Genomic DNA, 143,338 nt, shown 5'->3' on the forward strand with positions numbered 1-143,338 from the left:
ATTCTAAATTTCTCAACTTTTACTATTTTTGGACCCTGTCTAAATCCTCGTATTCCCAGAGCTCCGAAATTTCGTTACTGGTCGTTGATGTTGGTTATCATTAGCTTTAAAACCAACGTGTAAAGTAGTTCGACTACAAATTTTAAATAAGATGATAATATTTTAGCTTTAATCTGAGTCGTTCTGGAAGAAAAAAACCCACTATTGACATCAATATGAAGAATTTTAAGCCAATTCCAGAAATTTCTATTTTTGACTAATTCGTGTGGATTTCTTTGGGAGCTCTTCCTAGTTTATTGTCTTTATCCTATAGTTTTCTTTCGTCTCAATTGTTATTAAGATAACAGTGAAAGGTGTCTCACGATGCTACGTAGCTCTGAAGTCACACGAAAAACCCACCAAAGCAATTCTCTCCTCGCTTTCTACCTTTGCATAAATACGTTGATGGAAGTGACTGGATTTGTAGAAAGCCGGACACGAACAGCATCACACATAACAGCCCAAACATCGAAGGATACATTTTTGCACCTGAAATCGTTGCGTATTAAGACTTCTATGCCATAAAACAGAATTCAGCAAACATAAACTCGACATGCGCGAGAAGGACGACGATACACAAGTTGATCACATTTACTTCACCCTAGATTTGAAAAATCGAATGTTTTGGAGTTCTATTGCTGGAAGGTGAGCATCCCAGAAAAGCAACGCGCCAATTTTGCGGAATCTCGTAAAGACCTTATTTAGAGAACATTACTTGCATGAATTTCCTCTATAACACCTGAACACCACCTTGTTGCCTGAAGTCCTCATGTGGTAGAACAACAAGAGAGAAGGGAATGAAATACGAAAGGCGGCGTCCTGCTGTGGTGCACATTGGCTCTGCTGGACGTCCTACAGAGAGAGTTATATATCATATCAAATCAAACGAGCTTAGATCCAAATTCTTCAAAGTAGACCATTTTACAGAAGTCACCTTAATGAAACAATCATTTTTTGTGAACTAAAAAGTTCATAATCTAGATCGATTCTTTTGCTTTGAAAAGTATAGGAAAATCCATGGTACAGATTGACCGTCACCATGCACTTCATCTAGCACCAAAAACAGCTGGAAATCTTCTGATATAGGTCAGACATTTGGAGATATTTAGTGCACTTTTTCCCTCAAAATATCCGCCCAGCCATTAAATCGAAAACAGGAAATAATGGAAGCGACAATAGCTAGTGAGCACGATGTTCTTCTTCTGATGGCGACCTTGTTGGGTTTTTTCGGCAACGTTCACTAATAGAACCCCGAAAAAAAAGAAGTTCCATATATTCCTCTCATGAATTATTCAAATGCACTATGCAACTATTCCCACATATAGTTCTTCATACGTAATTATGCATTTAAGAGTGATTTGGAGGCTTAAATTAGTGAAATGATCCTAGTGAGAGAAAATGCAGAGGAAAATAAGCGAATAGCGAAAATGTACGAGCCAAAAATAACAATCAGTTGTCCTAAATACTAAATAGACACATACTTGCGCATCTGTTTGTAGTGCAGCTACATAGCTAGTGTCCCAAGTGGAATATACGGTCCTCTATCGGAACAATTACTTATATTCTTCGTGCAGGTATCATAATCACAATCACGATTAGAGGTCTGTTGTAGCCACACGGTCGATGGTTCAAAACCGAGCTTTTCATCCCTCTGGGGTCAATAAATTGATAGCAGACTTATCTGGGAGGATAAAAACACCGACTTGATCGACGCCTGGCTCGTATAACTACATTGTATAGGCCAACATGCGTTCCAAAACTTCAACGGTTGCGAATTCCAGTAGAACAGGGAACGGTCAAGAGGTACCCGTAGGATTTCCGCGCGCGTCTTTTCGCGTACGAATTTCCGATAGTAGGCGCTCAGTTTACTTCATTCGTACATCAGAACTTGCCGCGTCAATTCATTTCCACTCCTCTGCCTTCCAAATTCGCAGCATCCACCGCTTCGTCGCGGCGCGAACGTCGCGCGTGGCGTTGATCTGAGAACAATTGGGGGTGGGCGGGGTCTGGTTGTTCACAGACGGTCGTGGAGGATGTCTGGCTGGTGGAGTGGCAGCCGTAATTACTCGGAGGCGTGGTGCTGAAGGCTGGTCAGGAGCGGTTGGCTGGGTTTCACGGGTACTTCTTGTCCGTAACAATAACTTATGCAGAAAGTCCATGTTACATTATCTCTGCTAAACAATAGGTGGTAAGAGGAGGACGGACGTATATGAATATGAATCACCTGTCACCTGTGCTCCCGTTTGTCGATTTGCACATCTGGGCACCAGTAATACTTCCATTCTTTCCTGTCGCGCGCAAAGGTTACCCACTGGCTTCTCTTCTCGGTCTGAAGGTCTGTCCATAGGATCGGTACTTTTGATGTCGCGTGGTATCCACCCGCTTACGGCTCTGGTCCAACGATTGTCGTTGAAACACATCACGTGTCCGGCCCACCTAATTTTACTTTCCTCGGCGTATGCGGTAGCGTCTCTGATCTTCGATCGGTAACGTAGGAGTGAACTTCGAATCTCTTCTTTCACTTGCGTAGAGCGGGGTACACATAGCGTCACCAATTCAATTGAATTCAATTGCGCGTTCTATGACGCTGATCGCATTTTCCTTCTCTTTGCGACACGCCCAGGTTCCTGAAGCTTAGGTCAAGGCTGAAGGAACGGTAGTGTTGAGTAGGTGAGCACGGAGCTGGATGTTCTTAGTCCTCTTCACTACATCCTCGATGCTTTTATACATGAACATGCAGAGATATGATTCTAGTCAACTATCTAGTATCGTATAACCTTTTGTAGGGCGATATTGTAACATTACAGTAGTGCAGTGTTACAGTACTGTAGCGTATTAGTGATTTACATTATTCTTTTATTCAAGTGGGATATCCACTGGAATGAGGACTACTTAATCCAGAATACTTTCTAAAGAGTTAATACTAAAAAATTTAATTACGCAAAGTAATCTCTTCTGTTACTTTGCATAATTAAACGAACACTACTTTTTCCACATTCAAGAAGAAGATTGATGGCCACAGTCACAAAATTTACTAAAATAAGGAATGTAGTGGAAATGTAATGGGTCCGGAGCTGTGCAAAAACGATGAAGGACAAAATGCCATAAGGGAAATTGTCTAGCTAATCCGAACAAAGCTTAGCCGTTTGTCTGGAAGGAATATCTTATCCCTTTTAGTATCACTGAATCCACAGAGATAATTATCCGATACTTTAATTCTTTGCTTAACTGAAATCTAGCGAAGTTTTCTTTTCTAGAATTTTCTGTAGAATGGAAAATTTTAAGAAATCCCGAGTGTGTAGAAACACGACAGAAAGACTGGAAATGGGAAAAAAAGCTTACCTTACGTTTCCATGTCATATGTGCATATATGTACTGACTTACCTTTAATCCTTACAGTGATCCTATCAATACTATCAGTGGCGTCTTTATTTTATTGTATAATTTCATTTTACTTGCGCCAGTTTTATACATTAATATTCATTATAGCACAATTTATTAATATTTGCTATATTATACTATTTGATTGATTTATTATGTGTCCAATTTGTTTCTTTGATTCTTTTTATTTTATTTTCATTTTTATTTTTTTATTTTTTTAAAATTTTTCATAGCTATTTGAGCTATATGAAATCCTGGAAAATTTCGGATTTCTCCGAGGTAATCGCGTCTTTTGTACTTGTGTACTTTTATGATGAATAAACCAACGATGAGTGTTAAAAGTATGGGTGTTATACGGGGAATTCCTGCAATACCCGTTCTTTCAACCTCACTTGTAGTAAACGTTGCAAACTTAGATTTTTCGGTCACAGGTTTGATACATTTGAAATGTATCACATAAAGGCTTAAATATGTGAACCAAAAATATTAGAAATCTCAAGTAAGAGGACCTATTCTCCCTCCATGAATCCCACAGAGATCATGTAGACCATACGCTCTGTTCGGGTCCAAGTATAGACTTATCGAAGATTGTTGAGCCAAAAGTCGAACGAAAAGATTTACAGAAGTGCCTTATTCAAATTTCAAGCTAGCTACGGGGACAAATATCGGTTCTATCTGCATTTTTTAGTGCTGAGAGGCCATCGTGAAGCCTACAATGTGAAAAAAATCATCAAAATGAGACAGAAAATTAACGAGCGAAAATTAAATTAACCAACATATGCGAAAGAATGGAGTTTTTGGAGCATGGATAGGTTGCGCTTGTGGAAACTGGCTATGGAAGTAGTTCCAGAGTGAGAACTTCACTCAGCCAACTGATAAGATGGTAAGAGTTTTGAAAACGGTACAGATCCTTGCTTTTTTTTCCTGCACGTTTTAACGTCTCCTCTCAGAAAAAGCAGACCCAAGAATTTGCAAGTTCAGAAAAATTCAGTACAACAATGAATGATATGAACCTCTCAAGTTCAATCTCAAAGAAGTTTACCAATCAGTTCTTCGTAGTACTTCCTTACCTTGGCGTTGCAAAAAAATACGGACAAAAACTTCATTTATTTATTTGTCGTCGAACAAAGTTATCCATGGAAGTATTTTGTGAGCTGTTTTGGAAGGAAAAAAGGGAGCTTAACTTTAAGGCTCGGAAAATTTACTCTTTTAACTAACCTACACTTTTTTGTTTCGTATTCTCGAACAAGCCATTTTCGTATTGGATCTTTACGAAGAACTATGCCTAAGAGAAGATGGGCATTTTTTTACTGCTCGCCACCTCGTACTCAAAGAAAAATTAGAGATGGTGCTTGAAAAATTGGTAATATTTATAGACGGTCCTTGTCCACTTACAAGTTTTCATATTAAGTTTTGCGCGCCTGCCACGTCCCCCTTCGTGCTGAAGCCCTCACCGTAGTGAAAGGGAAAAAAATTCAGAAAGTACATAATTTTTTCTGTCAAGAAGAAAATTCCTTTCGTATGCACTGTTTATTAGAAAGATTTAGTAGGATTTTAGACAAAACGGATGAGTTTTTTCGAAAAAAAAAACAAGAATTACTAACAAGTGTACTTATTTATCTTTAAAGTGGATTAAACGAGGTTTTCTGGTATTTTTAATGAAGTAAAAGTTTTTGTAGCTAAGAGATTCTTGAGAAATACGCTTCTGTCCAAGTAAACATTCAAGCAATCGGGCATAATGGCGAGTATATGTTGGTCAGGACTATCATCATCCACACATGAAGCCATTTAGCTGCATAAAGTAATTGAATTCGCGCCAAGGATGTTGTTGAGGTAAGTGGGATAGTAGAGAATTCGATAGTGGAACTGAATCTAAGAGGTGAAAAAAATGAGGCTGACGTAGATCTCATCTCAGAGGTTGAAAGAATATCACGAGCTATAGGCGAATAGCCGAATATGCCAACGAAATGTGATCCGAAACTGACTGGAGATAGGTGGAATTGACCGGAAGCAAATGGAATTCGGATGCTACGAGTAGTTTGATTGCCAGACAACAAAATCTCCGTCAATCATTCGTCATCTACGAAAACGTAGTCATATCTATTCCGGAAAAAAGTGCAAGAGATATGAGAACAATTAATGAGGAACGAATGAGTGTGAGCACTGTATGAATTTGATTCACATAGCATTCTACGAAATGTCGAAGCTTTTTGTATGAAAACCCAAAGAGGTTTGGTAATCACAGGAGAAATAAGTATAGAGTAAGTGCATGAGAGGTGGCATGAGTCAGAAGAGTGGCGAACTCTGGGGGTTGAACTAAATATAAACGAATACTTCAGAAATCTTTTGAAAAGAAAGAGTGAGTTCGCATAAATTCTTAAAGTTAAAAGGGGACTTCATGAATAGTACAAAAGTTTTCGTCGCTATCAGATTCCCATTTTAAAAATTTCTTCTAAAAAATCCAAACTTCGGACTCGGAAACATCCAAACTTTGTAAAGAATTTATTTTGATCCAAACAAAAAAAAAACCTTGTGATGGTTGATTTGTTTGATGAGGAATTCCTGAAAATATTTGGAAGTCTTTCCTCCTATCTGTTGCACTCGTTTTTGGCAAAAATGTATTGGACTTAAAACTTGGACTTAAAATTCTTTCAGCAAAAAACTGCATGTATCTCTTTGTGAACAACAGTTCATTGTGGGCTAGGAAAATATTTTTATAAACTCAGAAAGATTCGAAAGACATTGGGATGGAGAACAACATAGAGGATTTCTTGAAAGCAGTTGATTTTCGAGGAATTTCTTTTTTTTACCAAAACGTGGGGTACCCAGTATGATCTGCAAAAACACAAGGGAAGCGTTGTGATAAAATGACATCTCCCCGGATCTCTCAAAAGCTTAGCATCTCCAGAGAGTCCATACATTTTGTTCGACTTTCTCGCATGTCCCGCCCATTCTCATTTATTTCAATGTGGGTAGAAGCATATAAAATTTGCTTTTGACGTCATTTTTTGGTCAGAAAAGCTGCCAAAGACACAAAGCTGCAAAGAAAAGCGGAGGTGGGAAATTTGATACAAACAATACATCAACACAGAGTGGATTTTTAATGAAGTAGAAAATGTATTCGATGCCTCTTGCCTCTTACAGGGCATATATTCTCAGATCTACTGAGGAGAACGACAATGAGTAGCCATGTTTAGTCGTTGCTCACTGTCCTTAAATGATGGTACTTAGAGATTAAATAGATTAGAGAACACCTCCCCCCATAAAAAGGACAGGCGAAGAAAAAACATAAAGGCGTGGGTGATATTAGTCACGGGGAATTTGGAATGAAATTATCCTAGAAATGAACAAAACAATCAGAGTTTTCAACATCTAGACATGCACAAAAGCATACGACGTCCACAGTTGAATAATTTCCACCTAATTACGCTCATTCATGTATGTGTTCCACAATGAATCAGTGTTAAAGCTATACGAGACTGTCGCGTCTAGTAATAGCCGCTAGCACACGGAAGAAAAATAAGGAAGAAAAATCAGATGAGCAATGGAGTTGAGATGAGTCTCGATTCCAATGAAAGCAAGGCAGGAACCAATCCTGGCTCGTTCTAATATTTCCAAAAGGGAAAATAAATGAGCTCCGGTGAAAGTGAGAATAATAGTCGATCCGAGAGTACGAATTTGTGGTAGCGAAGTCAGCAGCAAGGATCTTCTACATCCTTGCTGCTGACTGCGTTGAATGTAGAAGACGAATTAAATAAATTCATGTTTTTAATTGATAATATTGAAAATTATTAATATTCATATGTTTTGTTTTTTTTTGTTTTGTACATCTTCTACATCATTCAAAACAATTGCGAACTCAAAATCAGCGCGTCATAATTGACGTGGCTGAAATTATGACGATCTCACGAACATATGTTTATTTAGGAATTGAGCTAAAAACGCATTTTCTGAAGGTATAAAAAGTTTGAAGAGGATTTCATTTTATTTTTATTATTTATTTCATTTTGAAAGATCATTTTTTCATATTATTTATTTTAAGATTTAATAAGCACAAGAAATTTTATTTCTTTAAGATTTGAAGTTATTTTTGTGGATAAAATCATAGTAGCCACTTTTAATACTACGACACTTGCTTTGGAATAAATCGCTCAAGTTATAGATGATCTTAACCGAAAACACAAGTCTTACAGCAGTAGTGACAGACAGCTTTTTCTGGAAATTCGCCTGTCATTCCTTTGAAAAAAAAATCTGCAAAAAAAAAACTTTAGCAACATATAAGTAGAATTTTCAAGACAAACATTCAAATTTTAGCACTCAGTGAAAAGTTAATTAATTGGATAATGTGACATAAAATAGAAGTGTTTCTTCTATTTTATGTCACATTATCCAATTAATTAACACTGATTTTACAAATTTCTTGAATCCCATTGAAAATTTGCAAAAATTATAGAGATTTTATTAAAACTCTTTGATTTTATTGAATATTCACTGTTTAACACACACCACATACTGGATGATTGTTCAGCACTGAAATATTTCGTTGAATTTTTGCAACGGGGAAGAATCCGCCGGTTCATGTGATTGAAAGATAGCGCCTCTTTCAATTAGTGCTCTGAAATTGATCTTCTGAGTGGGAAGAGCGTTTCGAAAAAAAAAGAGGCATTCGTTTCAGAGTAGAGATAATATGCTCACAAAGTGTTAAAATTAAAGACGAGGATAAGTCATGAGCGAAGTAAGTGGTATGCTCAACAGGAGTAATCCTAGTTCCTTCCTAGCTGGTAGTTTTTTCAGAAACTGTTTCCTTGATAGGTTTTGAAAGTTCTAATTACATTCAATCGCTCACGAATCTATTGATGTGTAGATTTTATAATAAAGATCAAATTGAGGCGAGTTATAAAAAAAGACGAAAAAGACACGCGCATTCGCGTCTTTTTCGTCTTCTGTCGAAGAATTAGCGATCCTACTGTAAGTTGTTGCGAAGCGAAAATACATCACTGTTAATATTTTTCGAATTAACTTAACAGCTACATACTCCCCGAGGAAAAGAGCTACAATAACAAAATATGTGAATAAACGTTCTAATGAACTTAATTTCTAGCAATCTCTTTAAGATCACCATCATATCCGTATAAACAACAAAATAATAGAATACAATAAAATTATAAATATAACAATACACGACAGTAAAAACGATGAGACTGAGACTATAGACTTCGTTATGTAATTTGTTTCGAAAGTTTCATTTCCAATTGTTATTGGATCCCAATACAAAGCTACATGTTTTGAGTTGCTTTTATGAAGGTTCTTTTTACCTCTTAAAAAGCTGCCGGAGCTTGTAAGCTAAATCCACAATTTTTCTAAAGTATTTCTACAATAGTGGTGGTCAAAAGTGAGCTCAACGCACTGTAAATGTCTCACTGTAACGCATACGTTGAACTTATCAGGAAAATCTTCCAAAAAATAAATCTTGATGACTTTAGATCTACGTTTTTAAATCTAACACCGTCATGTATCTGCGTAGATGGGTGAAACAAACAAAAGAAAATTAGCTAACTTACTATTTCCATGCGATAGTCAGGATATCAGCTTTGAAAATGGATTCTAGTCCAATTAGGTTTTAGTTAAGTAAGTTTAACAATTTTAAATTAAATAATTGAAAATAGTTGGCTTTTTAGTTAAATAGCCTTCAATTCGATTATTTTTAATTTATTATTAATTTATTTATTATTAATTTATTTTATTATTTTTATTATTTATTTTAAAACAGAGTTCAGGGAAGTATGTGAGAAAATAGCAGGGATTGAGCCGGAGTTTTCTCTAAAAGATGGAGGAAAGATCTAAAAGATGGAGATGGAGGAAACGTTAATTAAATGTGATTTTCACAGAATTTCTCCAAAATCCATTCTATATTCGTCGGAAAGAGTTGTGCTTATTGCGATTTTATGTTATAGGACTAGGAATAAATAGGAATATATGCACAGTATTTTCGCGTAAATGTATTCTCTGACGTAATAGGAAAAGACCATTTGACGTCGCCTATGCAGCTGGAATTCTAGATCTTATTGTCACGACATAATTGCGTTACGAACGCGTAAGCAGCATCGTATTAATATCAGCAGCTGAGCGTATAAGGTGTACAGCAAGACACAACATATTAGGTTGATGCATAAGTTTCACGTCACTTGTTTAATCGTTCCATACGATGATTCTCAAAAGTCTCGGATTCTCGGAAAGAGGGAATCGAAAAGCTGCTCGAGTTTAAGCTTTACGTGCTGGACGGAGATGGTGCATACTTTTGATCCACAGGCAATTTCCTTCTTAAAATTCTTACAAAGGAAAATTGGCTAACTTGCTGTTTCCATGCGATAGTCAGGATATCAGCTTTACGAACTGCTTTCTGGTACAATTAGTTTTTAGTTAAATAATTTTAGTAAGTTCTAGTTAAATAATTTTAAAAAAATAACCAGCTTTTTAGTAGGATAATCTTCAATTCAATTATTTTTAAACAGAATTCGGATGAATATGTATGTGATTAAACAGTAGGGATTGAGCCGGGGTTTTCTCTTTTTTCACAGAGTCCTGGTGGGGAACTCATGCATCAAATTAGGACAAGGTTAATTTTGTTTTGTTTTGCAACTTTTCGTATGCGCTAATGTGAACTCGTTCAAAATTTTTCGCAAATACAAACAAAAACAAATATAATAAACAAAGATAAAATATTAGAGAAAATGCGCTCATTCTACCATTCTATAAAATTCAGATTTTATCAAATCTAGACCAATTTCTTCTCAATTCTCCAAAAAGGTGGTATCAATCCTATGCTAAATTTGTCTCCTTTCTAATATTGAAATACTTTTATAATATATCTAGGCAACAAATAAATTCTCAAAGCAGCTGGGGTCACACGGCACGTCCCGACGTACCCTCCAAAATGAGGGAAAGCGTTTTATATGTACCTCTCGTATACTGCGAACGCATTGCCACGAATAAACCAAATACAATAACGCCTTTATTTCTCATTAACCATTTTAATGGTCCGAAGAGCGCTGTCCATATCGAAACTATAAATAATCTTTCTCAATCAGTTTTTTTGTCTCACAAACGTGAGCGAAGAAATTCGCGTGATGCCCATTCTCCATGCATACATGTGCTTCGTATAAAAACCACATTCTTTAAGAAAAGCCAATATTAAGCGGAACTTTAGAAGCTCTAGTCTGAATGGATCCGAAAAGAACGAATATTCCCAGATGCGTTCTGAACAAGACATATGGTAAGGAATTGTTCAATGGCAGTTTTCTTGAGGAATGAGGAATTCGTTTCGCTGACAATGGCTCACTGAGTCATTCCGTACAGAGTCTTCTCTTTCAAATGAAAACTAGGGAATTTTAAATATATTGGATTGATAACATGAAGAAAATAGTTGTCAAAATGAGAAAATAAGTGACAAATAGAATTATATTATTATAATTAATTGATTATTTAATTATATTATATTATTAACCTTCATTTTCGGCCATTTAAAAATTTTAACTGTTGCAAATTGTTGGGACTAATTTGCAAGTGCGCATCGATCACGAAAATCACGAGCGTATAGAACAATATTGAAGAAATGATCCGAGTTTTTACTTTTCAGACAAAGAAGGAATTTAACTTTTATTTATGGAACAACGAAATCTTCATGAAGATCAGTCTTTTCGACGGGAAAGTTATGGCAAATATTGGAAAGAGACATACACTAGACAAAAAAAAAATTAGCAAAATTCAACAAAAGCAAAAAGCAAAATTCAGAAATTTTCACATTTTTACGCCATATAGATAGAATATTTTGACTCCTGTTAGAAAGAAGTAGGTTTACTGTAAAATGTTGAATTGTGCTAGATTCTTATTTTTTCGATGCTCTCACTTATACAGCAATTTTTCCCTTGAGATTTTCAGCCATCTCAGATAAGCTTTTCATCCTTCTGCTGCTAATGTTGACGATATCGTTAAAAACAGTCTCCAGCCATAGTAATTCACAGATAGTAGTAGCTTCTAAAGAGCCATTTCTACTGAAATCCCAGATCATTTTAAGGAATTATGGCCATTGCCTGGGTTTTACTGCAGGCAAAGCGGTCGAAAAAAAAAATTCATGAATAATAACAATAACTTAGCGAGAGCGAAAAAAAGCAGTAAATAGTTGTAATTAAATAAGTAATTTGAAAAAATGGGTACGGAAATTCTCTACGGTGGCAGTACACCCACATCGTCATACGTAGTAGTTCATTACGACAGCCTAAGATATCGTGGATAGATGGAAATTGAACTCAATTTTCTTAAACAAACTTTTTCCTTAAATAGGCGGCGAAAAACGTGGAGAGCAGGCGCAACTCCTGATTATCCTCTTTGAAAGGATAAGGCTCATGAAATCTGTTGTTGTTCTCTGCGGAACGTTTACTGATTGTTATTCGTAGAAGTAAACAAAATTTGAAATCATTAAGAGGTGCGTTTGTGTTCTGAAGCGACTTTATGTGTGGAATGCAAATGTGGATTTTGCATTCAAGACAAGCTCTATGGGAGAGGAGGGAGGATCTTCGATACATTGATAGGATGAATATTCCCGAGAAGGCTAAATCTTTCAGGCTCATCCGTGATTTCAGCCCTCAAAGCCAGAGCGCTGGACATTTCTGTGAGCAAAAATACTTAGTAAGCTTGCATGCAGACTGCAAAAATCGCAAACTCTCGTCATACTCACTCGTCATATTTATTAAGAGCTTTATGTCAGGTTCATAGGGTTCATAAGAGAATACGTCATAGATATTCATGAAATAATTGTTACATACGAACGGATAAGTGTAACAAATGAAAAATTGGAAAGAAATAAGAACGTAGCTGTCAGCCAGGAAAAAGGAGATTCTGATTTCCTATTTATGGTATTTGTTCGTATGGGCCATCGACAAAACATACATCTTTTTGGCATCTATTGTAATGAATTTCTCCGCAGTTCTCACGGATGCCGACAGTATGAAATGTTAAGAAAAAAGAACAAAAAAAACACAAGTAGGTTTTAAACAAATGGTAAAAGCAGATTGCTCAGGAATCACCTATGAGAACTTTAGAGAACGACTATTAAACAGGGATCAAGGGCATCAGTTGTTGGACATGGACGACGAGTTTCCAGAATTTCATCTTTATCGGTTTTTGTACATGTCATTAATGAATATGTCACTGTGTGATAATACCTTGGACTCTTTCTTGGAATAGGCCTGATATGTTCACGAGAACTGAATTTTAAACAAACAGGATCTCTACATAATTCATGTTTACGTACGTACAATTTATGTTTTGTACACGACAATTCCCTCAAATCCATGCTTTGAGTGATTTTATAGTGCCTTGCTGCCTTCAAAAAAAAAACTATTATAGAAGTTATTGCGAGTAAATTGGGAACAATTTCTAATCCTGGTTTTATGCTCTCTAAAAATCTCCAAGCCCATTCTTTTTTTTATTTCCATTATTTCGAAACCTCGGTATTTGGAATAAGATTCATGTTTTCTTGTTGTGACAAAGAGGTTTTGGTGAAATTTTATTATTGGCTTCAAGTTTCCACAAACTCGTCCTTCTGTCATCAAAGCCACGAAAATGGTCCCAGGGGTTCGATGCTATGCATATACCGTCAAACCTCCCTCTTCTTGCCAAACCTCGATACCGTTCTAACCACACCACGCAAGAACTCCAGAAGAAAAAAAAAGCTCTCATTAATAATCGATAAGCACTAATCTTTGTTATTTATGGATGGATACCTGATGGAAATCCAGAATGCTTCCAATGGTTCCCTAGCAGATATTTCTTTCCCGTGGGCTAATATCGTACACTTTATTTCAAACTCATAAGGTTTGATGCCTCCACAACGGTTCACCGCCTCATAGTGGCGTCGAGATGACTCTGGACGTCAAACTGCGATGAACAGCGGAGGCTCGTCCTCCGGCAGGGTCTCTCAAGGTTAGAAAGAGATCGACACATCCGACATTCCGACTTCTCGGAAGCCTAGCTAAGAGTAAACCACTGCCGACCCAGCGGAATATATATCGAAAGCAAAGCATGGATGGGCCGGTCACATTATGAGAAGAACCGACGATAGATGGACTAAAAGAACGCCTAAGTGGATCCCAAGAGATGCTAAACGCCCTCGAGGGATACCGGCGACGAGATGTGGTGATGTGTTTGCTACACGGGTGGACCACAGCTGAGAGCTCAGCTGGATACGGCTCAAGGACCTCGTCAACGTCACTCACGAAACTTTAGAACATCTTGGATGACAATGGCGAGGGAACGAAACGAGTGGAAGAGCTGCTGGGGCCCGCACGTCCAGTGAAGACGGGCCATCTAAGGACCAAAGTAAGGTCTGATGGGATATACATCGCATCAAAGATTTTCAGGCCATTTTCAGGCCTTTGATAACGGCGAGGTTGTCGAAAGGTCAGGGCAATAATAAAATTTCGGTAAAACTTCGTAGGTATAACAAGGAAACAAAAATTCTAATCGTATAATTGAATAATAGTCAAGAATTGTATTCTATGAGTTGCATAGGTTCCCAGCGGAGCAATGAAATGGATCCAGAAATAGCTCCACTGTTCCCATTTCAGTTTAAGCTCACATTACTTTAATGTATTCTTCCTAGCATGAATTGCAAGCTTCAAGTTGTGCACTAATTGCATTAATTGTGAACACGAACGTATTTGTGGGGGTATTTGCTCCCCCAGATGCTGCTAAAGAGATCATTTTGGATTATTTTTCAGATGTTTTCCAGCTAAGCCAGGATCTTTTGATCATTTCTGAGCTTATTCCTGTGTTATTTGAACGAAACGGTCACAACGTCAGTAATCTTCCGGGTTTCTTTTGTAACACCTACAACCCAAACGTCATCACTACTTCATTGTTTGCCGTTCAGCTCATCTAAATACGAATAGATTTAAAAAAAAAATGATTACGTAAGAAAATAGGACTTAACAGGCGGAGCAAAATAATCAAGAGTAACTCATAAAATCTGTCTTAATAGAAAAGTATTTTTGTTCGCTCACAGCCCAGGAAAAAAAAAGAAAAAACCGAGGGAAACGTTAATTCGTGCATCGTGCATGCAAAGGAGCCATCTGATCGGACTAAAAATAATAAAACAGAGCGCCGTAACTCATCGAAGAGGTAGCACTTATCGTCGTGCACCTTCATTGGTGAGCCGAACCGAAAGAGCAAGGTGCAAATAAGCGTGAAATGTTGTTGTGCTCGACCAGCTACCATGCTCCCACGCCATCCTCATACGCCAATTTTCGATCAACATACTTGAAAACTAAATACAAATATAGCCAAGTTAACCCTGCTTTCATAACTCAGGCTCGAGGATGTACCTGAACCTCACGAAACAATTTTAGTTTTATACATCTCTCTTTTCTATTCATAGCACTTTATACATCTCTCTTTCCTAAACATATTCTCTAATCATATTTAATTCCCGTGAAGGAAGAGCTTTTAGGGTTCAAAGGTGGATTTTTCTGTTAGAGTTTTTGAGAGATGGATTCAGTAGGTTTTAGAACACAGTGGCAAACCGAAGCCAGCAAAACTAAAAATATAAAAACTATAAACTCACACTAGAACTAGAAACATCACATCAACGACAAGTTCGAAAATTGAATTTTTTTCCAATACCAATTTACCAATTTAGATACCAATTTTCATCTAGACCAATGCAAAATTTGATTGGCAAGAGAAATGAATGCAAAGTTTTTTTTTTTTTTTTACCCATGAAATCAATGTAATGAGTTGCATTTCGAATGCAACACATAGAAATAAATTTGCAAATCCCTGTAGGATAAAATGATCATCACCGGATGTTTTTGTGAATGAATCATAATGAAAAAATCACACAAAGTACAATTTGCAAGAGCAGTTACAAAACAAGGCAATTCTTGGTTAGGAGAAGCAAGGAACTAGGAGATAAAAAGAGATTAAATTCAGAAAGTTATTTAAAAAAAAGAGTGTCAGTATGTAGATAAAAGAATTGATTACGCATTTCTTAGTTCTTTTTTGTTCGTTTGTTTAAATAAAATAAAAATATAAATAAATTTATGTTTGTAAATTTGATAAAAACACTTCGTGTGCGATCGAATCATATTTGGCTCGGTGAGGATTAGAAAGTTCTGGAATCCTCGAGATATTGAGAAAATCCTCACCTGTTATTCAGAGGCACTGATTCCATCCAGTCTGAGCCTATGTGATCTTTGAGATACAGACGTATAAGGATAATGGATGGCAACATTTAAACAGGAAATGAGTCATTTAATCAGGTTTTCTTTTGATGTGCATCCAGAAATCGCACAAACATGGTAGCTGTATTTTAAATCCGGCTAAAAACTGATTAGTTTCGCTGTAGACGCTGAAAATCTCACTGCAATCTTTTGACATCAAAAATTAAATTTTTTTGATTTTTGATGTCAAGAGATTGCTGTGGAATTCATACGATGGAAGTACCATGAAGTATGATGAGGGAAAAAATTCGGTATGCTATCGAACGATCAATCCTTGAGTCATTTTTTGGAGTGTGTGTGGCTAAGAAGTCCTAACGCCTGGATCGTTTAACCACCGCAAATCTTACCCTCGTGAATGTCATTGACGGAAATAGTGTTATTTACATGATTTCTGGACGACTGTGTGCGCTTGAGTAGTTTTCTGGAATCCTACGCTTTATACTTTGAACGTGCGGTATTTTTCAGCGTGTCTTGAAACGTAACTGATCTTTGCTAACAGCTGAAATTTATTCCGATATTCCGGAGTTTCTAAACTATAACCTCTCTGGAAAAAAATCGAGCAAACGAAAAAGATTGATTGTTCGATATATTGCTAAATATTCTGAAAATTTCAGAAACGTCATAAGGTCATATGCTCCTTTTCAAATTCGTGAAAACAAAGTGAAAAAAGAAGACCTTGACTAACAAATCTCAAATACTTCACTGCGAGCAGACAAACATCTTCAGGATTTTTTTTGGAGCAATTTACCTAACTAAAATGAAGCTAATTTCAAAAATATCGAAAAACAAGCAATCAAAACAGTCTAGCAAAATGTCATCTCCTCGCAGTCGAGCAGAGTCGAGCAGCTTTTGAATACGGTTAGAAATAATATCGGTTAGAAATAATAATAATAATAATAATAATAATAATAATAATAATAATAATAATAATAATAATAATAATAATAATAATAATAATAATAATAATAATAATAATAATAATAATAATAATAATAATAATAATAGTAATAATAGTAATAATAATAATAATAATAATAATAATAATAATAATAATAATAATAATAATAATAATAATAATAATAATAATAATAATAATAATAATAATAATAATAATAATAATAATAATAATAATAATAATAATAATAATAATAATAATAATAATAATAATAATAGTAATAATAGTAATAATAATAATAATAATAATAATAATAATAATAATAATAATAATAATAATAATAATAATAATAATAGAAATAATAATAAATTTCCAGAGGATCGAGCTGCTCGAAATGACGGTGAAAAAGCAATCGATTCTCAAAATTTTGCAGTGTTGCGAACTTTAGCGCATTTAAGAGCAGTTTTATCAATTAGAAAAAGCAGCTGTAACATGTGACTTTCAAAAAGAAGTAGTTTTTCTCCTTAAAAGGAAAATTCTTACTTCTCGTAAAGCGTTAAACGTATATCTCCACTGCTATGAACTAAGCCCTTTCGCTGATGTATGATCAGAATCATAAATAACATTGTAGTTACACATTTAGAAAAAAACATAGAAAAACACATAGAAAAAAATGGCAGAAATTTTACATTTGCAGGACTGTTACACTAAAGCCGATCATTTTTTTTAACATCTGACGGAGGATAGCCGCCTTTTTCACAAGGAGTTTTGCAAAATGAGGAAAATTTGACACTTTACAAATTCACTTAGGTAATTCGATTAGTTTTCGTTATGTGCTTTAAATTGGAAGGAACGAAGATCAAAAGGAAGAATCACTTTTGTTCGATGCTGCAGTTTTGAGTCAAGCATGAAAAATCCTGTATAGTAGGGTCAAGACGACATGAATCACGAGCGGAGTTGCGGTGCATTTGCGTACGCGCTCGAAACGGCGCGGTGGACGCTGCAGTTGGAGCCGACTTGGGACCATCGCAAACTGCAGCGATGGGTGGTGCCAGCAAGGATTTCACCACGCTCCTCGCTCGCTGCGCTCCACCGAAGCGCATCGAGAAAAACCGCTTACGCAATTCCGTGCGTGCTTCATGCCGTTCTGACCCTACTGTACCTAAATGGATACGAAGTTCTATTAAAAGCACTGTTCGGATGAATTTTATTTATAAGGTCTCCTCAGTGGTGACTAGAATTCAACAGGTACTTTAAAAACTTCACAGAAAAAACACAAAAAAACACCATCAAGTGAAGAAGGAAGATGAAAAAAGATCGTCAGACTGACCATTTTATAGAACGAAGCAATTCTTTACGTCCATTTAAGTGATGAAATGAAAGCGTGTTTAATCACTGACCCATTTTTTTAGCTTCCATTTTATCGTGTTACAGGTGAAAACACGTGTTGCGTCGTTGGGTGAACTGGTCACTTTGACATTCCTCGCGCGTTCTATTTCTAGATTTCTGGAGAATGAGGTTGGCGCTTTTGCCGTGATTCGTGCAAATCCTATTTATTACTGGAAGAAATCCACTGCAAGAAAAACTGCATACAAAAACTGTTCATCGACGCAAGTAATGGGCTTCCGAATAATGCTGTCGATCAAACACCTAGCGTTGAAAGACGAAGTGGAAATTTTATTCTGGGTCACAACCAACCCAAAGGGCTAATCATTCATGTTAAGCAGTAAAATATAGAGAAGAACGTTCCTAAAGAAAATCTGCTGAAATACTGCTAACATAATTCCTAACTAACAGAACTGTAATGTGCATAAAACCACAAAAAAAAATTAAAATTGACACACCCTAAGAAGTGGAATTTCGTCTTAGAGAAGACTAGGAATTCTTCCGAACTCAGACTTGTTTATTTCAATTTTCTAAAGTCATGGACTACGATAAACACTCGAGATGATTACGAATGAGGTGCTCATTGTATCCTGATGGAATGTGAATGCTTTCTGTCGTTGTGCAACTTCCAGCAAAAAAAAAACTATAGAAAACTAAGTGCCGTAGATTACACGAATCACTCATGTCTGCAATATTTTATGATGTTTTAATTTACATGACATTTTAATTCATCTCTAATATTACTTGTATATGAAAACGACATCCAGCTATGAGGTCAAATTTCAACATTAGAACGAAACAGAAGAGGTACACCAAAGCACTACGAAATGAAATTTATTTCCGTTCACTATTTCAATTGTTTAACTAAAAAAATCACTGTGGTAATAATAGGAAAGGTGTGGTTTTAGGCATGGACCACGACTTCTGTTGTCCACATCAAGGAAGCCGACACATGTCATGGATAGAGCACATTAATGGCTGATTGTTTCTATTCTTACTCTTCGGTGCTCTCACCGCGTGCCCATCGGTCAACGAAGGAAACTTCAGAGTAATCTTAGAAGAAAACTGTTAGAGAACAAGCAAACAGCAGCACATCCATAATCGGACTTTTGCACAGCTTTTTTCGTTGTAATTTTCTGTCCCAGTGATTTTCCATTAATCCGATTTTAAAAGTTATGTAAAAGTTGTACCGGTTACCATACCAGGGATTTGCGACACTTTGGTCGAGTGTCTGGCTTAAACACTTTTCGTCATGTCTTTAAAGGCAGCGTATCACGAAACTGACGTAGTACAGAAACATCAAGGAACCCGTTGAGTTCGGGTTGTAGATTACAGAACCCAGCGTGGCTCCGCCCAACTTCCCCGTAATCGTCGTAAAAAAATGGCTTGGAAAAGGGTGATTTTCCTCCAACGAGACAAGTTGGAACGCACCACCGTGCACGCGCCTACGAGTGAGCGGTCGGGGATCAATAATGCCTCTTCGCTAGACTATTCAAGTAAGACCAAAGAAGGGGACCGGAGTATGTATACCGGGACCTGTCCAACGTACTTCGCTAGGACAAACGCCGATTTTTAGGAAGATTAGAGGAAGTTGGGCGGACCCACACTGAACTTCCTCAATTTACAGCCCGAACTGTACAGCTTCCTTGAGTTTTTCGTACTACGTTATTTTAGTGATATGTTCCCTTTAACGATACTGTTTAAATCGTAGGAAGTCAAAAATAGCTTCGACAGCAGAAAAAAAAAACAGAGGTGAACTTCTGTAGTTTGAAGCTTTTGTCGTAATGTATAGTACGGTCAAAACGACACATGAAGCACGGTGCAATTGCGTACGCGGCTTCTCTCGAGGCGTTTCGGTGGAGCGTAGCGGTTAAGTTCGAGTGAGGACCTCTGTCACCATCGTTCATTGCTGCAGTTCGCGATGGTCCTACCTCGATTCCAACCACAATTTCCACCGTGCCGCTTCGAGAGCAGCCGCTTCTGGAACTGCATCATGCTTCATGTCATTTTGACTCTACTATATTACATGAGCATATTCCAGGAGAAGAGGAACTGGAAATGAAAAACATATCACAGATGAATGGAACTCTGTAATTTTTGATGTAATTCTTCTGTAATTTGAAGTTTTTCGTTATTTCTTTTCGTAATTTAGAAGATTTAGAAGTACTATTGTTTTAAGAAATGTAAGCATTAAACCCACATCATTCACAACATCAATGAACAAATCCAGACTTTATATGTGCAAGTATTTTTTTTCGATTCCTTTTTTTCTTCAGCAATTTTTTCTCTTGCCATCACATGGATTCGCACTTCAATGCTGTGTTCGTAGAGGAAATCTGTAAATAACGGAAAAGAACCACCCGAACCACCCAGATACGAAGTAGATCTGCTGCCGCCCACGCTTCCCGTGCGCTTATCGTCGGTGCTATGCTGACGTGTCGGACGTGCCCCGCCGATGAAGGCGTTCGCATTCGCCGTCTCTCGTCCTCCTCGTTGACCTGATTGTCCAAATAACGTAGCCATCGCCTGCGTAACGAGAAACACTTCGAGTTCCCCACATTCTGCCAATTAACAATCTTTGTATCAGTGATGATTTCTTGCTGATCTTCTTGATAAGTTTAGCGTTACTTAACTTCTGCGTTTTTATTTATTTGCGTTCCCGCTGTTAAGTTCTTCTTTCTTTATTTTTTTCTTTTTTCTTTATTCTTATTAATCTTACTTTCTTTCCGTTTACTTTTGCGATTTTATTTATTCTTGTAGCCACGGTTACATTCTTGTATATTTATTCTTGTAGCCGCGGTTCCTTCCAATTTTTCGGCTACTTCATCTTTCATGTTTTCTGGTATTGTTTTGATGGGTTTCTTCTGTACGAAAACATTCTATTCAATGACCAATGTTTTAAAGTTCGAATTGTTTTTAACTGAAATCTTATTATATTGTTTCACCCACTATATTGCTTACATTGCTCACTGTCACATACCTCTTTTCTGGCTCTTATCTTTCATTTTAAGCACCTTCCAACACTTTTCTAAAAGATTTCTCCTCTGTATTTGTTGGCTTACGAATCTCTTTCCATGTTTATTTTTGTTTTTTTTTTTTCGTTATTTGCTTGTTTTTCAGATGTCAACGGCAAAGTATCATCATTTGGAAGATGAAACGGGTAAACTAAAACCGGATGCTCAATCTAATATTGCTAATCGATCACACCTGGTTGAAGCGTTTCACTTCCTTCTTTGCGCTGGTGGTATTCTTACTTGTTATTTTTATTTTGGAATCCAGCAAGAACGTATGTGAGTTGATTTCTTCCCACTCTTTCTACCTTTTTACGTAGTACTTTGGCTTTCCCAACTAGATCATTGACCGTATATTTTACGAAAGGCTTCGCTGACCTAAGGTATAAGCAATTTCTCGCAAGGGGAAATATGTAGAGGTGCATTCAAACACTTTTTTTTTTTTGGTTTGCCGTGTCTATGTTAAAATCCCGTAAGGTCATGCTTTGTCAAATCGTTGAAGGTATTCCACCAAGGGCATAGGAGAAAATTAAGAGACCAACGAAATCTCCTCCCGATGAACATACTTTCGGTAACTTTTTTTGAAGAAAAGATTTCGCACTATTTAAAATTTCTTGCCCTTCTTATTTGCAAATGTACAAGATATCGACGGGAGAGTATAGGTTGCTCATACACTCAAAGTTGTTCCTTTCCTTTATGACCTATGTACATAATTTCAAAAAAAAAGAAGAAAAATAAAACTGTGAATTGAACGTACTCGCCGCTGAAATGTCGCCAAAATGGACCAAATCTCTTCAATATGTTGAATCTTAACTAACTAACTAACTTCAATTCTGGACATCCTTGCTACAATTTATGTGTTTTCGTTGAGAAAAATATTTGTAGGAAGCACTGCATTGGTAATCTCTCATCACTAATGCTAGAATCAGTTACAGTGAAGATTCTCTTCCAAGTTTTGGTTTCGTTCATCTTTTATCATTCAGAGTCCAAGGGAAATATGCCAACGGAGAGAAATTCACCTACACCCAAGCTCTGGTGTTCTTTTTATGCGTGGCAAACACCATTTTCGCTTGGATTCTCAGACCAAAAAGGGATGTTGACACAGTTCCAACAAGAATGTATGGATTATGTGCGGCTAGCTATCTCGGTGCAATGATTTGTAGTAATCAAGCTCTTCAGTACTTACCTTATCCAACCCAGGTCAGTTGTTTCATTCTTAATTGAAGTATTTACTCGATGTGTCCCGAGCTGTTAGATGTTAGCTCATCTGGAGCTGTTTAGGTTCTAGCTAAGTCATGCAAACCGATCCCTGTCCTTGTTTTTGGTGTTTTGTTTGCTGGAAAGAGATATTCATGGAGGAAATACATTTTTATTTTGATGATAGTTCTTGGCGTTGCCATGTTCCTTTATAAGGACAAGAAATCAACGTCTGAGAAACAAATAGGCATTGGAGAGTTCTTGTTGGTGCGTTTTTACATATTCTCAAGTATTTACATATCTTTATTTCTGTTTTCAAGCTCCTGTCATTAACTATGGATGGAACGACCACTTCTATCCAGGACAGAATTAATAAGAGTTATAAACGAAGTACCCTTAGTATGATGTTCTATATGAATTTCTTCTCAACAATCTACCTCATGATAGGGTTTGTCTTTTTTTTTTTTTGGTGCTCCCAGCTATCTTTTTGAGTAGGACATGTTTACAGGTTAGTTGTAACAGGCGAGCTGTTCGAATTTATCGGTTTTGTACAGCGTCATTCCTATGTGTTGTTCGATTTGTGTTTTGTCGCTGCATCAAGTTGCGGAGGGCAGGTGGGCCAAGCTTTGATCTTTCATTATAAATACATTTTTTCATAACATTATTTTTTTAATGATGAAACTAAAGGCAACCATAACATGACGATAGGACGTCAAAAACTATGACCTAGTATGTCTGGATGCTGCATGTACAGTTCCAGCCAGAATTTTTGTCCCCCTAGTCGCAGCATCTGAACCATCCCGTGACCAGTCTAGCCGATCGATGACACTGGCCGCCAGGTCGACTGCTATGTAATCAGCTAGGAAGGTTTCACCTAGAACGATTTACACACTGGTAGTGGCGCCTTTATTTTCGAATCTCTAACTTACTTTTTTCTCTTAGTAACTTTAGATTACATGTCATATATCCTCTAAGACTAATTCTTAGCTCTTAGGGCCCGATTGACTTAGTCATTTACTTCCAGAAATAAGGGCGCCACCGAGTGCCTCCCCCCTCCCCAACTACATTTTATCCCTACTTTTCATTTGTGCATGAGCCATCTTTCAGTTGTGTTTTTTTTTCGAGTATGATGTGGAGAAGTACTTCTCTTTCAGTATTTCATCTTTAAAACGATCAGCGAGTTCTCTCCGCTCACTTGTTCCGTCATCACCACTACACGAAAGTTATTCACGATCATCATATCTGTAGTGTTCATGAACCATCCGCTGAGCGACCGACAGAAGTGGGCGACTGCCATTGTTTTCTCAGGACTTATCATGGATGCCGTAGATAGCAAAATGGCTAAGCGGAGACAACATGCCAGTTAAGATTTGGCAACCAGCATTTTGTTACTTGGTTTTGAAGTAGATCTTGTAGCGTTTTTGGAACATATTGTTTTCTGTTTCCTGATTATTGTGACGAGGCCATGCCTTCAAAGTGATAATTGACGTCAAAGTTCTACAAAAGTATTTTGCTAGTGATGGCAATGATTTTTCAAGGCCTCCTGATGTTAAACTCATTGTTGTTATTTTGTTTCCATTAATCTCGTAATAACTACATTTGTTATTAGGACAATCCTACCCTCTTTTGCTGTGTTGTCCAGTTCAAAGAATAATAATGTATTAGTGCATAGTAGATGTATGCAATAATTGTTATAGAATTCGAAAATCGAATTCCGATGAGCTTCCAACATCTTTCAACTCAAGCTTTGGTGAATGTGTGTACTATAACTGCTTAGGGACTGGTGTATTGAACTCTCCATCAATGTTAGGATTTCAAACTATTTTTTGGAATTATAAAAGTAGTATTTCTTACTCTATCTCTGTTTTCTTTTCTGTTTCTCTTTTCTTTTTTGTCGGGGACGTGGGATAGAGTATCTTCTTTTGTTGTGGTGTGAACCTTGCAAATGTGCAGTTGTTTTTTTTTCCTGTTTTTCGACTTTTTCTGTGAGCATATGAAGTTGGAGCCGATGGTGAAGGTACTCCTCACTGTTCAGATTTCCACTTCAGCTCGTTATTGGGTTCCGCAATGTGCAGTTAGCCTAAGTCAACAACATAAACATGTTAAAATTGTGCATCCAGAGTACAGACCTTGATCTGAGGTTGGGTCAAAGAAACTTGGGAAACGATTACTCCACTATTTATCAATGCAAATCTATTTTGGCTTCATGGAGAAGTGATATGTACCTTCAGTACTTCGTTGAAGTTATTGGTATATCTGCCTGCATTTCTGCGCAAGAAGTGATGAGATATGAGAATAGGAACACAATACCTTTTAAGAGAAACTACCGTATTCTTACAAAAGAAACCCTAGAAAAATAGAAGGTATCGAACATTCTCGAATTCTGCTGCTATCAAGGATGCAGCACCAAATCTCAACTTATGAATTGACAAACTATTTATGAAAGGTGGAAGAAACGTGTATTCACATATAATAGTACACATCTTCTTCATTCAAAAACCTCGATAACTAAATCTGCTGGAAAGTAAAAATCAATATGTGTTCAGCTGTTTCTATCGAACATGTGAGCGTTTACTTACTATATTCTGCTGCAATACATAGGTAATTCTAGGATTGTCCTTCTTTTTATCACATTCTCTTCGTTCATTGCTTTTGTTCCCTAAGCGTTAAAATCGTCAACGAAATTTGACATTTGCACCTTTTGATCTTACCGCTTAGCTTACCTAGAGCTATGGTATAACATACATGTATAAAGTTAGGGGTATAACATACACATAGTTATACATACATACATACACACACACAACACAACAAAAAAACAACTGCAATATATACATACATACATACATACATACATACATACATACATACATACATACATACATACATACATACATACATACATACATACATACATACATACATACATACATACATACATACATACATACATACATACATACATACATACATACATACATACATACATACATACATACATACATACATACATACATACATACATACATACATACATACATACATACATACATACATACATACATACATACATACATATATAAACTACATATATAAACTATACATACATTTATAAACTTCAAATGCGTCACTCAGAACAACATTCAGGTTACGTACCCGAATCAAATGCTTCGACTGAGAAACGACGTTTAGGAAGTGGAGAGCGATCTGAGCAAGGAAGATTTTTTTCACTATGGTAGCAAAACAAAACTCTACTTCTTCCACATCCCAGCAGGGCATGGTCGCCAGCAAGCGGTCTAGGTGTCGGCGATTCTGCACACATTCCTATGTCAAGTGTTGTTAAGCACAAGTACTTGGTGTTCTATTCCGTTATTTTTCTAAATACCAAAGAGAAGCCGCGTCAGTAAAAGGTAGCATAGGCATTTAGTGTTATTAGAACCTCTAACTTCCAGGTAACCTCAATAAAGACTAAGTTTAAGTCCTAGCAATGTCTTCGGGAATGCTTTATACACACAAAGTTCTAGGTAAAATGTAGTTGGAGGGCGGGCGGCACTAAGTGGCGCTCTTATTTCTCGAAGTAAATGATCAAATCGATGAGGGCCCTAAAGCCTGAGCATTAGCCTTAGAGGATGTAAGCTATGACACGTAAGCTAAAGTTACTAAGAGAAAAAAGTAAGTGCAAGCGTGGGGAAATAAAGACACCCTGAGCGCCCCCCTCCCAACCACGTTTTTCTCCAAACTCCTAGCTTAATACTGCATTGCGAGACAGAATTTTTCGGAACGATAAGAGGAGTCGGCAGTTACTACGTTTTCGTTGCGAAAGGATGTAGTTGCGGCAAACTGTGTGGTTTTCCCCTCCGCGTCTTCCTACATTACTCAATCTCTCACTCAAATTCATACAATGGATGCATCCTTTCTTCGCAAAAGTAAGAGAACACAACACTCAAGGACACTCAAGAATGATATTTCATTGAAGGTAGGGAACGGTTAGAATCTCATGGCTCCCACCACGAAATACAGGAGTTGGCGAGGGGATCGAAACGAGGTGAAACGGATGGGCAGGGATGCGATTGTTCGATAAGTAACGCGGGAAGACTGATCATTTTCAATCGACAGCAATAGCAATCGATCGCATATCAACATATGTGATTGTACACATTAACCTGATTCCTGGGGCTCCGATAGATGCTGGCTTCACGGCAATGTCTGTGCAGGAATCAAGATGCAAAGGAGGGATCCATATTTGCAATGTACACAATATTTGGCATGTTTAATGTGTCCAGGAATTCTTCGAATGGTCATGATTGTTCGTCGTCAGTTTAGCACAAGAATTGTGTTAAGAATACACTAGAGGAAAAGAACAAGTCCTGAACAAGTAAGAGCCGCACTTCCATTGAACTGAAAAAAAGACAGTATACTTCACATAAATCGGATGTTCAATCGTAATTTATCAAGTTATGAGATGGTGTCGTGTACACGTGTGTAATTGCGTACGAGCAGGAAGTTTGAATCTCGCGGCAGGTTCCTCAGCCCGCGCTGCGCCCGCGTCGCAAGACCTCGGCTTCGCCTACGTCATCATTTGCCAATGCACGGCAACGCTGTCCGGACCTTCGTCAGTGTTTGAACTCCTATCTTTGAGGTGTTTTACTAGAGTAAATGATAAGTTCTTAGGTTGAATGCACTCCAGAAGGAGATTTCTTCAAGACTTTTCTTTTTTTGTAGAGGTTTTTCCTAGTCAGAAGGCGTCGGGGGCATGCGTACTATTTCCTTCCTTGGTTCCACGTCATACTTAAAACTCTGGCTAAGTATTGATGTTTAGACTGTTCCGGACTCCGCGTTATTCTGCCTTAAGTGTGTTTCTAACGTTATTTGCATGCTACTGAGGTTTTTGCTGGGCAAACATTTTTGCCTTTTTTCCTCCCAAAGAACTCTATTAGAAATGCAGAAAAGAGAAGGATGGAACGAAATTCTCTGCGAAGGAAAACGACTATTTGATTCGTTTTTCATTGTGGCTTCCTCTCCAATCAATAGCACTTTCGTTGAACGTCATAAAAAGTTCGCAGTCATTTTCTTCTATCCTTATCAGTGTTTTTTGACAAATACCTACTATTTTTGGCATTCTTTTCAAGTGTCTAGTTAAACTCATAAATCTAAATAGTTAATTTTGAGAGGAAAAACATTGATGAGGAGTTTTTTTTCTTTACGCACACAAAAACTGTAATTGGATATCTAGAAGCGGAGTTGTGGTGTCGGTTAAAACTGCAAGAAGTTTCAAGAACTTGAAATTCGGACCTTTTCATTAACTTTTTTTTCTATATTGGTTTTGTTTCTTAAAGGAATCATATCATCCGTGCCATGGTCAGAAAAATCCTACAAGTTGTTTACTCGTTTATTCTTTTTTTCTTCTCGAACCGACTCAGCCTTTATCAAGAATCGAACTCCCATTAGTATGGAACTGGTTCGCAATGCTTCCAGGAACCAATTGAAATATATTTTTTTTAAAATAAGTAACTCATCTACTTGCTTAGAATGACTGCTTTCGATTTCGTTAGTTCTGTACATGGTACTAACAGCACTGATTTTGTAAGGTAAGCTTACAACCACTGTATTTAACTAACAAAGGTAGTAGAGTATGAGGGATCTGGCGATCTTACCTCAGCAGCCTATTCACTGGTTTTACTTGAACGGTGATTCCTGAGGAGACGTCATTGATTTTGGACCACTCACTCGAGGATGCGGCACGTGCACAATGACGGTGCGTTCTCACGTATCTCGTTGGAAGAAACACCGTTTCCCATGCCGGTTTTCAGCCCTTTAGGGACACTTGAGCGTACTTGAAATCTATGCTTCGAATTCTATATTTGCCTGCAGAGACCCTAACATCGTCAGCTTTGCGATACACTGCCTTTAATTTGAACTGTTCGTTCTCATGAGATTCTTATTTCGAAGTCTGAAATTGCATATATGCGAAATCACTACCGTACACCCATTCACAAGGTTCATGCGAGGTGGATCTTCTCGGTGTGTTGGCACGCAGCATATGTGATCCAAACATGGATAGGATTGCGTCGCTTCCTGAAGATTGAAATAGAAATCAATTGCTTTCGTCTTTCTGCAATTTTTTTCCATTTGGTCAATGTTAATTAATTGAGGACATTTTTTTTCGAATTCCACTTTCGTAGCTTGCAGTTCTGAAAGATGTCACATAATCTCATAATATTTGTTACGCATCACATCAGCGATTATTCCCATCATCAATCTCTCCCTATTCAGCTCGATGGAACGTTATAGCAGACATTGGTTCTAGGAGTTTCTAGCGGTTGATTCAATGTCACAGAGGAAAGTATCCGTGTAGAGAAGTTATTAAACAGCATTAGGCTCTCCATACACTCCTTTCACCATCTTTATTTTGTCACATGCATAAAGAAAACGTAACATCTCCATATCAACATGACCTTCTGCTGGTCTCGTGTTCACTACCAGTTATCAGTAAAAGAATGTCTAAAATGAGATTGGAGGACACGCCTAATGTGTCTTCGTCCTCACTCTGCGGTGTTTCATTGGACAAATTTAAATTGAAAATAACTTTCCCGGGCAGGAGGCTGTAATCGATTTATGCACTTTTGGCCATACATCGAGTAAATTGCGTCACGTTGAGGGCTTATTGATTGAGATCTGCGACTAGGATCGATGTTCCTCATATTCATGTCATGAGGACCAAATGTGTAGAGTAGTACATGTCTTCGTTCTGTTTTTCAAGCGAGATCTCGTTAGAGTATACGTCTTTTCTCACATCTACTTGTAATCACTCGGCCAAGGCTGCGGCTATACTCGAAGAATGTAACACTTTCGTCGTTGACTTCGTCTGCGAAGCGAAGCATCGACTTTGAATACCTTCGTCTTGAATATGCACTTTACTTCTTTCGTCCTCTGATCCTGGTTTTCTTAGAGACGAACGTTTTTTTTTTTGACGAACATAGACTACAAATGCACAATCAGTTCTAATAAACGGCGTTGAGGACGCCCGTTAATTCGCCATTTTTACCGATTTACCTGGTCGATGCGTCAGCTGATACATTCTTAGGAGTATATCCACAGCTTAAAATGACTAGGATTTTAATAAGCTGAGGGGATTGTGTTCGCGCTGTTTTAGTAGGTTTTTTTTTGCATGTTGAGATTTGAAGGCGAAATCGTAGAGTTTCCTTTTTAAATTGACAATTTCTTGTTCAAACCCTGTAAAGGATAAGCGTGAAATTGAACTCTCGTGAGAAACCGTAGTAACTATCATAACAGGTTAATTTAACTATTTGTTTTCAAGTATGCTCCGAGCAGCTGTAATCGAATGGTGTCTATAAATCCATCGTTTTTGCTTTTTTTTTCATTTTACTGAGATAGTTACCGTACTACTGTTCCCCATGCTTTTCTTTCCGTTACCATTTAGTTCTTGGAATAATGTTTTGAGGTTTCTGAGCTTTGTACTAAATACAGCTTGGTTTGATTGTAGCTAATCACGATAACTAGTTGCTAACAGTTCTACTTTTTTTACTGGAACAATGGTACTATGTTACTTTTTTTTCCACATCAGACTTCCAAAGTTTGTTTGCCTTAAAGGCATCACCACAGGAATATGAAGTGATACGGATTTCAGGTGGAGTATTCGTATATGGGATTGTAGATTATGGAGAGGAGGGTCATTCCGTCCATTTCTTCCTAATTGCCGTAAAAAACGGCTCGGAAGATGCAGCCTGTGCACAAGGCTGCCGCGCTCCAATCGAACTTCTCGTAGAAAATAGCGCACCAGAAGCCGTATCTTCCGGGCCGTTTTTTACGGCAATTAGGAAGAAATGGACGGAATCACCCCCCTCTCCATTGTCTCCCATCCCGTATACGAATACTACACCTGAAATCCGTACCACCTCAGATTCGTGGGTTAATGCCTTTAACTCACAGTGACTAGTGAGTATTTCGCAGTTGAGTGAAATATGTAGGACTTTTTCTTGAGGAAATGTGAGAAACTTGGAAATTGTCGTAGGTTTTGTTGCCGCGAAAGCTGGTGAAAAGAAAGTCTTCAGGAATTTTTGAAAAACTGACCAAAAAATGTCCTCGATGAATTTTTTGATGCCAGGCAGTGTTGACACTATTTTTTCCAGCTGATTTTACAGAGAAAGACCTTAGTTAGACGAACAGGGTAGTTTTAAAGAAGTCGTTTTCTGTCGGCATGGTCAAGTCATTCAGCTTCAAAGATTAATAGGTGCTTTGTGTAGAAATTCTCATGTTCTATTTTCCTCTATCACAACTTACCTGTCATGTGGTTATGATCAGTTTTAGATTGTTATCATAGTATTGCTATTCTCATTCCGTTTCTCTCTTGTTCTCTCTGTCAAACGTTAAATTCTTCAAAACGTCCGTAAGGTATCAAGTAAATCAATGAGTTTTCGCAGGTTTCTGAAAGTGAGGTTATTGTTGAAACATGGGAATATAATTGTCGCTTCTGTTCGATTTCATGGCCATCTTCTGAAAATTGAGCTTCTTGTCATTGTTTGCTTAAGCTCTTCACCCGGTTGTACAGTTCAATTTAATGCCATTCCGTAAAGCGTCTCATAGCGGGGAAGTGGATGAACCATCAACAAGTCAGGAGGTTGGTGAAAAATTGAAGCTTCATTTAATGTCTCCAGTGCATCGCAGCTTAGTGCATTTATAGACGTTGACTGCTCAAACTGGAGCAGGTTTGCATCGAAATGAGCTCTACTACGACATGGTTATGCGGTTTCTGCGCCGTACAAGTGGAACCCGATTAAGAATGTGGGTTTTTACCAGTAATATTTACTGGTTATTACTATTATTTACTCGTGGGTGTCCGAAGAAGTACCCCTTCAACAGCTGACCCTGACCTCTGGCATAAAGCTTGTGCAGACAATTCAGTTTTTCGCTAGTTCCATTGTTTCGCTCTCCAAATTATGGAGCTAAATTCATGAACTGAAAGTGGTTTGTACTTGCACCTTTTCTGTGGACACAACATTTTTCACTTCTTGTTTCTAATTGAATGTAATAACTGTTTATGGTCGCTAGTAACTTAAAAGCAGCGTTTCTCGAAACTGGCGTAGTTGGGAAACCTTTGGGAAAATGTAGAGTTCGGGATGTAGATTACGAGTTAGCGTAGCCCCACTCAATTTCTCTTAATATTTTGAGAGTGGGAATGAAGTATGTTGGAACGCGCCCTTTGTACATGGTCTGGCTCCCTCAGCGGCCTATTCATTGGTTTTGCCTGAACAGACTGGTGAGGAGACCTCGTTGGTCCCGCTCGATCGTGGGCGAGTGCGCAAGTAGAAGCATTTCTCACTTCTACTTGCGCACGCACCTCTTAGGAAAAAAAAACGCCATTCTTCAAAACGATTAAGAGATATTGAGTGTAGTCACGCTCATACTCGTAATCTTCACTTCGAACTCTATATTTTCTCAAAGGCTTCCCAACTACGTCAGTTTCACGACCCGCTCCCTTTAACATTATCATAAGTTGTGTCCCTGCAGGCGGTCCTGCAGTGAAATATGCTTTAGCCTATCGCGTTTGTGATGTCGCAGCCAAGAATAGGTGTCACGTTTACGTTTCTGCTTGTATCCTGATATAACTGGAAGTAGGAGAGCGGATTCGTGCCATTATAGGATTTTGTTCTTGATTCAGCAGGACGATATCCCAGTCAAAGGCCGGAAGAGAGCCTCAAAACATATAAGGAAATTTGCGTCTAATCTTGACTTTTATGTAGTTAGTAAATTTATTACAGAGCACAGAGGTATAAAATTGGAGCCGGAGTCGGAATGGATAGACCAGGAGAACCTCTGAAATTGGAGAACCCGTTTGAAGAATTAGAGAGACGGTGAGCCTTGAAACCTACGTGCTATTCTTGTTATGACCAGTCTTAGCTAAGCACTAACAAGCTCAACTTGGTTTCCACGTGTGAACACGACGTGTACTTAACAGTCCTTTTGAATTTAGAATGTGAAAATTTATCCTAAAGGTGGTCGTTCTTGTTTTTGTGCCTTTGTTTGCATTTTGTGATGCATGCATTGCTTTTTGCATTGCTTTTTCTTAACACGTGAATTTATCATTAGTACCATGTGTATTGATTAGTTTGCATTTTGTGTCTGTGTACAAGACTCTCAGTGGAAGAATTGTTTCACCGCTTATATTTTGGTTTTGAAAGGATGTTGTTCTAGGGTAATGGGTGAAGTCATGCAATCAGTGCAAAATAGATCACCACGTCGATCTTCTCGTCAACGAAATCGTGGTGCGTTCAAGTGTTGTTATTCTTTCATGAAACGGGTCGATAAATGCTTCATGCTTTTGATTGATATTCTACATCATCAAAAGTTGTTTTCTAGATCAAACGCAGGCATCACCTTCGCGATTATCTCCGATAGAAGTGAAGGTGGAAGATCCGTCAGCAGTAAGTTGCATAGATAGTTTATTTTCTCTCCTTGTTGTGTGTTTTTCTTCTTGCAAATTTATGGATCATTTCATAAATAATGCAACATTTTGTACTTCCTTTATCCACAAAATTACACTAAACAATTATTTGATCTAAAATGTACTTTTTATCTTTCACAATTCTTCCTCAATCGTTACGGCACAGCATCAATGACTCTTCCGAAATTTGCCCTCAGACGTGAATTTATGAAATTCGAAAAAGCATAATTCATTGCATGACAATAGCTAATCTTAACGTTTTAATTTCGTCTTAACTTGACATCGGTGCACAATAGGAACGCTGGTCCAGAAGACTGTAGGGTGTATTTTGTGGAAATCTATCATTTTATTAACTGTTCTCACATTTCAGCCAACGGTTCCCCCTGGCACTTCACATTCCCTTCTGTCAGTGAACACTACAGAATCGAACGTTGAAAAAGCTGCGAAGCAGGTCAGATCAAGTTTTGATGCCATTGTCATCTGAGATTTAACATGCTAAAAGCGTTCGCATAGGAAGCACAAGTTATGGCAAGGATAGCAGAGCTGCGACGGGCGGGGTTATGGACCGCAAGTAGACTTCCTCTATGTGTGGAACCACCCAGAAATAAGACCCATTGGGATTACGTACTAGAAGAGGTTAAATGGATGGCCACTGACTTCCGTATGGAGCGGCATTTCAAAAGGAATATTGCTCGGAAGGTTTGGCCTTTCTGAATAGGGGTTACTGAAGGTCCTGAGGGTTCTATGCTTTCGAGATTTCAGATCGCTGCCGCAATCCAAAAGCAGAAAAAGGAAGATGAGACTGACCAGGAACGTGCACATGCGCGGTTGATCAGGGTATGTTAATTTGCCCGTTCTTTCTGTTAAATGTCTCTGTATATGTCATCTTATGACTTGAGATTGTGGATAAACTTCATCCACGAATTTGAAGTTTTATTCTATGTGGTGTCCATTTATAGGATGGCAAAAGAATCTGTGCTTCAATTGCAAAAATGATTAGAGATTTCTGGCAAACCGTGGATAAAGTTGTGGAGCATCGGGCACAGGTATTTCTTGAACACTCGTTTGGTGCTGCTTCAAGTTGATTCAAGAGTAATTTTAAAGGAAATATTGGAATCAAAAAAGCGGAAAGCATTGGATGCACATATGGCCTTCATCGTGGGTGAAGCTGATAAGCTTAGTTCTATGGTACAGGAAGGCTTAACGCAAGACAAAGGATCTAAAACGCCATCTATGACATCTCGGGATGACGAAAATGGTGCGTATCGAGCTGAGAACTCATTTTCGATGTTTACATGATTACCCTTTTCTCAGGTGGTGATGCAGACTTCTGTGTGAGCGAATCCGAATCCGATGATGAGATCACTATCGAGCGTGAAGAAGCCGCTATGAAAGAACGTCACGAAGATGTTCGAGAAGAGGTCTCGGCGTTGAATAAGGATGCTGACAAAGACATGGATGATTTTTTAGCTTCGGTGAGAAGTCTATTGCTTTGCTTTTGATTCTACTGGGTAGTATTTACGAATTCACTTCGAAAGTGAGTTAGTCCAGCGAACGACATTTATCTTCAGCCGCAATCGGCTTTGATAACATAGCTTTCTTTGTAGTTCGTCCCTAACAACCCTCCATTTTAAAACATCTACATTTTAAATAATAGATTTTCGATCAGCGTACCGCTTCAATGATGTTAAAGTGCAAAACTTTCTCAAAATGTTCATTTTGCTTGCTTGGATAAGCTCCGCGTTCCTATCAAGTTATTAATTCAAGTAAACAGATAATTTCTGGATAGCTGAGGGAAAGGTTGGTTTAAAAAGCAGCGTATACTCTTGAGACTTTCTATAAAAGTTTTTGTAGCATTAGCACTCATGGTACTTCTATTACTATTTTTTAAAACTTTTTCTTTCTCGCTCTGAAAGTTGGTTGTGTTTTTACCTTGGATTTTGTATCTATTTTTAGTTACCACCGGAGTATCTTGCATCGCTGGGATTACAATTACCTTCTAGTAACACCACAGTATCTTCCGAGTCGCTTGCAGATTCGGAAGGAGAAGATGATAACAAGACATTGCAAGAAATTCAGTTAGCAGCTAAGTCTGAGAAGGTAAAGGATTTTCAACACTAGTAGTCATTGATTATCATTTGTTACACTCAAGGCGCGAAAACTAAGCGAAGAAGGAATCGAAGAATCAAGAGCAAAACGTCCAAAGCTGGAAGAGGCGTCCGATGAAGATAGCAAAAGTGGGAGAAGTAATGACGTGCCGCCTGCTACTCGCTCTGGAGAAGCGCATAAAAATGAGGAAGAGGAGGAAATGAGTGTAGACGAAGAAGACTCGGAGGTGGCGGAAGATCAAAATGGCAATTTGGTACGTATTCATTCTGATGTCTAGAAACTATTCTCTCTCCCTTTGCGGTTATCCCTAAGTGCATTTTCCTTTCCAGGAAGGCAACGGAGACGGTCGTGGGATGTTGGAAAGCGTTGATTACGCTAAGCTTAATAGTGTGAACAGTGATGAACGGCAACAAGAACTAGCGAACATCGCGGAGGCAGCACTTAAATTCCAGCCGAAAGGTTTCACTTTAGAAACAACTCAGGTACTGGTGCTTTCACAAAAATCTTATTTTGTTTGTTTACCTTATTTTCGTTATCTTTTCAGGTAAAAACAGCTGTGCCCTTTCTAATTAGGGGGACGTTGCGAGAATATCAAATGGTAGGACTGGATTGGTTAGTGACGTTATACGAGAAGAATCTCAATGGTATACTGGCTGACGAAATGGGTACATTGACATTTAGTCTTTAGTTGACTTTTTTTCTGCGTATCTTGTATCAAACTGGTTTTAAGTCACGTTTGATCCTCAAATTGGATCTTCTTTTCATTTATGTTAGCTTAAACTTTTATACTTTTAGGGTTGGGGAAGACTATTCAAACGATTTCTCTGTTGGCTCATCTTGCATGCTGCGAGTCCATCTGGGGTCCTCACCTCATTGTGGTTCCGACTTCAGTTATTCTAAACTGGGAGATGGAATTAAAAAAGTGGTGTCCTGCGTTTAAAATATTGACCTATTTTGGAACGCAGAAGGATCGAGCAGAGAAACGCAAGGTGGAGTTATTGCTTCCGGCTTGAAGTGACTGTGTTTGTAATTTATTGGAAAATCATTTAAAAAAAACTTATTGTGTATTGCATGCGTTTCTTTCATTTCTCCAAATTTTTTGTTTATGTTAGTTCAAGCTTTGTTGATGAAGCCACTGTTTCAGGGATGGTCGAAACCAAATGCATTTCATGTTTGCATAACATCTTATAAGACTGTAACTACTGATATTAGAGCATTCAAAATGAAGGTTTCTGTTTCAAAATTTACTTTTTTGTTTCTGATTCCAACCGCACTACGAGTAGATTAATGTTTATATACGTTCAGTCTTGGCAATATCTCATTTTGGATGAGGCCCAAAACATCAAAAACTGGAAAAGCCAACGATGGCAAGCTCTTTTGAATGTGAAGGCAAGACGTCGTCTACTTTTAACGGGTATGTTCTCGTTGTTTTTCCCGCTATCTCTACATATATTCTATCGCTTGCCAAACTCCTTTATGTCCAATTTCTCTAGGTACCCCACTGCAGAACTCGTTAATGGAACTGTGGTCGCTAATGCATTTTTTAATGCCAGCGATATTTGCGAGCCATGACGATTTCAAGGATTGGTTCAGCAATCCACTTACTGGCATGATGGATGGAAGTGTAGAATTTAATGCTCCGCTTGTGCAGCAGCTACACAAGGTGAGCTTGAAAATCCAACAGATCCTAGTTTGAATGTGGGAAGTATTGCGGTTCTGCTTCAGAAAATCTTTTTTTTATGGCGATAATTTTGTTTTTTTGCTTCCATTTATCTTGTTCATTTTATATATCTTCCATGTTCAGTCACATTTTCCAGGTTTTACGCCCTTTCATTCTTCGCAGATTGAAAAGTGAAGTGGAAAAACAACTTCCAAAAAAGACTGAACACGTAATTAAATGTCCTTTATCAAAGCGGCAAAGGTACCTGTACGACGACTTTATGAGCCAGAGATCGTAAGTTTTGTTTAATCTTTTTGTTGTTGTTCACCAAATATCGTCTTTGTTCAATTATAATATCATTTGATTTTTTTAGAACGCGTGACAACTTAAAGTCTGGTAACATGCTCTCTGTCCTCAACATCGTCATGCAGTTGAGGAAGGTAGAAATATTCTTTTTTTTTTTGCAGGAATATTCCATTCCGTTGTTTTTCTTTATTTTTGTTCTTGTTTTTGAATTCTTGTTTTTCTTTATTTTTTTTAATTTCTAGTTCCTTTTGTGTGAAACAATCAATTTTGTAGTGCTGCAACCATCCAAATCTGTTTGAACCTCGCGCAGTACAGTCTCCCCTTTGTCTTCATCAACTGCGATTTTCTTGCCCTGGATTGGTACTAGATCTTGATGAGAAAGAATTTGGTCGTGATCTTCCAGAATTCTTTGATCTGCGGAAACGTTTCACTGGAATAAGCTCGTCAGCGGTATGATATTTCGCAATTCCGCCATTTTTGCGAATATTTCGGTTAGAAAGGTTATCCGATTAGAATTCGAAGTGTAGGTTCTAATCTGTTTGTTTTTTTAGGTTGGTCGAGCTCCCTTGATAGAAGAGCTGGCTGAGTCGAATGATTCTCGCCCACCAGTTGTTCCAGGCTTCCGACTCCATAGGCCAATTGCTAGTGGAACGGTGAGGAAGTTGCTCCAATTTCACTTTTTTCCGTTTGCTTTTCTTATTGAGATTATTCCTGTGTACTCTACACGCTAATTTTTCCAGAATTTTACTTTTAGACCATACCAAGTAACGCCCAATCATCAGAAATCGCTTCGGTTGTTGATGTGAGCGCTGCCGAGCTGCAACGTGCCGGATTTGCCCAGAATGAGATGGTTCTGGTGGTACGAGACGGCGATGATATTGAGAGCATTCTTGGGAGCAGTACAGGTAGATGAGTGTGATTTTTCTCAATGTCGAGCTTCGTAGAACCTGTGATTTCATGAAAATTACATCTAACCTCAGTACAGTCCTATAGTAAATCAAGAGGTGGAATCTTCTTTTCCAGGCGCACCAGTGCCTATGCGGGTACGAGTAGATGATGGGCGGTTGGTGCTTGACTCGGATGGCCTTAAACAGGGAAAAGGGGCAAAACTTTGCCAGGTATCTTTTTCATCGATCACTTGATCTATTTTTTCTTTATGCTTATAACCTTTAGGTTGTAACTGGAGTAAACGGGGAGAAGACGTTACAAGAAGTAACCAGTCGAACGGGAGAACAACAATCCGGAGGAAATGCTCCTGTGCCTGTCTCCCAAGTGGCTAATCCTGCGCCGCCGGCCATGGCAGCGATGCCAGGCAGAGCAGCTTCAACAGCTTCAATGACATCTAGTGTTGATGCTAACAAGACAGAAAGAATTCCATATGGAGAAACTACGAATAAGTCATCTGTCCACGTTCATGTAAGTCTTCTTTGCAGAAATTATTATTTGGTGAGAACAGCAGAATGTCCCATTTAGCCTTTTCTGCGCTGTTCGACGGCATTGTCAAAAGTGGCTCCGCTAACGGTGTCAACAGCAACAGTTGGCTTTCATCATTCGATGCAGAACGGTGGTACCCATGATTACAACGATTATATTGAAAGCATCGAAGAATTGTCTGCCCGACTGAGTCCACCGCTGAAGAAACGTCGAACCGATTTATCTGAAAAGCAGCTTGTTAGTGGAGAGTTTGCAGAACTTGTTCCGGTTCGTTTCTTTCCTGAAAGAGTTAATATCTGTATATCCATGCTAGTCTTTCTATACCTTATAATGTAGGTTTGCATTTAAAGGTCGAGGTGTTGCAACGTATGGAAGAAAATAATCGCCTAAGGTTGAGAAGAATAATTGAGCGTTTCGAATGCCAACAAAACCCTATGTATTCTACACAATTGATCTCTATGCTTCAAAAATCCATTGTCTCTAAGTTATTTCCCACGGTTAGTATTTTTTTTTCATGTTGTTCGATCTTCCTTACTTGTTGATATGTGTGCTGATTTTTTCTTGAAATGTAGATCGGAGATGGAAAAACAGACGACGCTGGATACTTGGAGATTAGCAGTGCGGCTTCATTGGACATTCAAGATTCTCTAATATCTTGGGCTGAGGATACTATGAAACGGTTATTAATGTCGTATAATTGTAGCTTTTTGTAGCTTGCTATCTTTCTGGAAATGATTGTTTGGAAGAGTTTCAAATGATAGCTCCAAGTTGTTCTTATTTTGAACAGAAACAAATAATTTCAACTTTACTTGTTGATTTTATTTCCACTTTGCAATTTGTTTTATTTCTACGACTTTGAATTCTGCTTATTCTTCCGTTTCTAGAGAGTGATAATATTCATCGTTGGCTCGTTCAGATTTTGGATATGGGTCAATCCAGCCGTCACGGATGCTCCATCGCTGTGGAGTTCATCTTCAGGACATGGTTCTTATGTTCGTATTATGAATGAACAACTTTCAATGGCTTCTCGAGAGTTGTTATCCATGACACATCCACTAACCCATATCGCCCTCGTCTCTTCACAGCTACAGTTCCCTGAACTTCGTCTAATTGAATATGACTGTGGTATGTACATTTAAAAGTTTGCACGAATTTTCGCAATAGGTTACTCTTCCTGCTCATGATCAACGAAATCTTTTTAAGGCAAACTGCAAGCACTAGCACGTTTACTTCGTCGCCTTTACGTGAACAAACATCGTTGCTTGATTTTCACCCAAATGTCGCGAATGTTGGATGTTCTCCAGGCTTTCCTTTCTTATCACGGGTATCAGTACTTTAGGCTAGATGGAACTACTGGTATAGAACAGCGACAGGTTTGCAGTTTTTCTTCTGTTATTTTATTTCTCATCATTGGTCTTATAATTGCAGGCGATGATGGAAAGGTTTAATGCTGACACCAAGATTTTCTGTTTTATCCTTTCCACTCGCTCCGGTGGCGTGGGAGTTAATCTAACTGGTGCAGATACGGTGATTTTCTACGATTCGGACTGGAATCCAACAATGGATGCGCAGGCTCAAGATCGCTGCCACAGGGTGCGGGCCGTTATAAATCGTTCTTGCAGATTATAATGCACTAGAAATTCTTGCAAATTATTGTGTTTTGTTTTATAGATTGGACAAACCCGAAATGTTACGATCTTCCGATTGATTTCGGAACGAACCATAGAGGAGAATATCTTACGGAAAGCAATCCAGAAACGTCGCTTAGGCGAAATGGCGATCGACGATGCCGGGTTCACACCAGAATTCTTCAAACAGTCCGATAATATTCGGTATGCTAAACTGCAAGTGTTGTTTAACATTATCTCAAGGATATGATCCACATTTCAGTGATCTTTTTGATGGCACCGTTGATGTGAGCGATATAGCGGTTAGTGAGGGTCCCAAGAGTCAGAAGGATGTAGAGAAGGTATGTAAACTTTGCAATGTTCTTAATCATTGTTTAAGATCCAATGAAACCTTATGATTTAGGCAATGGCTGCTCTTGAAGATGAGCAAGATGTAACCGCAGCAAAGATGCTGATTGCGGAAACTAGAGCGGACAAGGCCGAGTTTGACGAGTCGAAGAATGTTAATACCAGTGAGAATTCTGTGAGCGTTTTCCAAAGTCATCTAGACAATGAGGAGCCGTTGGATGAAAAATACATCGAACTTATCAGCCAGGTACGTTTGAGGCAGCTATGGAGTTATTCGTAATATTTACAGTTGTGAAAGCGAGCTTGTATGTGAGGCTTTAACTAATGTTGTAATCACGGTTTTAGTTGTTCGAGACTTTTTCGTAAATTGAAAGAAAATCATACTAATTGGTGTGACTTTTGTTTCTAAGAGCCCAAAGTTGCTCAAGAATTGTTAAAAAAAAAAGAAACGTTTGCTTCTGCTTCGTGCCAGAAGTGTTATTTACATCCAGTCGAACTAATCAGCTTTAAAAATAGGAGATTATAGCAGCAGGGTAATCAACTTTGAGCATTCGGTTAACTTTGTTTTCTTCAGTTGAAACCGATAGAGCGATATGCGGTCAATTTCCTTGAAGCCGAGTACAAGCCGGAATTCGAGGAAGAGGTTAGAGAGGCTGAGGTAAGCTTTGAATGCATGTTTCATCTCTGTCAGTCTTCCTTCATCCTAACTATCTCTTCTAAATTTAGGCGCTGATCGAGCAAAAACGCGAAGATTGGGTGCGAGCACACAACAAAGCTCTTAGTAATGAAGATACTGAACCAGCAGCAGACGAGGATTCTTCACGTGTTGATGATGATTTCTACGGAGCAGGCCTGCTCTTAGATGAGGTACGATCGCGACGTAAAAATCGCGTCTCAACCTCTACGGGTACAGTCTCCGCAAAAGTTGTTCCTTCACGTCATTCTGAACGGTTATCGGTACCACATCATAAATCTATCTCTCCTAGGAAGACCCTATCAGGTCGCCGCATTGTTGCGCCTAAATCATTTTCATCACCTAATATTTCCTCTTCAACACGTAATTTACGTTCCGGTTCCTCATTGTCTCCAGTTAAATCGTCAGCACAGACGGCTGCGCGATCTGCAGTTCGGCGAGCGGCAGCACGAGTTGTTGCTACCACTGTTTCTGCTACTCCTTCTCCTACAGCTGATTCTACGAGGAAAAGTCGAGCAAGAAAGAAACTTGCTTCACCACCTCCTTCATCATCTCCTCCAGCGTCACCGCCGAATCACGAAGTGGCGAAGAGACGTAGCAGGAAGCAAGAGGCATCCAAGACAACGAAAGATGATACTTCTTCAGAATCTCACGATTCAGTGCCCGCTAAAGTGGTTGCGAAACCGCAGCATTCAGGGACTTCCCAGACGTCTCCACAACGGCCTGCATCAAAATCAGCTAATTCACCTGTTTCTGCTACGAAAGCCCCACCTCTGACCTCTCTCGCACCATCAGTTTGCGTTCGCCCGTCGACAATTGCTGGAGCAGTCCTCACTACTCCCGCCACTTCATCGCCATCTTCCTCCTCTATGCCTCCCTCAATAGTTCGTCCCCTAAACACGTTATCAGTCCCATCCTCTCCATTCAAAACAAATACTTCGCCTCAAGCACGCTTTCCTGTTCGAACCATTTCTCGTCTCTCAAATCAGTCCTCTCCTTTGCTTGCTTCTCCATCTGTTCAGTCCTCCCCAGTGCGCCTCCCTGTTCGTATATTACAGACTTCACCTTCGATTTCGCGCCATTCTAGTCTTAATGGGCCGTCAGTCCACCACACTTCTCCACTACTAGTGCGTAGAGCAAATATTACTCGTTCTCCTGTGCTAACAGCAACATCAGCGGATCGACCCCAACAGCGCTATGTTGTCGTCAGTCGCGGGACGAACAATATGTCAGTTGTAATGCCGTTGCGGTCTTCTGCCTCGAGCAGTAATGCTATTGTGCGCCCAACTTCCGCACCGATGCCTGTCCGACGGTTAATCGTACAGCCAAGAAGTTCAGCAGTGCCAGCGCAATCACCAAGGCTTATCCAACGTCCTGGACTTGGTGAGTACGAAAGACCAAGACTGCAGTTTCGTGCAAGTCGGCCGGGTGGAGCATCACAGCCAGACGGCTCACCTTCTTCGTTAGGGCAGCAATGATGAGAAGCTTCTCGGTATTCTTGTCTGTATATCCTATAAGTGCTCAGCTGAATTTACGTCTTATTTTAGCATGTTTGAACGCCGCGTTTCATCTACTCTGCTGTCTGTTTTTGTTTTCCGCGCGATCTCACATACTACCGTTATGGACGGTTTCATTGTGCCTTTTAGCAGTCACTTTGTTCGTATCCCGTTATGCTTTTCATTCGTAACCAAAACGTAGATTTCAAATTCTAGCTTGAAACAGACTCAGTAAAATACTCGGTGCTAAACGATTTCACCATCGAATAATTTGTAGTAAAGTAGCATTAGTTTTGTTATTTTGTACGTTGTTTCCGCGTTTTGCATGTATATGTTGCACATCTGTTGAATTGACTGAGAGGTTTTTGTTTTCTGTGCGTTAACTTTCGATTGATTTATGAAATCGTTTGATAAACGTATATTGATGCGTTGTTCGTGTGTGTTGATGTATCGCTGGTGGCCGTCGATCCGCGTTGATTGTGCGTCGCGCATGTGCGGTTGCGGTCTGGTCCGTCGCTCAGCGATTCGCCGCCGCCGCCGACATGTCAAGAGCTAACAGTCGACGCGCGGCGACGACGCGTAGTGCGATTCACCATACAGCAGCAGCACATCGATGTACAGTAGCGAAAGCCTTCATTAAGCGATTTGAATAGCTTTGAAATCAGATTTGCTAATCAGATAGTCTGGATACCAGATCAACTGTAAAGAGTTTACGACTCGCCGTGGTGGGGAATTGAACGGCAAATTCAGAATTTCCCTCGGGAAAGAAGTTTAAGTCTTTAAGTGTAGTTCGTGAAGGACGATTATGAGTAATTAAGCTAATTTCGAAGTTACACGTGTCCTGAGTGCCGTTAAAAGTTCTCTTTTCAAACACTTTGACTTAAGGATTCGGACTTTTCGTGATCCCTTCTCTTTAAAAATATAATGTAATAGTAATACATCAATGTTAGCTTAACTGTTTAATCCTTAAAATGGTTAACATTTGCTTGAGACCGCACGGTTGCAGAAGTTGTTTTTCAAAGAACGCATGAAAAGGGTGTGAATTTCGAAAATTGTTGAACAAAATCAAAAACGTATCTATATAAGAAAAAACATATAAAAACATATAAATATAAAAAAAGCTAAAAATAGAAATACATATGTGTCGGTTAATGTTGAAGACAGAAGCGAACCAATACCAATTTTTAAAACACGAGAAAAAACCGTGAGGAATTTCCCGGTTTTCTAAGGAGAAACTCATTTTCATGTGTCTATCTTCGAACTGAATACACCAATGTGTCTTTGCACTAATGCAACCCTAAAAAATGTTAAATATTTCTATGATATGTACGCTAGAAACCATGTTTTTCTTTGGGACATATGTTATATTCCAACACAAACAAATTTGTCATTTATCTCAACGAAAATGTCTCATGAATCTGTGAGCTGCCGCTTTCCTAGATATGAAGAACATAACAGCTACCTTTAAAAAAATGCTAAGAGGTTCATCTGTAAAAGCAATTTACTAGTAAATAATGATGGTAATACGCAAAGACCACATCAAATTCCAACCGTGAACTACCGATTTTATTGCAGACTTGTTACGGAAAAGTACACACTAAATCTATTCAAACTAAATATTTACAGGTGTTTGCTGATGACCCGGACTTCTTCAATCAGATCATGCCGGTAAGTTTGGTTACATTATCCGAACAGTTAGAAATAGGTTAAGTGATCAAACGGAGACCTCTTAGACATGGACTCCATTCCCAACGCCACCATTGTCTGACTCCGAAAATGACGTCTATTTCGACGATTGCCTCGACCTACTGTACGATCGTGACTTTATGCCTGAAGAATGTCTTCCGTTGGAGATACATGAGCTTCACAGTTCACTTAACAGGCCTATCAGCCCAGTGAAGAAGACTTGTGAGAATATCCTAGTTTAATCTGTAGAGATCTTAGGATATACAAAAATTGCAGCACCTACTCCGGTTCCACCAAACAGCAGCTCGCAAATGTCGTCATCCGATGCAGCAGTGATGAGTTTGCTTCAACAAGCTCTCCATAATCCTCCAAAGTCCTACACTCCACCACCAGCAGCGAACATTCCAGTTCCTTACTCGCCAGCCGAATTTGACCAATACATGCAGGGTTACCATGATCTCAAAAATGGTATGATATATTCTGTAAGGGACTGTTCAAGTTCTTAAGTTAAGATTAATTTCTTTAAAGATAATATACCTGAAAATCGGGTCTCGAGAAAGGAGCGGCGTGTCACACCTCGCCAGTTGGAACAGAAAGGACGAGAGCTTATGCGACCAGTAACTCCTCCTCCTGCTGTTAGAGAAGAATTAGACTATGATGGACCAGAATGGAATGTCATCGAAGACCAGGCGTTGCTCACGGTAGGAGAATCTAAATCATCGTAGAATGTGTTTTCAATATCTTGCTCATTTTCCAGGCCATTCGAAATGAAGATATCATGTGCCATAATTTCGACCGAACAAAAACGTCTCTGCGATATAATTGGGAGTATATTTCGGGATTTGTGAACAGGGTTACCAGGTTTTACAGGTGATTCATAGTCATATTTTATCTCCAATGAAGTTGTTCTAAACGTTTCTTTATTTACGCTTCTGTTTCGTTAATAAGTTTCCGGTAATGATTTTTTGTGTTCATAAATATTCAGAGGGGAGGGTTGGAAAATTGGCTGCTTTAATGTAAGCTGCCAATGCTCTGTATCTGGGCCTAGAGAATTTGATTTGCAGAATTTGAAACGCTCATTCCAGCCTCCTTTTTTCGGTCATGAACAAAGCTCTTCATCTTGACAAATTTTCCTCGAATTTTTGATCCTGGTTTATACTGTTGCTCATCTAAATCCCAACTGTCTAGATCCCCGAGGCAGTGTTCAATCCGGTACCAATTGGTCGTAAGACCACGAGAAAGCGGTCAGTTGATGGTCATTGACCCTCTAACGAAGAAACCCAGAAAGGTGCCGTTGACACCAGCAGAAGTCGGTATGTTCTGGATGATTCTCCGAACTGAATTTACTCTTGTGGTCGTATTAATTATACTGTGGCTATGGATACGTGTTCGGAATTATTTTCTGCTTTATTTGTAGTTCATCTGCGCAAGGGCCGTGTCTCTACAGATCTCCAGTATGCTCACGATGCTGATCGATTGCGTGACGCATCGTATACTGGACGTCTTCGTCTTATAGAGAGCCTAACATCGCGACAGAACGAGTTCAGAGAACAACGCCGACCAATTGGTAAAAAACTACTAAATTTTGTTCCACATGCATTCACAATGCAACGTATTTATCTCCAGACTCACGGTGGCTTGAACCAAGCGGCCGTCTGCCTCCGGCACAGGAGAACCGACTTTCTGTTCTTGGAGTTCGATATGCCTCAACAATGTACCCAGATGATATCGTCAAGAATTTGGTAACTTTTTATATTAGCTTCACTTTATTTGGCTTCGTAAAGGGTTTTTTTTGGAGTGTTTCTGTTGATTTTTTTGTTTTTATTCCTACCTTTTTGTTCATTATTTCCACTTTGAGAAAGCATTTTGAATGTTTTTGTCAGCAAAAGTGATTTACAATTCCAGGAAGAGAAGAGGATAGCACAAGAGGCGGCGAAGAAGAAGTTGGCTGAACAGCAAACTAACAACGAGAGACCGGTTAGTTTCATCGTTTTCTAAGTTGCAAAATTCATTGACTAGAAACTTTATAACTTGAAATTCCACTAAACCTCTCCTTTCGAAGTATGTGTTTGTAACTGCTGCGTTATTTGTTTAGACGATTGGTGGTTTTGATTCCGTCACAAGTTTTTTTTTCTTCTGTAGAATGCTACGATTTAGAATTCACCTCCTCATCCGGTCATATCCGTGTGTGTCCGACCACCAGCTGTTACCGCAGGACCCGACGTTGTCCAGTCTAGAATACCTATCGTCATATCAGTGCCGCAGCTTGTAGTTAGTCATTAATGTTGTGTTCCTTACTTTCTGACATTAACCCGTCTAAAAATAAGCTGTTTCAGCAGCAACATCCTCCTCAATTACAACCCTCAGTGCCGCAGGATATCCCCATGGTAGGCTCATACCGTAACTGCTGAGACTTAGCGACGTAATTATTATAACATTTAGGGAGTTTTGTCGCAGTCGCATTCTCCTGTCGGTGGAATGCGCCGCGTTGGATCACATTCACAAGTTGGTGTGCCAATAGCTGGAACGTTGCAACATGTCCAGGGCGGTGCTCCAAATACACAACATAACTACGTTGTTGTCAGTCAAGATTCGCTGCAGCCCTCATCAAGGATGCAGGTAGTTGTTTTTTTTCTATTCATTCGTTGAGTTGGAGAGTTAGTTCAGAGAGTTGTGTGAGCCTTTTCAGTTTGTTACGCGAACAACTGATGGCATGACTATAGGCCAGGGCGGTCAGCCGGTTTACCGTTCTATTAGTAGCTCTGCACAAGCAAAACGAACTCCACCATCAACTCCTTCCCTCAGTAGAGTTAGTGTTCCTTTTCTACCTTTTTTCTAATGCAAAATAGTCTTTCGCAAGTTTCAGGTACAAGGCGGGTACATGGCGAGTGTTCAAACTGTTTCCGGTAATAGCACTCTGTTCCAACCTGGGGCGAGCACAGTTGGTGGACCTCAGCGAGGGAGGGTTATGCAACGGGTGAGCCTGGTTTGTACTATAATACACTGAAAAAGTTCTTGTGATTTCGATTTGACGTGATTGTTGAAACCAGTTTCGATTTTTACTGTAGGAAATAGTCGAGTTATTTTTTTCGTGATGCTTGATGAGTTGTGAGTTACCGGATATCATGTCTAGCTTTGAGTGAAGCTTACAACCTTCCTTTTTGTTTTTTTTTTATGAAGTTAGCGTTGGGAAGAACAGCAACGGGAGTATACTGTTGGCGAATTCGCAGTGTTTTCTTTTTTAAAAAGAGTTCGAAGAAATGATTATTAATTCAGTTTGATGAGTTGCGACAATTAACCGATGTGATCTATTTTTGAGGTCAAAATTCCCACTTTTGAAGCGTAAAGATGTGTACAAGACAAGCGACAAGCGCCGTTTTTAAGCACTGGTCCTTCTTCACACACAGCACCAAACTCAGCTTAAGCGACCTTTTTACTCTGAATTAACAGCAAGTGACACTTCACTCCAATGATCTGAGAAAACAAAAAATCAGCGCTCGATGCAAAGTTGCCCGATTCGCAGCCCTCTTTCATAATTTTTGCAAGAAACATGAAATTATCTTAGTTGTTTAGCCCGCAGCACCTCGTATGTTCGTCCAGCAAGCTCCTCAAGGTGGAGATCGACCCTATGTTGTGCCACAGCAACAAATTCGAATGGTTTCAACGCAAAGGTTGCCTCCTCAAAAGAGGACAATCGGGCAGAAGTCACCCGTAAGTTATTTAGAGAACTAAAATGTTCCACACATTAATTCTACAACATTCAGACATCAGCAATGAGCTATTTTTTTTATTGCTTAACATCAGCTAATCTAGTCATTTCTAGATGACCGCTGTTATGGTACCAACAAGATCCGGACAACCTCATCAGCTGCGTGCAGTACCGTGCGTTTCTCGTCTAACATTTCCTACATTCTTTTTTTTTCGGAACCACCGGATTTTCTCACTTACAGAAGAGGCTTCACTCCGCAAGGTACTCGAATAATGAATGTTGTAATGGCACCTAGTACAGTGGCGACATCAAGCTCTTCACAGTCTTTGCAATCTTGTCAGCCAGGCAGCGCCACGTTAATACCCTCTGGTGCACCTGCTGTACGCCATCCGTCACCGTTTTCGGAGGGTAAGCAGCATAGTTACCTTATTTAAGCGCTACCCCCCTAACTCAATATAATGGAGAGAAGACATGAAAACGCCACTCGTTTTTCCCTTTCAGCCACTGGAGTAACGGTGAAGAGGCAGTTACTCTCTCAATCTCGGCCATTAGGCCCAGCGTCCCGAGACGGCTCACCTCAAACTGTAGCCCAAGTTGTCATCGCCCCACCTCATCAAGCAGCACCTGAGGAACAGCACTCAGTAGCTGCACCTTCACTACCTCAATCATCGGCCCAAGCCGAAGAAATGCCTCAGAGGCAGTCCTCACCATCTCATGCTTCCTGATCAAAACAGTGCTGAAAAATCTGAATTACGTGTATTATGCTTTAATTTATTCCAGAGAGTCTATCTGCTTGATTTTTCGTGTTTTTTTTCTTCATGTTGTGGACGATTGCCAAGCATTTATATAATTATTGTTGATGAATCATTGATGTATTGATCGTTCACGGTCGCGTTCATGTTCTCAGTATGAATTCGGTGACTTTTTAAATCTTGTTCAGTCTGTTTAATAAAAAAAAATATTGCTCAATATCGAGAAATTGTTGTTTGCGCTTGGATTTGTCCAGATTATTGCTTTCTTTCTTCTATCTGATCTCAGAAGTCTTTTCTTTTCGCTAAGCATTTCTTTGTTACTTTTACTCACTTTTACTTGGATAATTTGATGAGCTGTAGCAGAGCTTATCATGCATCTTTCAAAGTGTAGCCTTATTAACTGGTGTTTGACATAGGCAACTTGACATATAGAGATGACGCTTCGGTGTTTTCTTTTCTAAGTCCACGAATATAGGAACTAGTTACAGAGCTCATTTCTCCATCATTTTTTTATTTTCAAGAAGGTTTTGACTAGAGGGATATATAAGGCTGAAAAAAAGAATGAATGATGGTCGAATGTGTGTTTGACAATTGTAATTGTAATTGGATTCAGTGAAAGTGATTCTATGACTGCACTCTTTCATTTCTCTTTTGAAAGCAACTCTGCGTTTGGCGGGTTTGCCCATTGCTGGAAAATGTGCTCACACATAGAAGTTATTAACACGACAATAGACTATGATTATATTTTAATTGTTTGTTTATCATTAAACCCATTAGCACATCATCGTTTCCAAATTATTTGGAAAACACGCCTCAAAAAGAAGCATGATTCATTAGCTTGATTAGTCGAGACATTTTGAGAACGTTAGTGAAGAATTACAAGCATTTATTGATGCAGCGGAGGACAAGACCATTTATTTTGTCCATCATGACTATACGCACATGAAAGGTTACCCTGTTAGTCTTCGCAGACTCCAATGAGAACCTGTATTGCACATTGGAGCCCTTTGTGGGGCTCTTCTATCCAGATATGGACCATTTTGTCGTCTCGATTTCAGTGGCAAAATGGCATCTATACGCATTTGAAGTGATAAATGGTGGTAGAATACATGGTATGAAAAAGAATTCAATTTATTTATGATTCAACCATTTTCTATTTTTCTTCTTATCACCCTGTACTTATCATATTCATGATGTTAATTTATCTCCGGGATTTATACGTGGTTGAAAATGTATAGATGGACTGTGTACCAAAAGCAGCTCAACTAGTTTTGCGTGTTTAATGGAACGAGACCCTCAGTTTAAAATATCAGTCCAAATATCAGTCAATAATCGAATATTAAAATATCAGTAATAAGTAGCAGTGCTAATATTTTTTCTTATCTAGTTAGTCATGTTAAGATTATGGATAATTCAACACCTCTTCAGAAGTAAAATAAGCGTACCGCCGTTTAAAGAGCGATGCTTAGTGAACCAGAATGTCGTGTGCTATCGTCGGCTTTCGATACGTTACTGATGGACTTCGATCCGAAAGATGCAGTAATCTACCTGGAAAGTTCCGGGCTCCTTACCGAAGATCTCGCAGAGAAAATAGAATCTAAGGTACGATCGTTAGTGTATTTTGCATGTCCTCTTAATGTTATACTGAAAGTAGCTTTTGTTATTTTCTTATTCTGTGAGGGGTACATACGTGTATTCTGGATTGTCATGTTATCTCCACGGTCAAAGTAGCAAATTGAAATTAGCATTGCGAAGATACTGGCGGGACCAGAGGTTCCCTAACATCCATATTCTACTCACTCAGTGACGGCACTCAGTGGCGCCCTTATTTGCCGACGCTAACTTACTTTTTTCTCTTAACTTTAGTTTACATATCATAGATCCTCTAAGAATAATGCTTAAGCATTAGGGTCCCGTTTGATTTAATTATTTCCGAGAAATAAGATCGCCACTTCAATTACAGAACTCCACATTCCTCACTGTACTCAGTAAGTGGATTGTTGCAAGCGCACTTACTTCCGCTATTATTTGCCAACTGCAAAAGGGTGCTACCTTGTTCTGGAAATATCTGATTTCCAGCTTGTCACGAACATTTTCTACCTCTTACCTGTGCAGGTTTTATTTAAAAAAAAAAACAAGCTCACTATATGAAATGTTAGGCAAATGATGAAACGCGCCACATGAAAGAAAGCAACTAAACTTTGATTTAAAAAAAGAGTATTGAATAGAAAATTGGACAAGTGTAGTATAGGAAAGAAAGTGTACTAGTAAGAAATATGCGAGTTTTATGTTTATAAGGAAGGATTGACTGAACGACACAATACATCAGAAGCTAACAACCAAATAGGAGTAGGAATACTCGGGAATTTTGAGAGGTTTTCTCTGCAAGCAGTTGGCGGGTACATTTCAAATGCGAATCGATTTGGCGGGATGTGATCTCTTGAATGTGGTCAGTTAACTCAACTAATCAGTGCGTTATGACGTTATTCCTGAATATATCTCCATAAGAATAGACCTACAGATAAAAAATGATGCGTCTTTATCTTTTTTTCGTCATTCTAGTTGCTTCACGAAGACCGTCACTTCTGGAATCGAGCCAACTTTTACTACTCCCCATCCGAATATTTTTGACTTTTCGGACGAGCAGATTATAATAGCTTAAAGAAGCTGAATATATAAAGACATGAACGGGAACTAGATCTTATGTTCTATATATGGATTTATTTGTTCTGGAAAGTCTGCATGTATGAGATGTCTGAAGTTTGAAGTTTCTTAAAAGTACGTAATGTTTGCTCCAGCAAGTCATCTGAGACCTTCTTCGTTCTCATTCTTCTTGTTTCTTAGGTTGAGTCATAAATAATTTCCTCCCAGGTACATGGTACTTTTTGTTATTGTTTACGCATGTAATAGGTTACTCAAACAAGAGATTTTTTTATCGCTACGCTGGCAAGACTTCGGTTAGTCTTTAAACAGCAGTTTAATGTTTTGCGCGTTACGTTTAGTTTTTTGTTCAAAATATTCAGTGTGTATGGTGAAAGAGTGATAAACGATCGGCCGATCAGAAATTGCTTTGTCATATTCCGTTCTGAAGATGTGACTTTGAAAGAGGAACCAAGGAGGAGTCGTCCTTCAGACTTCGATAACAATGTTTTGAACTCAATATTGCAACAAAATCCACGTCAAACAGCGAAATAGCAGCTCAATACGTCACAATCACAATAAATGTATGAAAAACAAAACGGAAGTTAGTTATGACTCAGCCTAATAATTTTGTTGAGACATCCGTAGTTATGTACATGTTAAAAGCAGATCGATAATATTCTTTTTCGTTTCTAGAGGTTCGTTAGAATATTTTAGGCGACTCGACTGGAGCGTTTAAGAGAGTTGCTACGGATCTACCGAAGGCGTGCTAAAGACTGCGAACCTTTAATCTCCTACTTTGAGTTTGCCGGGCAAGAACATATAGCACAGTCGCTTCGAAACGATCTTGACCACGTGCTTGATGGGTAGATGGATAAATTCCTTCAAAGCATTGTGTTCATTTAACTTTGATAACATTTTGCTGCAGATTTGGTGCAAAAGATGTCGTTCCCCGATTTCCCCATCATCTTCGACTACGTAAACTCCTTGCTGGTGGAGTACCAAGGGCTTTCCAGCATGTGAAACGGGTGAAGATGCAGACGTGTGTGGCTAAGATGTTGCGAGAACGAGCGGATTTAGGTGATGGTATATCTCTACATAGTAGGTTCAAAACGACATGAAACACGGACAATTGCGTAAGTGGCTGCTGGCGAAGGGGTACGGTGGAAACAGAGGTTGGAATCGAGGTGGGAACGTGGCGCGAACCGCAGAGATGGGTGGCGGTAGCGAGGATCCCTACACGATCCCAACCGCTACGCTCCACCGCGCCGCTTCGAACGCATCCGCTTACGCAATTGTCCGTGCCTCATGTCGTTTTGATCCAATTATATTCTGGAAATCTTCTGTTGTGAAATTTACTTTCTGATCTTCTCTTTACTGAATATTTCTTCTACTATCTTATTACTTTAATTATATTATGATATGGTCCTCCTTAAGACTGAATGACGATAGTATCTCTTCCAATCTTAAAGAATAGCATATTGGACCATTTTTGTAGTCTAATTAGCAGTCGTTAGCATCTGAAGTGGCATGAATATTCGAACCTAAGTTGCATTGTAGTTCTTTTTTTTTAAATCAAGTGTACTTCTTTGTACTAATATGACTATGAGTCGTTTTTGATACTTTCTTAGCGATATATAATTCGTCAAAGCAACGCTCGTGTTGTATTTAGCTGCTTGGTTTTTCCTTGAAGTAAACTTTGAGAATAGCTTACTAACTGCGCTGATCTCTTACATTCTTTTAAGATTCTTTTTTTGTTGTTCTACACGGAATCGCTGGTTGTGGTAAATCCTCGTTAGCAGCGGCAGTCTTCGCTGAAGTTCCTGATCTTCTGGGGAAGTAGGTTGTTTCTTTCCTATATGTACTTCCGGCAGCGTTAACAACTTTATTTAATTCACATAATTTCCAGTTCTTTCGAATCCGTAATATGGTTACGTGATTCCAGCACTGTGCCGAACAGAGTTCGCTACTTGTTCGCTGATCTTCTGTTAATGTTGTGGTGGGTCAGATTGTTCATTTAAAAAATGGTCGGCTATTTCTAAAAGCTTTGTTTTCACAACTCAATATATGTTGGTATTGGGTTGCATTCGTCGTAATACCGAGTGTAATATTGGATGTATTTGTTTTCGGTCTCATCGAAAGGGTAGTTGTCATTAAGACCTATGAACGGTGGATCTCAGGGATCAATTTCTGATCTGTTGTCCAAGACGATGTTCATAGGATTTTGCTAATGCACCTAATCACCTTAGCTAATTACTGCTCATCAACGTTTTTAGTTCTTCACCAATTCTTTCATCCTTTGTTGTTTTTCTTTTAGTTCGGTCTTTTTTAGTGGAACTGTTGTGTTCTTCTGAGCCCCACCTTTCCTTAAAATTATTACCTTTAGGGATGATATCGCTAGCGATCCTCCAAGAGTGGATGACATGTCTTCTGTTTATTTATACAAGCAGGTGAGTTGTTGTTGTTGCTTATGTAGTATGTTTGAAGTGGATTTTCATTACTTTTCAAGTGTTGTATAGATTCAAGAAGCTTTGATCGATCGTCCCAATGTGATAGTTGTCCTTGATGATGTCGTTCAGAAAGAAACTGTAATGTTTGCAAATCAACTTGGGGTTAGTTTTCTTCCTTATTAGGATGCAACTTAATGTTTATTGTTTTCAAAACGATGCAGAAATTTTGAATAGAAGTTTGCAAAAACATTTCTTTGCTAAAATCTATCAAATACCTGCAGAATTTTATATGAAAATAACGCAGTCAATCTTAGCTTCGAGTCCTGGCGACGACACGAAATGCCGAACTTTTTGCTGCCGCCACATGCTCTGTGGATGTGATTCACGTGGAGAGTATTTCGTCAGAGGAGTGCAAAGAGCTGTTTTCAATGGATAAAACATCTCCTGCAGTTAGTGAAAGAAGCTTTTTCTGGTTCAAAAGATCTGCTTAGATAGGGGTGTCATGTATTTTTAATTTGAAGGTGGACGTAGTTCTTTGCGAAGCATTCTCCCTTTGTAGCGGGAACATAGCGCTCTTGAATATTCTGAATAAGCTTTCTGCTGGACGTCTAGACAGGTATTGCTTCTTCACAATTCTGCAATTAGTGCTTCTTGCTGATTAATCAGTAGTAATATTTCACTACAGGTTAAATACGTTCTGCCGTCGTTTGAAAACACGTGGTTTATCCTCTTTGACAGCTACAACTGCATTTGGATATGAATCTATGCACGATGCATTGACAGCGTCTGTGGAACGGTTGCCTTCTTGCGATCGAGACACACTTGCATGTGCTGTTATTTTTCCATCCGAACAAGAAATTCCTCTCGAGGTGACTATTACCTTTCAGTATTGTCAATATTCTGGACAGTACTCTAGAATATGTTTCACTACGTGGCTTCAGATCTGGGCTCTGGTCGTACCTGTTGATGTTATCGACACGGATGAGTCTGAGCTCTTGATGCTATTATCAGATCGCCTGAAAGTACTATGCGAAAATGGGGATTGGTTATCGTACAATCAGCGAAATGAAACATTTCGATTCAGTAGAATGGTGGAAAGTTATCTCCGAGAAACAGTGGAAGCAGAAACTGTCAAGGTATGTGAAGCAACTGACAAATGACTGCCTCTTACTTCTATCCCTCTCTTGTGTATTGTGAGCTTGTAAGCGGAAATATGGCCGTGAGTCTCCGAAACTATCGATCATTTGTCAACTGCACAATGTGGTCGGTTGAGATGCCCAATTCTCACGAGAAAAAGAACCCCTTAGGTGTTATTTCCCAAAAATTGAGTATCTGAAAACATTCTTTTCTATCTTTTGGAAGACTACTTTTTCATTTGGAAGCATTGGAATTAAATTTAATATTTCGAAGTCGATTTTGTTACTCTCCACACTCCTCCCGTATTAGAATGCTCTTTCTTTCCTTCCTGTTTTTTCAGAAGTAGAGTAAAGGTGTTTTTTTTTAGAGAAAGAGGCAAAAACTGTAACCCTCACTTCTTGAATCCTTTTGCAGACGCTTATCTCGATCCTCAAGTCTCGACTAGATGGTCATCTGCAGAGTGACAGAGAAAATCCTGTTGTCAAGCAGTTTTTCCAGACGCACTCTTCCTTCTACAAGAATGTTCATGGACTTAGTTTTTGATTATTTTTAATTCACAGTCGTTTCGGCAATTTATATTTTTTCTTTAAAGAAGTTGAAGGAGCCCACTAAAAATTGAACTTTTTATGTAAGTTTGTAGAAAACCGACTCAATCAGTTCTGCCATTATTTTTGTCTCCTCTTCTAGGTTTATGATTAATCCAGTTATTGTTAGGTTGTTATATGTATCGATACTATTTTTTTTAGGAAATTTCCCTCTTGTTTTCACTTCTCGATATTGGTCTTATCAGTTTACGAGCTTCTCTTTCACTTTATATGCATTGTTCAATTGAATATGTGGTCATTTTATTTTTCTTCGAGCTTTTTTGATCTCTTATATGCCGTATGTATCTCATTTTTGGATAATCTCACAAGCTCACTCTTATATCATGCAAATGATCGGCTCTTCCTATAAACATTTTCATTCGTATCATGGTTTGATTATTGGTCAGCGGTATTGCTTACATTTCATTGTGGATTCAATGCAGTTGGCTGCACGATGGGCTCCTCTCCACCACAGTACGTTGGTTTGTGTGCCTTGAGAGCGATTACTCCCAGCCTACTGTGGTCTTGTTTCAGCGTAAGGTTTTGCGTCACACTATATGTAGCTTGCACATTTGCATCGGTGCAGTTGCTGATGGCAGTGGTTCTGTGCAGACCCACATCGTTTTACAACCCACTCGCTTGGTTTACCATAGTTTACATTTTTCTGGTTCAACAGGTACGATCTTCTTTTGCTGGACAGCTGTTGTAGTAGCGGGCTCAGCCGCTGGTTTTAGCCAGCTTCGTTTAAGTGGAATCGGCTCTATGGTGGTCATCTTTCTCGGAAATGTCGCACTTTGTTCGATGAGTGGAATGTGATGGAAACTTATCAGCCACGAGCTTTAACAATGGGACATTTATTCGAGGTGCTGTTTTGCTTTTTTCTATTTACTGTGTTGTGTTTGTTGCTTAACATCCTTTTTTTCGAAAAAAAAAGAAATAATGAAGATCTAGCGATATTGTAATAGTGTAGCAATTATAGTGTCAGGTGTCAAATGTGACCAAAATGCAGTAACCGTAGGAGAAATCATTGCGCTTCTTAGTACATAGTCGGTGTTAAGAATTATCCGGTAACGGTAACTCCTTGATTGCTCTTATTACATTTTCACGGAGAGCTTGTCAGTTAGCACAAAGACCGCTGCTTATTTTTTTTTACTAACTCTTTCCTCTTTGTCGCTAGGACTTTTGTATGAAATGAAGTCGCCTTGTAGTTTCCAACAATGGAGAGCGTTTCGACAGCTTATGCAACTCAACAACTCACACACTCCATTTATATTCTGCGATTTTTCTGGCTGGAGCAGTTTTAATGCGCTTCTTTTAAAAAAGTGAATTATGCGGAAATAGTTTGATATAAAATGAGGTGGACCTTCTTTTGACTGTGATATGATTTGTTAATTTGTTAAGTGCTACGAGGTTTATCTGTGTGAATGATTATGTTTGTCGAAGAAAAGTGCCCAATAAGCTTTGAAAAGTTCAGAACATTGAAACGTGGCTCTTATTTGTACTTTACCAAAAATAACATTTTCTAGCCGGAACCACCCACACCATGTCCTGACAACAAAAAAATCTCTGAAACGGACCAATTCAAAGCAATGCGGGATGCGGTTAGTTCTTTGCTTACCTTAGTCATATGCTCATTCATTCGCCTCGTCGTTCAACAATGAATGAATAGTACTGTAATAATGACGGGTTTTGAAAGTGTCGGTCATCTTATTTTAACCTTTACTAACCGATAGTCGTTAACTCCACGAGACTCCAGGAGCACCTTTGCTCATAAAGTAGCTTGCTCTCCAAATGTAGCATCCAAGAATAATTTGCCGCAAGTTCGCGAGCATGGATAGTGTGACTCACTTGACTTAATTGGGAACAGTAATCTTATCCGTCATTTGCCAAATACTATTATTAAATCATCGAGCCAAACCTACCCGTTTTATTTCGGTAGAGAATGCTTGAGCGGTGAAGTGGAAAACCTGGGACCTTCAATCTACCCTTAGTATAACCAGGTCAAAACGGCCTGAAACCTGGTGCAACTGCGGCTGGTTTGAATCAGGTTACGATCGAAATTGGACCAACGCTACCTCCACTCGTACTCAGGGAATATGGAACTTACGAAGGCCCCATTTCGAACGCACCGGTTACTACATCGTGTCACTAAGAGCGATAACGCAGCTGAGCCAGTATTTTAGGTCGTTTTGGCTCGAGTATAGCTTCGCATTTCGTTTGCTTTCGTGTGAAACTGAGCAATTTTCCCGAACAATTTCCGACTCTAACAATCAAATCTCACCGGGGCATCGAGAAATCTGCTTTTCTACAAAGTATTTTGCGCGGTTCATTTACCACCAAGGAATTCTTTGGCTAACTGGCTGACAGTCCATCTTAGTTTTATTTTTCAGGCATGTGTGCTAAAATTCTAGTATTTGCTAATTTACGCGAATTACTGATCGATAACAATAATCTTGATGATCGTTCTGTGACAATCAGAAGTTTGAAAACCGTTTCAGCACTACGCCAATGAGTTTACTTATGTTCAAAAAATGGAAGCTGAAAGGAAGGCGATGGAGGCAGCATCCACTACGGCGCCAAATCAAGGTGCCCAGGTAAGAGTGCTGGTTAGATCGAGTCATCGAAAAACCAGTTCACAAGAAGTTTTTTTAGCAAACTTCTTCGAATATTCAATCGGAATGTACACGCATCGAGCTTAAAGATGACCATAAAAGTCAGGATCAGGATTCATATCGTGAAATCTAAAAGGATTTGAGATGAAATTATCAATCGCTTTCACAAACATTGTGTTTGCTATCACTTGTTCAATTAGAAAATTGAATAAAATTTTGATTAGTTAACGATTGTTTTGCATTTGTTTGTGGTTAATAGAAGCCTATATGTTACGTATCGTATGATTGCTGCTTTTTGTAATTCTGCAATCATAAGCCACCAGACCAAGTGATCTCCACGATCACTTGGTCTAGGATCAATACCTATCAGTCGAATCCCCAACGACGGCTGACTACAGTGGCTGTCATCGTCCTTGCCGAGACGATTATTGCGTTTCTCAAAAAATTCATCTTTACATTCCGATACTTGCTAACCCAACCATAAAAACTGTTTGTTGTGAATTATCACATTTATAATATCTTCATTTGATTGACATAAGCAACATAAGCGACATTGCGCAGCGCATTAGAATGTGGTGGAGGTTAGATGGGCCTATTTCTTTGCGAATGTCTAGTGAATCACAAATAGCAACTTTTGTTTATTGTATATTTTCAATAACTAAAGAGAAAAGACTTATTTACAGTCGCATAATTTCATTTGTAAAGTAGTTTATTTTGTTCCTGTTCCTGGAATCCAAACATCTTTTTGGTACACTATTGTTCCCTTAGAAGTCGAATGGGTGTCGCCGTATTTTTCTGGAGTTCGTCGCCATGAGACCATGTAAAAAGCATCTGAATACCTGGTTTTTTTTTTTATGTTTTCTTGAAGGAAAACTCTTGCTGACCTCCTTCGGGAGTGTTGTTGATCAGCAATTTATGCTTCCCCAAGGAGTTTGTTGGCAGTTCCTGTTCGAGTAGTGCTTGTAGTTCTCGGATATATTGAATAGCGCCTTTGAGAGTGTCTACCTTAAAGAGTTACATTATTCGTACATAATCGAGGAAATTTCTTGGTAAAAATATGACTAATACCCACTTTCGACAGTTTCTTGTCTTGTGACATAGTTGGTAGACGTTGACGAAGATGTTCAAAGCCACGGTTTATGCTAAAAATCTTTTCTTTGGATAATTTTCTAGCGGTCAAGGACTTTTTTAGACCTTCTACATACCTGTTCATCCTTTTTCTTTCTCGCTCATTCGCTGCTACTCTTTGTTTACCAGTGATTTCCGACCGTTTCTTCTTGTAGGCCCTGTCATCACCGTCCGAATAACAAGGAGACTGCTGACAGTACGAATACGGTAGCGGAAGGTTATACATCCTTAATTTGTGTTTTCTGAATTGATTTTTTGAGATTATATCTCATAACTGTGAGAGAATAACGAAGATCATCATCTGTGGTGAAATTTTGCAGTGGATTGTGGAATGGGGTAAAGGAATTGATTGGGAAGAAAATTCTTTCTAGTGTGCATATGGTTTACTTTTTATATTCATTCTACCATAGAGATCTCTAAAAAAACACTCTAAGAATGCAATTTTCTTTGAATAATTCTTGAAGTTATGCAATCCCTTGTTGAAAGGAATATGATTCTGATAAAGAGGAACATAGCGTAGCAGAATAAATCGTAAGTTTTTTTTTTAGCAGTTTCACAACACTGAGTGACCAACTCCACATTTGTCGACTTTTTCGCACTCATTTTCCTTTTTTACTGAAGGGAATCGTCAATTTCCTGATATGTTGTTTTTAATTTAATCACGGCTTTTAGTGAAGCTGCAGTGAAATAGCTTGAGTATGCATGAAAATTTTTGTTCAGCCGTTGAACACAATCGTTAGTTCAAGAAAATCTACCACATTACAGTTCGTTCTCCTCAAATTATGTCGAAAATTCTATGTTATTACGTGCTCGGTGCGACTTATATGATTTAGATTTGTGCTGGTTCCAAAATGGGACCAATTTTTTGAGTGACACGAATAATAATCACAGCTGTTTGGTATAGGTTCTCGATTTAACAAAAAAATGACAAGAATCATTTTAGAAATAAGGAGCGTGCTGGGAAAAAAGGCGTAGTGAGCGATTCGATCCGAGTAGAGACGATTACGATGACAGAAATTGAGTGAGAGAATGAATTTCAAAGTGTACGACAATACTACACTGTTTTCCGTTTGTTAAATGATATTAGCAATGAATATTTCATTTTTGATAATGATAGTTCGGGGACAGGTCAAGATGGTTGATACCTTTACAACAAACAGAAACTCGTAGATATAAACAAAACTCGTATCGTAGCTAGATCATTTCTTTAGCTGTTTCAAATATCTAAGTTTTAATTCACGTGAGAGAAGTGGAAAGAGGAGGAACAATTCGGTGAGGTTTATTCAAAGGTAATATCACTGAATTAGTAAAATAAGGCTCAACACAATGAAATCAATCAAGTTCGTGTCGTTATCAGAAGGAATTCGCATTGTTTGATAAGAGCTACAGTTCACGAATTGAGCACTTGAGAGCGCATGCTTTGCAAAAAAAAATTCCTCTGAAATTTGTTTATTTTTTCCCTAGAGTAGCAGTAACTGGCTCCAAAAAATATCTCAGTTTGGTGCCCATTTATGTTTGTAATCGATTTAAATAAGAAAAGAAAACGCTGTCCTCTACTGAAGACAATGCTTCTTTTAGTAGAAAAAAAAAACATTTGCAATAAGCAATTTCTGGAGATTCCCGAGAAAAGAAGAAAAGGAGCGTTAGGCTCACAATATTGTGCAGACAAGCGCAATTACAGGACAATGTAGAGGCGTGCCTGTCCTCATTACGGTAGTGTGTGGTAGCAGATGTAATGGGTGGTAGTTATGTACGTAACGGATTACTAGCGTCGCTCTTGGCCATTAGGCGGATTCGGTTACAAGACGACATGAACACCGTTCGAAAGCGGATGTAATTCACGCGTATCGATTGGAGAAAAAAATACTGCGGATATGGAGAAATGTTCCCGAGATTTTTCTCAGTTTTTTTCGAACTAACCGTGAACCAATTTAATTTTCCGATTTGTCGACGTTGCCACGTTGTTTTTGATCTCTTTTTTTTTTGGAATTCTAACATTTTATTTACATGTTGCTAATTTCTTTAGTCAGTTGTGTTTGTTCCGAAGATTTTTCCGAGAAATTTATTTAGAAATAAGACTGGAAAAGTTGGAAGAGTGGGAATTCTGTGTAACTTAGCAATAAACTCCTTTTCTATTTTCTTCCATCTGAGTTATTTGGGGTGCTATATAGCCCGTTCATGAATTGCCCTGTTATATGGAGCTGATTGTCAAACAAAATTGAGCGTCCAGCGATTTTCTCGCATCAGCAAAATAGATTTAAATTCTTTTTCCAGGTATTTTTGTGGTTCGTTTGCTGCACCTTTTCAACTTCCGCTTCCGAACAAATTCGTCGTGCACTTTCCTTTTTTTTTCTTCTTTAACTCCCTCATGACTTCAGAATGATTTATTTCTTTTTTTTCGCTATGTCCAGAGTAGAGGTGTGTCTGTACGATTTGTCCTGATTCCATCGGCTAGCCCCCGCAAGTCACTTTAAAGGGTAGTTACACGTTCGTAAACCTCAAACGATTCTGAATTGAAGTGGGGACGCATCCCAAGCGGATTGATTAATGCCAGGCACCTCATCCTGTATCCTTTATGTCCAGAATGCAGATTGAAATTGAAATCGCAGTTTAGTTTTCGTTTAAGACTCTCGTGTGAGACGAAATTTGAGCGAACTATTTCTATACCTCCATAGAAATTTATGATTTTTGATTCTTTTTCAAAGTGAATAGGCTACTCCTTCAAGTAACTTAAAGGCATCACTCCACGAATCTGAGGTGGTACGGATTTCAGGTGAAGTATTTGTATACGGGATGGGAGACTATGGAGACGGGGGTGATTCCGTTCATTTCTTCCTAACTGCCGTAAAAAACGGCCCGGAGGATACGTCTTCAGGTGTTTTAGCGCACTATTTTCCACAGGGAGTTCGACTGGAGCGCGCCAGCCTTGTGCGACGCCGCATCTTCCGGGCCGTTTTTTACGGCAATCAGGAAGAAATGGACGGAATCATCCCCCTCTCCATAGTCTCCCATCCCGTATACGAATACTCCACCTGAAATCTGCATAACCTCAGATTCGTGGGGTGATGCCTTTAACTTCCACTAACATCCTGGATCTCTCTTCTTGAATGCTGTCTAACACATCATATGTTCGTTGTCGCTCAATAGCCGTCTGCATGTTTCAAGTGGCTAATTGTATGACCTGTGTTGTACAGCAGACGGGTTGCGTATTCATCGTAACGAACTGTGTACTGTAAGGATGAGACGACGCAACCACTATACGGATAATAACACTTCTTGAGTGTGTGCAGGAGACGTGATATGTGGTTGTTTTCAGCGAGATGACCTCTGCAAGAGACTATGTGAAGGAGAAGATGCCCTTACTGGGCTTTGGAACTTATCAGGTTTTTATACAACCTACCAACCATCGTATTTCACTTGAATCATGTACCTCGTCACAGATACGTAAAGAATCGACCTTACATGACGTCGTCGACGCCGCTCTTTCATGTGGCTATCGTTTTTTCGACACTGCTCAGATATACGGTAATGAGGCTGCACTTGGTAGGATATTCAAGGAACTTTTGCCGAAATACGACTTGAGAAGGTGGGTTTATCCATTGATACATATTTGTTAAAAATCCAATATTTCTTCTAGAGAAGACATCTTTATCACTTCTAAAGTGTCTCCGGCTAATCAAGGCACAGACCTCGCCAGAAAATCTATTGAAAAGTAGGTTCTTGTGGAGTATTCCGACTGTTGTTCTCTTTTTTAATCTAGTACAAGCTAACCAAAATAAATTCACAATTTTCCGACCTTAGACTATTTTTGAGCTGGGAACAAGGAAGTGAGGAACAAGACGGTTTTAGGCTATGAATTGCAGACTACTACGGTTCATTCCTTGAGCGATTATCTTTACTGTTTCAGTTTTCAGGTCCTTAGAGAAGCTCCAGACTGACTACATTGACCTAATGCTGATACATTGGCCTGGAACCAGCAAAAAAGCTGCTGACGACAAAAACAACCCCTTAAGGCGAAAACAAACCTACGAAGTTTTGGAGGATTTTCATGGTAGTTATTTCTAGAAGTAGACTTGATATTGGTTAAACTTATAATATAGAGGGACCCGTTGATTTTTTATGTCATTTTTGAACTGGATTTAGCCTCCATGTTCTTTTTGAAAAGCTAATAAGTTTCGATGGAGACAAAAACCCTGTTCTTCTCTAGAGTCGGGCGAAATTCGAGCGATTGGCGTGTCTAACTACGAAATTCGACATTTAGAAGAACTGCTCGAACACTGCAAAATTCGTCCCGCTGTGAATCAGGTGAAAATAGCGTTCGATTTTGATCTTCTTTTGCCTGATTCTCTAAATTAGTGAACCAAAAATAAACTTTGATTGTGAAGTAAATGTGATCAAGCTACGTATATGTCTGTGAACATAAAACGCCTGCTTCAGGTGGAATTTCATCCACATTTCCACCAACTTGACCTTTTGGAGTTCTGCAGAATGAATGATATCCATTTCCAGGTGCGCAATATTGTTTTAAAAAATATTACGCTCATTCTGATATAGTAAATTCTCATCCGTTTAGGCATATAGCAGCTTCGGTGGTCCGGACTATCGTGATAAACTCTTCAACGATCCTGAAGTGCAACGATTAGCTGAAAAATACAACATCGAAGTTCCACAATTTCTGTTGGCATGGACTATATCGCAGTCCATCAGTGTCCTTCCTCGTTCTACAAATCCTGAGCGAGTCGTTTCAAATTTTAAAGCGCTAGACGTAAAAATATCGTCAGATGATGTACAAAAACTGCTCAACAATGAAAAATGTCATAAGGCATGTTGGGATCCGACGGTTGTTGTGTGAATTCGCATTTGAGCATTAATTTAATTAATCTCAAAGAATTAAGTCTTATTCCATCAATTCTCATCACCTCGTTTGGTTGTTTTGACCTCTCCTTGTAAATATGGTAGTGCAAAACATTCTACTTACTAGAAACGAGGATGTACATCCCCAAAATTTTTATTTCTTCCGTCTATGACTTCCCAAACGTAGGGACTGTTCGTAAGTCATGCAGTCAATGATATGATCAAGTTTCTGTCACAGATAACCATTCCTCATGCCTCAATTCGTAGCTGTTTGGTATTCGAATTCATAAATATCTCCTACGTGATTCTTAAATGACATCTCCGAGTTCTTACTCTTTTTCGCTACCTCTTATGGATTGTATAGTTCTTAGAATGAAGTGTCGCTCAGTTTGTTAATGTCATTCCTCAGAATTCACGGCTCAGATATACGGAATATTGAAGTTTTGCTTCTTTGGTACCTTATAGCCTCAGTACCTTGTGGAGTTACACAAGTCAGAACAGGAGTATTCTACGGTGAGTATCCGTACAGAATTTCCCACCATAATTTTAACTGAAGATCAGATTTATCCGTTAACTACTCTAATGTAATTGGTAAAAAAAACAACTTAGTACAGGTTGTCTGACGCAACATTAGGTCAATATTTATTAAATATATTAGCACAGTTAGTATCTAACAGTGTCAAAACATACAAGGTTATTTTCCTAGATGTCTAGAGATAAAGCAGAACAAATTGATTCCTAATAGATATGTACAATGTACTGGAAAAAATAGCTGGATGGTTGACGTCATCGCGTTTTCTTTGCGTCGATATCTTTCTTTTCTTTGCTCGAAAGACGTTCCATACATTCCTTGTGTATATTTAAGAGATCAAACTCAAGGATACAGTTATCCTTAAAAATAAGATTGAGAATTCCAAAAGAGAAGAAAATGTGTGTATCCCACCTGATTAAAAACAAATGGAATAGCTCGCCGGCTCTCATTAACCAGTGGTCTTCGCTTCAACTCCTTGGCATCTCTGAGTACGTCGTAGATGTAATAGGGAATTTAGGTGTTATATAAAAAAAAACTCACCTAAAAACACATATGGTTGGCAGTTGTCGAGAAGTTGGATGTGCATTGACGCGGAAGCGTTCTGCTTCTTTAGGCCATCGACCAATGTCGAGTTTTCCGAAACGTAAGTTTGGGAGGGAGAACCTGAAGTTGTGGGCAATGAGTGAGAATTTGATGAGTTTCAGTCTAATAGAAATGGGTGCGAATGGATGCATCAAAAATGGAAGGGAAATCCAAACTGACGCAGCTTAGAACATTTAAATGAGCGCAAAAGAAAATTGTGGAGATTCACGAAGACAGAAGTTGTGCTTGCAGTTGAAAGCTACGAGGTGGTCGCAATTACACGCAATATTTAACGAGAAGCCGATAGAATCTTCACTCAGTATTTATCGGATAAAACTTCCTCTCCTACAGCTGACATAATAGAACCAAAAGGAGGATCCCAAGCAGTCAGTTGGCGCCATTCAGAAAAAAAAAAACGAAACGAAAAAGGAAACATCCGTATTCGGTAAAATGTGGCAGGGATAGGCACAGAAAAATTCGAAACTTCCTGAGTATTTGAAGTTTCTAATGGAGATATCTTCAAGACACTGATCACAACTGCAAACCTGTCACTGAGTTGAGCGAACACAGGAGTCACATGTTTACAGTCGGGACTCCATGTTGTGTAGAATTGTATGACAAAGAATGATTTCCGGTCATTGTTCAGCTCATCCTACAAATTATTAGAGAATGTGCAGAATTACAGATAAGATTTTGAAGACTTAAAAGAAGTCAAAACCGTACGAAAAGTTCCGATCCTTGGAAATAAGTAATTTTTTCTGGACCAGTGTAAATTGGTTCAGGAACGATCACGGTGATGGCTGCAAAAAAAACCTATCTCTTTTTCAGCAAAAGCTGAAGAGAAGAATGACTTACCAACAACGACCAACAGATATATAATACCAACAAGCGCATCAGCACGTAGAAACAGTGCAATGTTGGCTATTTTAGAAAATAAGAAAACATTATTGATGTAATGGAGCCAATTCGTTGCTTTCCTTCCTTTCCACGCAATTATTACAGCCAAGAACATGAGGATTTCTCGTTCACGCTGAAATTAACCATAATACGAAAAAACTTGGAAGAACTCTAATGTTTAAACTGAAGAAAAGGTAATAAAGGTAATAATAAATGGAATTGACACAATTGTAAATGTAAGACAGTAGAAAAGAAGGAGAAAGGAAATGAAGAAAAGTCTTACGAACCGAATCAATCGTGCATTCCTCTCCTTCGGTGGCAAAGATCCATGGACACAACTCCGGAATGCCCTTTGCGCACAGGAAAGTGATCGAAAGAAGAGTGTTCAGAAAATGATAAAGTGTTAAAACTTGTTTTGCTTCCTCAAGTCTAGGCCAGATCATGTCCTAAAAAATCCAACAGCTGAAAGAAGACCTTAAACGGGTCGTGACCTAGAACATACTGGAGGTCAAACTGTGGAACAGTAGAGTTCGAAAATTGTTTATACTCCGTGCTCAACGTAGAAATTGGAACCTAATGAGATTCCGAGGACAATGTGTCGCAACATCCCAAAGTCGCGAGAAGAAAGCAAATACAAAGGAAAAAATTCAAAAAGAAGTAAAAGAGAAGAGAAGAAGCATGGCGGAGAAGGCGAGGATTAAGCAGCAAGGACCTTGGTGTACGCAATTGAACAAACACATTTCTACTGTGTTCCTCAATTTCAGATCTCCAGCGCTGCTTCTTTTTTCTATCAAAATCCGTGGTGATCGTATGATTTCAGAAAACGCACTGTTTTGTTTCGAAAGTTTAATGCTGTAGAGAAAGAAAGTCACTAGGAGTGTTTCTCATTTAACGTTGAGGCTCTAGTTATTTTTTCGCCTTAGTGCACTCACCAATTTTTAATCATGTTTCTTCTTCTCCTTAATGTTTCTCATCTATTTCTGCCTTATTTTTTTTTCGCCAAGCGAAATTCTTCCAGCATTGGGATGCGTCCTAGTGAGGACATTCTCAATGAGTTCTACGGGCTTGTAGAACTAGAAGCAGACAAACGGTTTAAGGCGATAAGCCGATTATTTTCAAAAGTGGTAAGTATATTTTGTTGGGTAAAGTGTAGTTAGGGGGAGTTAGTCGTGCTCTTATTTCTGTGAGAAAATAACTAAATCCCTTGGCGTAAGATCTTAAGACTTAAGCATAACTTTTAGAGGATCTCTGATATGTAAAGTAAAGTTATTAGGAGAAAAAAAAGCAAGATAGAGCGTCCAGAACTAAGAGCACTGTTGAGTGTTCCCTCTCCCAACTACATTTCCTCCTCTTTTGTTTCTTATGTGGCATATTTGCGGTCGTTTTTCTTTTTAGAAGTCTGAGCCGTCAGTACAAGAATATTGCATCGAACGACTTGTTACTGGGTTAAGTTCTACTCGTGGAGCAGCTCGATTTGGGTATGGTTTTGTATCATTTTGAGAAAATGTTTTTGTTTTGTTTCTTTTCTTTTTTGTTTTTTCTAGTGCTTTTGGGCGTAACTGATTTTGTTTTGAAAAAGCCTTATGACATCAGTAAATCGTCGTTAAACAACGAAGTGCCGATTTGATTGAGTTTTTTTCGCTTTTTTTCACTTTTTTACTTCGTTGTTCGTCAGTATGCATGAAATGTTCATAATTTTCAAAGTATACATCGACGTTTACTTTGAGAATCTCTGAACATCTTAAGAACCTTTCAGGTTTCATATAATTGTAGTCTTCGTTATTCTCAAGACTTTCTCCCTATGTCGTTTTTAGCTATTCAACTGCTCTTGTCCTTCTTCTATCAGAATATTACGAACACTGGCCAATTGAGAAATTATTCGCATTAGCTGACAAAAAACTTGACCTGCAGGATAAGGTTTGATTTCAATTTTTTTTCTTAGAATATCAATATATCTTTTCTAAAATTTATTTCTAACGCTTCAGGAAAGTGGGAATGCTAATGCTATTGCACATCATCTTTTAGCGTGTGCTATTTTCCAGTCAGGTGTTTATGCGGAGGTTCTGATTTACTCTCATTTCGGCGCCTTTATTCTTCTCATAGTTTTAATCTGGTGATTTTTCAGTGTGACTCCATATTGTTAGAACACGAATTCGGAATCTATCGTTTGCATCCTAATTTGGGGATGACAGTTGTTCAACTTGTTGCTGAAATTGCTCTTGGAATGGAGAGGAAGGTCTTCAAATCGGTAGTTCTTTAGCAATCCCTTACCTTAATCAATTTTATTAAATAATAATTCTTTTTGAGAAAGTCTTGCCTGTAATCAAGAGTTACCTAGACAATGCTCTTACTAGTTCTTCGGTAGAGTTTGTTTATCTGGCGTTGCTGTTAAAGGATCGCTTTCCTGTAAGTCGACATATCACGAGTTTCTCTTTTATTCCCGCTTTATCGATTTTTTTCTGCCTTTTGAAATAAAAGCCAGATATTTTTTAACTTGTTATAGTCCTATATCTCTGCTTCTGTCAATTTCGTCCAGAAAGATGGAAGCTGCAAGTTCAGCGATAACGACCTCACGTTCTTATTGCTCACTGTTAAGGTTCGTCTTTTATCTGCCTACACTGACTAGAAACCTTCTACAGTGTTTTTTTTAGAAGTGCGACAATTCCTGTTTGGATTCGTTTCTCAAGTTGTTGTTATCTTCTGCTCGTGCTTCCGGCCAATTTTCTCTTGTCTATAAAGGTAATAGTTTTGTTTTGTAAGACATTTTATCGATACGTCATGGTCTATGGTTCTGTTGAAGTAATATTCACTATCAGACGACAAAATTTTCGGCTCTGCTTATTAGAACTGATCTTATCGGATATTTTTAGACGTTGTTGAGAAATGGTGCACCGCGGGAGATGAATCCAAAGTGCTTGAACGAATTTTTGACACTGCTAAGTTAACACTGTCTACTGGCGAGGGTGATCATAAGGAGGTTTTAAATTGATTTTTCATCAGTAGATATTCTATATAGTTTATTCTATTTAATAAACTTGTTTTCCGTCTTGGTTTTGGATGTGGTCGCAGTCTCTGAATATTTCAGATCCTCTCTGTCTTCTCTCCTTTTTTGCTGAAAAGGATAACACAAATCGCTCGGGGCAAGCAAAATGCTCAACAACGATTAATACGCGAGAAGGTAACGATATTCATGTTTGATCTTTCCATTTGTCGTTAACTTTTTTTCAAACCATTCCTTTTTCATTGCAATTCACTCATGATATATCACTTTTCTTTAGTATCCCTTGTCTACTTGTCTGTGTTCTTGTCATTTGCAAGATTTTTTTGCACGATTTTCACGGTTTTCAGAAAATGCACTTTTTGGGAGTTGGGTGGTCTAATTCATTCAAATCGTTCTTTCTCGAAATTTTAATTCCAATATTTCCGATACTTTCTGATACCTCTTATCTTCTTTGTTTGATAAGTATTTCTACCTGCAAATCTTACTTAAAGTTCTGTTATGCAGGATATGCTCCAATTTATTTAGCTTATCTCTTTCATAGAAGTTCTGCTCAATATTCGTCTAGTTGCGTAGAAGTTCTTTTCGTCAAGTTAGACAAACGTTACAAGTAGAGTTTTTGTTTCTCTTTGTTCCTATTTTTGCGATTGCATTATGATTTTCTTAATACTGAGATCAAACTTCAAGTGGTTGGTTATTTTATCTGAATTACCTCACTTTCTGCGTTGCATTTGTGCAAATTTCCTATTTTTCAAGTGCTCCACTCCAACTGGCACCTTGAAATGTTACTTTTTTCCCGGTAACTTATATTTTCCCCGGGGACTATATATTGAGTCATCGCATAGACAATGCCGTATTCTACATTATACTTCACTTATTTCCCGACATGAATCTTCATTTTCATTTCCCAACATTCAGTTATTTTCAAAGTTAAGATAAACAAGACTTTTTTTAGTCTAAAATGTACTCTCTTTCATTTTCTACAAATGTTCATTTTCTGGTAGAGTTTCAATGTCCGCTTTCTCAAATATTCTCAATCTCAAAAAAAAGTGCTAAAAACTTTATTTTATTTATTTACTTACTTACTTATACTTATGGCTTATATTTACTCTATTTATGTGCTGATCCTATCTTTATCCAATCTCCTAATCCTTGCTTTTTCATATCTATCACCTCACAATTGTAGGGAAAGCTAGGTTAAGTTTTTACATAAGTTGGGTGCTGCTTCTTGTGCTTATGTTTGCTCGAGTGACTGCCGTGTGTCAACAAATCGTAGACTTTAGTTATCTAGGCGAGCAAATTACATTTCATATCTATCTTTATCCACTCTTACCTAAATTTCGTCACTACCCTGCTAGTAATCACGTAAGAATCTTTGAAACAAATGCAAAAAAAAAATTGGAGCTATTTTCTGTGATTTTTTGGTTCTTCTTGTCACTCTCGTCACCAAAGGGTCATCTTATCATCCTGATAACGTTTCTTCTTTGAGGAAAGAGAAGTTCAACTACTGGAAGGAGTCTCTTGGTTTGGAGGCTTCTCTCCCTAGATCGGTGTGTGCAGCGAACGAGCACATTTCGCCTTGTTAATATCGGTTTCGTTGGCATTTTGCGTTCTTTTCTTCCGGATGGTCTCTTTGCGATGCACCCGTAATCATATATGTGATAGTTGGAGCCGGTGCTCCGACCGCCTTCGCTTTTGGATGTTTGGCGAAGGAGCCCTCTTAAGTTTTGGATGGTTGGAGAAGGGACATTCATCACTCGAGCTGCACCCCATGAGTCGGACCCCCTTCACCTGAGGAGAGTCTGGCTCCTCACTATCGCACCTATGTCCCGTAATATTATCATTTCTTTGGTAAAATAAGGGACTGTAATTAGTTTCTATTAATATCATATTGTTATGCGTTTAAATCTCATCTATTGACGACTCGTCGTGAAAGTGAAAACGATTTGCAAACCCATTTCTCATCGTTTTTTCTCCTGCATGCGTAATTTCTACGTCATCAGCGCAACGTTCTTTTATTCAAGAAAGCATTAGTTTGTTGCTGCTGTCAAACAGGTTTCATTATTACAAAAAAGCTCCGATTACACAACAAAAGCTGACTGATTTTATCGAAAGTCTCACTCGCATGGAATATGAATCATAATGTTTCAAAGGAAAAGAACTTTAGTTAAGGAATTGACTAGTCTGTACAGAAAAAATGTCCACCTTTCGAGTGGAGTGGATTGTTGGGGGAAAAAAGCATCAGCTGTGCTTCATTTTTTCCTCTTGCAGTAGTTTTTGACATTCCTCGGGTACTGAAAAAATGTTGTAGATTAGAGTGCTCTTGACGGGCAATTTTCTGTACGTCGAAAAAAATTCCTCTTCTGTTAGAACCAGTTCTAATAGTTCATATGCACAGATTAAAAAAGCTAAGAGCAACATTATGTCGCAGAGATTGATACACATATGATAAGATATGAGCTTAAAAAAATGTGTGAAACCGCTTCAACCGTCTAAAAATCTCTCAAAACATTTAGAAAACTTAATTTCTTAGGGTAGAATAATGAATATATTGCTCAACTCTATATTTCAAAAATTGTCTCTTTTCCTTTTGAGTTTTGACAGCGAGTTCTTATCGAATTTCTTGGAATTTTCTTGCAATAATAACTTTTGCCGGTTTTTCTCAGCTCAAAATCTTAATGAAATATGGTACAATTTAGAACGGAAATAAACTCTCTTAATTTTCTTTGGATGATATAATTTTATTCTTTTTTTAAGTTTTTCTAAAGTTTTTTTTCAGGGAGGGAGGGAAGGTAAGCACTTACATTAAATATTCACTCCATGTTTTTTTTTCTAAAATGTTTATTACTAAGTTATTGCTTGTAGGTCTGGGTTAAACCGGATTATGTCGTTCTGGACTTTTTGATTCCATTAAGTGAAGTACGATTTAAATGACGAGAGTTAATGAAATACGAATAGTAAATATAGGGCATAGCGGTCAATTGGTGTTACTCCTTGCAATTATCTTTCGGCTTTCACTAGAAATGAACTTCTTGCGGATAAAAACAAGAGAAAATAGGATCTGCGCCCATAATTTCGCTTCGGAGAGAATGAGCCTTGCATTAGTCTATATTAAGAAATACTCAAAAGGTTCCTCACGAAATCAAGCATGTAAGGATGGCATAAAGTAAAACTTCCAGTAAAACTTTTCTTTACTTCGTTTTCTCCTTAAATAAGAACACTTTTATTCTCAAAAGATGTCTTTCTTCCTGTAATTTACAATAAGTTTGCTATTAATCTTAAAATAAATGCATCATTTCGAAGTTTTGAGTTAGAATGAAAAGAAAATCCTGAGTGGAGTAGCCTCTCGCCAGAAATTTCGGTTTCGGTAATCTCGACCAGCCCATCGTTATGATTAAAATATTTTATTGTAGGATTTGGCTTATTTCCAACATGTTTTGCTTCCAAGAATAGGTCGCATTTATTAATAATAATAATCTATAATAATAATGTAAGAAGAATAACATTAGTTTGATAACGTAATAGAAGAGATGGTGGAGAATATAGAAAACCACGGACTACAGATCGATGCTTATCAAAACTTTGATTTATTGAAGTTTTCATAGTTTTTCATAGTTTTCAAAGTTATGTCCACATTCATTTTTTCTGTGATGAAATTGACTCACATTTTTTGCATTGCTGTTGGAGTTCTTCGTTCTCGACACAGTATTCGGTGTTTGGATCGCACTCGATCGTGCATAAGTCCAGCGTGGGGATCCATATAGGATCAGCGAACGGATCGCCGCCTAGGTGTGATGTAGTTCAAATAAAATGGAAATGATGCGGAGAAAACCGGACAACTCACATATTTTAGCGTTCGCGAACAGGAATTCCGCGTTATCTTCGGCGAATGTCTTCGATATGAGGATGGCGGTAAGAGTAAGTAGGAAGTAAGTGGCGAAGTTCGCCATATGCTTCGTTATGATCGACCGTGTCTACGACTGCGTTGGGGGTGGGAATACGATCAGCGAACGGCGGTCGTCCCGTCAGAGCAGTGTTCACGATGCTGTATTTTAGCTGTAAGCTGTTGACATGCGCTAAACGAAACGCGACACTCAGAAACCGGTAGCACATGCTTGATGATCTATGAATGTCATGCTGTGCTTCAGCGGCAAAGTGTTCGTTGTAATAGCACATCGACTTATTAGGTGAGAATAAAGAGCTGAGAAGCTGTATTGATGTATTGATGCGTTGAAGAGCTGTATTGATTGGCTGCCGGATATGCCATTCACGAAAATAACGCTATCCTGTGGATCATTAGTTAGTGGTGATTAAAAAAAATTCTTTTCATCCATAAATGCAGATTTGCTTTGGCCCCAGATAGTTTCGGTGATTTTTATCTTTCATATTTGTTTTGCGTTTTTATATTAACCACATATCCCTCAGGAATATTCTCGCCATACTCATGGATCTTCTCTAAATACTTTACTAAAACTGATCGATGAAGTTAATGGAATAGAACGTTCTCGTAAGAATATGGACTCTTTTTTGAATCAGCAAACAGCAAATATTGCATTCTGCTAAATTATTGGAGAAAAAAATACTAGAAATTCTTATTCATGGACTATTTTGAATAAATAAATGTTCACAAAATAATTTTCAAATTAACCACAAATTCCGTAAAACTGTGCCGTCGTAGGAAATCTCTTGGCGCTGCACTGTACGCTTTTCCGAGCGAGATTTTTTTTTCTTACGTCAAGCATGCATATTCGAAAATCGAATGGATTCATTGAATTCTTCATTGACTTTGATAATCTGGCCTCCTGAATTTTGTTCTAGATAATATTTTGGTTCTTTTAATCCTAATTAGTTCTCAACTACTCTCTGAGGCTTTTTGTTACATTTTTTTCTTATTGTGGTTGGAAGAATTGAGTCTTGTTTGAGGAAGAATTAGAAAAGGAAGCACACGCGATGTCATAACGTTGTTTTAGCCGTTGAGAGGGCTCGATTCTGCTTATGTTTGCGGACAAATCTATAATCATTTGCTGGATTTTGAATGATTCTGATTTTGAAAGGGGAGAAGTTCTGGTTCTAATGTGACACAGAGTTCCGAGGTGATAATTTTCAATGAACGCCATCCTTTCTTTGAGAAATAACTTTTCAAAGTGATATTACAGTTGAACAAACGATATAGCTAGTATATTTTTTAATTGGTGATGATTTCAAATTGGAGTTTTCGCACTGGTGATGTGGAAAATTTACTCGACTTTGAGCGAAACAATAAATTTCTGAAACGACAGCTCTAAACAGCAATTTTATCATTGTTCTCTTTGTATCAGCATTTCTTTGATGCACTTTTCGGACGTTTTCCTGAAGTTGGGTGAGAAGTTACAAAGGAATAATAATAATAATAATAGAAGAGAGTAATAATAGAAGAGAATAATAATAATAATAATAATAATAATAATAATAATAATAATAATAATAATAATAATAATAATAATAATAATAGTTTATATATAACACTAAATCATAGTTTTGATCATTAGCGGGCCGTAGCATATATTTATTTTGTGTTATTTTCGGCATTTCTTTCCCTAACTAGTCATTATTCAGTATCTATGTATATAGAGAAAGATCATCTGCTGTGGTTGTGGAGGGTTGTGGGGAGGGGCAGGAAATGTCGTAAGGAACTAATATATGCACGGCTGAGTATTCGTCTTATTACCGTCATTATCCATTAGAAAGCTGGATTAGATCAGTTTAACATGACCCGGTTAATCCTTAATCTAAGGAGAATTAAACAAACTTCGAAGAAATGTCGTAACGCATCCCATGACATGAACAGGTTTTTTGCTATAATTTTCTCGATATAATTACCATTATTTCTAATATGTCCCGTCTGGAATGAGTTGGTCATGAGCTTTAGACTTCAGAGTGCTGTGGTCGAAGATATTTTGTTGTTTTAATATAAAGTTTATGCGTTCTAACATTTACTATTTACGTCCATCCTTTTTGAAAAAGTAAATAAGTCTTTTTTTTGCTTGGAAGTGTTTATTGTTGCCTTATTTATGGACACTGCTATTCCTTCTAGATCACCGAGTTCTGCAAATTCACCGAAGAGTATCTGAGTGCTGTGACGGGTGATTCTGAACTGCTGGAAGTAATCGAAACGCTAGACACTTCTGAGAGTTTTGACTCACTGACTGGTAGCAATCTCGTGGATCATCTGGTCGGTCGGCTTAGTCGCGATGGAGTGGCGGAGTGGATCAAGGTGCGTCTACCTAGGGTGTCCTTACTCTGTAGCATGTAAAAAGAGGTCCGCTTCAGACGGCGGACAAGCGTTGGTCGCTCCGTCATGTATGTGCTGCTTTCGGTCATTGGAGTAATGAATCAAGAGTGGAAGTACTGAAAAATCTTCTTAAACGACCCAAATCCGAAGAGATACAATATACTGTAGGGAATTGTATAGATTCATTGTTCAAAATGAAGGTAAGAAACTTGTTTTCCTTTTTCCAGAACTTCAGAGATTATCCTGGTCTCCTGGTTACTTGTTATTTCTTTTTAGGTAAGAGCAGGTGAACTGGTGAATGTCTCTTTGATAGAAGGAGCCGATGAGGTATTGAGAAAAGTGACGGAATCGCTGTTTGGGAAGGACGTTGTCAAAAATGCAATGAAGAAAATGAACGGAAATCCGATATACAAAAGGTGAGAATGGAATTTCTCATTAATAGCACTTTAGAAAGTACTAAATTGCGTCAACTTCGTCAAATTTGCGTCAACGAATATAAAAACTTGAGATGCAATTCACTGTTGAAGTGAATTTTCCCTGCACATCTTGAGGTAAACTCAAAAAAAAAATTTTCTTCGCTTTTCATTAATTTTTTTTCTAACTCCAATTGGTTGGTATGTTAAAACATTATTTCTTTGTCCATATTTTAATATTTACTTCGGTTCTTCAAAAAAAAATTAAATTGAGATTTAAATTAAATTTAAAAAGGATTTATTCACCTATTCATTTGTCTTTTTGTTTACTCATTTGTACACTTATTTATGCGTCTTTATTTTATTTTATTTTTTTGAAATGTGGTAATGACTATCGGGTTTTACAAGATGGAACAAAACTATGGAAAGAAAGTAAATCTTACTTTTTTGCAAACCAGTTTCTAATTATTACTTTATTTTCAAATAATTCACGAAATCGAAATAACTGAGAATTTCTGTGCAAAACGTTTATTCAACTTTGACAGCAGCCTCTAATTTTTTTCTCCGAACTGATTTTGTTTTTCTGTTTTTTTTTAATGGCAAGTGTTCTCAACGTAGAAGCGAAGTAAGATTTTTGTTAAAGCTATCGACTTCAAAAAGTTTCCTTTTTACACTTCCCGTAAGAAGTGTTGAATTACCAGTTCTCTTTATTTATATATTTGCTTAGAAGGAAAACTCGAAGAGACTATTATTATTATTAAATATCTAGTTGCTGTTCGTTCATCTAATTATTTTGCTAGTGGTGCTTCGCATAAAAAAAAACCAGTTTCAAACCTAAAGTAGCTATTCCATCTAATCTAACTCTTTTCACTTATTTTTCCTCCCTTCCTGTCTTTACGTCGATCCCAGTTTATCTTGTCTTTCCAAAATTAATAAAAAAAAATTCAAAAATCAAAATCAAATACAAAAATCGCCACTTAATCTGGGCAACGCTTGTAGATCCTCCAGTTGATCATGTTGACGTCTATGCCTAGTACATCTCATTACAAACAAATTACATTTTTCAGTGTTCTTCCCGTGTTCTGGATGTGCTTGAAGTTATGGTCAAAAATAGCACCAACTAATCATATGTCAGAGGGTTATCAGAATAACGCTGAGGAGCTTCATATTATCGTGAAGGAAGGGGAAGAAGGCTTGAAGGTGAGCTGAGATGAATGAGACTTGATCTACACCTTGAAAAATCCCCGATCATAAGGAAAATGACGCTAATTTGGAAGAAATGCACGTCTTTGCTGTAAAAACTGGAAAAGAATAGGATTTTCTTTTCCTGGATAGAACATTAAATTGCCACTATAATTGTTCTCCATACTGTGCAGGTCCTTTTTGATCAACTTCTCGCTTTGCTCAGTCAACCGCTGAAATATCATCGTACTGTTGTTTATTACGTATATGTAAATCTATTATCACACATCAAGGAGGAACATGTTGCTCATATAATTGAGGTGAGTGAGTTTTTTTTTTCGTTCATTGCATGAATAACTGGGAAAATTCTTGTTGATAATCAGTTTTCCCCCTTCTTAGACATTAACTATGGATGATGATGAGTTGGTTGAGGACGAAGATAGCGATGAAAAAGCGTCTAGTGAGGAAGGTGAAGGTGAGTTACTCGGCAGTTTTTGTTAATAATTCATTCAAATTGAAATTATTTATTTATTTATTGTTGGTTTACTATTAGATTTCCATCCTTTGCTCATAAATTATTTACTTCGATTTAAATTAAGTACAATAGCACTTACCATCACAATTACTTATCCTCTCGAATTACGCCAGCAGTGAATTTAAGAGGATGAATTGGAAGTGCTCAGGGCTCTGTCTATTTTTGCTTCGGTGCATTACAAAGGTCCTTATGTTCTATCTATCTCTATATGGGGACTGACCTCGATTTTGTTTGTTGTTGGGTAATGTCGTCAGTTGGAGATGTTCAGGATTCAACCTTACCAGATAGTTCTTTGTTGATTAGAAGATGTTTGGAGGAGGTGATCCTTCGGTATTTGATGCTTGTTTTCTTTGACTCGCCTAGAGATCGCTGTTAGGTTCCTCATTTTGGTGTAAATATGTTATCAAAGGAAGAACGGGGGCGTTTCCTCTCTTTTTTTCTAACATTCCGGGTTCCACGACATTTGAGTTGATCATCGTTCGATGACCGTTCGAATGTTCAAATGTCTCAGCTCAAAGCGATCATACAGCGAAGCAACTATAGTGTCCTTTCTTTCATGTCCTATTTCCTCTCATATTTCTTCTATTTAGGTATGAATGATGATGAAGAAGAAGAGGAAAATGAATCAGAACTAGAAAGCTCCGATGAAGAGGTGACTAAGAAATTAAATTTTCATGTTTTTTTGCTGCATTTTCTTCTATTCATCCACAGGAGATAGATCCAGAAACGGTCAGCCGTTTGGAAGGTGCACTTGGAAAAGCAGCTGTCAAGCGGAAAGCTGATGCATTGGATGAAGAGGAGGTGATTTTGGTGCTTTTAGAAATATTTGTAAAATGTTTATGTTCCCATAAAAATAACTTGTTTTTTTTCGGGAAATTGAAGAAGTAGGTTTTTTTTTCGTAGTTTTCTTTACTATCTGCGAACTTTTGTTAATATTATGTAATTGCCTGATTCAGACCGACGCCTCGGAGGTTGGCGATGAAGAAATGTTTGCAATGGATGACCGACTCGCAGCTGCTTTTAAAGCGATGACTCCGAAAAAAGAAAAGTATGAGTTTTTATAGTAGTTTTTTTTTTGAATTTCCAACCACATTACTTTCCAGTAAAATGACTGCACACATGGCATCTGCTTTCCGTTTAAAGTTGGCGGATTTGTTGTTGTTTACGTTATCATCGCAGAACACTCCATCATTGGTTAAAGTGGTTCGTTTATATAGTTTTCCACTCGTTCTTTTCCTACTGGGAATTTTCTTCCTGTTTCATCTTTTCATCTTCCCTCCTTCAAGCATTTATATTTCTCTAAAGAGTGTATCTTTAGCATATGATGGTACCGTTATTGAAATTGGCAAAACTCCAACTGAAACAAGATGCTGAAGGTCATAGTTCTAGGAAGACGATTGGATTACTGAATATCATTGCTCGGTTGAAGAAGGTAATACATGAAATCTGACCTATATTTTACACTTTATGTTACTTTTTTCGTTCTTCAGTATCTTTTTTGAGCTTCCACTCCCTCTTAGTTGTTTGTCGGCCACGCAATCTGCATAGATTCCATTTCCGTGGCAATTTAGAACACCGAGATGCAAAATTATTCGAGCAATCCAGAAATTAAGTTATTTGTGCTGAAAGCAGCTGTAATAAAGGCAAACGCATAACGCTTACCTTAAGGATCAACATACTTCTATAGTATTTCTGAATAAGTTTTTCTTAATTTAATTATTTTTAATTTTTTTTTCAACGATTTGGTGACCATGCTTCTTTCTTTGTTGAGCTCGAATGGTGCATCTTTCGATTCCAGATACACACTGCTGATGAGGAAGTTGTTACCCTACTAGACCAACTGATTCAGGAAGGTACGGGGATCTCGAACCCCATTCTGGTGTCGTCCGTAGCTTCGTTATCCTCTTTCATAGTGAGTCCATCCCTTCAAATCTTCGTAGAAAGTCTTCTTTTCTCAAATTGTAACCTTTTTGTATTTTTTTTATTTGCAAAGAAAACTTTCTTTTTTTCGTGCTCTCTCGGAATCTCCGCGGATGGGTCATGCTCAGACACTATCCTGGACGCTTTTGTTGGATTATTCGAACGCTTTATGACTCAAGAGGACGGGTTGATTGGTTGTGAGCTGGCGATAGCAGCAGTTATCAAGCATCCGGTATCATATAAATCGTATACTTACTTCGAACTACCTACTACAATTCTTTTTGTTTCAGGAAGTGTTTGTGCCGAGGTCCAAAATGTTTTTGAAGGCTGGTTTCAATGCTGATTACCGGATATTTCGCAAGGCAAGCGTGAACCATGTTTTTTTTTCTGGAGCGAACCTTACTTTTTTAAAAGTAACCTCTTTTTTGTAGTAGTGTTGTATTTGTGTTTCTCAGCTTTTAAACGGCAGTCGTCGAATTTTAACAGGGCTGTTTATTTTAAGTTTTAGACTGAAGCCTTGTTGTGTCTTGCCGGTATGATGACCAAAAACGTCCAGAATAAAGTGTCTGTAGAGAAGTCCACGGTTAAAGGAGTGGCAAAATCATGTTCAGAATATCTCAGCGCTTCGGTAGCTGAACCGGAATCGGTGAGTTCAGATTTTTCGAGTTACTTGAAGTTTGTTCTTTCGAGGATTAGAAATTTTCATTACTAAAGTATGAAAATCAACCGCGCTCCTATTTCTGGAAGCTCTAGTTTCCTTTTTCATCTTAGTAACCTTCCCACTTTAGCCTACATGTCATAGATTCATAGATCGTTTTTTGGAGGAAAATTTAGGAGAAATAATTAGTTTTGATCTCCTTTTCTGTGAACTAGGAGCAAGAACTGAATCTTTTTATGTGAATGAAAATTTGTGTGGGGCTACACGTTGCGTTTTTTTTCGATAAGCGGAAATCTTCTCTTGGAAGAACACGTTCTTTCTGGATAAAGATTATGACAAATCGAATAGGTGTCATCTTTGAAGACGACGTGGGTACTCGATTGAATAGTCGAAAGTTCGAAAAATTAAAGATTATATAAATACGGGAATTGTCTATGGTTTTTCACATCAGTAAATCGTCTCCTATTCTGTTAATTACCAGATTCTGTACTCACCTATACTGTTAAAGCCCGGATTAAACGGAATTTCTTTTTTTTTAATTTTTTTTTGAAAATTTGGCCTTTTTGAACATTGGAGCTAAAGTCACTTTTAAAGACTTCTGACGTAACGAAATATATCTATTCAAAAACACATCTACTAATGATGTAATGTAGTAATATGTATTTTTTAGATTTTCTTCGTTCAATTATTTACTTCCAATTAATTAATTTTGTTAAATTGGCCTCATGTAGTTCTTTGAACACTTTCGCCGCGTTCTCCCTTTTCATTTCTGTAATTTCTGTGAAGCATCCAAATTTCGTTTCTTTAGTCCTTTTCTATTCTTTTTCTTGCTTCCTATTGTTGTCGCTCTAATCCCATTGTTGGGAAATCATCTTCTATGTATTAAAGGCATCACCCCACGAATCTGGTGTGGTGCGGGTTTCAGCTGGGTTATGCCTATACGAGGTCGTAGATTATGGAGAGGAAGGTGACTCCGTCCATTTCTTCCTAATTCCCGTAAAAAACCGCCCGGAAGATACGGCGCGTGCACAAGCTGGCGCGCTCCAATCGAACTCTTTGTAGAAAATAGCACGCCGGAACGCTTGAGGCCGTATCTTTCGGGCGGTTTTTTTTACGAGAATTAGGAAGAAATGGACGGAATCACCTTCCTCTCCATAGTCTACGACTCGGTATAGGCACAAGCCACCTGAAACCCGCACCACCCCAAATTCGTGGGGCGATGCCTTTAATAAGGGTTTTCGATAATTTCTCATATAAGCTTATCTTTGCTATAAAAAAACGCTAAAAATTTGTTTCTCGCCAAGAAAAACTATTGCAATTTCCATTCATTTCAGATCAAACCTCGCTTTTTCGCAAGTGTCTTGAAGTTGTTGTGGTCGACAGTTAGTGGAATAAACGAAGAATTAAAGGTAATTTTTATGGCATTTAGTGAAATCATTGCTTGAATGTATAGAATGAGGAAAAAAGGCGGAGCCACACGCCACTTTTTATCACTTCGGCCCGGGAGACCGTATTTTGCGTTTATTTTTTGCCGTAGGAATTCTCTCGGAGATTTTGATCCACAATATTTCGAGGATTTCATTCATTTGGAGATTATTTTAGCTGTCGCGTTGCATATCGCTATCCCTAACAATGCATGGTACTTCATTTATTAACCATTAATTATTATTTTGTTTATTTATTCATTTATTTGACCTTCTATTCATTTATTCATTTATTTAATAATTTGTGTTATTGTCGTTTATATATATATTTATATATATATATATATAAGCAAATGGTTGCATAATACTCACTTTTGAATGCTTTGTAGTTAATCGTTAATAAAATCTCTAACCACACTTCCTTTATTATCGTCCGGACTTCGCCTAAACAATTTTTTTTCTACCTCTTGAAAAAACAAATTCATCACAAGCCTTTTTTACAGTCACAGGGTTTTCTTCTTATTACAGGGTACGCTTCAAAAACATCTCGCATTGGAAGTGCTGAATGAGGATGAATCCAGGTGGAGTACGATATGTAAGAAGGTCAACGCTGCCTGTCAACAGGTACTATTTGTTCGATTTCAGTTTCTGCTCTGAAATGATTGGTTTTTTTTCCTCTTGGCACCGCACTTACAGTACTCTACAGTAGTCGATTCTCTTCTTTCGAAGTTTTTCGCTTGCAGATCTGTGGTAAATCTGCGGCACGTGTGCTGAGCTCCGTACAAAGTGCTCTAGAACAAACATAAACTGTTTCGTTGTCGTTGGAGATAATTCGCTGTTGACTCGTTAATACTCAAATTTTCACTATTCGTTGTTGTTGAAGATTGTTGGTTGTTTTGTTGTAGTTTGACATTGTTGTTGATGTGAATGTTTGATGTATATTTCATAAAGAAACGTTACGGTACGAAAAGATGTTGTGTTTTTGCTGAACCCTGGGTACTGTATAACTGTTACTGTCTTCGCAATCAAATATTCAACACGGAAAATTCCAGAGAAAACACTTTTCATTCAATATGTAATAACATGAGCATAATGGCGAAAGTGACTTGCAGGGCAGGTTCGAATTACGACGTATCACGTGTGATTTCTAACCATCTTTCGTTTTTATACTAATTAAGACTCTAAGAAAAGTAATACTTACAAGCTAGTGAAACTAGCAATATGTGTTCTGGATGAATCAGATCAACAAATAGTGATTAAGCAGTTGACTGGCGAACAACAGTCGAGCACCGATTTGGCAGTTATAGTATGCCGGGGGGCAGAGTTGGCGGCGATAAATAGCAGTTAATTGGATGGGAGCACTTGAGTGAAAATACCGTAATTGAAAGATCTGACAAAGCGGGTGGTGATTTTCTACACAGTGGAATGCAATCAGAAGTACTGAGTGTGAGCTAGTATTGGCAGCACGGCGATGAGCTTATGGCTTAACAATGAATGAAAATGCTTTTAGAAATAGTTCACTTCTTCGGCGGTTGTTGTTGTGAGCACCTCGTTTCGTCGTCGTTCGGTACCCGTTCGTGGATCTGCACCTGGCAGGAAATCGTGTGATTGTGCGACTCGTGTCACGCGATCGTAGGTCGCATGACCGGCATCTGATCCCTCAGAATCCGACTCGTACATGCCATGCTTCAAGAAAAAAAAAGAAAATCCAAAATAAGGTCCCGCCAAGCAACACATGAGATCTTTCAACTCACCGACGCCTCCCTCATATGACCAGCACCCATCGAGGATCCCACTCCAACGGCTGCAGCACCAGCAGCCGCTCCGCTTGAGCTGGCATGACGGAAGTGATCCGACGATGTCATAGCGTACTGCTCGGTGTCCGTCTCCAGTGGACCATGCGAAATTGTCTGCAATTCAATCGTAGCCACGTATCCAGGATTTATCCGCCCGTGCAACTTGACACACCTGACTCTGGCTGACCACATTGCCCATTTCATCTCTTACGGTGGTGGTCCGGATCTCACGTGTGGTCACATCGGTGGTGACCCGCCGTTCGATCTCCTCCAACGATCCCTCCGAGGAAATCGATCCGCCATCGTCCAAGTATGCGCCAAGTACGGCGGCGTTGTCGTGACCCATCATCTCATCCTAGAAATAGATTTTTGTAGCATGGAAGTTCTTTGTTGTTCCTTGTTTGTTTGTTTGTTGTTATCATGCTCTACTCACTCCATATCCTGGTTTCAGTTTGGCACGAGGGATCGTATAATAGTCCGATCCTAGGATTTCGCGACCGCTTGCGCTGCCATCACTAATTCCTCGTGCACCGAAACAACTGAAAAATTGTGGAAGTTTGGATGTATCCCGGACATCGGAAGCATAGTGAACAACGAAAGTCTGGATTTTTTTTTCGGATTCATAGGTGAAGCTATGGAAAAATAAAATAGAGATTCATCTCAAGGGACGACTTTTATAGATTCATATGAATTTATTTCTTACCGGCATCTTGCACAAAGATAGAGGCAGCATAATAGAGTAAGCAATAGGAATAACAAGGCTAAGATAGTCATTAGAATCAATCCAGCGTTTGAGGGAGCAACCTGGAAAGATTGGTTGGATCGAAACGAAAAAAGGCAGAAATGTAGGTCTTGTAGATCATTTTTTTTTTAATTTCAATTGTCAATAATCCTTTATTCTATCCTAGGCACTTTTGTTTCTATGCTTTCCTTTTTCAGTACCCCTACTTTTCAATACTAGGTTGAAAACACTCGGCGTATAATCTTAGAGAACGTCGCTAAAACAATTTTTTAATTCAAAAATTGAAAATTTCTACAAGGGTTACTTTGTTACTTTTTTATTACTCAATCTTCCCATCCAATTGTCCAGTGATGCAAAATGTTCCTTTTTGACGCTTTTTGTTTTGTAAAAAAAGAAGTTTAGTGGATTTTCTGTTTGATCTTCCCTTGCAATGCAGCAGCAGAGCACAGACAATTAAAATTCCAATTTACCTCACAGAATTGTCCTGAATAACCGTCCACACAAGAACAAGTGACATTATTCGTCACACTGTCATGGATACAATCACCATGTCCATTACATAAACCACATAACAACGCTGCACAAACTCGTCCTGGTTCAGATGGATTTCCATCAGTGTAACTTAAATGGGTTATTGTGAAATGATTGAGCGAAAAATAAAAAATAAAGAAAAACTTGTAGTCGTACCCATCGGGACAACGGCAGTCATATCCAGATTTCGTGTCTGTACATATAGCAGCTGCGCTGCAGTTGTGCAATCCAAGGAGGCATTCGTTGACATCGGAATGTCTCATACAGATCGCATCTCCCAAACCAGCCTGAATCTCACCATTTACTGAAGCAGCGCTGGTTAGCGCAACAGAAAAATTGATCCAGATGTTTATAAACTAAACAAAACCATCTTTTCATCTCCATAAATGGAAGTACAAAGAGAAAAAGAATTACATCCTTGCATCTCACAATGTTATTACTGTTTCAGGAGTTACACAAGTGCTCAATTCTATTTTGTGTAACAATAACAAAACAACGAAAATAATAAAGTCATGGCTAAGTTACTAGCGAACGAACGAACTCACCTCAGACAGTCGATCGGATTTGCGCAGATCAATAAAGCCTGGATTGCAATCGCACTTCGCCTTAAAAGAAAGTTGTATGCATGGAAATTACTGAAATTTTAAAGATCAAATGACCGCTCACTTGATCGTCAACATTTTTGCAAGTGGAGTTAAGTGGACAGAAATGGACATCGGAGCAATAATCAATAGTACAAACTGATCCTGGCACGGCTCCTTGTGGTGCAGCGTTCACGTATGGAGGAACACACTCGCATCTGCGAATTAAGCGTTTTTTTTTTATGGAAATAGTTTAGAAATGGCGCGGATGCAAGTTTAAGAGGTAGATCTGAGTCCGAGTCGCCTTACTTGTAAAGGTAATCCAGGTCTATACAACGAGCGTTCGGAGAGCATTCGTTCAGTTCTGGCTTCTCGCACTCGTTCACTCCCACATACGACAAACATTGTCGACCAGGACGAGCAGGGTTGAGATCTCGGTAGCCAGATGGACAAGCGCATCTGTCAATCAATATTCCCAAAACTTGTGCCAAACACAAAAAAGAGTACAAGAGAATGGAGAAATTAGCTGATAACCTAACTAAAGATGAAAGAGAAGGAAAGAGAGAAATGAGGAAGTGAAGTACTCACGAGTATCCTTTGCCGACAGGAGTGCAGACCGCGTTGGGATGGCAATCGCTCGAGTAACAGGAAGAGAATGGGTTCATTTGATCCGGTGAAATGAAAAGTTTAGACGTGCCGACCTGGAAGATGTGAAAGCTCGCTATAGATTCAGCAAATTGATTGTTAAGAAAAAAAGATTGATGAAGGAAAAATCAATAAGATGATATGAAAAAGGACCAGAAAAGGTTGCGCAAACGAATTCACTCAAAATCATGTTATTATGCTGATCAGCTCAGGCAAATCAATAAAAAAAGCTACGTATTCAACATGCCAAGATTCAAGTACAGTCAAACTTGGGCATGCTATCACGATCTCGACATCAAAAGCACGAAAAATAACAGAGAAAAAAATGTTCTCTCATTTCTTTTGGTGTGAAAACTTTCAAGACTATGATCACAGAGTAATGTAGACACAAACCTCGAAATTATTCTTCTTTTTGATGTATTCGATTAGATCTGTGAAGACGGTCGACGGTTCTCCAACGGAACCGCGTACAAAATGTGAGGTGAAATTGTAGAGAAGTCCATGGATCCATGACTGGAAAAGGAGATTCGATGAGAAACATGGAAATATTAACTGTTTAGAATTACGGTGAAAAAAGTGAATAATTTCAAGATTCCTTTTGTAAAATTGGATTGTTCTACACTTTAGGGGATATTTGGTCATAAGCGGGATTTATGAATTAGCTTGATGTTTATTGTACGTGTGAAACGGAGAATTTAGAATTACTGCAGTGATTTTCATGAATTTCTTGACAGCGAAAAAAAAAACCATTAAAACTTACGGCATTTCTTGTTGACGGTTCTTCGATGTCATTTACTTCAGCAGTGATGAACCCGTTATGCAGAGGTGTTTTGTTGTAACTTTCAGCGATTCCCGTCTCGAACCTGAACCATAAAATTGACTCGCTAATAGCCCAACAATAGATAACGATGTCTAATGTCTACTCCATGATTATTCGATAAAGTGTAATCTAATTTTCAGAAATAATTCTCTTGTCGTGCAAAGTTCGTTTGAATTCTCCGATGTGAACTTATCAGTTCAAATTTTTCAAAAGCAAAATTTTTCCTCAACATAGAAAGGTTTTCTTTTACTCTCCAACAGAAAGTAAGGTAATGAAATAGTATGAGATGAAATAAATAAATAATCTAATATTCTTCTGCTAATCAATACCTTCCACAAGAAAACGATCAGATTAGTAACGGAAACGATAAATACGATAAAATCACTAAAAAGTCCCCACGATCACATGGAGATCCAAACATACCTTCCAACAAGATCCTTGTGCTGCTCGTCTCTGGGATTGGCAATATTGGGAGTGAATTTGAGTGGATTGTGACTGTCTCGAATGACGTATAGTGGCAAATTAAAGGACTCCACCTAGGATTAACGTATTTTCGAATGGATGAATTCAGAAATTACAGTGATCCGCATCACTAACCACTCGGCAGGGACTTTGTGCGTCCTTTCTCTTCTGACCCTTGGGGCATCCGCATAGTTTTCCAGCAATACATTCTTCTCCTAAGGCTTCATTACAGAAAGATGATCCACAAGTGGCACCGTACACCTGATCTTCGACTCTGGGAAATTTTAGATTTTAATCTACAAACAAAAGATAATGTAGATGAAAGGGATGAATGTAAAAACATACTTGCAAGGATCCAAAAGAGCGAAGTCATCAGCAACCTTCAATTTATCAATACGTCCTCCTGTAGCAGTGACCTGAACTTATTTATTTGGAGATCAGTGAACTGCATGCATTAGAAAATAAGTAAATAGGTATTGGTATTTCAAAAATATAATAGTTATTCTGGTCTTTCAACGAAATCTGCATTGTATTCAATGCGTCTAAATAATCGGCGGTTCAAATAGTGTTCTACATTTAATGTTCAAATGACCGATTTCTTTTAAAAAATTTAAAAAAAGTGTGTGAGGTTTCCAGCGACGCAATGTCACAGTACCTCAATTGGCATTCATTCCCTAGCCTGTTAAGCCAATACCACAAGAAAAATTCGAGAGGATTATCTTTTATGCAATTTTTATTAATGCCCGGAGAATTACACTTACTCGAGCCGCGAACTGTTGGAAAAGCTTGCACTTGTCGACTTCTTCTGGTCCGGAAAGTTTCACAGATCCATTGATGAGAAGTCCACGATCCCAAGTGCTGTAAACGTTGAATTATCGAATAAATAATAAAATTCAAGTGATAGCATCTCTTTTTCGAGACATAGATTCTCTCTTTCATTCACCACACTTCCTACTGCTGTTCGTTTTTACAAGTAATCGGTTACACTTATCAGTTCTCGTCCCTTAAACTATTAATAATAATCATTGCATATAAATTTATTTAGTTTATCTGACTTTGAAACTATTATAAAAATGATTCAACCGTATTAGTGGAAAGACAACAAACAGTTTCGCGAGACGAATGATTTCATAGCCGTAATCAACCTTGAGAGAGCAAAAGAAAAGAACTGAAAAAACATAAAATTTCGGCAAAAATTCCTAAATTTTGAAGACAAAAATACTCTACGTAGCGCAAAACCAACGCTTATGACCTCATTCACTTCATAATAACGAATATTTTCTGATCAATGGCACGGATCTCAGCTGCAAAACATAAAAATTAGGACACATACCTGTTCTCGACCTTCGGATTTGTGATAAAATTGACATCTGTGGTAACGTAGCGCGGTCCAACATCAGTATGAGTGAACACATCACCGAGACCCTGAACAATCAACAATCTTCTCAAATACTTCCAAAAGATCAAAAATCCTTGCTTCTTCGTGAAACATGGATGGAACAGACCCATAGAAAACCGAAAATTTTGTACATTTGCATTTTTTTCTTGCTTTCGAATGTAAACACCCACCTTAACAGCTGTATCGACTATTTCCACATGTTCTGGACTAGTTGGCTTACTGTAGTCGGTTGAATACTGTAGCGGTTCTCCGTCAATGTCGATGACCCTGACAACAATTGGTACCTGAAATTCGCAACTTTGTTCCCTGCTGTGACCTCGAGAGGAAAAAAAAATAGACGGATTTAACCTCAGTTACTGGAATGCACTTGTCTTCTGGACTGGATCGGGATTCTCCAGGCCGACAACCACATTTTGATCCACCGATACACACCTAGAAATGAAATCATAATTTTATATGAATTTCATGGAAAACGTGGACATCAGCTTGCATTACCTCATGAAGGTCGACCTTACAGTGGGTACCACCACATGGAACGAGGTTCGGCGACAAGGTGGTTTTCTCTGTTTCTTGCGGATGATCAATGACGAGGCCTAACTCTTAGATGATTCAATATAGGAGACGCAACACAGAAATGTCTCGCTAATAGCCGAACAACAAGATAAATGTTGGACGACAACCAATTCCAAGCCAAAAAAATCGGTTTTGCAGTCACAACCTTATCTTGTTGTTACGCTATTAGCAAACCAACATTTAGGAACGAAAAAAAAGAACACACCTATGCATACTCTTCCGGTTTTTTCTGGATTTGTGTTCTCGTCAAAGAATCCAGGTTTACATTGACAGATGTATCCGTCATCAGTGTCGATACAATCAGCGTTAGCATCACAATCGTTATCTTTAGGATCAGCGCACTCATTGTACCTTTAAGAACCCGTAAATTTTCAATCTATGGTGATCCGCAGCGCTATCACCTACCTACAAACTCGTCCAGGATTCTCTGGCATCTCGTCCTTATAGGGTGCTTTGCATTGGCACTCATATCCATCAATGGTATCGACGCATAGCGCATTTTTGTCGCAATCGTTGAGATTTTCAGCAGAGCATTCATTGATAACTGGAAAGATTTTTTGTTCGATAATAGGGGAACGGTACAAGGAGAAGAAAGTGCGTCTGTTTGCTGTCGCTAGTCGCACGATCAGTGGCTCAGTCCTCTGAGGCACTGGTTTGCGCGTTTACCGCAGCAGCTGAATGCACGTAGCAATGAAATCCTCCTGGATTACAGCCAGAGTTTTGTCTTGTTTTCTCTTTTGTGTACTTGGAATGCACTTCTTCTCCTCCTTCCTCTGCCTTATTACTGCTCTTCTCTTTTCTCGGAATCTCCCACTCCCCTAACCAATCCAACAATCTGGCTTCTCCTGCCCCCTTCTCTCCTCCCGTGGCTCCCACCAGTCACCCGACTTCTCCAGAACTCGGCGGTCCAACCGGCCGGAACACTACATAGGGGCTCACTGGCTGCCCTAGCGCCTCATCGATTTCGTTCAAAGTTTCATCCCACTTCTGTTCCCCACAAGCTGCTCTCCGTCTTCTTAGCAAGGATAATAAGAATCCAACACTTAAGTAGTTCTATCTTTAATCATAATGACCTTATCACTTTATAGCTATCCTTAGTAAACATATTCTCTTCTTCTGAACTTTGTGCAAAGAAATCTACACAAAAAAATGAAAAAGAATCAAACTTACTGAATTTGCAGTTTGTTCCTGGATTAGCAGGATTCTGATCGTGGTAGTCTGGCTTGCACCTAAAGACACAAAGTAGGAAGATCTCACAATGGTAAATACTTTCAAGAAAAACTTGTTATACAGTATTTCGCCCGAAACACAATCGTCAGACAACATCTATGAAGTTTGAAAAATCTTGATAATTTCTTAATAAATCATTTCATTTGAAAAAAAAAACAGAGGATGGAGAACTTTTTCCTTGCTTCATTTCCTCATTTCAGAGAAAAAAGAATCAAGGACATTACTGATGCAAAAAAAAAATCTGCAAAATTGCTGCCCAACATAACGCGAGCTGTTATTTCTAATTTCTTTTATTTTTTTGCACTTACTTTTTTAGCGGTAGCATGTTTGGCTAAATAATGTACTTTTAAAATAGAAGACAAAGGCTTAAGAACTTGAAAAGAAAGAAAAGGCATAAAAAACATATTCGTGGGTTTGTTTTACTCTTAGCAGAATAATTCTTACAGTAATATACTCACTTGCACTCGTAACCCTCCTCTTTGTCGATGCAATCAGCAAAACGTGAACAGTTGTTCAGATGAGGCATCACGCACTCATTTACAAGCTAAAATTAGAAAAAAAAATAGAATCTCAAATCTACGAGAACACAATCCTAAATCAATTATGCTCACTCCGAAGCAATTCCTGCCAGGCTTTGCGGGATCCTTGGACATATCGCGACTTCCGATTGGGCAGACACATTCGTAGGAATCTTGGGTGTCCTTGCAAGTGGCTGCCGGATCGCAGTCATTCAGCGACGCGTCTAGGCATTCGTTCACCAGTTCACGGCATTCGCGTCCTGTATTAACAACGATGCAGTGCCATAGTAAATCTACTTAACAGTAATTTATGTTCAATCTGTACGCTTTCTGGATGGAATAAAACTGTGATAAAGACAGAAAGAAAATAAATGCACCTGGCTTGTCCTTGTTAGCATCCACGTAGCCATCACGGCACTTACAAGTATATTTTTCTGGACCGTCTACCTCTTCACAGACGGCGGCAACGTGACAATCATGTTTCTTATCATCGAGACACACTCGTTCGAGACATTTTCGTCCTATAAATGGAAAATATGGTCTCAGTATCAACCATTCTACAATGGTGCAAAATTATGATCTATTAGGTTCCATCATTACAAAGAAATGCATTTTTCAACACCTTGCAGATGATTGCAACCCCATCATAGTGACATTCTCTGTCTTTAAGTTAAAGAGTAAAGTTAAGCGAGAGTCACGAGAATCCAGACGTCTTTGGTAAATTCTTCAGAAACACAACGGAAACGGCACTGGAGATTTTTGAATGGATGTACGAGTGGTCGACTCCAGACTGACGATTCTCAGGAAAGCTCGGGATTTCAAGGATTTCAAAGCCAAAACAGAATTGTGTTAAAGAAGGAGCAGGAAGAACCAGATAGCTGTTTCTGGTCTACTCTGTGTTCTCAATCAACTAGTCGCTGTAGTCTCCTGTTTAGTTTTGACGTCGTGGGACCACTTCTTTGGATAACCGTCCTCAGGTCTGCCGTCTTTTGCTGTGTGTGGGTCGGAGACGAGGGAAGAAAAAAAAAAAAGAAGTGAAAAACAATGCCAAGAATGAGATATTGATATGAAATGTGATAGAATATATATGGATATAATATGACAGAATAGTTCTAACAGATATGATAGAATGAGATATATTTAAGAATGAGCTAGTGGGATCTGATAAGCACTGTTAACAATTTCAAATCCCTTCATACCAGCCATTAACGCTACTTTGCACTATGGTCACCACTTATTTCACAGCAAAACTAGCTGTACTTAAATTACTACATCCTGATGCCACAACATACAACATACATGCCGCAAAATTTTACAGAAAGGCATTTCAAATCAAAATATCATGTAATCGGACTCACCAGTCCTATGAGGCAGAGGGCTTCGATCTAGGAAACCGGCCTTGCAGACGCACTCGTAGTCATTAGTTCCACGTTCAATGCATTGTGCATTTTTATCGCAGTCATGACGACCGGATTCACAGATTTGGTTTACTAAATAAGAATCAGTAAACAAAATTTGCAGAATGAATTCCCACTCCAACAGAAGTGCAGATTTATTAGAAGTAAGTATAGAAAAGTAAAATTTCACTGCTTGCATCTCAATCAGAGAATCCTGGATATAAAGAAATCATTACAAAGTGGTTTTCAAAGGTCCTGAACGGAATCATTTGCGATATATTCATTAACTGCACTGGTTTTATGCTTAAAAGCCACGTAGAGCTGATTCCTGCGTGCATGGACGTCTGCGATAGATGTGGTGGAAAGGGCACGCGATAAATGCACACAGTATAGATCTCGGATTTGTTCAGGCGGGATTTTCTCACAATATAATTTTAGTTTTTTACTAGAACCTCTAATAGTTTTCAATTTATCGTTGCAGGAACTAAAAACGAGTAAACAGAGTACAACTGTCAATGCCGAAGTGATGGAAACTATAAAAATCCTACAAATCCAGATGCAAATACTTCTCTGACATTCACACAGTAACGTTGCGTTATAACTCATAAACATTAACGACGGCAACACTGTGAAGTAATTGTTCTTATGAAAATATAAAGAAACACTCACATTTCCTACAATCTCTTCCTGGATTCCTCAACTCATCATGATCAACGTAGCCTTCTTTGCACTGACATTTGTAAGCGTCACGAGTGTCTGAAATTTCAAGAACCCTTCTAGGCTGAGTGAAATTTTTTGAGAGAAATTGTAGTTTATTAAAGAGAGAGTGGAAGGGGAATAAAAACAAAATAACGCCAAAATGGAGCAAAATTCCACAGCTGGTTACTATAGCAAAACAATCCACAAACCTATACAAATTGCGTGTTCATGACAGGTGTTAGTGGTTTTCGAAGCACACTCGTCCACAAGGGCGCGGCATTCCAAACCAGCAAAGACATGGATATTCGGAGAGACATCCACAAATCCTTCTTTGCATCTGAAACAATTAGTCATCTAACTTTTTCTAATAACTAAGGCAACGGTGAGAACGACACCTGCAAAGGAATCCATCAGCCAAGTCAACGCAGTCGGCGTTCGCCGAGCAGTTGTGTCGATTCTCGAGGCATTCATTGCGAACTGCAAGGAACAAAGAAAACTAGTAAATTTGTGGAGTGATCTCTTTGCATGAGAACTTTCAGGAATTGTGAAAAAACACAATAATGAATCATGAAAGCACACGCTAAAAACTCTTAATTAACTGGAAACTTAGTGCTTAAAGTTCTTACTTAGCTGAGAACCTAGTGCTTAAAGCTCTTAGTTAACTGAAAACTAACGCTGTGTGCAAACTCGTCCAGGCTTCTTTGCTGGATCCGGTGACTTATCCAAGAATCCGCTATTACAGGTGCAGATGAACGATTCGTCTGTGTCAGTACATCTGGCATTAGCGTCACAATCATGAGTACCAGCCGAACATTCGTCAATCACTGAACATAACTCATTATTTCCCGAACCGCTTATAATTTCTGGATTATTTTCTATTATGTTCAAGTTTCAAGAGAAGAAGAGCAAATCTGGAGGCAAATCTGGATTTTATGCAGTGTAGCGGTTGGAACTCATCATGCATTACCTATGTATAAAGTTTATTACACCTGACTTTAAATCAAATTACTCCAGTCGCTTCAGAAAAGAAAAAAAAAGGAAGAAAAATGTTCTCCAAAGTTTGAGGCCACAACTTCGTAGCGTATCGTCTGCTACAGTAACAATAACCGCACTTACAATTACTAGTTTTTAAACAAGATGCTTTTACTAGACAAAGTAAATGAAGAAAAAAAAACTCACAGCATATCTCAGTGACTGGATGTCTCTTGTAGAAATTTTTGGTGTCGCATTGGCAGGTGTATTCACCACTAAAAAGGAAAATCAATATTACAACTCAAGATTATGATTTCCAGAAGCACACAGTTTACGAAATTACAAAGAACAGGCGTCTTAGAAAGAGAGCATTTCGCGACAAGACCCAATTGGCACGCATTCTCTGCAGAACTCGATGACTGAATTAGCTCATGTTTTAGATGTTGATCTTTCGCTAAAACTTTTCCAAGAAAGTATAGTTGTAGTTGTATAGTTGGATCAAAACATGAACATAAAGACATGAAGCATGGACAGCGGCTGCGCTCGTAGCGGCGTGGTGGAGCGGTTGGGATCGTGTAAGGATCCTCGCTACCCCCACCTATCTTTGCAGTTCATCATGGTCCCAGCTCGATTCCAACCCTATAGATTATAGATCCCGATCACCAGCTTGGCCTCACTCAATTTCTCCTGATCGTCCTAAGAAAAAAACAACGTGGGAACCGCTTCAATTCCCGCGAGGTTCATTAGGAAGCGTCATTCTTGCACACGCTGTGGTTGGGCTCAAGAACATTTTCACTGGTTTTACTTGAATAAGGTTCTGAAGAGACCTCATCGATTTTCGACCGCTCGCTCGGGAGAGGCGTACGTAGAGACGGTGCGTTCTAACGTATTTCGTAGGAGTTAAAGCGGTTCCCACATCGTTTTTCAGGACGATTAGGGGGAATTGAGCGTGGCCACGCTCATAATCACAACTTACAACCGGAACTCTACATCACAGGAACCCTAACATCGCTAATTTCTGATGATCTGGTGCCTTTATTCTGGATTTCTAATAAATAGTCAACAGATATCGTGTTTTGAAGTGATAATTACATTATAATAATTATATTCCAAATTATAAGACTCACTTATCGCCAGGAAGACATTTCTCCTTCTTCCTGGCATCACAGGAGTTTGGTATCGACGGATCACAGGTTCCAGGTGCCTGACATTTGTCTGACTTAGCATTTCGAACGTATCCAGAGCTGGAAATTTTCGTTTAAAGGAAATGTTGTGAGAATTAATCGAGGCTCAACAAACGAACAGAAAACAAACAAACCTGCATTGGCATACAAACTCTCCTCCAGGCCCTCGGATACATTTTGCGTTCGGTCCACAACTGTTCTGTTGTCCTGGATTACATTCGTCGGTGGATTCCGATGTGGGAGGAGTTCCGATCTCTACAGAATTACGATTTTTGATGTGAAATAGGTAGCTTCGCTTAGTAAGAAATGATGGAATACGCACTGCATGCTCCAGTATGTGGATCCCTCCATCCAAGATCTTCAGGACATGTGCACCGCCAATTCCCGAATGGCGTGCGCTCGCAGATTTCCGGATCCGGACAAGAGGTGGCGATTTCTGGATTGCACACATCGCCGCCGCAAACCTTAGTGGAAGACGATCAGCAGACGGTAATCAGTCAATAAAACGAATCTTATGGATTGTACCTTAGTAACTGGATGCAGTTCGAACCCATCAGGACAACCGCAGGTGTATTTCCCATTCTTCAGCATACAAACTTGGTTAAGAGCTCGATCGCATCCGGTGTGAGTGTTAGGATCGCATGGGCCTAAACATTAATAAGAATAATTGTCGGATTATTAAGCGCATGGAATTTTAATGGTTCCCAGACCTGTAGTAGGTTTCGGAACTTCGGTTTGTGGGCACGTGACTTTCTGGATGGCACTTCTCAAGCGAGTGTTCAGGTCCTCGAACGCATTTACGTGGAAGGTTCGATCCTTAGCGCCCGTAATCTTAAATGCACAAATACTTTTCAGTGTAGACTTAGTGTATCCATGATATTCAGGATATCCAAGATATTTAGGTTTTGATGAATGTACGTGGTGAGTGCAATTTTTTTTCGGTCCCTCATGTTTTTTTTTTAAATGAACAATCACTAATTTGAACTAATAATGTGATAGTAATGAAACCACCTCTTCCAATTCAGCTTGAAGCACGTGATTTGTGACTCCCACAGCGAATAGTTGAATATTTTGTCTGCGAGCGTCAGTGGCTGGGATGGTGACATTATCCTGAAATATCATCGATGAAAATGTGAATGAAATCAGCTATTTTCTTCAGAAATCGGGGCAAAGTTCAATTGTTGTTAGCAAGTTGCATCAGTACCCTGCCACATACGGTGGATACGGTGGATTCCGCCAGGGATTCGCTGCGGGACGCGCGATAATGATCGGAGATTTTTACCCGAATTGTACGTATAGTGAGTATCTAGTTTGGATGACCCTTCAGTAAATCCCGCAAAATGAGCCCTTTTTCCGGAAAATGTTCTCCTTTTTTTGAAGGTTTCGGGTTCGAGTCAGACCGGTCAAATAACTGAATTCTTCTTTGTTTTTTTCTTTGATCCGGGAGAAAAGAAAAAGTCCCCGTACCTGGCTCCTTCCATCCGTGATCACAATACAGACTCGGGCCACCCTCTGCGATAGCGGTCGTGCCCCTCGTTGTTCGCTGAAGGCCTGGCTGGCGACGTGCTCAATGGCCGCTCCGGTTCGAGTTAGACCCGTCAAATAGCTGAATTTTTCTTTTTTTTTAGTAAAAATAATTTTTACATCAATTTTATATGAAAAAATGTCTGAGAAACACTAAGTTGACTATTAAACCCTGCTATTATTAATTGACTAATTATTAACTATAACTAATCAATTAATTATTAACTAATTAACATTTTTTTCTAAGCCTCTAATTTTTTCAAAAAAAAAGAATTCTATTGCGATCTAATTCTAAGTGATTATTTTTACTACTTTCTCAAGAACCTTACTCTATTCCACGAATTCCATCGTGAAGAGATTTGCTGTCCTTGTAGTCGTCCAGACCAAATTCATGCCTGAAAATTTTTAACGTAAACACGTGTAAATTTCTAATATTTCTTCGTTTCCAATATAAATACATGGTTTCATCGAACTTAAGGGGAAATTTTTTAGTTTAAGTTTTTTAGGTTTAAGTTTTGTTTTTTTTTTAATTTTTTCAGTTGTATGCATAGAAATTCAGACTAAAGAGAATTCAGTTTATGAGCTAAGGGAACCTGTGCCGAGAAAAGTTGGTCGGTCCCATGAGGAACGGAGTCAAGGTTTCGAGTGAAAAGAAATTTCGGATGCAAATTAACGTAGTTACGCTTCGGTGTCGAGTCGTATCCACAACTACGGAAAAGTTGAGATCTCAAAGAAAAACTAAATCGAAGGCACCTAATTTGATCGGAGTACTGTACCACCGAAACACGGGTCTTGTCCGGTGCGATATCGAAAAGTTCCGTAAATTCGGCGAGGAATCTCAGCACCTGAAAACGAGTCCAATAAAAATACTAAGAATGAATTGAAAAAAAAAAACTTTCTTCTATCTATAAAACATTTGTAAAAGAAGGACCGCAATACAAGTGTGTGCCACAGTCACCGTAACCTATGTTGACGCGGACGACCGCGACGCGTCTGGAGTAACTCGCGCGACCTCGCCAACTGATAAACACTCCTTTTCTTGTGCAGTTGCGCTCGAACGCGCGTCGCGGTCATTTGAGTAGACATAAGTACCGGACCACTATATTTGTCAAGTACGAGAGATGAATACTACATTACCTCCAATGTATAAGTAAAGTAAATGCATGGAAAAAAACTACATAGAGTTCCGTTAATTCTTTAATAATTTCCCCCATAAGAAATCTTCACCTCAGTCTGGAATATATATGATCCAATTGATCCCGATCCATCGATCAAAAACACCAGATCGGTGGCTTGTACAGGGCTGTAACCAAAAATTTCGTTAAATGACCAGTGCAGCGTAAAATCCGCACAACTGACCAAACAGTGCTAAGCGTGCAAACTCGTCCAGGTGCGAGATTTGCGTTCGACGAGACGTCAACGTAACCGCTGAAGCATTTGCAGGTGTAGCCATCGGGCAGCTGGACACAATCGGCGTTCTGATCACAGGAATTGAGGGACGAGTCGGAGCATTGGTTAGCGCCTGCAGTACGGTAAATTATAAATTTATAAATTAATTAAATCATAAAATGTTAATTAATCAATAAGTAATTAAAGTTCAAATTCAAATTCAGTTCAAAAGTTCAAATTCACAATAAATAATTCGAGTTAATTGTTCTGTTAGATTATTTAATTCACAATTACTTCACATCTGGGTCTTCACTCCGAGACTTATGTCCAGGCGACCGCGACGCACGACAAACGCATGCGTGGCGGTCGCTAGGATGAACCTAAGGACTGGCAAGCACATCTGTTGTCTTTTCGAAAGTATTTCTATAGTTCTGAAGTTCTAAACATTCTCTTAGCTCTACTTCACCACACTACACCATCCTTTAGAAAAAAAAACAGGAAGAATCTATGGATTGTTTCCTGCTGACTTTATATTTTTATATGAAGTATTATTTATTTTACATGTTTATTTGTTTGTTTATCTGTCGGAACACCATCTCAACGCTATGAAAGATCACCGATCGCAATCAATTCGTTGTGAATCTCACCTTGTGAGCATCTTCGTCCCGGCTGGAGGCTGTATCTGGATGAAACATCCGTGTAACCCATCTTACATTTGCACATGTATCCTTGTTGTAGATCTATGCATTCCGCATACGGTGAACAATCAGCGGTTCCATCAGCGCATTCGTTAATTACTGAACGAAACAGTGCTTTTGTGAAAATTACGTCAAAACATCAAAGAAAATTCTGGAAGAAAAATGATCACTTTGTTGACATTTACGTCCAGGAAGATGGTAGGGATCCGGTGAAACGTCGATAAATCCTGCCTGTAATTCACGGATGGATCTATTCAGTGATGTTTGTGAACTCAGCATTCTATGTAGAGAATAATAGAATTTTAAAAAAATGGGGAAAAATTCAAAATCACAAAAAATAAAGCGTAATCGAGGGGAAACAGGCAAAAATTTCATGAAATATACATTTTTTTTACTGTAATACACGCTGGACTGCTATAATACACTTATTTAATTTCTGATCCTTAGGATTATCTATAATCCCAGTAATTCCGCCTTGGAAACTCTCTAAAAGTATTTTTTAAAATTTAATAACAACTCTTTCTAGTTGAAAGTAAGTTGAAAATTGATTTTCGGATTTTTTAAAGTCATATTTAGGACTTTTGGTCTCGTCGGATTTACATATATGAAATGTCTAGATTCCCTTATTATTTTATTTTATTTTATTTTATTCTGTTATTCAAAACTCAAAAATTTTCCGGGATATTCGGTGATCAGAAGCGTCCTCTGGATTTTTTCATGCCTTTTCTTTTTCAAAAAAAAATTCACTTGCTATTTTTAATAAATTTTATTTCGACTATCCTGCGCCAAATCCTATTTCGATTTTCCTACCTTTTATTTCTTTCTATTTTTTCTCTTTCTGTTTCCTATTTTCTCACTTTTGATCGATTTTCCCACCATTTTTTTTAGTCGAATGATTCGTCCCCTAATATTTCAGGAAGGAAATATTTTGAATTTATTTTTAGGTTTCAAACAGTTTTCAACTAATCATTCGTATCTCTGTTCGTACTGTTCGTACGAAGCCTTTCGAAGTACTATACTACTCAGAAACAAACGAAGTAATTCTGCTAACATTTAACTGTTCTCTATTAACTAATTTTTTTCCCCAAGAAAAGAATTTTCACGAAAAAGAAAACTCTTCGCTATTTTTACAACTTTGCAGCTTGCCTCGAAACATTAAATCGTTCAAAACTGATTTTAGGTAGTGGTTTTTGAGTGGAACAAGCACTTACCTTACACTGACACTTAAATCCGTCATAAGTGTTCGAACAGATCGAATTTCTATCGCATTCATTCATTCGTTCGCATTGTGAGAACACTAAATTGGAAACTCTCAATAAATATTCGTTTCAGGACACCTCATCTTTTTACTGGATATTCAAAAATCTTATCTAAAAAAAATTCTACTTCTCCTGAGGTGTTGAATTGTCAAAATTAAAAAAAAATCATAATCTATCTATACGGAAAACAATTTATTTCAAAATATTCTGGTTTCATTGCAGAAAAGGAAAATTTTTTGGATTAAATTATTCCTGTCACTTGTACAAACTCAAGCTTATGCAAAAGTGGACAAAAGAGAACTCAGAAATTTAGTTTTCTTTTTAAAAAAATTTTTTTAGGACTCTTTTTGAGTTCTTGAGGGTAAAATCCAGATCTTGAGGGTAAAATCTAGAAAAAAAAAACATCTCATGTCAACAACAACAAACATGCCCTTAGGTGATAATGATGATCCGAACGCACCTTTACATTTCCCATCACGTTGTTGAACAGCTCCACGTTTACACTGGCAAACCATTTCACCTTTCGCGTTGAAACGACATTCCTCGTTCGGCCCACATTGTTCCAAACTACTGCATTGAGGCTTAAATGCGGTAAGAATTTGATTCCCTTTGTTTACTTATTTATTTGTTTATTTGCTATGCTGTTGTTAATGTAAGTTACCCCAGCTGATTTTTCTTCCACGATCAGTTCTGGATAGAATGGATAACATAAATGTTTTAAATTCTGTTTTGTTTTTTTAAATGTTTTTTCATGTTGTTATGTTGGTTTTTTTATGATTTTGAAAGTTCCATAAGTTCTGGATAGAATGGATGACAATAGGTGAAAATCAAGGATTTGAGATGGAAAATGTCAAAAACGAAGAGTTTCAATCTCAAAAAAAAAAAACCAACTTTAACAAATGACTTTAAAATACAACATTATAATTTAATTGTAGTTATATGAGCAAAAAAATTTCATACAGTTAGAAAAATGGCTGATATGAAGGGATTTCTAACTACCTGTATATGAAACTACGTACATTGCTTATTTTTAAAACATTTACACTTGTTTTTAAAAGTAAATTTTTGTGCTTAAATGTTTTTTCTTCAAATTTGTTTCCTTCCTCAAAAAATTTGACATTCTATGACTTTGTACGAGACGAGCTAGAGGAGAAAAAGAAATGTCAACATTTTCAAGTTATCCGAGAGAGAAACGAATAATTACAAAAGAACTAGCAAATCTCGTGGATTTTCACCCAGATTCCTCTCCAAAATCCATTTATACAGCATTTATAAATATTTTTTGATTTAAAAAAATCATATCACCTGTCTACTAGTTTGTCCATAATGTTCTGGGGATTTTGGCCTATTACACACTCTTCCTGGATAGTGTACAATATCCGGTGAGGCATCAACGAATCCAGGGCGACATCTAAACTCGGTAGATCAATTCGCGCGGAATGAGATCCACTATTTTCGAATTAGAAGATTGAAAAATTCCTCACTTGCACTCATAACCCTCAGCTCGGTCGAAACAGTCCGCATTGCAAGAGCAATCCGCTTTCCCTGTGGTACATTCGTTCACCACTTCAACGCACTGAAAATTACCACGGCATTTTCTAAATTCAAATTCACGAAATCCTTTAAAAAACTGGGAACCGAAAACATCAGGAGAAATAAAATTCCAAAAGCAGAGAGCTATATAAAACAAGATTCTGAATTTTTAGAATTATTAAGAAAACTGTGAGAAAAAAAAGAAAACTTTACAAAGGATAAGAGAATAGCAGAAGAAGATGATGTTAAAGTTGCTTCGAGAAAATAGAAGCTGAAAATCAAGAAAAATTCCAAATAAGAAGAGCTAAAGAACTGAGTGCGTTAGAAACCTCGGAAGAATAAGGGCAACTAAAAAGTGCGGACGTCAAACAAAAAATATTGATGATGGACGAATGTTAGAGAAAAAGACATGAATGTATGTAAAAGAAGAAATGATACGGACAATAAAAATAATAGAGGAAAGATGAGTAATGATATGATGAAAAGACTATGAGGAATAACACCTAGAACTTCATGAATAAAGAAAGAAAAATGAAAAAGGATCGTGAGGTAAGAAAAGAGGAGAAAACCCAAAGGAAAAGAGGAAATTTGAGCGGAGAAGGGGAATACAAAAAAAGAAAGATTAACAAAAAAAAAAGGTTCAGAGAGAAGCGAAAAAAGAATTAAACGAATAAAAAAGGAGAAGTTAAAGAGAAAGACAAGGAAAAAAAGAGACGAAAAAGAAGAAGAGGACAAAATTTAAGAGGAACAAGAAGAGGAAGCAGAGAAAAAAAAAAGAAAACCGATAGCCATAAATAGTTGTGATGTCTGAAGGAACCAAAGGGACCGCTCACCTTTCTTCCTGGTAATTTACTGACAGATGACGAGATGTCAGCAAATCCCGGCTGACATACACATTGGAATCCTTCCGGAGTGTCTACGCATGCAGCGTTAGGGTCACAATCGACACCGTAACTGAAAAGAACTTTTCAAATTAGAAAAAAAAGAGAATAAATAAAATAAAAAATTGGAAAAAAATATGAATAAAAAGATATAGAATATGAATATGAATAAAGAATATGATTAAAGAGATATATAAAAATATGAATAAAAAGAGAACAGAACACACGTTTGCTTCTGACTGCATTCATTGCTCGTTTTCTGGCAAATTCTACCCGGTTTATTTGTTCGATCCTGCGAAACATCAGCATATCCGGGCTTACACTCGCACGTGTAGCCTTCTTCCTAGAGTTTTTTTTTAGTTGAGAAAATTCTTAACGCTATAATTGTGACTTAATCGGGATACTGTAGCGTACGGACCTTATCGATGCAGTTCGCATCCTTGTGACAGGAGTTTAAGGACGGCCGAGCGCATTCGTTTACCCAAAGACATCGTCCATCACGCAGACGATTCACACCCGTAGGGCATTCGCATCGATATTGACCGTTAGCGAAAACGCAGACCTTCAAAATTCAAATCGTTGGCCCTTGTCAGAATTCAGAATTGGTCGAATTACGGTCGATCGAGTTGAAGTATAAGTGAGAAGTTATAGGTTTGAATACAGAAAATTCACACATACCTTCATAATTATATGTCCAATTTTTTTTTTTGGAAAACGCAACAATAAAAAATGCAGAAACATAAGATTTTTCAAAATTTCTGGAACTTTCGCCTACTTTCATACACACTTTTTGAAAAACTGTTCAAATACATTTCTGGTTTTTTTCTAAAATTTCTCATGTTTACTAAGTGAGGAATTATAAGTTTGAACAGAGAAAATTCACACATACCGTCAAAATTATGTTTTCAATTTTTTTTTCGGGAAATGCAATAATGGGAAATAGAAAAAATAAATTTTTTTCGAATTTTCCGGAACCGCCTACTGTCATATACGGTGTTTGAAAACTATATAGATACATTTCCAACTTTTTTTCTTCAAAAATTTCCCATTTGTACTCTGTATCCGGTAAAATTTCTCCGTTCCTAGCAAAAAGTGAAATGTTTCTCCTGGAGAAATTTACCTCATGTTTGGCTTGACTGCATGACAGCGGGTCGTCGACTCGACATTGAAGATTTGATGCTGGAACGAGAAAGTATACCTATTATGCACCATACTATATTACATACATACTATATACCATATATATTGTATAAGTGTACCTACTATACTCTATTCTTGTAGAAGTAAAGTTTTTTTTTCCTTTTTTTCGTAGTCTTGAATAAAGAAATTTGAAAAAAAGGGAACTTGAATAAAGACTGTGGAAAACATAGAGTTTTTCGGATAGGTTCTGATTTTTGAAAAAAAGCAGTTTTTTTTGCATGCGCCTCATTTGTAGAGGTTGGAAAAATTACTGATAAACGTCCTATCTTTTTTTTTTTCAAAAATTCAATTCAATGCAATCAAACTAACGTATTCCAATACGATGCTCTTTTTTGCCATAGAAACTCGAACTCCTTAATCCTGTTCCACTTTTACAAAGAAAAAAGAAATAAATTGTTGGAGAAGACGAATTTGCGACAGAAGTTATGCTACTTTCTCAAAATTAGAAAAAAAAAGAGCAGGAGAGGGAAAAACACAGACCTAAATGAAATTTTTTTCCTAAAATTCTGCTCTCCACAAATTTCTAATATTGATGTAATTGCACAGTTACACAAAAGACATCAAAAATGTCGTTATTCCAATTAGGATTCAGAAAAAACGATTTAGATTAGTTAGTTTTTTTCTCTTGTTGAGAGAGAAAAAAAGAAAAAAGAGGAAAGAATAAAGTGTAGAGAAATAAATGTGTGTAGAAGAATAAGATGTAAAAGTGGCACACAATTCAATTCTACAATGGCGATGCGCCATGGCCAAATTCAAAAAAAAAGATCGAATATGGGACCTAAGTTCGAGCTGTTTTTTTCCCTTTTTTTCTCTGGTTGACCTTCGGCTTGGAAGGCTCTTCTAGCTTTAAACAGCATAGTCTACATTTCTACCTGCAAACACAATCATAAATCAGGTTCTCTACGATCAATACGACATGTTTTTGGTGTTCGTTCTGTAATTGCAGAACAGACATTTGTGCGGTATCATTGATGTTCATAGATGCATGTGCGTACGTTGTACATGATCATGTCATGCTAGCCCGATAACCATCCGGCTTCCTCGCTTCCTCGCCTCTGCTTTTTTTTTCTTTCCTCAACGATCCTTCTGTACAACATCGAAGCACACGTGGAACTGGTCTTGAAACGCAATCACGCAATTATTACTGTAATTTGCAACGGTGTGTACGTAGCTGTCGCACGCTATTCATTGCTTATAGTTGCCTGATGATCAGTACTCCCAAAAATTGACAGCGGGTGTGGTTAATCGGTTAGTGTCGAATGACCTTGAAAAGGGTGAAACGTTCGAAATCAATCAGGTATAATGAATAATTACTGGATGGAGGAAAGAAGGGTGAAAGATTTAGACGGGGGGAGAGTAGGAGGGGTGGAGGGGGACGGGGGCGCTACCGTCGCTTCACCGTCAAGGCTAAGGGTGTGGCCTGGTGGTTTTCTCCGCCGTCCCCTCTGCCTGCCATCATCACTGATGCCAATCCATTCATCTCCTTCCATTCCACAGAATCTACGATCACAAAAAAAAGGAACGAGAGACCAAAAATAACACCTACAGTATGTTTGCCGATTGTAGGTATTCGCCTCGCATACGGCCAACTGTGCTAATAACAGAAATATGGCGGCCCGAGCCATAGGGCCAGGTGCGGTGCGAAGCCTGAAATCAGATTTTTCCGAGGTTTTTTCTCGGGGATAATCCTCAAATATCTTCTCAGGAGGACAAGAGTTACGAGTTATTGAAATGTGACAAATAAGAAGTGTATATGTGTGTATGTACCATCGTCGGTGCCCATAAACGGAGGCTAAGGTCAAGTGCGGTTACAATATACTGGTAAGAAGTGGATAACACGAGGTCATCTACGATTTCTGAGGAAAAAGAGGAAAAAAGTAACTGAACGAGAAAAAATAAGGAATTTTTGGGAAATTTTCGTGGAAAAGAGAAGATGCTTCAAAATGAACACAGGTACACAGCGGTCAGAAATCAATTTTTCTTCTTTATTCATCTTAATTATTGTTAATTTTTTGTAGTTTTGAGGAAAAAAGACCATTTTTTAGGAGATCCAAAATTAATTTCTTTTTTTTCAGGAAATAAAATTTTTCAGGAAATTTAACTCTAACTAACTTACAACTAAAATTTATTATTTCACCTGTATTTGACAGAATCTACGTGCCTAAAAACTATCAACATGTCCTCTCTTTCAGAGAACTTTCTTATAAAAATTGGTAATTTTTTTTCGGAACAAAGTTATTTCAGAATCCGAGAATTTCAGAATAATATAAAGAAGTAAATAAAGAGTAAATAAAGAAATTTGAGGAGTCAAAATACGAGGAATAAAAGCATGGAGAAGATTATAAAGCATTTTATTCTTTATTTATTTATTTATTCTTTATTAATTCTCGCTGTCGCTTGCTTTTATTTAGGATTTTCTACTTTATACATTTATTTATTTATTTATTTGAACCTTGGTTCTTTGGATTTATTCTGGAGAAGTGAGTGGTTACAATCTCCCCTGGTTACAAAGCAATGCCCAGATTCCAGGCTTACGTTCACCATTATATCATTAAAACTATTGATTCAAGTAAAATTACTTCGTAAATTCGTTCTTTTCAATTTTCTACAATTGAAAAGAACCTGATATGGTGTATATATCTGGTGTAAACAAATAATTAATAAATAGTGATTAACTAAGTAACGAAACCTAGAAAAAAAATATGCTGTAAAAGGATAGGGGCAAAAAGACGCAGACTGATGCATTTTGCAGGAAATTTTTAGGATCTTAAACATTTTGAAGACAGGCACGATCTTTTCATGGGATTAAATGCCATTCAACCTAAATATTTTTGCACTTTTGAATGTTTTTCCTTGAAAATACGTTGAAAAAAACACCTATCACATTCCAAACATAATTACATTATTAATGTTAGTGTAAGCATGTCGATTCCTGTAAAATTTACTCCTCAGGAAAAGATGCTGAAGTTTTTTTTCTTTTTAAACGCATAAAGGAATAGTACGTGAAAGGAAAATCTCAAAATTTTTGGCAAAAGGTACTCAAATTATATTTCGAAAAATCTATGGTTTAAAGTTGCTGCAAAGAATTCAAGAATAGATGGAAAACAGAACTTGTTCGATCGATTTCTTCCTTAGAAATCAACAGCGTTTGGAGAATCAGAAGGCAGGAATCCAAACCATGTCGTGTTCAGATAATCCAAATCTTAAGAGAAATGAAAGATCTCCAGGATCTTGGTGGATTTTCGGTGAAGAAAGAGAAGAGGAGATGTACAAAGGTTCAGCGGACTCCAAAAGAAAATCTTTAAAAAGCTTCAAAAATCCCCATTGTCACAGTTCTAAAAAAAATCTTTGACAAAAGGAGAATAAGAATCATGAGGTTGACCTAAACCACCAAGGAAGGATTGGTTGCGTAGTTTTTTTTTTCTGGAGAAATAATTGTGGTTTCAATATAGCACCGAGAGGTCTTCACAATAAAAATGGTAGGTCAAAGATTAAACGGAAAGAATTAGAAAAAAAAAGAAAAAAAGAATTAAACGGTCCATTTTGAGGATACGATGTATATCAGTGGTTAGGAAACAGGATTTCGGTATGGCATAGAACTTTTGCTACAAAATAATTATGGGAAAAAAGAGAAAGATGCGGGGAGAAGCAAAAAAAAATAGAGAAAAGAAAAAACAAGAAAAAATAGAGAGAAGAAAAAGCAATGAATAAATTTCCTGATGGAACAACTAGAAGTACAGGAATTCCGCGGCACGTATCAAACAACTGGAGAACAGCTCAAGAATCGTGACCTTGGACGGTTGCGCCACGCCCACCACGCGCGAATTCCCGACTCTCCCCATAACTCTCCGAGGAGACACCGGCACCGGAAATCGCCTGAAACTCTCCTCGAAGCCGGGGTCAGGAATGGCTAAGCTCCCTCCTCGTTGAGCTGATCGTCAAACCGCGTGTTAGCCGCGCGTTAATGAAGCGCGCAAGCGCACGAGCGAGTGCACGAGCGTTGACGTAACGCAACAACGCAACGCAGCGTAAACGGCTAACATCGACGACGACGACGGCTGCCTGCCGCTCCGCTCTTTTAGCGCAAATCATCTTTTTAGCGTAACGTGTGACAAACAAGATGAAACAATACAAAGTGTAGAACCCGTTTTGATGATGTACATATGGGGTTGGGCGTTGGATGGATGGATGGATGGATGCGACGGATTGCGACGGACGAAACGCAACGCTGCGCTCGGATTGCTTAAGCGCTGATAACCGCATAAACCGTAGCATGTGAGTGAAATAACGGGGCCCGCGCTATCATCGTCATCGTTACGCAATTGCGGACCAGAGACATGAATCTGTGAAAAAAAAAACTATATTTTCGTCGTTTCGTACAGCAGATCTTATATTTTTATTTATTTATTTACTATTATTTATTATTATTTATTTAAGTCATTGTATGGGCCAACACTCGTTCCAAAACCCCAACGATTACGAATTCCAGTAAAACGCGTTGGGGCATCCCGAGTGGATTGATACGCCAGCGACTTTATCCTTTTATTATTATTTATTATTTTGTAAAAAATTTTATTATTTTCTAAAATTTAATATCTATTTATTATTTGTATTATTTATTACTTTGTAAAAATTGTTTCTAACTCAGACAATGTGTGTTTTTTCTTTTGCCTTTTCTTTTTTTTACTTTTCTTTTTTTTTTGTGCACCTTTTTTTGGAGCATATGAATAAGCGAATAGGCGAATTTCTATTATTTTCATTTATTATTTACTCACATATCCACCAATACAATTCATTGTGGACGTCAACACTCGTTCCAAAATCCAAGCGATTATGAATTACAGTAAAACGCGTTGGCGCGTCCTAAGTGGATTGATACGCAGAGACCAGGTCTCTATTGGATTTTTCAAATCCACTTCGAATATCTTCGACGGAGATCCGTATTTTGTATACGCAGAATTCGTATACAGAAAGGCGATAAAAGCAGTAGAAAAAAACATAAAAATAGTAGAGCGATAATGTATACAGTACAGTAATCGTAAACAGTAAAGCGCACAAATCTCTCACGAAAATTTTAAGAATTATTTAATGCGTTCAGGATGTATGTATAAATTTTCGACACACTCGAAAGAAAAAATGATAGAGAGAGACAAAAATAAGAAAAATAAATATAATCAAGAAAATGATGGATTATGAGTGAATACATCTCATTCCTCACTTATACATTTATTTATTTATCTATCGATATATTTATTACGCTCAGTGGCTTGCCAAAAGGGTGTAAAAAGGATGGATGCAAACAAATAAAGAAAATACGATAATAAATAGTAAGAATGGTAAAAAAAACAATACGTGAGCATTCTTTTAGTGTTTATCCAGAGAAGATGTGGAGAAGAAAGAGCCAGAGGAATAAACAAACACCTTAATTCCTTTTTAGAACACTTCCACACGTTACAATGTAAAACACCAAGGTCGAATGAATAAAAAGTTGAAGAAATTTAGAAAAAAAAAACCCAGAACAAATGACTGCACGAAAAACGGTTTTTGCTAAAAGATCGAATGTGAAGTAAGAAGTTCCAGAGCACGATTTAAACGTGAACAAAAAAAAATCGTGACCTTGCATAGTTGCCTCGTCCTTAGTACGTGATATACGTACGCCATACGTTCCTATTTTTCTAAGCGTTTTTTTTTCTTTGTAAGGCGTAATTTAGGACAATGTACTGCCAATTCCAATCAACGAATTTAGTGCAATCCCGTTCCCGTATTTTCTAAGTGTTATTGTGGCAAGAACTCTCTCAAATACACACACACACATGAAAACGTAGGTGAAGTAGTCCTCAAACCTCGACCTGGATCACTGAGGCACGACAAGGTGGCGTCGACGACTGACTCGTAAAATTTAAGTGTTTGAATTCAGTGCAGGTTGAAGAATTTTCAAAAAAAATCCCCCAGAAACAACAGATTTCATCTACTAACATTGGTTTCATTAATATTTTTTATTTATACACATAAAAGCCGTTAATTTAAAAATAAAATATTATTATCTGCTACATTGTTATATATATTTATTTAATATTTATTCATGTTATTAATTTATATTAACCACTTTATACAACTTATTTATTTAAGTGTACACAACCATGAGAGATCAAGATCGAAAACTTTAGAAAATAAAATATTATTATTGTTTATTCTATTATATTATTATATATATTTATTATTTATTCACGTTATTAATCTATATTTACCACTTTATATAACTTATTTATCTATATGTACTCAACCATGAGAGACCAAGATCGAAAAACAGCTTTTGCATTCCATGTCGTTTACTTTTGAGAAATTCCCCCGGTTTATAGTCAGCAGAGAGACAAGCGGGCGGGCGAAACGTTGCGTACAAACGCGGAGAGGTAACGAGGTTCATTTCTGCTCGCTTCGTTAATTTGAAAATAAAATAAAATTTGTAGCTGCTGGATGAGCAGTGCATTAATATTTCTGCAGAAAAATAAATATCCGCACTAAATGATCCGTCCAGAAACCGTGTACAGGAGATTTAATCTATTAACATTGGTTTTATTAATATCATTATTTATTTACACACATAAAAACCGTTAATTTAAAAATAAAATATTATTCGCAAAAATAAATAATACCTCGTCTACACTTATTATTAGAGGAGGCTGAAAAATCCTTAGGTACCGCCTTTAAACTCTTTAAACCCATAGATCACTTTATAAATTCATCCTCTAGTGATCAATAGTAAAAAAAAATAGGTTAAAAAAGAACAAAAAGTACTGGTTACGGCAAAAATAGGCCAGATCCACTAATTTCTCCTCCTATTCCCGTAAACCAAAAACAATTTCCAACAGTTTCGTTTCCCGCACCACCTCCACCCTCCTCCCTCCACCTCTCTTCCATCTCTTTTCCCCGCGTGATCACAGAAACGACAGAACCGGGTTTCTTCCATCACCTGTGCCAAATTAATGTATGGCATAAAAGCTATGTCAGTAATGTGACTAACGGAGGAAAGGCGCATCGCGAGGAATACTATTAATCATTTAACATCCAGAAACTCCCGTTTTCCCTTAAAAACAACGCATAGAAGTAAATTTTTACAGAGTCTAGGACAGGAAAAGTTCGGTATTACCGCAGCAAATCGTGTAGTTTTAGGCGAAAACTAACTATGAAACTAAAAATCACCTATGGTCATAAGCGAATACAAGTAATCATAGAGTAATCAGTTGTAAAAGAATAAAATAAATAATAAAATAAGTAATAAAAATAAACAAATAAACCTATGGAATTGTCTACATCACAAAATCCGTAGAGCCTCTGCAAATCTGTAAAAATCTCCTGTAGAACTGATGCGGAACTACCGCAGCAGAACACCAGAACACTAGAAAAGGTCTTTAGGCCTCAAAAGTGGACCTACTGGATAACAATAACTTGGAGCTAAGGGGAAGTGAGCATTCTGCATAATTTAAGGAAAACCATAAGAAAAACTTCAACTTTTAACAACTTCAAAAAAAATCCAGAAAATTGCATCCAAAAAAGTAAAATTAGAAGGTCAAAGTTGAATTTAATGCTTGGTTGGAAATAGAATGGATATTCTCCGATGGAAATGATCCAACCACTGTGTGAAAAACGATGCTACGAGGGATAAGGTGAGTATTTAGATTTTCTGCGATTCTCGTCGATAGACGGATAAATAAATGATAGAGTGATTCAAGGAAACTAAGAGATAATTAATTCTCCACTGTGAACCCGCCTTCATCTCAAGGTTCTTTTCTTTTTTTTGCTTTCGACACCATTTTAAAGGAATAGAAAAACTTTTCAGATTTACAGCCGTTTGACCGTAGTTCGCAATGTCATGTTCGAGAAAAACTGAATAGAATTAAATGAATTGATGAATGAGTGAATGAATGAATGAATGAATGAATGAATGAATGGATGGATGAATGAATGAATGAATGAATGGATGGATGAATGAATGGATGAATGAATGAATGAATGAATGAATGAATGAATGAATGAATGAATGAATGAATGAATGAATGAATGAATCCATATTTATGATCTAATACGAGTGAACTGATTTATGTAAGTAGCAGCGTATGACCTTAAGAGGAGAAAAACCATCTAAAGTTTCATCATCTAAAGCTTAAAATCAAGAAAAATAAGTCCCATGAGCGTTTCCTTTGAAAATTCCTCGAGGGCGACCACTTCATATTATGCTCATAGTGTGTATGCTTTTTTCCTTGAACATTCATGGATTGTAAGCACTTTCCTGAATTTTCGGTTGCATCACAAATTCCCAGCCATCTTATAATTTAATCATGGACGAGTGTAGTGTAGCGGTTAGGGGTCCGCTTCCTGCACGACGATCGATCGGAGGTTCGAATCCGCCCTAGTGCTCACTAAGCCTTTCATCCCTCCGTGGTCTGTAAATTGGTACCAGACTTGTCTGGGAGGATAAAAACACTAACTTGACACATCGGCTAGCCCCCGGAAGTCACTGTAGAGGCCAGTTACACGTTCGTAAACCTCAGAGGATTCTGAATTGCGGTGAACGTGAAGGCGCAGGTCCCAAGCGGATTTATTAACGCCAGACCCACTATATCCTTTTATTCTCATAACTTAATTTTTTTATCCTGAATTTGAGGTGATTAAAAAGATAAACAACTTTAAATTCTCCAGGCTCTGACGAAGGCGATAACGCCGAAACGTTAGCCGTTGCTTAATAAAGACGATCAATACCAATCCTGGTTACAGCTCAAGGAAATCAATTTAAAAACCTTTAAATTCCTTTATTTTACATTTTATCACCTTCGGAAGATCTATTGGCAGGATACAATGGAGTGGAAGGAGTGACAGTGAGTTCCGATGTTGTTCAACGATGTGGAAACCACATCGATTCGTGTTATTTCCCATTGCTTTATGCTTTTGTGAGAAGAAATTGACAAATGAAGCAAAAGATGTGTTGAGAGGAAGGGCGACGACGGCACCACCGAGGACGTCCTTCCCCACGAATGGACAACGATAACTCGCACATTCATCGTTAAATTGCCGTTCGTGTTGTGTGAAAGAAGGCAAGGTGAAGAAATTCATCGAAAAACTCCATCACTACACATGATTCAACGACTGGTTCATCGCTGAGGCGTCCGAGGCGAAGCGCAGCGCGCCGCCGGCCGCGGTGATAAAAACGTGCTCCATTACAACGCTGTAATGATTTTTGGTGACAAAGGTTGGTTAAAGAGTCACTATCCGTTCACTTTCAATTCCATACAGCACTCAGGTTCCATAGGCAAATCACTAATGACGAATCAGTTTTGATAGAACACTTTGAGAAGAACTTAAGCGCTATAATGGAATGCTTCCCGAAAAAAAAACGCGCTCTAATGCAAGTCTTGAAGAAATTTTAGAGAATTTTAGAGAATTAGCGATTCGCTTCTTCAAAAATACACACAGTCGTTCAACTCGGAACGAATGCTGCAAGAATTGCAGACGTGTCCAGAGAACGCGGCCGGCGCTCCACAGCTACTTGGGGCAGATTCCTGGATAGGCACTTGCTGGAGAAAGTGCGCTACAATGCACCAGAGAAGTCGCAAAGCATCTAAGAACTATCCAGAGTTTCGATCTTCCGTTGTTGTTCCAATTGATTTGAGTGGATTTTCTTTTTCTTTGCTTAGAAACCTCCATCCATCAGGTTTCCTTTCGAGTCCTGTTGTCTAATTATACAAACAAATCTTATATAGCGATAAAGGGGATAACGTCCCTGGCGTATCAATCCACTTGGGACCAGCCAAGCGTTTTGCAGCAATTCGTAATCGTTGAGGTTTTGGAACTCGTCCAAAGCCCCCATACAATGACTTGAGGGGGCCAGCCGATCGGTCAAATCAGTGTTTTTATCCTCCCATACAACTCTGGTACCAAATTAACGATTCCGAAGGGATGAAAGGCTTGGTTGGCGCTGGCGCGGTTTCGATCCATTGGCCGCGCGACCACAGCCGATCTCTTACCGACTGCACTTCTGCCCTGCACCACTAAAATCTTAAATAATTAATTTTAAATAATAGAAGGAACTCCAAATGATAGCAAGTACCCATTAAAAGAAGTTCTAGAAGAATCAGAACCGCAAGAAATGCCGTCGCTGAATCGTTAAATTGGATTCGCGGCCAGTCTAGTGCAATTGCATGGACATAACGTTAAGAATAAGATGATCGTACTAAGGAGAAGAGGGGAAAAATCAAATAAAAGTGCAAAAAGACTATGACCGCAGGAAACTAGTTGATAGATAATAGAAAACAATAGAAGTTCAATTGAAATCATGCTCTAAGCGCAACATAGAATCCACGAAATTTCCATCATATCTAGGACTGCGTCAGGCCCCACTGACAATGAGTTTGCCGACTTTTTCTTAACTATCCTGACATAGACAAATGTGTTTTTTTTCTTTTTGGCGCACTATTTGTGTATGCGAATAAATAAACAAATAAATAAATAGAAAAGAGATCTGCAGCAGTTTTTGAAGGGAGGTCAATGGATCGAAGATCGATAGACCGAGGGAAATAAGTAAGGGAATAAATTGGAATAAATAATAAATAAGTTAAGAAGATCAGAATTTGAGTTGGAGTCGACTCATGACAACAGTGAATTAAATACTAGATGAGGTTTTTAAAGTGATTTGTAGGTCCCGGTGTGAATACTTGCATTCGAGCTCGGTTATTGTAGAGAGGGTCGAGTCAAAGAGGGTGGTGCGCGTCTGGTTTAACGAAGAAAATGGACGATGCACTTCAGGTTAATAACTGGTTGTAAAATGTTGCTGGAATTCTCACGTTGAACTCTACGGATACAAGATATTAATATGACTGATTCACTATCTATTCTATTTAAAGGACTGCCAGGAGGACAACTGTTGACTACGGTAGCCACACGTACAGTATATGCAACGAATAGTGATGTGTACATACATACATAGACTGTCAGTCCAAAGGGGAATATCTAGGTGACGGTGAAGAAGTGAAAACTACACTATAAAATAATAACGAGATCCCATTACTCCAATCCAAGCATGTCCAGTCCAGTGATAAGAAAATCCGCTCCATTGCCAATCTGACGGAGACGGTTACAGACGGGATAAAGTCAATCAAATCGATGAAAACATGTGAAACGATGTTGCTTGGATGAGTGTGTGTGTGTTCGTCCGTCCGTCTGTCTCCACATGGATCGTACGATGGCCACCGAAAAACTAGCATAGGAACTCGTCCTGGTGGTGGTAACGACGAGGCAGCGGATGAGATTCTAAGCAATTGGGCACCATTCCCCCCGGCCTATTCAACGAGCGGGGACGGATGGTTTCAACGAGCACCCGGGGGGATCTCAGCGTCGCATGCCCTTCTGATGATGATGATGTGGGCGCGGAAGAACGGGGGGGAATTCTTGACGAGTTTTCGTGGAAGCTGGAAAACTGGAGAGAGTCGCGGGCAGTTGCACAACTCAACCATCATGAATACTTCTTAACACGAAGCGGCGGCGGCGGGGTGTGGGAGGTGCTAACCGGGAATTCCTAGAAATAGAACATTAACCTTAGCAGGGAAAAGTAGGATGGGGTGGAAACGGGGAGTGCGGACAAAAGATAGGCAAAGTTTAAAGTTTCTGGCGTTAATCAATCCGCTTGGGACCTGCGCCACCTCGTTCACTTCAATTCAGAATCCTCTGAGGTTTACGAACGTGTTACTGGCCGACAGAATGACTTGCGGTGGCCAGCCGATGTATTAATTCAGGATTTTTATCCTCCCAGACAAGTCTGGTACCAATTTATCGACCCCGGAGGGATGAAAGGCTTGGTGAGCACTGGGGCGGATTCGAACCTCCGATCAATCGTCGTGCAGGAAGCGGAACCTCTAACCGCTACACCTTACACGCCTTTTAAACGTAAGATAGATACTAAGGAAAGATAGGTACTTAGTAAAATCCAAACAAATGCCGCCTTGCCGAGGTGGGAAGGAAAGTGGGAAGCGTTGTGAGTGCGGCGAGGGCACATGAAGTGGTGGGTGTGGCACCACCGCCACCACCGCCACCACGTTCCTGACGCGCTTCGAATAATTTTCCAGAAAACGAGCTTTTTCGATCGTTACGATGTTTTTGATGATGCCGAGAGTCGTAATTGAGAGGTGTTTCACTCCTCTCACAACACTGTGTGAACAACAATTTCTTTAATAGTGCATCGTCGGGAATAATTATACATTCTTGATCCGCCCTTTTTCATTGCTTCCTCCATTTTTGAGGAGTACAACGAGCCGAACAACTTTTTGTATTCAAATATACATATAAATTATAAAATGTATAAAGAAATATATAAATAATAAATATAAAACGATATATAATGATAATATAAGATATAATAATAATAAATAAATATAAAATGCATCCAATTCCTTAGCATATGTAAACTTTTATAAGTAAGTAGCGAGTTGTACAAGTCCTCAGCGAATTATAAATGAACAAATAAATACCAACATCTAAAAATTTTTAAGGAATCGATTGTTTTTTCCACAAACAAATAAATAAATCACTCGAATTTGCTTTGAATTTCTACAGCTTCTCCCACTCCTAGCGCTGGCCCAGGTTTTCGGGAAGAACTAACCCGTTATCTAAGCTGCTGATTGAGTTTTAAAAAATAAATAAGGACAGCATAAACAGGGAATTAAAATTTGCAAGCATATAAATATGTACATTATTCATAGGCAAGGAAGTAAACTACTAAAAAAATAACCAAAAAATAAATAAAATTCACAGAACACAGAATCGATTCATTTGATTATTACAAAGCAGTTTTACGTATTTTTCTATTTATTTTTGTGTATCCGGAAAGAAAAGGGGAAAAAGGGAATACCTAGTTGAGATTTATTTCAACAAAAAAAAAGAAAAACAAAAAAACAATGGCTTGATTGAGGCAATGAAAATTAAATAAAGAAAAACTAAAAAATTAGCTTGACTACTTAGAAACAGGAATATTTTGGGGTTTGGAAGGGGGAAAAAACTCCAGCATCCTCTTGAAATTTTTCAGACGTCAAACTCCGGACCGGACCGCTCGAAACATGTTTGGATATGTTGTGAAACGACAACAACGGGGTTTCGTGCAGATCAGGGACTACAGTAACGGCGTGGAATTGCTTATTCATCAACAATTCAACGGTTTTTTTTCAACTTCAAATTTATTTTCGATCTCATTTGTAAATATGGCTGAATACATAATAATATAATGATATAAAATAAATAATATGAGTGATATGTGAATTTTGACAAATTTTCAACAACGAGGAGAGTGGAAAGAGCTGGAATACGGCCGAAAAATCTGCGTTTCTCCGTTTCTTACGTGTTTTTCTTTTCATATTAGACAAATCCTAAACTGAATACTTCCGTAACGAACGTGAACTTCCATGATTTCGCCCTTCAACTTGAAAATTTCGAAGGACAGCACGAAAATGGTCAAGAACTGTTCTCAATCTATCGTTGTCACTAAAAAAACCCACAACACTCCTTTTTACGCCCACTTTACGTGTAACTGTTGACGTAATATTAAGCCATAAATAAAAATTTCTGATCTCACGAGAAGTGATGGAAAATTAGCATTGAAAGGTGATCCTGAATGAAAAAAAAACCTAAAATAGGAAAATATAAAAATAAAAATATATGTATAAAAATATATAAAAAAATACAGAAAAAATAAAATATTATTCAAACTATAGTTGCTGAGAAATACCTTTCCCAGTGTTCCTTTGAGAAAATCTTTTTATTTTAGAAATTTTTACAAGTGTTGGCACCATTTTTTAAAATAAATATCCAATGGCTGTTAAATACTCTTAGAAATCATTCAATTGTTTCTGTTCAAAAGAAGTAATTAAGCGAAAGAAAAGTAACAACAAGTAGTTACAAGCCTTGGGAGCCTGGGAATGTTATTTTAGGGAGAAAAAGTAGGTAAGAAAAGCTTTCCGTAATTTTAAAAGTAATTTTAAACACTTAGAAGTGATGAAAAAAATCAATAAATCCCAGACTAAGTGTTCGCGGTCGAATTTCCCGCCGTTTTTTTTTTCTACAGCTAATCTCAATGTGATTCTGTATATGTTCAAAATTCCGAAAACAAAAATACTAGTTTGTATTTCGTTCAGAATGTTCTTTGTTTGTCTTTTGTTTTTCCAGGCAGCGACCAATTGATAACGACAGATTTTTTAGAAACTATTTCTTAGAAATTTAAAGTGTTTCACTTAAATAAATGAAAAAATCCTTAAAATAAAATTAAAAATTATTTGTGGTTTTTCTTTGCACTTCTTCCAGGCGAAGAAAAACTTTCCTATGATGGGATTTCCGGTTTACTGTTTCAGGATTAATTAGTTTCTCTAAGTTATTACTTCTGATGCATTGTGAACTATATTTAGTACAAAATGGAAGTTAATTAGGCGACTGGCTATTGCCTTTCGTTCTGTTACAACAAATAAGTTAATAAACAGGTAATATATGGCTTTTTGTTTGCTGAACACTCGCTTCCACATTCTTTTGCCACTCAATGTTTTTCTGCCTCCCATACTGCAACCACGCCCATCATTTTGCCGACCATCGGATGGTAGGGAGACCATTAATGTAGACTGATCAAGTGCGATCAATAATTCAGGAACACGGAGAAGCACACATTTAAATTTCGATTTGAACAGGATGAAACACAAGTAAAAGAGAAGCTCCAAAAAATAAACAAACAAACAGACAACATCAGTGAAAATGATCGCAGCAAAGCGAACAAATCTGTCGCGCTTTGTTTGGCGCTGCTGAGTGTCTCACCGGTGTAGCACCAGCTCTCACATGGCGCCTTCAAATGAATCATCGAGTTGTGTGATTTCTTTTAAAAATTTGAAATAGAATAAAAAATATACCACATATAATGTAGAATCGGCGAAGTTTGTGTTGAATAAGCCAACAACAGAGCGGAAAAAGCTTTTTAAGCGTTTTTTCCTACTTTTTTAAAAATATTCTTTTTATTTTTCTTATTTTCTTATATTATGTACATTAATATAAATAACACAGTAATTATAACACATAATATATAAATTAATACAAATAATTAAAAAAATAATAAATAAAAATTTTAAAAATAAATAAAATTAAATAATAAATAAAATAAATAAAAATATATATGTGTATAAAATTTCTGTTAGAGATTTTAGAGATTCCTATCGGTGGTGTATCACTGATTCCTATGTAGTTCTTACTGAAATAAGAAGCTAGTTTCTTTCATTGTTTCGCACTTTTTTTTCTGTAGGTTACGATATTCTGACACTTTTTCATCTTCCCAGGGATCTTTCTTCTACAATTTCCTCTCTAGCTTTTTTTAGACTAGAAATATTAACCCTATTTCAAGATCTATACGCCTTTGTGGAGTGGATCGTTATTGGGAAATCTGGTTCTAGTGATGTAATCCTCGCGCTAGAAGACTATGAAACACAAAGTGTGGGTTATTCCTGTGGCTTGGAGATAATTCGGGACCGTTCCTGGAATTTTTCAAGTGTTTCTGACTTGAAAATAAAAACGAGTGATTTTCCCTTAGACATCCACGGTGACTATCCCGTGGAGCCCATTCCATCTCGTCTGGATCCTCTCCTCAACGCTCAGCGCTCAACATTTCCATAAATGTGTAACCTTGAAGGAGTTACGGTCAGGTTTCAGACGGTGCTATGGTAGAAATTTTATTGAAATGCCCTATGTTTAATCCCAAAATCAAACAAATCATCTTCTAGACATTTCTGGATATTTTTCAAGGATTTTTTGAGAGAAATTGATAACCACCATATCTATCAAGTATCTAGTAGAACTTATGACTAATTCTATTTTTAAAATCCTATTTGTTTCAGGTTGCACTGAAAATCTATGTACATGAGTCACACCTCGGTCGACTCGCACTTTTGCACCGCCAACGACCCCACCCTTGGTGAGTCAAGAACTGGAAACATTACGAGCGTCGCATCAAACGCAGTTAATGAGGCTCACATTAGCATTTTAGTAGACGTCGTTAGGATGAATCCTGCGCGGAAATGGCAAGGATAGGCTCGTCTTTGAGGACGACTACATGATTACAGTCCAATGGCTAATTGCACTTAATCTTTCTTCCTTTATTTCTTCGTATCGTATTTGGCTCATTTACCGTTCTCTGATAACAGTATAAATAAAGTGTGCGGCGATAATCAATCCGTTTGGGACCCGCGCCACCACGTTTATTTCAATTCAGAATCGTTTGAGGTTCACGAACGTGTAACTGCCCTATACAATGACTTTCGCGGCCAGCCGATGTGTCAAGTCAGTGTTTTTATCCTCCCGGACAAGTCGGGTACCGAACCATCGACCCCGGAGGGATAGAGGGCTCGAATGGCACTAGGACGGACTCGAACCACCGATCGATCGTGCAGGCACATCCGAACCTCTTACCGATTGCGCTACACCCGTCACCACCTCTAGTAATTTTGTAAAACAGTCTTAAATGACAAAAGAACCACCGTTCAGAGTACACCGTGTACTGTACGCAATGCGTTGTTTACAAGGTGGAAAGTATAACAAGTTTGAGCCGGTATTCGCCAAATAACAACAAATCTACTACACCGAATAGCTCCCAGTACTTATGTCCTACATAGCAGCCGCGACGCGTCCGCCACGCGTACGCTCGGACGCACGTTGCGTCTGTCCAGCAAGACATATATGCCAACGTCCGAAATTGACACAACAAAAATTGTTTTTACAGGGAACTACTAGCAGTTACTGGACACCGGGACCCAAAATATGCTTCTCATTAACCTGACTACGGTTGCGTTTATACTTTCGGTAAAATCGTAGCGCGGGAAAAACCCTTCTTTGCTCCCTTTGGGCTCGCTTAATCCAGCGCAAGCGCGAGTGATCCAGCCATCCAGCTTGAAAAAAAAACTAAAGAGTTCGAAGCGAATACTTGCTGAACAGTCTGGATAAGATTGATAGAACGGAACTAAACTCTAACAATTAAAAACTGTTCCCCATTCAGCTTAGATCCTTGTAAGGATAGGATAAATAAAGTGTCTGTCGTTAAACAATCCGCTTGGGATGCGCCAGCGGATTCCGTTTCAAATCGGAATCGTTCGGATGCTTATGAACTTGTATTTCTGGCCAATACAACGAATTTCGAAGATCAATCGATGTATCAAACCAGTGTCTTTATTTGAACACACAAATTTTGTCCCAATTTTTGTCGCCCAGGGTGAAGATGAACCAGCTTGGTTTGCACCAGTTCGGTTTTGAACCATCTGCTGTACAGTCGCAGCGGAACCTTTTACTGACTGCGCTAGACTCCTAGGCCGCTTCAAATCCTTGAATTTTGTGGATGTAGGAACAATTTGTAATTGATTCGTGTTTCTTCTCATACGTTTTTTTTTGCAGAAAACTAGTAGATTTTCGTCGTTTCTTATACTTATACTGGTACTAGAATCTCAAAAAAAAAACCTTAAAACTAGCCGGAAACTGCTTCATTCACCACACCGTCCGCTAATGGAATTCCTCAATTATTAGAAGAGAAAATATCTTAAGGAATTTGCGTGAAATTTTCTAGTTGGATGAGCTTAGAATGCACCTCCTAACCCTAATGTTTATTTCCAAAATGTGGTCTCAAAAATTTTCCTGATCCGAGGTCAAATTTTAAAGGCAACATACCACGAATTTGGGGTGGTACGGATTTCAGGTGGAGTATTCGTATACGGGATCGTAGATTATGGAGAGCGGGGTGATTCCGTCCATTTCTTCCTAATTGCCGTAAAAAACGGCCCGGAAGATACGGCTTCGGGCGTTCTGGCGCACTATTTCCTACAAGGAGTTCGATTGGAGCGCGCCAGCCGTGTGCACGCACCTTATCTTTCGTTTTTTTACGGCAATTAGGAAGAAATGGACGGAATCACCCCCCTCTCCATAATCTACGATCCCGTGCACGAATACTCCACCTCAAATCCGTAATCACCTCAGATTCGTGGGGTGATGCCTTTAATACGACCGACAAAATTCTTCTTGATCATTTTTCTTTCGAAAAAAAGTTACTTCCAGCTGTAGGGGAAGGCCTACCTGGAAATCGGGCACGTGCTAGGCACTACCAGTTGCTTTTTTAACTGTTAGAGTTACTTAGTAATACTGACAAAGATTGATAATGTTGTGGGTTTAATGTGTAACAGAAATTTAGGACAAACTACTTATCGCCTAAATCTACTGAATTCAATGCTAGACGACGCATCGCTTCGCTTTGTGACCTCAAATAAATTCCAAGGGGACTAATAAATTGTGTAAATTTTCCAAAAGAGATTTAAGAATGTTCTGGAAAACTTCAACAAAGTTCCTATGAGAATTTTCAGCACTAATCTGAGTCAACGCTCAAAAAAAGCAATACTCTGCCGCAAGGATAGATCTTATGCACCCCTTAGACATTGCATTTTTCCATTTTTCGAATCCCACCGAGACTGGAACCGAATTCAGTGTCAGGGGATTTATAGGTAGCAGCAAAGACATAGAACCATCTTCAACTATGGAACAGAGTTTATGGAAGTGCTGGAAAAGTTCTGTGGGGAATTTCCTACGTCCCACTGCCGTATTAATTTTTAATTAGCTCTCCACGAGGTTGTTACTAATTATTTTTAGCTTAGAGTTTATCTGTTTAGTTGTGGAGAGATTCGGTCGCTTGGATTGTGATTGGAACCGCCCATTTTAGGCTCTAAAGAAGGCGATTTTTCCGAAATATCAGCAAACAAAAAAATTAGTAGCAATCACGTGAACAGCTATTTAAAAATCAAACAATATCCGACTATGCTGAGGTTCATTGGAAGTCGAACATTTCGATTTTGGATACGCTGGATTTTCTCCAGTAGTAGAGAGTGGAGGGGTATTCACGTAACTTGCAAGCATCACAGCGAAAGCACAAAATACTCTACCTCGTTGAATTAATCTTATGGGTGTAAAGAGATGTTTTGTAAGGCGAAATAAGATCTCTGGTGCCTTGGTGAGCCCTATGTTTCCTGGATTTGTACCTGGGGTTTTTTTTTAGTTTTCGCTGTGATTCTCGAGAACTACATATATCCCAAACCATATTTAGTAGTGAATAGACCCCACAGTGGAGAAATTTTCTCAGACGTTGTCCTGAAACCAGTGGGTTTTAATGTTTGAGAAAAACGAATATTTGAGGATCTTCTCTCTGGCTTTAAAAAGAAAGAAAGGCTTCAGCAATCCTCACTTCTATTCAGTAACGAACGTATGTACTCATAATTATATTCTTCTATTCTCTATTATTATATTCTATTCTATTCTCTATTATTATTATTTATTATTATTTATTATTCTAATATTATTTTTTCGTTGGTGTTACTTGTTTGTTGTATACTCCATTCATAAACACATGGATAACCATGTAAAAAGTAAATAAGTAAATAACTAGGAATCTATAGTGGTCCGGAACACAAAAGCGACCGCTACGAGAATTGTCTAACAGCACAGAAAAGAGTGTCCTAAGAAGCGAACTGTTGAAATCTAACTCTTGAAAAGTTTCAAAAAAAAAACTTAAAGGGATGGATATAAATAAGTGGAGCACAGTGATAGAGTCAAAACACACCGCTTCTTACGTTTTTTTTTGTTGGCTAATTCGCTAATTTTTTATATATCGTCTGGAATATTAATGAAATCAAATCCATAAAAATGTTGTACGCAGGCTGTCACACAGATTACGATGAAAGCACAGGTGATCTGCGCAATTCTCAAAGAACAAAAAAAATAAGAAGGATAGAGGGATGAACGGAATTACGGAAATACATAGGGCAGCGGATACTGTAACCGGGTACAGTAATCCATTCGACGGCATTGTATGTGTGGGATAAACGATCTCAACAGTCATTACCGTATGATTTGCTGTCGTATAATTAACAGAAAAAGCATCTATCTATAATTGCCAAAGACTTAGTGACAGTAAACAAACAATAAGTAAATAAATAAATAATAAATGAGAGGATCAAGGAATTAGACAGTTGGAACTATAATTAAAACTAAGGAATAATAATTGGAATTTGTCCCCTGCCTAAGTGATGGCGAGAGATACCTACCTCTAAGAGGGCTGAGACACTGTGAAAAGGAGATAACTTGTGTGCTTAGGCCGGATAAATCCAAGGTCATGACGGTTGGTGGTCAAAAAATAATAGGAAAAAGATAGGATAAAATAAGAATAAGATAAAAGATAAGATAGAATAAGATAAATAAAATAAGAATAAAACCAAGTTCAGAACCTTTTATTGGTCCGAGGAAGCTGTGATTACTTAAAGTTTAACGTACAGTACTCACTGTACTTATTCCGATGCACTTCCGCTGTACGACTGTAGATGGAAGCAATTAGAATTAAAAGATGCAGAGCGGCGGATGCTTTGTTATGTGTGATGCGTGTCTGATATGTGTAGAAGATGAGAATGAAGTGGTGGAACTGGATAGTGGAGTGCAGCGTTGAACGGTGATGGTGGAACGGTGGTGGTGGTGGGGGTTTGCGGTGGCGGTGGCGGTGGCGGCGATAGCGGTGGCGCCGATGGTTGGCGATGATTCTGAACACCCGCATACAACATAGCCTGGGCTGAATCTCTTTTGTTAGGGATTACGCCACCGCATAGCGACGACGGCACAAAACTGGATACGATACGGGCTGCTGATAGCAAACGTATGCTGCTTACGTCGACACCAACACAATCACCGACCGACCGACCGACAACCGTTGTCGTTGTGGATAATCGACGACGCAACCGATACATCGCATCAACAGAACAAGCCGCTAGCCAGCTTATCGTGATTGCTTCGCCGCTGCGGCTAGGGATTTCTGGCTCGCTGGTCGGTGATGTAGAGGAGAAACCTGACATGAGGTTTTTTTTCAGCCACATTTCGATTAAGTTTCGTAACGCTCTAAAACGGGGATGAAAAATCAATTTCTTATGCATTTCAACCTATCATTATTTACTCATTTCTATCTCAAACCCTTTCATTATTTTGTAAATTCAATAAGAATCTTTTTGAGAACGTTTTAGGATGACAATCATTATTAGACTGGTCCCTTTTTCTGAACCTTTCCCTCTCCCTTTAACAGCAGAAATTTCCATAAACTTATATTCTTTCTCTTTCAAATTTTTAGGGACTTTTTCTTGTTGCAAAAAGTTGTTGCAAAAAAAATTGTTCTAAGGGTATCATGCAAAAGATAATTTCCATTCTATACTGATAGAATTTTTATGAGAATCATAGGAAACTCGTTATTTTGTATTTAAATTTGACTTAAGTACTCGAAAATTCTGAAAAAAAAAACCATCCCACACAAACAAGCATAAAAAATTGTAGCTGTAAATTGCACAAAAAAATTGTAGCTGCTGAATTGTAAATTTATAAATTAGATACAGGCAAATGTTCTTTTCTTTTAAAAAAAATTGTATACACACAAACAAAACAACGAAAATAAAATTTTTCTCTCTTAATAAATTTGTTTTTCAATTCAAGAGATATTTTTCACCAGAACAATATCAAAATAACAACTTCTCTTTTTTTAATCACTTAATTTCTCTCACATGAAATCATGAGAATGAAATTGGTAGTATAAAAAAATCAACCCATATGAAAATATTGAATCGCATAGAAAAATGCTGTTTTTCCAGAACACATCCGGCTTATTGAAAAATAGGAACGAGATTTAATATCGCACCGAAGAAGGCTTAACTTTTGTCCGGTTCGGATTATACCAGATGTACTTCTCGTTCCAGACTTGAAATACCGTATTCATCGAATGGAAACGGAAAAAAATGCTATACCGAGGAAGAAAAATCGAGTTTTTGATGCATTTTTCTCCACGCATTTCATGTGGAAGGTGAGAAGATGGGAAGTGAACATTGAGTAGTAAGGAAAAGTCCAAGAAAATTAGGATTTTCACGGATCGCGTCTATCATGTAGCATTGACCGCATTAACGAATTCAGGTTTATTTGTTTTCAAAACTCGTTTCGCATCACCGTTGATGAGAATTTCGATTTCACGTTGATGAGTTGCTAGTGAGAAAATGAGAAAATCTGATTAAACGGGTTCCGCTAATTGGAATCTCTTATTTTGTGTGGATATTTTTAAGCATATGGGAGATAGAATATATAGAAGAATCGCAATAACTTTGATGAATCCAGAAAAAATGCGAGGAACACCTTTTCTTCCGGGTATCGCACAGGAATTGTTAGAATCGTCAATCATCAATCTAGCGAGGAAGGAGAGAGAGAGAGAGAGAGGAGGAGGAGGAGGAGGAGGAGGAGGAAGAAGAAGACGACGACGACGACGACGAAGAAGAAGAAGAAGAAGGAAGAAGAAGAGAGAGAAAAGGATTCGAAAAAGAAATTTTCGATTTTCGGAAAATTCGAGAGAAAATTATGAGAAAATCATGGACAAACTCCACTGATTCACTATGAAAAGTCGTACTACTCGGTTCTTCTAATTATAAAAATAGTACAATTTCTGATTGTGAGAAATGCAGCGTTCAAAGAATGAAATAAATAATTAATCCGCTAATTGGTCTACAGTATGCGATGTGCACGATATGTATACGTACCATCACGTTCAGAGGATATATCTAGCAAGAACTAGCGGACGAACAACACAACAAAACGTTTCCACATAACCCCTGAACGATCTCCAGAGATTTCCGAGAAATTGAATGTACAATAAATATCCTTCAGATATAGCTTTATGTATTCAGGAAAGATCGAAATCCAGGACACATCCAGGAAATGTAAAGAAGTTTTCCTGACGCCAAAAAAAAACTCGGAGAAAAATGTGAAAGAATTTGCGCGGAGCTCGCGAAGACTTGTTGCCGGGTAATAGAGAGTGAGATAATGAGGTGAGAAACGATTCGTGAGCACCATAGAAAACACCTCTAATTCTTAATTTAATCAATTATTTATTATTTAATTATTTTTTATCCTTTAATTATTTATTTATTATTTAATTTTTAATTAATTATTATATTTTATTATATTTTTATTATTTATTATTACTTTTTTTATTATTTTAATTTATTATTATTATTATTATTATTATTATTATTTTATTATTACTATTATTTTTACTTATTATTATTATTTTATTTTAATTTTATTATTTTTTTTATTACCGCCTCTAACTACTGAATAACATCCAGAATATTTAAACAATCAACATATGTTTCTAGGAGTAATCATTTCCATAGAAATTAGATATTTTTGGAGTATAATTAAAGAAGAAAGGAATGACAAGGAATTATATCCAACCACTATATTTTTACTGGAATCAAATTCGATTTTCATTTTATTTTAAAGCCAGCGCCGTCTCATTCACAACTTAGCTATTAAAAAGGAAAAGAATTCACATAGCCAGCGGTGGGAGTTTCACAGCTGGATCGTCCGGTTACTGTAAGTGCAGAGAAAAAAAAATAGGAGAAGAAAAGAAAATAACGATTTACTCAAGTGGAAGACTCTGGAGGCGTTGATTAAACTAGTTTAATGTTTCGCCCCGTACACGTAACCCTAAAAAAATTCAGTAAGCGGTTCTCGAGTACAGTTTCCAATGAGGGAAAACTCCTTAGGAGCTGGTTTCCGTCGTGCTCGACAAGGTCCTTAGGCGCCTTCAAATGGATCAATATCCAAGAAAGAATACAATTTCTTCGAACATAGAAATCCAGAAGGACAACATCTGTCAAGAGAAATTCTCCAAGGAGTTTTGCCCAAAAAAAAAGTGTCATAGTCCTCCAAGTTCTTATTAGGAGAGGGCAACCTACTCTTCTGGAAAATTTATTATTTGTTTCCTAAGGGCACATCAACACATTGAAATCCAAAACTGGTGGAAAGAATGTGAAACATGTGCTAAAATCCAGGAAAAGCATCGAATGATTTGAGAGAAGTGATTTTTTTCTTTTAATTCGTTTTAGATCAGTGAAAAAATGAGAAGCAAATAAAGATAGATAAAAAGATAAAGGAAGATAAAAGGATAAAGATGGAACAAGGATTTCTTTGAGTTTCTGGTTTTTTTTGTGTATTTTTCAAAACACTCTCAACATCCACCACTTCGATCCCAAAATCATGAGCAAAATCGAACAAATTTGTCCAAAAAAAAGAGATAAAAATAAGGAAGAGAAATCCATTTGTACATATAGTGGCGTATATATCTGGTTCTGTAAGGGAAAGACTTCCGCTAGAAATTGCTTCCAGAAAAAAAAAAACGCTCCGGAAACGTTACATGATTTTTCCTACACATACAACGTTCATGCACAACTATTCATATAACCGGATTCGAAGTGAAGCTACTCCCTTTTCCCATGGAACACGAAATCGAATCCATCTTCCTAGAGACTTCGGCAACTTTCAGCGGATCTACCCCAGCACGGTGAGCGGACCATTCAACCGGAATCCTTTCAATTATAACTTTCAACTACTTCCAACCCATGACTGCTTTTAAAAAATGGTTGAAAACCCATGAATCAGAAAAATGACTATTCCTATTTACAAAGAAAAATTATAAAGAACAAAAATGTTCCCATTTATAGAATAATTTAAATTTATAATTTATATTATAATTTTTAGAAGGAGAGAGATTTAAATTATATGATTTATTTAATGTATAGAAGGAGGGAGATTTTCGCATAGTTAAATCAGGAACTTGCGGACGTAGTTTTTTTTTATAAATATTTGGAATTATTTTTCCCCATCACACTGTTAGCTTTCAACTAATAAGTTGTTCTGAGCAAATGAGAAAATTCGAGCGTAAGAGAGTAGTTTTAACGGAAAATATTCTAATTAATATTATTTCAAGCTTTATCCAAAGGATCTTTTCGCCCACGAAATAATAGAAAAAAATAAGTGCTGCAATATTAATTTGAAAATTGCTGAAATATTAATTGAATTAATTGAAAATTGCTGAAATATTAATTGAATTACACTAGGAATCACTAGGAATCATTACTGAACGTGTCCTAAAACCTGTGGATCTCGTAAGGTCTCAGACTTCTTAGGGAAAGCCTTAAATTATAGTCATTATGAACAGACTACCGTATTGTATAGCTTATAAAAATGTAAAATTCCAAAAATTAAATAAAAATAAAAACAACAAATCACAAGCTGTAAAATCGCAGTTAAATCAAATATCAATATAAAATATTAATATAAAAAATATTAATAAATAATAAATATTAATATAAAATATTAATGTTAACATCAAACACCGTATTCTCATTGAAATCGCAAAGTCGTCGTCTTTCTCTCTGCAAGCCTAAGCAGCCCAGGGGTGACGGCCGCCGATCCTGGACAGGATACGAGGCTGTTTATGGGATCGGTGACGGTGCAAAATGCGGTGTGTGCCCGTACCGTGATATGTCGCCTCATCTTACGATGATCGTTGCAATAATGCCGATAAATCGCTATACATAGCGATTAGCGGATGTCCTCGGAAGGAACGGAACGCCACCACGTAGCGTCGTCCCTGAATCAGGCAATGCCGCGATCACACCGCGATCACAAAGTGAAGGTTGTGTCGATAAGGGAGAGTGGAGAGTTCGACCGTGTCGGTGTTATAATCTCGGAAATGACATTGAGAAACACACACACACACCCATATAAACGCTCATAGATCGTTCTGTGGCGTCTCGTCCGACCAAAGTCGATCGGTTTTCTTTTCGCCCGCCGCCCGATTTTAGCAGTTAGGGTGTGGCCGCGTGATCAACGGGGCCCTGCCCCCGTGCGGTCGTCATCGTCGCTCCGCTCTCGTCGTCCTCCCCTCCATCGCAGTATAACCGGTATATGGCAGCCATCGGAGAAAGCCAGCCTTCTTCTAACCGCTTTTTTTCTTAGCCTAAGTGTTTTTGTGTTACACAAGACGGCTAGCAATCTATTCTTGTCGCTTTCGGCCAAACTCAACAATCTACAATTAGGCGATCCGACGACCAGTTACGGATGGATTCATTACCTCGCAACAAGTTCGCATTTTTCTACTCGCGTATGCTTATTGGGATGGAACAGAAACTTATTCGATTGTTATGGAAGAATCGAAGAAATCTATTGGAGAACTGTTTTTGCAAAAATATCACCGGATCGGAACTGTTCGCTAAATCATCCATTTGTTCATTTTTGTCCTGAATTCATTTCAGGATGATCTACTAAGCATTTAATAGAACTTTAACGCATTTATCAACGTCAACAATAGATTTAAAGAGGAATGGAAGGAACTCAGAAGTGGAAAGTTGAAAATTGCTAAACAAACATCTAGCGACTCTCTAGTTGAAGGATATTCAATAAATACAAATAATAATTAAACATATTTAAATAAATAAATAAATAAATAAGTAAAATAGTTTTAAAAATATTAAAATACCTGAAAGAAAGGATATTCAATAAATAATAATAATAATAATAATAATAATAATAATAATAATAATAATAATAATAATAATAATAATAATAAATATTTGGAAAAATAAAAAAGATAAAATAATAAAGTATTTCTAAAAATACTAAAATATTTAGAAGAAAATACATTTCGGGCGTTGAAAGGTCCCAGTTAGAACAATAAAATTTTTAACACACTTAAAGCAATGCTAGACGAATAGAGAAATCCCAGGACATTCCGAGAAAAGGACAGCCAGCGCCTAAGCGTCGGAGAAATGAAACACGAAATGAAATGAGAACTCGTGTCGAAGACAAAATCTTTCAAATCCAACTCCGTATGCACCACCACACATTCGTTCGAAGCGTGAGAAGAACTTGTGGAACTGGAATCGCGAAGGTAAAATTGTCTCAAAAACTTGTCCGCCGAACAACAAATGAAGTGGTTAATTCTTTAATTATAGGATCGAATTGCTCTTGAAAACTTCAAGAGTGTGCTTAAACAAATGAATAAATGGGTCGAGTAGTTTCAACTTTACACAAACCTGTTCAGGAATATTCTTGAAAAAAATTATTTTGTTCAAGAAGGAATCTGGAACAGAATCATGCCAATTCTCCAAAAAAAAAGAGTCAGGAAAAGTTTGGCGACGATCCAAATGCGAAAAATTCAACAGTATTTCGTTTGTAACAGTTCCTGTAACATCTCCGACTTTTCGTGTATCCTCCGACTTTTCGTCAACAACTCCATCATTTCTCCATGAAATCCAGCAATTTTGATCCATTTGTGTTCTATTGACGTTACAAAACAGTTGCCCTTGTTATTTTCATGTGTTCTGCTGCGGTAGTGCCGATTGAATCTTGGAGTCTTCAGCTATGTCTACGGAATAAGATGAGTGAATTGCTAACATACAAACTATTTTTTTTCAATGGTGGGAAACGATGCTGAGATAAAAATCCAAGAAACTATCCACCAAATTGATCATTTAATGTTAAATAAATAAGTAAAAATATTAAATATCTCAGTGATCACTGTTTAGTTAAAAACCAGATGAATTATTTTATTTCTATTTCTATTTTTAAAAAAATAGAATGCCAAGGCTACTTTGGTCATGCTCACTAATGAATTCCAATCCAAATTTAGAAAGGTGTGGGAAGATCCACAAGTATGTCTCTACTTACGCCGGATAGTAGATTCTACCGGAGAGAAGCTGTTCGATTTTATTCTGGATCTGTGCAAGGAATTTTTAAAAATTTAACGCCAGGCCAATTTACTATTTTACTTTTTTACTAGCAATTTTTTTGCTTTTTCTCAACTATTTTACTTTTTTTTTACTTTTTATTTACTAGCCTTAGCCTAGGCAAAATCGCCCCAACCATGGGTGATATATATTTTTCTCTCTCATTTCATGTTTTTTTTTTCACGAAAATAAGCAGAATTATTTGCTTTAATCCGGTCATTGGTGCCATTTCACTCATTCTTCATGGATTTCTTCCCTACCCGCTTTCAAAATCCCGATCTCGTCATTTATCAAATCAGCACCGGTTCACAAGAGAATCGTCGGTGAGAATTGCAGAGGAAACGCGCATCTGCTAATCTTTCTGTGATAATAAATTCCATTGCCACTTCCCCTGGATGTGGGTACCAATCCATCCAGAAAAAAGGCTAAGACTAAAGATCAACGGATCGCAAACACTCCTACATTAAGTTTAGACGTCTTCACGCGGAAAAGAAATTCACGGATAGGATACTTGAAGGAAAATATGATTGTAATTGTGCTATTCGATAGCTTGATTGTGATGTAAAATCGTTCTGGGACCAATCAATCCTTTGCCCTCCATTCCAGTCAAGTACATGGAACACCAACAACTCCAGCACTTTTTGTTAAAAGTTAAATTTTTGTTAAATGCAATCCTAATCCTAAGTCATATATTTTATAAAGCGGAAAATATTCGTTATTGCAATATTATTTATTTGCAAATAAATTGCTATTTATTATTATTATATTTATTATTTATAATATGTATTTCAATTCCTAAAATTAGCTATTTATTTGTTGTTAACATAATTTTTTTTATTTTTAAAATACTTTTAATGTCGACGACGACACGACGACAACAAACTGCAAAAAGTTAGTTGTCTGCGTTTGTAGCAACATTACTTACACACTGAACAGGTTGTGGTTTCGAATAGAGATGGAAATTTAAATTTGTATCGATGATTATTGTGGAAAAGGTCCCAAAGAGTGAATTTGGCCGGTCGGAAAGATTTTTTTAAGATTTTTCATGTTTTCTGGTTCATAACTTCACGTTCCACTTCAGTTAAAAAAAATTCTCGATCCCAGTCCTGCCATCCACAGTCCTTCCAACGTCAGGAAAAAAGATGAAGATGAAAGATATAAGGATGAATTTCAACTTCGCCCATGGGCTGGAAGAGAACCTAAAACCACAAAAACCCCGTTGAAATGATACTGTGAGCCGTTGTGGACCGCGTCGCGTCGAACGCAACCCCTTACGCCATATTACACCATAAATCAAGTTGTTTTGACAGGACTGTGGATCGCCGGAATTTCGGCGGTTCAACGAGAACTCGATGCAGCAATTAGCCGTCGGACTCGTTCAACAAACGAAAGTCCCAGATTTCACCAGCACAAGCAGTTTGCAAAGAGAACGTTTTTTAGCGTTTGAAAGAAAACACTCAGAAATTTATAGAGAATTTATTTTTGATATTACTCATCACAGAAAGACCCTGTCTCTGTTTTTTATTCAACACCAAAGACGCTGACAAGAATTTCAAGACAGCAGTAAAATTATAGTGTGAAAAATCCGGGAGAGATCCCTAGGAGCACCCAAAAATCAGGAATTAAGATTTTAAAAAATTAGCAAAAAGAGGATATCCGAGATTTTAGGAGACAACAACAAATACGCCGACATTTTCAATTTTAAGGCAGCAGTAAAATTATAGTGTGAAAAACCCGGGAGAGATTCCTAGGAGCATCCAAAAATCAAGAATTAAGATTTCAAAAAAAAATTGCAAAAGAGGATATCCGAGATTTTCGGAGGCCAATCAATGGACTTAAACGCAAGCTGGATGCGAACCCACTGGATTAGGGTGTATCGGATGTATATAATCCCTTTTTTTTTGTTGGAACGAGGAAACCTCAGTGCTCTTCATTGAAGTAAAAAGAGAAAATGTTAAGAGAAAAAGAAAGTGATTCACGAGACGAGAATGAATCATTAACAACGATATTTACGTGAAGTGCTCTAGTGTTATCCGGTTAGGCTGCTCGTTGTCGCTCGCGATTCGCGAAGGTATGCTGACTGGGCAGCTCGTTGACGACGTGGATGTTGAAGAACTTGTTCGACGGACGTCGCGGACGTCGTCCCATCCATCCAGCAAGCGGTTCGTTCCCCTTCTAGCCGCTTACAGCAGCCTCCTCTTCCATGAGAGTTTCCCATAGGAGAACAATCAGCTCCTACGTTGAATATATTTACTGCCAGTTCAAACCAGTTATCGGATAGTGGAACACTACTTTGGTGAGAAAACAACCAACTCATTGAGGATGGGAAATTTCTCCTCTACTAAGAATAGACAGATTTAAGGGAGGGAAACGGGGAAGATGAGTCTCTTACATCGAGGACGAGTTTTCCGCCATTCACTCAAGGTGCACCGTAATGAAAAGTCCAACAACGATGATAAATCAGTGAGTTTTGTACTGTAGAGAATAGATGAACTAACTACTCTCTCCGCATAGAATGTCAGAGGCCAGAAATACGAATCAATACGTATAATTTGTATGTCGACGCAATCAATTGGGCCATTCACCTTTCACAACATCGTTTAATGTGTCCTCGTTAAAAATATGTATGTAGCAGTCGTTCGGACCGGTCTAGAACCACTTCTTTTGCTATCTGCTGCTCCAAAACTTTCGACACATCGCTATGGAGGACATGAGAGCGATTATTTACTTGTTTGTTTATTAAACTACCAGTCTACAATCAATCTTTAAAGCAATCTTTAATAATCTTGACAGAATCTTTAATAAAAGTCTTCATAATCTTTAAATACGATCTGGTGAAATGAGCGAGAACAAGACATATTAAAAGTACATAAATTTGTCAGCAAGTGGATTTTTGAAGGATTTTTTTTTTGAATATTCTAAAATTTCTAAAAGAAAAAATGAAGGAAAGAATCTATTTTAATTTAAAAAAAAACACATATAACTACCTAAAACATATAACTAAAAACATAAAATAAAAATAAAATAAAATTAGGATATAAAAATATGACTAACTAAAATATACACCATTCTGAATTTTTTTTAAACGTTTCCTCAAATCCTGCCAACCCACCACACTTTATGCTTTGAAAGGCTGGCCTTGTTGTCTAGTGAGCTCTGTTCCATCTTGTTTTTGTTTTATGGCACACCTGTAGGTGTTTTCAATAAATAAATAAATAAATAAATATCTTCCTTAATTATATGCAATCACATATGAGCATTAGCGTTCTAAGAACCTTATTGGTAGTACGAATAAATGAGCGCCGCGTAGGAGGAGGCGGTGGCGAAATTCTTCTATTGGCTGGTGCTGCAAGAGTTCGGATTGAATTGAAAACTCCTAATTATAACGTTAATCTTTTAGCATAAACATTGAAAAGAACTAAAAAGGATAAAATTTCCGCCATATCAATCCACTTGGGATGCGTCAACGCACTGGAATTTTACTGGAATTCGTGGTCGTTGAGGTTTTGGAACGCGTGTTGGCCTATACAGTAACCTACGGGGCCAGCCGATGTGTCAAGTCAGTGTTTTTATCCTCCCAGACAGGTCTTGCACAAATTTATGGATCCCGGAGGGATGAAAGGCTTGGTTGGCACCAAAGTGAATTCGAACTTCGATCACGCTGCAACCACAACGGAACCTCTTACCGACTTCACTACACTACCGCATTTCCGTTACCGTATTCTATTTCTTGCGTAGCGATTAATGTAAACGAGCGGGATGTGTGGCTGAGCTGAGCGTTGCGAGGAAAGAAACACATACTCTCGGGGAAGCAGGCAGAAAAGAAAAAAGTGAAGCGCAACAGCCTTTTTTTTGCCTCTGACTTCACTTTCTCTCTTTTCTTCCACCCAATTCGGACAACAACAAAAAAATCCGCTTTAAAAAAATTTAACAAATATGGTTTTCGTCCGGATCAGAAATCAGTTGTATAGATAATAGGGATATTCCCAGGGATATTTTCAACAATAGCAGAACAGAAACTATTCATAAAAGTGGATAAAATCGCAAAAAAAAAAACTTAAATATTCAACCAGTATACAAAGAGCTTGCGATGAAATTAGCTGGGGTCAAATCTTTGAACTGCACCGATTTCGCTCGACAATTACCCTCCGTCTATCCGGTGGCAGAGGTCGTCGTTTTTAGCGTTCCACTGATCGCTCAAGGTGAAACGACAGAGACCATAAGAACAGCATAGAATCGAGTTCCATTTCTTTTTTTCATTCAATAGGAGATGATTAGAAATGACACTCATATTTCATGAAGAAACTTGTTCCAGAAAAGATAATTTTCTCCACTACAAGAAAATTAATTTCGTTCCTAACTCGCAAACAATTTTAGAACTCATTTCACGATAAATAATTAATTATTTTCACAATACTTTCCACGATAATTTCACCATGTATTTTCACGGACCATGTATTTTCATATTATCGGATTGTTAACAGAACTTTCCTATTTTGATGAATAACGCTGACCAATTCCAGGCTTGAAAATTCCACGAATACTCTTTTCCATCCAGCTAGTATTCCAGATTATTCCATCAGATTATATACAACGTTAAGGTGTAAATAGTTATCCAGACTATTATTTGCAAGTTTCAGGACCAGTATGTCGCTTGTTTTCATTCCAGAATCGCTGCGAAAAAGCGATGACGTTCACCTGTAGGCGGCTTGTTGATTTCTAGTTGTACTTCACGTATAACAATGAACCAGAATTTCCCCAAAAATGTGTTCATGAACTACAAAAGGGGGAAGCAAGTTCTATCGTGCACTTTCCATGTGCCATGACCTTCACCATGCCGGAATATCAACTAAGCGTGACGAAATGGAATTTCTGAAATGAACCAGCGAAAACGATTTTCGTGCGCACAAAATCATATAGGTATCGTGAAAAAAAAAAAAACACATTTTAAAGAAAAAATTAATTTATAGAGCGTTAAAAGGTTCACAAAACTGTAAATCAATTTTTTTTCTGGTGTTTTTGAATATTTCCAGAAAGAACTGGAAAATGTTCTTAAGAAACCACGTGAACTGTAACTTAACAACTGCTTCAATACGTTGACGTACGATTTTGAGATCTGATTGACCTTCGAATAGCGAAATTTGAAACTTAATTAACTGTACGAGAGATAGACTGCGGACTCAAAAAATAAGGAATATTGCAAACAAATATATTATATAATAATAATACTTAATAATATATAACGTTTGATAATATTTAAATTAATATTTTTTCAACATTTAGCAGTATTGTAAGCGAATATTGTTTCTTCAATGCAATTGATGGTTTTCAAATTTTTAATTTTAATCTTAATTTTAAATTTATTTTAATTAATTAATTTAATTAATTTTAAGTTTCTCACAACCGTTGTACGATCGCGACGCATCCAAAGGAAATTGAATTGTGGATGCACACCTCCCCACTCATGGATGTCGAGGGCGAATAACGATCGTCTTGCTCAAGGCAAATCCCATCAACAGAAAGAAAACGGAGAAAAAAACATGGGATTTTTTTTTCAAAACATGACCGTTAATTTGATCAAAATTCTGAAGGAAGCAATCCTGTAGAGGAGCGATAACTTGAAATTACAAAAGGAAAGAAAAAAACTAAGAGCTAGAGGGGAAATAAAAGAAGACGGAGAATAAAATAATTGTCCAAAAAGTTGAAAATTCGAAAGTGAATGACATCTAGACCACCAAGCTTAGTTTCCCGGCTTCAAGTCCAAATGAAGCGGCCTTGAGAAAGGGACCCACCGCGCAGCGGTCTACTGTAGGTCCCCGAGCACCACAACAGAGTCCGATACGAAGAGAGTGGATTTTTAGCCGGAGTCCTCATACAGATGTAAGGATGAGAAATTGAAAAAAAAAACCTTTTCAACAAAAACAAAGCAGAAATAGTTTTTAGAAGTGGATAAAAAAACAAAGCAGAAATTGTTTTTAGAAGTGGATAAAAAAGTAATAAAATAAAAAATAAAGATAAAAAATAAAATTTAAAAGGTTTAAAAAACTTAAAAAAAATAAAAACTCCTCAACATTCAACCAATATGGAAAGAGCTTTTCCACAACGAAAGGCGATATGTTTTACTATCCGGGTCTTAAAATTGTAGATATAAATATTTCTATAGACTATTTCTTTTTCAGATTTATTTCACTATGACAGTAATAAGTGAAAAATTGTTAAAAATGAAAATATATTATATATTTAGATCAACACTTGAACATTTTGTTGTTAAAATCAGTTGTTGAAAGTTGCGAGAAATAAATTAACAAGTAATTAAAGTATCAGAGCATTGAAAATTGGAAATAAAATAAATAACAAAATAACTAAGTAAAAACAGAGCATTTAAAGCGGGTTTACAAATTGTTAATTTCCTAAAAAAAAGAATCGTACAAAAAGAACGGGAAGAAATCCCGAAGCGTTCTTCCTTTCCTTTCGACATACCTTTTTTTTGTTAAATTGTCTTAGTAGAAAATAGAAAAAAATTAAAAACTTGCATATAAACTATACTATAAAATAATATATATATATATAATATAAAACTACAAAAGCTTTCTCAGGTCCTTGGCTACAGATTTGAATTGCAACCAAAAGAATTTTTATATACTGGGTTAATTTCTTCACTTCGCCACTTTCACCAGAAAATCGCTCAATTTCTCCGCGCGAGACAACACGATCACGTTTCATTTCACATGAAGTGATCGCTCTCGGTCCTTCGCCAGCCAACTCCACATCCGATCCGCTGCGTGCATCGATCATTTCTTGCTTAACCTCGAGAGCAATCGCTCGCTCGTATGCGTAACGTAAGGCTAACGAACTGATGACTGCGTCGAGTTTTTTTTTCTTTTCGATCGCGCATCAATCGCGCTTCATACTATGCGGTCGGGGATGGTTGCTTTCAATGCGTTTTCGAATGGGAACCGGTTCCGGAACGCGATTGTCGGCCGAATGATGACGTAATGTTGCAGAACAGTGAAAGTACAGGAATATGCGCGAATAAGCCGAAATGTTAGAGGTTTAGCATTTCCAGAAACGTTCTCGTTTCTGGAAACACTCGGAAATACTTTTATCTGCTGTTTGTAATTGTTGTTTGTATTGTTCCATGCTGAAACAATCACTGAAATCTGAATCAACATCTGAATCAATCAATCAATAAGATTATTATCGATGTAGATGGGTTCTGTTTTCTTTTCTTTTTTTGGGTTCTTAAACTGAATGATTATCGAAACACTGACCCAAGGTAGTGTGGGATTTCATGGAATAAACTTAGGATTGTTACAATCAACCTCTATTTAGAACTTCTGAAGACGGTGAAAAACTTGAAACGTCAGGAAAATAAAGGTCCCATTTAAAAATCTCGTTAAATTCAGCTCACCCAGCTAGTAGTTCTCCTCACATAAGCTATGATTTCAATCAAATCACACCAAATTAGCATCAAATCCAGCTACTACGGATTTCATGGAACCAGAAGCAATCACGAACAGTAACCGCGCACACATCCTCGAGCTTATCATGGACTGCCATTATTTATTTATTTTTTAAATTTATTTATGTTGACTACGACGACTGCCATTATTTATTTTGCTTCTTCTATCATAATTACAGGATGCGTAACTCATTGATCAATAGATAAACGCTCAGGATAAACTCAGAAAACAATTCGGCTCCAGTTTAGCGATTTGAGTACAGTATTCCTCCCCCCCCCCCCTCCTAAAGTGAGATAATCTCCACTCTTTTTTACCTACACATAACCACTTATTTTGAGTCTCGTCAGTCTCATCTGATCCCTTCTTTTCCATTTATTTCACTGTTTTAATCGTTTCTAATGTTCCTAGACTTTTTTTTTTAAATTTCGAATGTATATTGGTAAATTCTGCCCAAAATTAAAGAATAATCACAGTTTTTTTCATTTTTTTCCCACCATAATTTAACTTTTCACTTAGGTTCAGGACTTCTAATTGATTTTCGCTCCAAGCCAGTGTTGGGAACAAACAAAACAGCATTAGTGAAATAAATAGAAAAAAGCGAGCGTAGAAGAAACTGATGAGACTCAAAATAAGTGGTTACATGTAGGTAAAAAGAGGTTTTAAACAAAAAAATGCATCAAAAGAAAAACAAGTGGGTCATTAAGCAACATAGAAGCAAATAATAAGGCCTATATTCATGTCAGGCGAAGGTCGAACTTATCGAGATAATGGTGTCAATGTCGGAGGAAAAACGAGGTGAAATCCGGATTTCCGGCAGTTTTATGTCATTGTCGTGTCATCATAATAATCGAGAAAAAGAAGGGGAAGAGGGGGAAGATTATTTGCATATTTTTTTAATCGATTGCACTTGAGTTAGAAATAGGAGAAAATATATTGGAATATTATACATTTTTGTTTCTTTCTATTCGATTAAAACCTTCATTCGTTTGATTCACAAATTTTATGAATCTTCTAACAAGTATCTGATCCAGAATTATGGCAAAATAAAATTTAAAAAATATCAAACATTGTAAAAGATTATTTTTAATAATTGATTTGCTTAGATATCTTAAAAAAAATTAATCAATTTATTATTCAATTCACTTTTCAATTTTTATTTTATTTTCATTTTCATCATGAAATTCAACAACGTGTCTCTTAGCGGAGAGAGCTGTCGTTGATCTGCAGCTGTCAATCACAGAATGAAGAAAATCTTCCCTTGTAGTGGAATTTCTATCGGAGGAGAAATAGGATGAGATGAAAAATCCTGACAAGTCCCAGAAATAAAACTGAAGTGGATTTAACCGAAATATCGTGGAAAATGCTATAATAAGGCATAACCTCAAGAAAAGTGTTCTTATGGATGAGAACAAAAAATGAAGTTCATTTATTGGATTAGCTAAAACCGCCTATTCAATTATAGGCGGTTATTTCATACTCTTGAGCGTATAAGATTGAGTTAGTTCGTTTAGCACGAAACGAGGGAGAAAAACAGGGATAAGGAATTATGGAAGGTCAATTGAAAAGGAGGCAATTCCTGTGGATACATCGTCTTCTCCGTTACCTCATTTTTGGAGCGATTGTCATCAGGCTGTCCCATAAGTTTCTTTTCACAGTCATCAACATTTCTAAATTACAGTAACCGCAGTCTTACGTCGAAAGAACCACTAATCCTTCAGATCGATAAAAGAAGATTATTGTACTATTCCGTCTAACGTTTTACTGATTCAAATATCTTCATCGTTAAATTTTAAGAAAAAATCAGAAAAAATGGTATTTCGGTAGAAAAATAGATGAACCTAAAATAGATGATACATATGTAGTGTTTCCCCGTTAGCTCCTTTTCTACCGAAATACCATTTTTTCTAATTTTTTCTTAAAATTTAACAACGAAGATATTTCAATCAGCAAAACGCTAGACAGAAATGCAGGAAAGAAACTAGTGAGGACAACCTAATGCACAGAAATTCATATGAATAAAATGAAATGAAATGAATAATAATATAATGAATGAAATGGGAATATATGAATCAACCCATAGAGGAATTCTAAGCCAAACGCAAATCACAATCGAGTCAAAATCGAGTACAGAGGAGGTGTTTCGGCACATTTCCTCGATGAAAACTTGTCTTACGAAGTGAAAACCTTTTTTTTTAGAAAAAAAAGAACACAAACGAGTAAGAGTGAGGAGGAGGGTCTACGGCTGAATAGCAGACTGCCAAACCTTCAAAAAACGATCGCAGCCTTCCGTGACGAACGAACGTCGGCGACGACGACGACGATTCACGCATAAAATGCAGTTCTGGGCAGGCAGGTGTTCAATTTGTTCCGCCGGCCGAACCGGCAGTCAGTGTGGAGTGCGCGCGAACACAGCGAGTAAGTGATAAATAGTACAGTGACCTTGTCCCTACAGCCCGGCCTGCCCGAACCCATATAGTCGAGCAATTTGAATTCGGAACAGATACATATCCTCGTATAAATCTCATAATTGAGTCCTAATGTCTATAGCGACGATTATCTAACATTAATAATCCTTGAAATTATCCTTGTTAGCCGCAGAAAAGTATTTGTAGGGCATTCAATCAAAACGTCCCCATTGCACGTGGAAATGAAGGATTTAAAGGTAGCGTATCACGAAATTGACCTGGTACGAAAATCCCAGAGGAAACGCAGAGTTCAGGTCGCAGATTACGGAAACGGGCTCCGCTCATTTTCCCTTACTCGTCGTTCTATAAAAAGAAAACGTCGTGGAACGTCACGTTTTTTCCTACGGACGCAGTTCCAACGCGGCACCCTTCCGCACGCGCCGCGTCCACGAGCGAGCGGACCAGGATTGATGAAATCTCCTCATCGGCCTATTCAAGTAAAATCAATCAATAGGCTTGCTAATTTCTCGTAGAAGCTAAAACCGTTCCTGGTCCGTTTTTTTTTTGGATGACTAGAGCAAAAGACCTCCTTCACTTTTAAACGGTTGGCGAAAATACCCCCTTCACTTGAGCTGCACCTCATGACCTGAACCCCCTTCACCTGAGGAGGGTCCGGCTTCTCCCTATCACACCTATGAGGGAAATTGAGCAGGACCACGGTCGTTTCCGTAATGTACAATCCGAACTCTTCGTTTTTCCTGGGATTTCTGTACCACCTCATTTTTGTGATGCGGTGACTATCAAAATATGATACGATCAGGGACGGACATTCCAAAGAAATCATTTGCACACAAAAAGGTCCCATAGTTCTATAAAAGATTTTCGGTCATGCGGCATTAGATTATAAATCAGTCAATCAATTTAATTAAATCAATTAATTTTGACCGGACTTTGTCATACGCACTGTGGTTCTTATCGATTATTTATGAAAAATGAATAGTTACTAAGGGTCTAAACGCGAACAGTAAGTTCAAATATGTGTATGATCAACTTCTTTGGTCATTGCGTAAACGTAGAATCATCTACAGAAGGAAAAGAAGAAAAAAGAGATGAAGAAAAAATGATATTAGCGAAGGCAGCCCTCAGATCCGAAAAAAAGATAAATAAAAACGAACCGTTGATCCTTGAATATTCAAGACTTTCTACTTATATCCCGTAATATTGTCATTTGTGGCAAATTGTTCCGAAATAATTTTGTTGGCGACGAATTCACGCACATGGAACACCTGAAATTCATGCAATGTTCCTTTTAAATGCACAAAATAATTAAAATATACATGTTTCGAACCGAACGAAAAAAAAAAACAAATACCAGCTATTAACCTTATTTGATACATACAGTATGTCGTTTTTCTCGAAGCGGTGCGATCAGGATAGAAACGGGACCCTTGCTACAGCACCACTCGCTACGGCTACCACTCGCGTTGGTCCCACCTCGATTACAGCCGCTACCTAGACCGGACCGCTCACGTAGCTGCACTAAGTTTCATGTCGTTTTGACTCGACTGCGCAATGTGTGTCCCTAAAAAAGTGTGGTTAGTTCCAAGAAGATTTCACCAGTTCAGAAAGGAATTACATCCAAGTACTTATCATTACTAGTACTTATTTCAGGCCAAAGCAGTTTTTTTCGTAATTGATCTCATTTCTTTTGGGACCTACAAGGTTCTTAGATAACCAGAGTTCCCTGGATTAGCGGATTTTTCTAACAACCAATGAAATGTTGGTTCTGCCCCTTTCCGCCCAATTATGGCCAAGAAACTAATGTTCTCACGAGAGTTGCTGATTTCATTTTTGGATTTACTGCTGATAACACAGAATAATGAAAGATGTTGATTAAACAGAGGATGATACTGCATCGATCAATATCTATCCTTTCCAAAACGATCGCGGCGCGCGTTCGATGACGCACGACAGAGAGTCTGTGGTTAGGAAAAGAAAGTGCGCGAATGTGTCGCTGTCGTTCAGAAAAATAGAAGCAATATAATCGGGCAGTTTATCACAGCTCCCCACCATTAAATATACTTTTTCCACTTCAATTTTTCCACTCGTCGAATTGTGAAAAATTGTGAAATTTTAAGAACTTCGTTCCATGTTGGATCATTTGAACCGAGACAGTTAACATTATATTTATCTAAAATAGGACCACGAATGAATTTTTTTGATATGGGGAATGTTGAGGAAAACGAACTTACAATCAAAAAAAACAGAGCATGGGTTGTTAGAAGTGCTAAGCATTCAATGAGTGCGTATAACTTCTTCTCCCTTAAGCCGGTCACATACATCGAGTTATCTCTACTTTCACTTGCAGATGGAAACGATGCCTCGGAGCCAAAGCGAATGTATGAAGGCGGATTTAAAATTTCCCTGGAAGAAATTCGTCTTTTCGAAAGAATTAGATTAAAAAAAATTATT

The 143,338-nt window shown here is 37.9% G+C and overlaps 13 protein-coding genes across 21 annotated transcripts in view; 6 read left to right on the top strand and 7 right to left on the bottom strand.

Moving 5' to 3' along the window:
* The window catches only part of RB195_008279 (uncharacterized protein), a gene marked incomplete at both ends in the record, with an annotated part of 7,976 nt that extends 5,517 nt beyond the window's left edge, over positions 1-2,459 (bottom strand). Inside the window, 2 exons of one of the 2 annotated variants that reach the window (XM_064194704.1) lie at positions 400-528; positions 2,348-2,459. In XM_064194704.1, the coding sequence (XP_064045848.1) occupies positions 400-528; positions 2,348-2,459 (241 nt within the window). Of the gene's footprint in view, positions 1-399; positions 529-2,347 lie in introns of those variants that run through there. The other variant, XM_064194703.1, reaches the window with a different exon arrangement.
* Positions 2,460-16,442: 13,983 nt separating this feature from the next.
* RB195_008280 (uncharacterized protein) lies at positions 16,443-20,502 on the bottom strand (the record flags this gene model as incomplete). Its single annotated transcript, XM_064194705.1, has 2 exons — positions 16,443-17,011; positions 20,349-20,502. 2 exons carry the CDS (start codon positions 20,500-20,502, stop codon positions 16,443-16,445), a joined length of 723 nt encoding a protein of 240 aa, XP_064045850.1.
* A 597-nt stretch (positions 20,503-21,099) lies between these two features.
* Positions 21,100-23,554, top strand: RB195_008281 (uncharacterized protein; the record flags this gene model as incomplete). 2 transcript variants are annotated; one of them, XM_064194706.1, is made up of 7 exons in its annotated part: positions 21,100-21,139; positions 21,197-21,269; positions 21,974-22,190; positions 22,272-22,454; positions 22,508-22,635; positions 22,696-22,801; positions 23,342-23,554. In XM_064194706.1, the coding sequence occupies 7 exons, from the start codon at positions 21,100-21,102 to the stop codon at positions 23,552-23,554; spliced, it is 960 nt and encodes a 319-aa protein (XP_064045851.1). The 2 variants fall into 2 exon arrangements, with proteins under 2 accessions (XP_064045851.1, XP_013293404.1); XM_013437950.2 differs by having other exon boundaries at positions 21,100-21,269.
* A 7,211-nt stretch (positions 23,555-30,765) lies between these two features.
* RB195_008282 (uncharacterized protein) lies at positions 30,766-48,444 on the top strand (the record flags this gene model as incomplete). Of its 3 annotated transcripts, XM_064194708.1 has the most annotated exons (55): positions 30,766-30,825; positions 30,889-30,989; positions 31,967-32,059; positions 32,400-32,470; positions 32,565-32,629; positions 33,020-33,100; positions 33,163-33,348; positions 33,412-33,486; positions 33,609-33,695; positions 33,754-33,907; positions 33,964-34,124; positions 34,606-34,749; positions 34,802-35,011; positions 35,088-35,240; positions 35,303-35,423; positions 35,554-35,747; positions 35,903-35,986; positions 36,064-36,172; positions 36,252-36,421; positions 36,576-36,712; positions 36,792-36,858; positions 36,998-37,174; positions 37,276-37,377; positions 37,479-37,629; positions 37,748-37,842; positions 37,898-38,140; positions 38,198-38,425; positions 38,509-38,655; positions 38,731-38,837; positions 39,075-39,283; positions 39,362-39,531; positions 39,587-39,751; positions 39,830-39,990; positions 40,049-40,127; positions 40,190-40,381; positions 40,709-40,792; positions 40,861-41,001; positions 43,951-43,992; positions 44,058-44,232; positions 44,287-44,478; positions 44,539-44,711; positions 44,768-44,880; positions 45,199-45,323; positions 45,428-45,577; positions 45,637-45,752; positions 45,916-45,987; positions 46,168-46,281; positions 46,347-46,397; positions 46,453-46,629; positions 46,700-46,819; positions 46,877-46,987; positions 47,584-47,721; positions 47,834-47,892; positions 47,961-48,127; positions 48,221-48,444. In XM_064194708.1, the coding sequence occupies 55 exons, from the start codon at positions 30,766-30,768 to the stop codon at positions 48,442-48,444; spliced, it is 7,293 nt and encodes a 2,430-aa protein (XP_064045852.1). The 3 variants fall into 3 exon arrangements, with proteins under 3 accessions (XP_064045852.1, XP_064045853.1, XP_013293401.2); XM_064194707.1 differs by lacking the exons at positions 43,951-43,992; positions 44,058-44,232; positions 44,287-44,478; ... (13 more) ...; positions 47,961-48,127; positions 48,221-48,444 and having other exon boundaries at positions 40,861-42,306; XM_013437947.2 differs by lacking the exons at positions 30,766-30,825; positions 30,889-30,989; positions 31,967-32,059; ... (32 more) ...; positions 40,709-40,792; positions 40,861-41,001 and adding an exon at positions 43,730-43,744.
* Positions 48,445-49,932: 1,488 nt separating this feature from the next.
* RB195_008283 (uncharacterized protein) lies at positions 49,933-55,241 on the top strand (the record flags this gene model as incomplete). The annotated part of the gene is made up of 12 exons (XM_064194709.1): positions 49,933-50,073; positions 51,829-51,977; positions 52,040-52,191; positions 52,857-52,950; positions 53,021-53,110; positions 53,498-53,561; positions 53,631-53,723; positions 53,876-54,010; positions 54,083-54,177; positions 54,247-54,430; positions 54,503-54,697; positions 55,113-55,241. The coding sequence occupies 12 exons, from the start codon at positions 49,933-49,935 to the stop codon at positions 55,239-55,241; spliced, it is 1,521 nt and encodes a 506-aa protein (XP_064045854.1).
* A 495-nt stretch (positions 55,242-55,736) lies between these two features.
* Positions 55,737-58,027, top strand: RB195_008284 (uncharacterized protein; the record flags this gene model as incomplete). Of its 2 annotated transcripts, none has more annotated exons than XM_013437944.2 (6): positions 55,737-55,756; positions 55,817-55,958; positions 56,017-56,145; positions 56,809-56,883; positions 57,781-57,876; positions 57,935-58,027. In XM_013437944.2, 6 exons carry the CDS (start codon positions 55,737-55,739, stop codon positions 58,025-58,027), a joined length of 555 nt encoding a protein of 184 aa, XP_013293398.2. The 2 variants fall into 2 exon arrangements, with proteins under 2 accessions (XP_013293398.2, XP_064045855.1); XM_064194710.1 differs by having other exon boundaries at positions 56,032-56,145.
* Positions 58,028-58,603: 576 nt separating this feature from the next.
* Positions 58,604-59,248, bottom strand: RB195_008285 (uncharacterized protein; the record flags this gene model as incomplete). The annotated part of the gene is made up of 4 exons (XM_013437943.2): positions 58,604-58,725; positions 58,779-58,899; positions 58,967-59,036; positions 59,100-59,248. The coding sequence occupies 4 exons, from the start codon at positions 59,246-59,248 to the stop codon at positions 58,604-58,606; spliced, it is 462 nt and encodes a 153-aa protein (XP_013293397.2).
* A 3,094-nt stretch (positions 59,249-62,342) lies between these two features.
* Positions 62,343-63,874, top strand: RB195_008286 (uncharacterized protein; the record flags this gene model as incomplete). Its single annotated transcript, XM_064194711.1, has 7 exons — positions 62,343-62,405; positions 62,463-62,608; positions 62,660-62,734; positions 62,937-63,073; positions 63,230-63,327; positions 63,460-63,531; positions 63,596-63,874. The coding sequence occupies 7 exons, from the start codon at positions 62,343-62,345 to the stop codon at positions 63,872-63,874; spliced, it is 870 nt and encodes a 289-aa protein (XP_064045856.1).
* Positions 63,875-64,662: 788 nt separating this feature from the next.
* On the bottom strand, positions 64,663-66,330 carry RB195_008287 (uncharacterized protein; the record flags this gene model as incomplete). The annotated part of the gene is made up of 7 exons (XM_013437941.2): positions 64,663-64,767; positions 64,820-64,892; positions 64,949-65,071; positions 65,536-65,642; positions 65,714-65,790; positions 65,846-66,020; positions 66,175-66,330. 7 exons carry the CDS (start codon positions 66,328-66,330, stop codon positions 64,663-64,665), a joined length of 816 nt encoding a protein of 271 aa, XP_013293395.2.
* Positions 66,331-66,912: 582 nt separating this feature from the next.
* Positions 66,913-82,094, top strand: RB195_008288 (uncharacterized protein; the record flags this gene model as incomplete). Of its 3 annotated transcripts, XM_064194714.1 has the most annotated exons (28): positions 66,913-67,011; positions 67,283-67,365; positions 67,702-67,804; positions 67,873-67,947; positions 68,013-68,135; positions 68,195-68,293; positions 68,391-68,483; positions 68,539-68,626; positions 68,758-68,864; positions 68,973-69,065; positions 74,959-75,138; positions 75,195-75,356; positions 75,433-75,572; positions 76,637-76,769; positions 76,946-77,071; positions 77,151-77,226; positions 77,877-77,938; positions 77,998-78,087; positions 78,243-78,334; positions 78,390-78,489; positions 78,605-78,718; positions 79,085-79,139; positions 79,335-79,438; positions 79,497-79,568; positions 79,715-79,852; positions 81,199-81,273; positions 81,817-81,912; positions 82,032-82,094. In XM_064194714.1, 28 exons carry the CDS (start codon positions 66,913-66,915, stop codon positions 82,092-82,094), a joined length of 2,841 nt encoding a protein of 946 aa, XP_064045857.1. The 3 variants fall into 3 exon arrangements, with proteins under 3 accessions (XP_064045857.1, XP_064045858.1, XP_064045860.1); XM_064194713.1 differs by lacking the exons at positions 66,913-67,011; positions 67,283-67,365; positions 67,702-67,804; ... (8 more) ...; positions 79,497-79,568; positions 81,199-81,273 and adding an exon at positions 73,146-73,184 and having other exon boundaries at positions 79,085-79,198; XM_064194712.1 differs by lacking the exons at positions 68,973-69,065; positions 74,959-75,138; positions 75,195-75,356; ... (14 more) ...; positions 81,817-81,912; positions 82,032-82,094 and having other exon boundaries at positions 68,758-68,876.
* On the bottom strand, positions 71,127-72,835 carry RB195_008289 (uncharacterized protein; the record flags this gene model as incomplete). The annotated part of the gene is made up of 3 exons (XM_064194715.1): positions 71,127-71,179; positions 72,551-72,670; positions 72,730-72,835. The coding sequence occupies 3 exons, from the start codon at positions 72,833-72,835 to the stop codon at positions 71,127-71,129; spliced, it is 279 nt and encodes a 92-aa protein (XP_064045859.1).
* A 700-nt stretch (positions 82,095-82,794) lies between the features above and the next one.
* RB195_008290 (uncharacterized protein) lies at positions 82,795-104,946 on the bottom strand (the record flags this gene model as incomplete). 2 transcript variants are annotated; one of them, XM_064194716.1, is made up of 55 exons in its annotated part: positions 82,795-82,974; positions 83,043-83,198; positions 83,257-83,439; positions 83,518-83,623; positions 83,788-83,888; positions 84,297-84,447; positions 84,514-84,644; positions 84,903-84,962; positions 85,024-85,156; positions 85,248-85,397; positions 85,527-85,639; positions 85,977-86,096; positions 86,344-86,446; positions 86,827-86,939; positions 87,001-87,139; positions 87,211-87,281; positions 87,627-87,723; positions 88,199-88,290; positions 88,435-88,548; positions 88,613-88,696; positions 88,760-88,857; positions 89,043-89,188; positions 89,243-89,381; positions 90,008-90,066; positions 90,526-90,611; positions 90,679-90,845; positions 90,963-91,106; positions 91,944-92,075; positions 92,652-92,738; positions 92,891-93,018; positions 93,077-93,158; positions 93,356-93,505; positions 93,861-93,928; positions 94,781-94,897; positions 94,972-95,092; positions 95,160-95,301; positions 95,363-95,484; positions 95,548-95,668; positions 95,849-95,947; positions 96,305-96,443; positions 96,691-96,756; positions 97,115-97,206; positions 97,589-97,664; positions 97,721-97,883; positions 98,398-98,547; positions 98,619-98,679; positions 99,660-99,745; positions 100,168-100,288; positions 101,013-101,118; positions 101,192-101,283; positions 102,074-102,194; positions 102,349-102,464; positions 102,540-102,683; positions 103,242-103,300; positions 104,868-104,946. In XM_064194716.1, 55 exons carry the CDS (start codon positions 104,944-104,946, stop codon positions 82,795-82,797), a joined length of 6,276 nt encoding a protein of 2,091 aa, XP_064045861.1. The 2 variants fall into 2 exon arrangements, with proteins under 2 accessions (XP_064045861.1, XP_064045862.1); XM_064194717.1 differs by having other exon boundaries at positions 88,760-88,863.
* Positions 104,947-123,774: 18,828 nt separating this feature from the next.
* Positions 123,775-124,251, bottom strand: RB195_008291 (uncharacterized protein; the record flags this gene model as incomplete). The annotated part of the gene is made up of 1 exon (XM_064194718.1): positions 123,775-124,251. The coding sequence occupies one exon, from the start codon at positions 124,249-124,251 to the stop codon at positions 123,775-123,777; it is 477 nt and encodes a 158-aa protein (XP_064045863.1).
* Positions 124,252-143,338: the final 19,087 nt, after the last annotated feature.

The sequence above is a fragment of the Necator americanus genome, chromosome III (genome assembly GCF_031761385.1).
Source record: "Necator americanus strain Aroian chromosome III, whole genome shotgun sequence".
NCBI lineage: Eukaryota > Metazoa > Nematoda > Chromadorea > Rhabditida > Ancylostomatidae > Necator > Necator americanus.